The sequence below is a fragment of the Rhea pennata genome, chromosome 13 (genome assembly GCF_028389875.1).
Source record: "Rhea pennata isolate bPtePen1 chromosome 13, bPtePen1.pri, whole genome shotgun sequence".
In the NCBI taxonomy this organism is placed as follows: domain Eukaryota; kingdom Metazoa; phylum Chordata; class Aves; order Rheiformes; family Rheidae; genus Rhea; species Rhea pennata.
The window spans coordinates 5180850-5320174 of NC_084675.1; the positions used below are offsets into that span (position 1 = coordinate 5180850).

Sequence of the window (139325 nt, forward strand, 5' to 3'; positions counted from 1 at the left end):
TTGTAAAATGTTTTGTCAAAACCTTCCCGCCCCCCACTTTAGCAAATTAGAGACAATGGCTGAAAAGACTCTATTGTTTTGAAGCTTTTAATTTTGCCTTTGAATAGCTACAATGCTAATCATTATCAATCTTGAATGTCAAAATATCCACATTTCTCAAAGACTGTCTTTCCTGGGACCTTCAGAATGAGGTGGTAAGCATCTCTTTGGAAGGTAATGTCCTGAAAAAAAAGCCTTCTGTGATTTTTGCTATCTCTGCTTTTTTATTTCTACTCTAGCTATTTGAGAAGGTTTAGGTAAAAGTAATGAGTCATGAAAGCCAAGATTTAATGAAAATATATTGATGTAGGTAACAGATTATAGACACATTGTAGATAACCTAAACTCAAGTCTTCAGTCTCTGGATTCAGAATGTGGCCAAGACCAGCTTATTCTAATATTCAGGCTGAAGCCAGTCTATGGCATTTAATCACACTGAACGTATTTGTGTATATAAACAAACCACCTCAACAAGAAAGTGAGATAGAAACAAATTACTTGAATTAGAGTAGGATTTGAACCTAGGTCTCTTGCATTCTGTATGAGTGCCCTACCTGTCAGGCAGTTGGATATGGGGGGTGAGGAATACTGCATGCTCTTTCTTTGTGTTGAGCATGTGAACATGGATAGAAGATTAAAACGTAGACACTTATAACACTTTTTTTTTCATTGAGCACTACTCCTTGATGTATCTAAATAGTGCTGAATGTAGGTAATGACTAACATCAATTACAGCATTTTGTCTTACTGTTCTCTTAATATATAGGCCTTTAATGTCTCCCTGATTTGCTCAATTTTAAGTTAAGGTAATTCAAAAGGTCAGTGAGAAGTGTTTTAGTAACTTCGTGACCAGGTGACGGTTCTATTCTAGAAGTCTTTCTTAATATTAAGCCTTTCTTAATAATAAGCCTTAGTATTGCTTTCCTAAGTAGTTGCTACAAATTTAGTGTGGTTTCTGGTATGAGTATAATCGTGTAATTGCCTGATCTGGTGTTCAAGGGTCAAAATAGTATCTTTTGAGTCAGGTACCCACTGTGAATAGATCTCTGAAACAAAAAGCATTTTAAAGGATAAATACTTGAATAGTTACTTTAAGTCTACATATGTATCTGTATATGAACTGTCTTTCATTTCAGCGTGTAATTTTGCACTTCCACCTGGAGATTACTTTTAAGAGTTCTCTAACTAGATGCAGGAAAGAATTTTCCTAGTTTTGCAGTTTTTCATCCTCTTGGTGTTATGTTAATATCCTGTGAATTGTCATTTTCAGATTTTACCTTTTTTTTTTTTTTTTTTTTTTTTCCCCCTCCTGTGTTGTATACAACTGTTGTGTTTTGGGTTATATCCAGGTGCTTTTTTTTTCTACCAATGGACCAGTATTATCTTCTCCAATGCATGTTTATGATCTATGGGTATGTAAGAGAGAGATTCCCTTTCAGCTGATCACCAGGCACCATCCAGAAAATAAAGTATAGGTGGTTCTGGGACATATGTTTACAGCTAGCAGTGCTTCTCAAATATAGCTTGAGCAAGCCATTCCTTTACAAATCAAATTTATGCTACAGCGAGGAGTCCAGAATTCCATATTGGATCAATTACTGGTGCCTAGAAATGTGGCATTACTGTTATATTGAACTTCCAGCTCCACAGTATCATGGAATTTGGACTGCAGAACTCATTTTCTGTGTGCATGAGAGGGGAAAACAAACTGATTTTTCCCCATCCTGTTCCCTTTGGGCCAAGCTGAGGTCTCAGTGAGAATAACATTCACTTTTCTTTATTTCCTCCCTGAGTCAGGCTCTGTCAAAGCATCAACTTGAGTTGCCTGTTTGTTTCTTTCCAATGTCCAGAATTAAGAATACCATATATATCATATGAGAAAAGGTAAGTGACTCATGTTCCAAAATGGCCAACAGCTTGTCACCAAGGTAGAAATGCTTAGTGCAGCAATGTGTCCAAGATCATAACCCTTTCAACTCAAATCTGCAAACACATATTGCAGTCAGTCACAGCTCTACAATCTGTTGTCTTTCCAGGAGAGACCTGAATAGGACTTACAGTTCTGACAGGCAATGAGTGGGAGGGCCTCTTTAGTCTTTCTGGCTGATCTATAAATTAAGAATAATGCTATTATGGATATTACTAATTATAATGTTCTTAATAAGAATATAAACAACAGGAGTTGCTTACCAAAAGGGTAACAATTTACCCTTGGAGAATTACCTTCTGTTCCATGCATTCATACAGATTCATGTTTCTAAAAGGTTTTGATTGTTTTCTTTCAATGTGTGGTTGGAGAGCTTCATTGTATTACTGCAATTAGGTTCCGGAAGGGAATGGAAATGTAGAAATTAACCTATTCCCTGCACTAACTGGACACTGAAAAGATGTGAACCGTCTTACGTAGGTTGAGTGATAAGTTCAGTGCCTACCTTGGGCTGTTATTTTTAGCTAGCTTCCAGTTTTTAGAGTGAGATCAAGGCTGGCTTTTGGGAGGCCTCTCCCCATTCCTGTTACGCAGATCTGCTTCCCAAATGTTTTGTCCCTGAGCAAGTGTCCCACCCCTGGGGAGATGACTGCAGAACCAAGGGCCAGCCATCACTGTAAGGCTTTAGGTGGTGTATCATAGTTGGCAAAAATATTGATAACGGAGCAGAATTTTTGTTGTAGCTTTTAATTGAGACTGCCATGACTACATTCTTGGTATTTAAGACTCTTTATTCTTTATGCGCCTGTGTGCATATTTGTCAGATTTTATTTATTAATTTAAATAAATTTATACACCATATTAGAATAATCTGTTACATTAAAGCACAGCTTAAAACAGTTCTTATTTACACTGATCACATAAAGACAGAGGAATGAGGACAATACTTTACATTCACCATCTCTATCAGCATTTTAATTATAGTTGACCAGCACACATCACACACATCCATATTTATAAGAAATGTAGTGGTTTCTAACTACTCACACAAGCATGTAGGTATCTCCCTTTCAAAAAATAAAAGCGAAATGCCATTTCCCCCAGATAACCAAAGACATACAAAAAGGAAAAAAGTAGGCAAAGGGACCTGCAGATTGTACAATTAATGGAATTAGGCATGAAAAGTGGTGGCTGTGTTTGGATGCTTTTGGTCACTGGGGCCCTTTGGAGAATATTCTTTACTAGTGGCAAGTTTTGAACTCCTATGAAAATCTGTTCCTGAAAACTGCAACATGGTCTCTTGCTTTGGAAGTAAACCTATTGGATGGTAACTTACTTGGTTTAATATTAAGTCCTTCAACAAAACAAAATTGCAGTCAAAGAATGCTCTATTTTTTTTTGCTTGTTTAGAATATGAATTAAAAACATATGGTTTTTATGAGATTAAGGCAGCAATGGAGAATATTGTGCTACATTATGCATTAGCTGTCAGTAAAGTTTTATCCTCCTTTATCACATGTTTACATTTATAATCAAAGGCCAACATATTATAGAATTAGACTGGCTGACTACAAAATGTTATGGAGAAATAGGTCCTGTGTGATAACCTTGTTGCATCGAAGTTGAATTTCTCGCCTTACAATATACATTTATATTCTATGAAAAATTAAAAAAATAGTAAAAATATTAAAATATTTCCTATACAGAGGTACCATTATCTAAGGTATAGTCTAGTCACTGCTATAAAAAGGCATTAAAAATTAAGTAAAACACTGGTGTAAACCAAGTAAATGCTTACTATAAAGCTCTTATTTGTAAGGCAAATCTTGATCAGACCTATTATAAGTTATTTTTAAAAGATAATATTTGGAGATTCTCCCTTAATAACTGATATTACCCATAGCACACAAAAGCAGTCTTGCAGATAGGGTCATAGAGAATGCAGCCTAATAAATCACAAATGCAGGTCGCCTGCCTCATGGCAGTGACTAAGAAACAAGACACTTTTAAAAGAGCCCACTTAAGGCTTAGTAACTTTCTTAATTCATTGAATTTATTCCATTATCTCACTAAAAAAAAAAAAAAAAAAAAAAAATCAAGGAACCTTTGTTTAGTATTACAACTAAAGAGACACCTTTAGAAAGGGAAAAGGCAAAGCATAATGGTAGCCCAATCTTGCAGTCAGTGCTTAAGCAAAAGGCCTGCTGTTCTCAGCACCAAAAGGGATGGCAGTAATGGCTGGCTTACATAAAGGCTGCACTGTTGGACTGAGATTTGAGTCTCACCTGCCTGACATGGTGCTCCCTTACCCCCCAAAAGGCTATTGCTTGCATCTGGGTATCTCATACATTCTCCTAAGTTGGTTGGTTTCATTGAAACAAAGTTCTGTGTTACTTCTAGTCTTCTGGTTATTTTTTACTTCTTAGTGTGCTTTTGTTTGCTCAGACAGTGATAGAAGCTTGTCTAAATACACTCTTTTTAAATCACAAGAGGAAAACTAATCAAATACTGTTATTAAAAGCAACTGTGTTACATGATTAATATTCTTCTGACTGAAACATTTTTGTCTGCCACATAGTTCTCTATGGTAGCCAATATCTGATGCATGTAGATGCATCCAAATTTCATCTCAGATGAACAGTACTGCTGAGCAAATCAAAAACCAGATGAAGATCTTGGTCCTATATTGATATTTTTAGTAGTAATAATGTACAAGATATCTGAAATATTTCTGCCTAGGAAAAGATTCTCTGTGCATGGTGTACAAGTGTTGTCTGCTTAAGCTTACTTAGGAAGTGACAAAAACATAGTAATTGCACTTTTTATCACAGCTGAAAAACACGTGTGCTTACTTGGTCATTGTGAGTGGTGGTGTCTGATTGTCAGCAAAAACTGCCCTTCAAGAATATGGATTATAGGGGGCAAAATGCTCAGTGAAATGGCTCCATTGAAGTCAGACATAGATGAGAGTGAAATAGCTGAACGGAAAGGAGCATTTCCACAACACAGAAACACTTGGAATGAATTTTTGAGGTACAGCTATTCTGTGCAAGTGGTCCTCTGAAACTGACTGACTGCAGAGTCAGAAGCAATGGGGCTTTACTGAAGGCTCTTGGTTCATAAATTAAGTTCTAAAAAATTCTCTGTTTTGCAGTATGCTGTACTGGCATAAATTTTTCCTAAAGGAAGCCAGCATATGGCTTCTACGTGCTACTATAAAAAGTGTCTTTTGGCATAGAGCACATACAAATATTTTTATGGTATTCTCAGGTACCAACTAATATTGTTTTAATAAAAGATGATCTCTAACAATTTGGGTGTCCAGGCAGCTCACTGTTTCAGTCCCGCATGACTGAAATTCAATTCAGCCATGGTGATTTCTGGCGAGCATTGCTCAATAGTTCATGTGCTGCTTAGCTGGAATATAAATACGATCCTGATAAGGTTGCATCAAGGTCCTGTTTCTGACTTTTTATTATGTAATCTGAACAATTTTGCTTCATATTTTAACAGCTTGACTTAAAACTGAATAGCTAGCTTAGGCCACAGGCACCAATGGGTAGGAATCAGGGGAAGAGAGACCGAGAAAGTTTTCCTTCAGAGGATGGTTTCCAGAGGTGTTCCCAGAAAATCTTTCTCTCTCCTTGCACTGTAGCCAGCACTCTAAACTTTTTCAAGGGTTTTCAGTCTGAAACATCGTGTTGGCCTCTAATTTAGTGAGATTGAGTTCTTGCATATCAATTTTTATGGTCCACAAGTCAGTTCTTAACCCTGAGAAAATAAAGTGTGATAGAATAAATATATTCTACATTACTGCTGTGAAGAGGCTCAGGATATGTGCATTTAATTACTGTAGGTAGATTATCTACTGTCATTTGTTGAGTTGTGATAACTGTCTTATGTCTGAGTCCCTCAGGCCCACTTTAAAATGCTTTAAATTGAGCAATGCAAATAAGACACTGTAAGTCTCTAATCTCTTGAAATTCCTGATCTATGGTTTATATTTGGCTCTTAGAAAAAAGATTGTTTGCCCATGCCTCATGAAATGTAGCAGATCAGTCTAGTGGTACTGGATGAAAGCTACCTACTCCCCTCAAGCAAGTATTGGTTAGCAACTACTCTGAATCAGAAGACATGTAAAATGGACATTTAAAAACAAAATAGCTCTCTACGTGCCCCCTTCCTACAACCTAACAGGGCAAAATAAACTTAATTCATGTCAAAACAATAGAGTAAGAAGTGGATGTATATACAAAATGTTTGGGCTTTACTTTTTTTTTTTTAAGAATACCATTGAAAGGGTATTTTGTCTTGCTGAGAAGAAATGGCCGATTACAGGGAACTTCCTCTGGGAAAATTACATACAACATACATTGCACGTGCAGTTAGGGAATGTGTATAATAGTAACAACATTTATCCTCCTACATTCTGTATTTAAAATACCATGTTTGATCCTGGATTTCCTGCAAAGTCTTTCACTACGGTAAGATATCTTTCAAGTGTTGCCAGTGTGTATGCCTCAGGACATGACAGAACACAAGAAAGACACTCCGTAGTTCAAACAAAGGCCAAACATTAAATAGCATTAGTGTTTTCTGAATTGCTGCACATAGAAACACACTGGATCCTTTACTAATTCTCTGGAGTTTTAGTAATGTAGCTATAGAACATGATAAGTATTTTAAAAATTATCCTGCTGAGTGGCAGCAGAAGCTATACAAAAAAGCCACATCTCTCTCCTTAGTGCTAGTTAACTGTCTGTTGTTTGGTGAAACAATAAGGATTATAGAGTGACAGAAAAGGCAGGGCTGGTCAGGAGAGAGAGGCTAGTGGACAATAGCCCCTTCTTTTATCAGATTTTTAAAAAGGCTTTTGAGATGATATTTTCTAGAGCTGTCAGATTTATTTAATTGCTTCCCCAAGTTCCTCCTACTGGCTTGCCACCAAAGCTACCAACTGGCAAGCAGATGATACTGCATCTTAAATAGACTTGCTATCAAAATTTTCCACTTTTGGAAGTGGGCTATCTCTTCCATTGGCATATACTTACCTCAGGATTTCAGGAGAGGTTGAAAATCCAGAGTTTGAGCTCAAAGTCATTCTTTCCTGAAAGAAATCTAATGTAGAAGCAGGAAGTATTTTTGGCAGAGTGGCTAAAAGCTCACAGAGATGAATAGAATGTGGGAAAGGTGGTGGTAGTGGCAAGGGAAGAGACTTCAAGCTCTGCTGATCCTGAGGTTTCTCCCTTACTGAGCATGTGGCTGAGACAAATGGCACCCTTTTCTGTGTTACTTTGGGAGGGCACCAATCTGCTCTGCCAGACAGGTATATCTGAGGGAAACAGTTACTGCGTGGCTGGAAATTCAAGAGAGAGTTAGGAAGATCTGCAGTCAAGAAATAACGTGGGTGATGAGAACCTGACAGGGTGATCTCTAACTACAGTGGTTGAAGAAAAGGGAGGTATCTTCATGACATTTCATCCTTTCCTTATTGAGAATACATTAGAAAGCTCAAAGCAAGTGTCTATGAGGAGCTGGGTGCCAAAGCTGTTACTTTATTGGGCTATCTGTACCATGTCACTGAATCGAGGAAGGGAGTATAACCTGGTCTTCATAAAGCTATTTTTTTGGAATAGATGTTAGTTTGTGTCTGATGGTATCACTTATCATCCAGGAGGCATGAGGTAGTTGAGCATCTTATTCCATGGAGAATTAAGGACTTTGTTTTCCATCTGTGGGACAGAGGAAAGTCACTGTATTATTTCTGAGAGACTTTCTCTGGGTAACAGCTTTGCACTGAAAGCCCAGCTGTGCAATCCCTCAGTATGAAGTATTTCTTTGTCGTTAGGACTATTCATAATAAGAAGATTCCTGCTATTCCTCAGATTTGTCGATTGTCACCTGTATCAATTATAGATCTTTGCCTGTAAAATCTCAGAGCAAGATGGCAGTAGTGCAGCGGAGTTCTGAGCTATAAATGCTATACTTAACCCCAAAAGATACACAGTAATAGACATAAAAATAATATAGTGGCAACTGCTTTAGGAGTTTTTATTACAAATAATCAAACTCCGACATGCTGGGTAAAGCTGATTTCACTCCCAACTTCACCCAGGCTTTAGAGCAGAGTAGCGATGAAATTTTACATTCCATATGTTGTTTTGCTGTAGATGGGCGGGTTTTCACAAGTGAACATTGAAGCAGATTGCTAGCATTTATGATCACATGCAAACTAAACAACGTAAAATGTGACAGGCCATTAAAACTCCATGTTAAAGAGCCCCCAAGACTTTCAAAAGTTAATTATTATATCTATGCTAAGAAACTTCAGAGCAATGCCAAGCTATGACTGAAACAGTTGTGTTATTGAAGAGTAAGATTTATAACAATGAAAAGTTGATCCCTATGTGGTTTAGCAAACAATAAAAGTAGGGTTCATGGAGGAAAGATTCCTTATTTGAAGCATTCGACATTTTCACTGTTCGGACTCTCATGTCTTTATAAAACTAACAGCAACATTTGAAACTCCTTTATTATTAAAATATATTTAGTAATTGGCCGTCAGCTGGGCCAGAAAATAAGACTTGCTTTATGATTAGAAGACAGTGTCTTTTGGACTTAGTCAAATATCTGATTCATTCTGAAGTACTGATTCTGTTGGAGGAAAAGTATGGGTAAGAAAGAAGAGATTTCCTTTCCATTATTTTGGACAGAAATCAATATTAAGTGGGAAGGAGCAAAATCACTTGGGACTTTTAAGTTCGGCTATTATAAAATATTTTTTTCTTGTGTATTAAAAAAAAAAAAAAAAAACAACAAACCCCACCATCCTTTAAACTGGTCTTTTAAAAAAGGAAGCACTACATATATTTAGAAGGTAAGAAAGTGAATTGAATGTATAGAGGCAAAAATATTCAGAGGTAAGGTCCAGAGGTAAACTCCAGGCAGGATTCAACTGAGAAGCTGCTGCCTCTGAAAATTAGTGTGTGTGTGTGTGTGTGTGTGTGTGTTTGTGTGTGTGTATATATATGTATGCGTTTGTGTGTGTGTATATATATATGCATGTATGTATAGTGATACTGGAGAGAGTCCAGCATAGGGCTACGAAGATGATCAGAGGGCTGGAGCACCTGCCCTGTGAGGAACGGCTGCGAGAGCTGGGCCTCTTCAGCCTCGGGAAGAGAAGACTGAGGGGGAATCTGATCAATGTGTACAAGTACCTGGAGGGAGGGTGTCAAGGGGATGGGGCCAAACTCTTTTCAGTTGCCCCGTGTGATGGGACAAGAGGCCATGGGCAGAAATTGAAGCACAGGAAGTTCTGCCTGACCGTGAGGGGGAATTTCTTCCCTGTGAGAGTGACGGAGCACTGGCACAGGTTGCCCAGAGAGGTGGTGGAGTCTCCTTCTCTGGAGATCTTCAAGGCCTGCCTGGATTCAACCCTGTCTAACGTGCTCTAGGTGACCCTGCTGAGCAGGGAGGTTGGACTAGATGATCTCCAGAGGTCCCTTCCAACCTTACTGATTCTATGATTGTATAAGTATTTCAAAGCTACTGAGTCTAGCGATCAGTGGAAAGATACTACAATGGTAAGTGATGATAGAGAACAAGAAACAGCCCCCAAATATAGAGTTTGTTCCGTGTCTTCTAGCTTGCATAATGCTACTGGAGAGAGAGAAGAGCAGGAATAAGTTTAGAGCTGAGTATGCCTAAAACATCCCTCTAAGGTGTTCGGTACAGTCTTACGATGTTTTAGTAGGTGAATCCACATGATATGGTAATAGCATGCTCACAACAGCAGAATAAAGCCAAAATTTGGTATTTTGCTGCCTCTGGGAAGATCAGCTTATTCTAAAAGTCATTATCACTATTCCTATGTATTTTATATACTGTACATTCTTTATTTGGCACAAAAATAACAAAACTATTGTATATAAGTTGGCACTTAACTGAATAAATCTGTACAGTATGGATCTTATGATAAAGTCATTTTAATTGTTGACATAAGGGAATACGTTTCAAGTACAGTGTGTTATTGAGCTATATTCTGTACTCATTAGCCACAACAGAAATTCCATTCCTGTTACTCTTCAGCTTGTATAATTAAACTGCACAGAAAATGGCAAGGACATATACAGAAAGACAACCTTCTTCACCAAGAGAAGAGACTACTAACAAACCACTGAAAATGAAGCACTGAGTCTTCACTTCAGAAGGATGCAGACTCATATCCCAAAGGATAGTATGGCAAGAAAGCTAATGACATTAATACATAGCTAAAGTTGCTCTTTTCTTACAGTTGAGATGTGCTCTTTCCTTAAAGGTCTAAGAGCCTTCAGGTATTGTTGTCTTAAAACAGATTGTGGCATGAATATCTAAAGTATTATTACTGTCAGAAAAGTTTAATACAGTTCTCCAAGATAAAAGAGCCTTTAACTTATGTCTACTTTTTTTCTCTGCTCCCTCCCTCCTCCACTTCTACCAATAGCAAAGCTCACAAGTTTTGGTCATGTAGGGATCTTGTGGCACCAAAAGATATAAGAAAAATTAAACTCAGTCTTTAAAGATCATTTAAAGCCAAGTAATAGAAGGGAGGCATTGAGAACAGAGAGCAGATGTCTTCCCTCAAAGAGTCAGTAGATAAGCTCTGAGCCAGCCTGGTCCAAGCATAATGGAGGGAGCTTTGAACTTGACTTTTCTGTATTCCCAGTTTAGCTTAATATATTGGCTTTTTCCTCAACCTGTCAGTTGTCATATTGTTAGCCAGTGTTGAAGCTGTAAGGAAACAGAATTAATTATTTGATAACATTATTGATTCAAATGATAGTGATGAATTTTCAATACATTGACAAATGTAGAGTTAAAAGGAGGTCTCAAAATAACTGATAGATTTTTAACTAAATTCCTTTTGAATTCCAATTGAAGGTGAGAAACATTCAATGTAAGGATTATTTGTCATCTTTTGGTTCAACTTTAAAAGTCAGAGTTGCTGAATGGCAGGTTTAGCTCAGTTGGTTAGAGTGTGGTGCTGCCAGTGCCAGGGTCACGGGTTCAATCCACCTATGGGCTATGCTGAGGGTTGGACTTGGTGATCTCCAGAGGTCCCTTCCAACCTTACCATTCTATGAATATGTATATATGAGTTTTGTGCTGATTTAGTTAGGGTAGTTGGTGTTTTGCTTACAAATTTAAGATTAACAAAGCATTAACTATGCTTTAGCAATATTAAAAATCACAAAGCTTTTCCTAGCTGTTCTTTGAAGGCAGCAACGAATTAATATAAGATGCCTTAGTGTTAGACGTTGTTTGAGGAATCATTAGGCATTTGCTTCAAAGTACGGTCTCTTCTGCTCTAAGTGAAATTCACTTGCTTTTGTTTCTGACATAATACGTTTGGGTTTAAATGATCAGATCTGTGCAGGAACAGTAGTGTGTATCCCATTAGCACAGGACAATCAGCCTCTGAAAATCAAGTTATTACTTACAGCTGGAGCATTAAAAGTCTTTAGATAGCTGAGGGCAGGGATTGGGGGAATGAGAAGGCAGGAAGGGGTGCTGTGCTACTGCATAATCGCACATAAATTGTGGTCATGAGACAGGAAGCCTTTTCTTCCTTTTTCCCTTCTGCTTCCCATAAATCTACATTTGGATTATTTCCTTTAAAATACAAAAATACATTATACTTCAAACAGTATTTTTTCCATTATAGTTCTTAAGTTTATTTCAAAGTGAACAAAAGACATATTTTTTAATTTGTTTTTATCAATACCAATGTACAAACCACCACTATAAAATCTGGGTCGTATTTTGAGGTAGTGTGCATAATACTAGCTGCTTTCAACTGTGAAGGCAGAAAGTGGTTCAGCATTAACTGTACATGCCTCATATTTGCATCCTTTTTATCTTCTACAAAAAGGAGTTATTTCAGTCAGCTATTTGCTTAAAAAAAAAAAAAAGGGCACTATTTGGAAACCTATAGTGTATTTTTCCACTGCTGCTTAAGGAGTCTCCAGCAGTGTTTTTAAAGAACTGTGGGGAAAGCACATTCCGTTTTAGTAGCATATCATTTCATCATGGCCATTTTGTTGAAGTCCAACACTGGGTATTTAACTGTTTAGCATGCCTTGATACATACTTGGAGTTTAAAAAACATGACTTCAGATTGCTATGTAATGACTGTGAGGGAGAGGATATGACTTCTTCAAACATGCCTGATGGTCTGGAAATAAATTCATCCCTTGATGAGATCTCATTGTATTTAGATATGACCTAAAATACTGGATGCAAGTAATTTGTAACTTTGTAGGTCATGCTTAGTCATTTCTTTAATGGTGGAAAGAAGTGGTGGAAGGCCAGAAGCCTTCCAACAGTTGAGCCTCCTGCACCACATCATGATTGCCAAAATAAAGAACCACAGACCTGTGAAAGGTTCCATGCTGAAGAGATTTTGCCAGCAACTGCAGCTTTGCACCAGACAGGAAAGGGTTGGTAGCAAGAAGCATGATGAAAGAAGTACAAACCTTAAACTGCCTGACACTTCCTTGAGCCACAAGATGGTGTTCGTTTTCAGGTGTGATGCAATATGCTAGTCTCTAAACCAGAGGGGAAGAAGAGGAAAAAATCAGCCATATGAAGTGGGATTATATCTGTAATTATGGGGAAGTAGTATGAACTTTATTTAAAACAGTAACTTAAACCTTTAATATCGCCGAGTCATGAGTCTAACTCAGTCACTGAGAGAACAAGCTTATAATAAGCCCCTTGGTATTAGTCTTTAATATAAGGAGCAACAGTAGAAAGCTTATGCAAATACTGAGGTCAAATATTTAGCAAGCGCATATGGAAGAGAATGCCAGGAACAAGCTGGTATCACAGGCCTTACATCCCTGAAATTCACACTTTTCTTGGGACTTGTGTCAAAATGGGATTGGCTAGTCCCAGTGGCAAAGGAAGGGGGGCACTGCCTATTCCCAGCTCATCCGCCTTGTCCCTCTGGCTGGCTGTCTGGTTCCATTTGCAATTGTTTGCAGATTTTTGGCTTATCATGGACTTTCAGCTAAACTGGGGAGTTCCCCTTAGACTAAGTGCATACCTTGCGCCCTACTTTAATAGCCGCGATTTACTCCATTATATCTTATAATAGCCGTTTGGGTGTAACATACAAGGCTTCTGCTGTATTTTTCATGAGGAGATTGAAGACCTGCTGTCCACATGAATTGCAAAAAACCAAAACAAAACAAACAAAAAAACCCCTTGTTAACACTGATTAATAAGAGAATGTAAATTGCTCTATGGCATGGTTGTGGTGGTGAAAGATGCTGCTCTCTAGTATCCTGGTTCTGTCACTGTAGTAGTTGAAAAGCAAGAGGCTAGATGATGAATCCATAGGCTTGCCTGTACCATAGGATTTAGGAGCACTTCTGGATTTCCAAATCTATTTCAGCACCTTGGTCTTATTTTGAATATAAATAGTTTCTTCAAGCACTTTGATATTATAGCAGTGATCACAATGAAAAAATCTGCAAGGAAATTAATTCTATCCTTGGCAGAGAGCTGAACTAATTTCAGTAAATAGGAAACAGGAACACAGATTTAACAGGAAAAAGAAAAGCACACAAATACTGTATGGCTGCTGCTAAAGACAGAGTACTGGGCTAAATGAGATCTATTACTCTGACTCAGTAAGGCATTCTTTATGTTCTCAGTGGATACTCATTTAATGAGTGCAGCCCATCCTGCACTCATTGTTGCTTTAGGGACCCCTTCCAGCATATAGTTATGTGATTAGACTAATATAATGCTAAGGCAGGAGAAATCTGAATTAATTTTGTACATACAACGGTTTACAATATTCTAGTATAGCATAATAAAGCATACCTTGGACCTAACTGTGTTCAGGTAGAGCAGCTGCATGAAGATCATACTTGATAGTTAAATATGAAGATACTATATTCTGTATATATTTTTTGTTAATAAGGAAAAATATCTCACCAATTAGACTAATTATATGCATCATAAATTAATAAATTTTTTAAAGCAGTGGTGCTTTCTGGAAAGCTAATTTCTATCTAGAAACTGGAAGAGGATGCACTAATTCTGCCTTGAAAAATCAATCCATCAGAGAGCTGGATTCAAAAGATCACTCTTAAGTAAGTAATATGTTTGGGGAAAAAGAGAAACAAACTGCCAACTTATATCCAGTCATTTCATTACAACACTTCAAGATATTTTGCTAGCATTCCACTTACTTCTTTAAAGGTCCCACGCGCATTCATCAATTTGTAGATAATATAGGCAGGCACAAGTATCATTGAAGATAATGCTATTCCCCAGCCAATACGATTTGCCCATAGAGGGAAGGTGTAGTCATCGTATGTCAGAGGTTTGAAATTTATTATGCTGACTATCACAACAAACTAAAGAAGAAAGAATAAAAAGAACCATGATTTTAAAATATGAAGAAACTGAGTAGAATGGAAAATAGATTTCATCACTGTTTGATTAGGCAGCCAACCTAGGGGATATTTAAACCCAGCTTCAATATTTACCTTCATCCTGTCTACTTTGCCCTTTGCCATTTAAACTGCAGAAACTCTTGATGCATTTACTAGTACTAACAACGAGTTAATTCTAGGTGCTCTGGACACAGATTATTGGTGGGATGATCAGGTGATTGTCTTATTGCGTCATTTAAACTGGTAGTGTTAGGGATGTAAAATGAAGAGATCTCTTCAGGAACTGTTTTTCTCCCTGTTTTCCAGAGGCCTGAGGTTTCATTTTCTTAGAGAAGTTTGTACCCATTTTTCAGTGAGAAGAATGATGCAAGCGTTAGCATGGTGCATTTACTGGAGAAAGGTCATATGGTCTTAAGACCTGAAAACCAGAAATGTATTACATATACCAGGGGCAAGAAGGAAAGTGTGGGGTATCACCCCATTTCCTTCCTGTTAAATCTGTATGGGTTATGTGCAATATGCAGAGCTCCTTAGTTTGCTTCTCTGGACCTCTGTATTCTGTTCCTTCTAGCAATTTCAAATTATAGCTTGAGATTACACTTTCAAAGGCTACCCAAGGCAAGTAAAGGTTTGGGTTAAAGGAAACCAATAGTGTGAGGTCCTGTTAATCAAGTATTGATTCAATTTACATTTTTTTTTTTTTTTGTTGGTGTTACACAGCTGTAGAAAGATTTGAGAAAAGGCTTTAAGGAGATGTTTCCTAATGCTAGATTTCTGGACAAGCTCAATTTCCCTTCCCCTTGTGGAGAAATGTGTTTATCATTAGGAGCTTTTCTAATGCAAATTATTTCCAAATTATCCAAACTACATATGTCAAGTAATTATAACTGATTTTTTTTTGGTATTTATATTTATGGTGCTTATAACCTCATTTTTTTTTGGTGAGGCACTCCATATGCTTGATACAGTTGTTGTGAAATGCTGCTGCTTAGATCAAGTGACCAATTCACTTGAATTTTGCATTTTTAAATTCTAATGGGTAATAGAAGACTGCCTTTTTTTTCATCCTAATGACTATTTTACAGCTTTCTCGTATTAATTTATAAGTTAATTTTGGTCAATTTAATTTGCTTTATTTTTTTAATGCATTCAATGCAGAAACCAAAAGATAGGCTAGAAGAAGGTATATTTAAACTTACTTTTCTCCAACAAATCAAGATTGTAATGTCCATTAGAAACTTGAGAATACCTACAGTCATAACAAAACTGCATACAAAATATAAAAATTCCCTGGAGTTAGGATCACGAGGACCCTGTTTCCACAGGTTTTCAAATATATTGATACCCAATAATTAAATTGATGTGTCCCAATTCTAATGCTTTCAAATGGAAAAAGTGTGTTATGGTGAGATGGAAAGATACATCACTTACTTTCCCTGGGATCCTTATACTGTATCCTGTAACTTACGAGCTTCTGTAAGAAGGCATTGGGGCTACTTCCCCAAGAAATTTTACACTTCTGGAAAGCTTAGACTGAGAATTGGATCATTTTTTTTGCTAGCTAGTTTGCTAGACCTTTGCTTAAATTTTAGAGCACAAAAGCTCAAGATATTTGGTATAGCCTTTGCTCTTTCTAAAACTTGTCAGCCTCCGTATGAAGTGTTGCAGGCTATAGCTCCATATTAAGCTTCTTTACAGAACAGTATTTAGAAGGATAATACATGCTTGCTAAATGTTTAACTAACTGATTAATTGGGGCCAGACGCAAAAAAAAATGACGATAACTTTGAGTCTGAAGGCTGGGTCATCAAAGCCTCTCCAAGGTATCCTTAGATACTGGGTACATCAGTACAGCTTTAAGAAGCACAGCTTTATTACAGTTAATATCCTAAAAGCATAGTGAGGTCAAATTTCCCTATGTTTACCCTAACCTTTCAATTTACAAATAAGCCTAGGAGATGATCCCAGCGTAAAACTGTAATTTTGTTCTGAACCAAACGTTTGCACAAAACAACTAAATGCTATGTTTACAATTTGGGAATTTTTTTCCAAACGCAGTGAAGCATTTGTGTGTGTTTCATATCAGGCAGCTTACTATGTATATTTAATACATCTCTTCAGTGTTTCAAAGAGCTAACCAGTGGGATAATTGCATACAACTTATTCTAAGGTGTTTCTCCACAGTTGGGATCTTGGTGTCCATTAATGAAATATGAATTACCATTGGAAGATGTGTTCTAATACACATATTGTAAATGTAATGATTTTTAATCAGGTAGTGTTCTTGAGTATATTGTTGCAATTTTTGTGTTCAGACACAAAGCACACACGTAAAAGGTTATGTCTCAAGAGGTGGTATACATAATACAGGCTTTGAGAGAAAGAAGCAAGTTAAATCTAGTGGTAAATAACTCCTAAAATGTTTTCATCTTACTAAACTGCTAGGTATAATCAATAATACATGATTTGGAGCTACTGAAAAAACACGTGGAGGAGCAGATGATCTGCAATAGCCAAAGATCAAGTTGATATGAAAACAGCATATGTATTTGTCCCCCTCTATCTCTCCAGTGATACAACGAACACTTAGGCTTTTTTTAATCTAGTAATAAAGCATCAATACAAAAATATAAAGGATACTAACTTTATTCAGTTTCTTTTCATATTCTATATTAAGCACTTACCTTGTCACATGCTAAGTTCAATTACAATCAACTTGTTATAATACCAGAAAATCTGGTGATAGTCTGAACTTAATATGAGTTACAAAGATAAATGTACCAGTGTTTCAGAATATACAACATCCGTTACTAAGCACATTAGGAAAAATATCCTTCTTGGGTAACTCACTGCATGAATATTTAAGATATTTTGTCATCCACTGAAACATCTGCTTTTGGTTGCTATCAAGTTTAGAATAGAGTATTGGAGTGTCTGTTAGTTATCTTTGAGAAAGTGTTGCGCAATCTTTAACAACCTGAGTGTCTGGAAACATGCTTTCTACCCAATACAGCCTTTTGTGTAAAGGAAGAGATGGTTGGTTTGTTTACAATTTGGTTTAACATCTGTTGGCCATTAATAAAAACAGAATGAGCAAATCTTGAAGTAGAAGGTCAAGTGCATGGTAATGAGCAGCAGATCCAGATTATAGAAAAGTGGATCAAATTTAGTTTCTCTCTGTAACCACAGAACCCCAGTGAGACAGTCTGCAAAGCATCTAATTACTGGAAATAGGAAAGGTTAACTTGGAGTTTGATTGCTTTAATTAAAAGTGTATTTTTTTTTCTGTGTGCTTAGGTAAGGCTAGTATATAAGCACTATTTAGTTATTACTTAAGTAATGTGAAATTCTGAGAAGTGTGACATGATGCATTCCAAGTAATGGATCTGATTTGATCTGGTATAAAGTGGTAACATTTATTTCATTAAGTTTCTCTATCTATTTTTTTTTTAACTAACCATTTTGTGTAGTTTTTAGGTTCTGTAAATTCAGCTTTTTGGAATTACTCTGTTATTCTTGCTTCCAGGATGAGGCCAGCCACAGGAGATGGTAGTTTTAAACAGAAATCCATAGCAGTTGAAATGAGAATGAGAAGGGGTGGTAACCCTGAATTATGACACTCATACCTATATTTATTATCAAGGGAGAATAAAATTATGCAATGATTTAGTGGTACGGGAATTTCAAGATTAATGATTTTAAATCACAGGTGGCCTCAGAGCCTTCTTTTTCAGCACAATCTCGTATCTGCCTGGTTTTATTTTCTAGCAGAAAGATTAGTGTTTAATTACCGTGAATGCTGGGGGAAGCACTCTTAGTGTTTCCATAAGAAAAGCTGCTTCCTTCAAAGCCTGCTAAAGGGTAGGAACAGGTGACCACATCCACAATTAGCTTTTCCTTCACAACTGAAGTACTTTGTATAAAATACCATCAGTACCATGGAGGAGAAAAAAGAATTAAATTGTTGCCTGCTATTTCTCCTAACCATATCAGGAATAACAACGAGCATCTTGCTTTTGTTACATATTCTATATTGTAGGAAGCAACATACTAGTATTTTTTTTCCATGGGGAAATAGTTATTAACACTTACCAATAAAAAAGCAGGGCTAACAAATTTCCAGCACAGTCTCCAGTAGAGGCCTGGCTTGAAGCCCATCATCTGTTGGATATCTTCACTGAATCTGTCCACCCCTATGAGGTAAACAGAAGGAATGTGAACATCCAAATGACATGAATCTGAACTGGTCATGTTGGCGGCATATGCAGATCTTAGCTGTTCTTTTCCAAAGTGGGAATGAACAACTTCCAAATCAGAAGACATATAGGTCAACAACATTGGTCTCCTTTCAATGAGTAGATCTGTCTTTGAATTTGATATATCTAAGACTTAAATGTTCACGAGCATTTAAGGTCTGTTGCAAATAGTGTTACCATTAAAAAGACGAATTTCACAAATATCTAGCAGTTAAATTATGAAGTAGATGCAACTCTTTTCACTATGGTTGTGAACTATTGTAACCTAAGTACTCAGCACTCATTCATGGGTACATTGAAGGAAAACCCAGACCCGTGTACAGACTCATTTCTAGTAAAGAAGTAGATTGATATAATTCTTAATTATCCAAAAGGAAGTTTTATTTGTTCTGCTCAATGGCGTGCCTCACTTTTTTTCAGTGTTTCACTAAATATCCCAGAATATGCATTACGTCTATAACAAACATCACTTCATCTTTTATCACCTCTTCAAGGAACTGGATAGGTGCTTCTGTGTAAGCATGTACAGAACTATAGTAATGAGGTGCACATGGCCTCTTTAAGAGTATTCAGTTTGCTTTCATAATATCAAATCACTTTCTAAAATTTTCACCACGGTATGCATCTTAATCTCTACTAATTTAATATAGGTGTTGTGGTAGATATCTTAGGAAGTAAATGATCTGTTTATGTGAGTAAAAAACAAGAGTACTGTCAAAACCATAATCTGTTGAAGAAATTAGTGCCGCAGAGGATAACATGAGAAAATTATGAAATGAAGATGTGAATCAAAAATCTGTCTTGCTAATTATACCAGTGTATACACTGTGTGTATGTGTGTATGTATATATATATATAAAAAAAAATATACACACTTATGTATATGTATACTGTGGGTTTAGAAACACGTAGGTGACCTTGTTTGCTTGGTTAGTGTCAAAACCTGGATATTAGTAACATAAAGTATTTCAGTATAAGGCTTTGTATACATATAGCATGCAAGTAACAGCATACAAAACTTCCATTGTCTGCAAGACTATGTAACATAACTCCCTTCAAAATCACTTAAAGTTAGTTACCTCCAGTGGAATTCACTATTCACCACAGTTTAGAGAAATGAAGGCATTGGAGGAAAGTTTTGGGCAAGTGATAATGGCCAGAGTGGGGAGAAGAGTTGTAAATGCTCTCTCAGATTAATCAAGTTCTCACAAAGCCTTCAATGTTCCTTGAGTATCTAGTCTGAGATTTTTCACGTTTCAGTATCTTCACATTGATAGTGTGTTTGTGTGTATGCATAATTTAGTGCTTTTGAAAGCTGAATTTTTAATAGGTATGAAAATGGAAATGCTCCTTTTGAACAAATAGTGCAGTGGAAATCTCTTCCCACAGCTAAAGCAGAAAGGCAGATCTTTTGTAGACTCCTATTTAAAAACATTATTTAGACAGTGACCTCAAAATTGGAGAATAGTTCGTGCTGTCTCAGGCCAGTGTGAAAACCAAAAGTTTGTTATACTAGATGCCTCAGGACATACCGAGTTCTATAGCATTAAATGAGAAAGAGGAGGCTTTTCAGGTCAGTGTCTCTTAATTCCTTATGGCTTTACAGATTTAAATCAGCATTATGACTTACCTCTCTGAATACCATAGAAATGCAGCACAAGCATAATGTGCATCCTGGAAGTAGCACTAGTCTGGTTTAGCTATGAATTTTGAGTAGTCTACAAGGGCATTTCCATGCTTTGCAGTGAAAAGCAGTTTCAAGCTGTCTGTATGTAAGAGGAATGTATCTTTTTACTCTAGTAATATTAGTTCATGCTAATTCACATTCTTTGGACTTGATTCTTTTCTGGAAATAGTGTAGTCTCCAGTGGGACATTTTCCATCCTTAATATTTTTTAATTTAATTTGATACTTTTTTTGGATACATATGTCTGCATTAACTGATAATTGACTATAATCAACTATACAAAGCCAATATTCCTTTTTCAGTGCTAGGACAACAACCATTTGAATGGTAGTTTCCTCTGAGTTTTTCTAATGAATTTTATTGTGGTTGGGTTTCCCAGTATGAGATACTATCTTGCAAAAGTTTTGTCTAAGCCCAGACTGTTTTCCCATTTTTTTTTAATAATTGAGTGATTACTACTGCCATCAGAATATGAAAAAATTTCCCACTCAGAGTTGTCTTTAAACAGAAAAAAAAAGGTAAGTCTTGAAGGTATTGGCTCAGAGGTAAGTATTTCTCTGATTAGTGTAACGTGTCATGTCCAGCTACTGGTTTCTTAGGTGGCATTATACTAGAGAAATGTTTTCAACAAATTTGCTTTTAATAGTGAACCCTACTGGGTGCACAGCTTTTTGACATAAATACTTGTTTGTTAGGAATACAGTAAATAGTTGTTTCTCTTCCTGGGGATGAGATCAGTAGGATTTATTTAATTCAGTGTATTTAATTACATAAGACAACTTGGTTGACCCTTTACATTCAGTCAGAGAAATGTGTTTACCAGCTTTGGACATTTGAGTGAAAACTTTTTTTATTTTTCTTTTCAACCCAGTGTTATGAACAGGTGAAGCAAGGTATCAGAATCAAAGAAACAATCTGCAAATGCTCTGAGTTTGATCTGATTCTATTTTCAGTGCCTTTTGTGAACTTTAGAGTGACTGAATTTAAAGTGCAGTGAATCTGAGAGGGAAATTTATCATTGTGCAGAACGTCAAAGACAAGGACTAGATAACGTATGAATAAAATTTTTGGAAGTCTCAGACAGACACCCCCAAGCCCAAATAGTGCTTTATGGTCAATTTCTACTGAGAACAAGAAAAAAATAGTCTGTGCTTTGCCTTTTTCAACAGCATGCTTTTTTAACACTATACATTTTTCAAAGTAGGACAAAGCTGTAATTATATATGACAGTACTTGGTGCTTCGGTTTTTTACATTTCTTGAAAACATTTACCCAGTTTCCTTGTGATTCTGTGAGATAAGCATGCGTTATTGGTGACTCCTTCAGTCACTCCAAATTACTTGCCTGGAGACTTGGTTGACCAGTATGGAAATCTCCTTACTTTTTCAGTGAAAAACTAATATATAGTTAGAGTTTATGATGAAATGTTGGTTCAATACACTAATCCCAAAGAGAATTTCAGTGTAATTTCTGAATTATGTAAATATTGAAACTCCTTGGGAATGTCTCTGCTGTAATTGCCCGTTAAACGGCACAGAAAATTTGGCCTGTTCTATCTGTAAATCATACTGCCATGTCAAGAGTGTTAAATCAATAAGCAACAGAGAACTGATTAAGAAGAAAGTGAAAAATAGATTTGGCTATAAATGCAAGTTATCCTCCTAATATTGGAACAGTGTTCTTTGAGCCCAGTGATGGAGAGATCAGAGTTCAGATGCAATGAAAGTCTAGACATTGCCAATACCATGTGCCCTGTCTGCCTGAAAGACCTCGGCAAGTCATTTTGCTGTGTAGGATCAGCCAGTTCAGTTGCACAGAAGCTCTTGTGCATTTCCTGGCCCTGGGGTAAAATTGTTCAGCAGCTATAGCTGAAATACTTTAAGGGCATGTTTCCAAAAAGTAGTGTCATGGCTCTGACACTCATCTGGAGCCCTACAGGCAATTTTTGTGTGTGTTGCTTTCCCCTCCTATGTGATACAAAATAATCTTTTCTAACCTTGGATTTTTTTTCAAATTGGAAAGTAAAAGATAGTAATGATGCAATATTTAAATGAATTTAAATGAAATCAATAAATCAGATTAACTACACTGAATAAGAAAATGATAAGAACTATTAACAGCAGTCATCCTGTTAGAGAATTCTTTTTTGTCCTTCTTTCAATTTATGACCATTGTCTTTTGTCTTCCTATCATGCACCTAAGTGAAAAGCCTTGGCTCTGTTTCTCAAAACCTTCCATGTAGGTACTGAAAGGCAGCTACCAGGGTCCTCCAGTGGGTCCCCCCCAAGCCTTCTCCAGACTCAACAAGTCCAGTTCTCTCAGCCTTTCTTGAAATGGAATGTGCTTCAGTCCCCAGACCATCTTTGTAGCCTTCCACTGGACTCTCTTGAGTTTAGTGGTTGTTTGTACTGGGGGTGCAAACAATGGGACACACTATTGCAGGTGCAGTCTAGCAAGTACCAAGTAAAAGGGAGGAATGACTTAATCTCCTGGTTGAGCCCTATTAGCAGGAGCATAGTAGCTGTTAGCCTTCTCTCCTGCCAGCTTGCACGGCTGACTGGCATGTAGCCATGTCCCTGAGCCACAGTTCCTTGATTGCATGTAGCAGATCCAGAAAAGGATCACTCCTCATTGCACATCTAGCACCTGTGTTAAGAAGTTACTCTTGACACCTTCTCCTGTAAGAACCAGAGTCTAATCTGTACTTGCCTCATTTGTGCTTCCATTCTGTGACAGTTGGTGCAATCATACTTTTTCTTCATTGTCTTTTGTGCCAGGCATATGTATCAATACAAAACCACATGAGCAAAGGATGTGTGAGAGCAGGTAATGCTTGATGAATTTCTCTCTTACTTTTGCAAAGTCAAATAGTTCATTTTTTTTCAAATAAATTGACCTTAAAGACTGAAATTTCAATCTAAAGTATTTTCTTTGGAAAGACTTTCACAAACTGAAAATAATAGACCTGAAAGTGAAGATCGTTGCTAACTTATTCTAGTCATCCAGGAAGATGCTCATGTTAGAGATTCTGACTGAGTGGAGATTTTCCTGCAAGGGAAACTGAACAGCAGATTTGTATCCCAGGGAGAACTGTTTGCCTTTCCTTAGCATGTCTGTCAAGAGGAGTGAGCTCAGGGTTGCCCAAGATGAAAAATGCTAAAAAAACTAGCAGTCTTAACTAAAATACCTGTTTACTAAAACAAACTAGTTCTTCCTTCTCTTACAGATTCAAGTGACCTTTGCAAGCAGAAACTTTACAGTTAATGAATGTAGGTTTAATTTGAACTAAAGATAGAAATTTGTATGTTTTTGGTCTGTGCCAAAATGTCAAAGGGTGCCTTCAGGCTGGCTTAATGTTCCTGCTGGGTCACTAAGGCAACTGGGGTCTAGCAGGAAAAAAAGGTGGACAAGATCATGCCAGACTTAATCAGTCATAACGGTTCAAATAGCACCCGAGGCTGTAATAAATTTTTATATATATATATATATATATATATATATATATATAAAACAGCAGGTCATATTGTGTCAGTAAAAACATCTATCGGCTTGAGACAAATGAATAGATATTTTCCCTGTTAGAGAGAGGGAGAAGAAGGGAAAGGATGATGGTGAAGGACAGAAGTTGCAAGAAATAAATGAACCTGAACTATGCTTGGCGGGGTTACTCTGTGGACCACATTCAAAACCTAGCCATTGTAAAGCACAGTAAATCCTATTTTAATAGCAGCAGATAATAACTTGCACTTACTGAACAGTGATATTTTTATACCTCTGCTTCCAAGCTAAGCTATGATCACTCTTCCATGTTCAGCTCTTATACATCCATTAAAAACAGTTGCCTGTAGCATTTGGTGCCTCCATTTATTTTGAGAGACAACAGCAGATAAGCTGCTAGCTCTGTGCTGGTGTTGGAGGACAGAATTAGCACTTTAAAGCTAAAAAATTTTGCTTTAGTAGGTTGAACAGCTTTACACAGGGATATCATTCCTTCAGCTCTTTCACTCATCAGCAGTTTTTAATTGGGAGGGACAGAGTGACTAGAAGAATACAGCGATATGGTACAGATGGGGTAAGTCAGTGGCAGCAAGAATAATAGTGTCTAAAGACTGACTCATACATCAATTACAAACACTATCTCTGAATAGAAATGAAGAATAGAAATGACTTTCAGAGGGAGAATAATCATATCAGGAATCAGGGCAGCTAGTTCAGTACAATTCAGTGGGAAAAGGATTTGCAGGCTGCTGTGACTTCTGAACCCTTAGAATGAAGAGAAAAGTGTGACTAAACAGGAAAGTATGACATGGGAATTAGGAGAACATAGGAAATTTATAGCCCAAGAAGGTTGATTAAATTGAAGTTTTAGTGGAAAGCAATTTCAGACACAACTGATGGCTTGGATCATTGCAGTGTAAGACCTCCCAAGGTTTTCAGTTTTAGATCGATCATTGAGTTAATGCGAGGTTTTTGATTAATATGGGGTTGATGAATTGATTCTCTCTTACCTGTCTAATAGATTTTGGCATTGTATTGCCAAAGTATTTGTGATACCTCTGGAAGAAAAACAGTGCCCTCTGAAAAGGAGCTCATAAAATGAGGAATGTAAATTTAAAACCAAGCCAGCAAGAGGGAGCCTGAGTGTTTATTGGGTTTTGAAAGTGAATAAGCATAACTGTTAATGGCAAGTGGTAGTGAGAGATAAGTACTGAATATAGAAGAATAATTTGGAGGCATGTTTTCAAAATTTGTGGTATCTGTGAAGGTGATTGGAAACGCATTCAGTGAGGTTACAAAGACAGCTGTACTGACCGTTTGTATTTGCAAATTAGAAGATTGTGTTTTTTGGAGAATATTTGTATCCTGGAGAAATTCTCTGGTATCATACTATAGGTCTTCTTGCTTTAATTTTCAAGGTAACTATCTGGAATCTTTGGAGGAAAGCTAGGAAATTCAACTTCAAGAAAACGAGATATTATTTTAGAGTCCTTATAATTTTACTAATTCTGTGACAGGATGAAGAATTGAGAGCATCCTCCCCAAAAGAAAGAAAGATGATGTTTTTCACTGTGTTTCTTTAGCAAGATATGCATAATTCAGACTGATCTAATTATATCTGATTTTTTTTCTGTATGATTTTGTGATTAACAACATTTTATAATTTCCACTGGTCTGGAGGTAGAATCTTTTCCAGTGAATAAGACTGAGGTTATGAATCCCTGTATCTTCTTCTGTGATAGACGACTTCTTAAAGGCTCAGTCTGTCCTCTAGCTTGGGGAAGGAAGCAGAGAATAGAAATGTTTGAAACTCTGACACCAGATATTAAAAACTCCTCACCTATTAAATGTTGAATAGGTAGGATACCACAGGCCAGGCCTTCTCCTACATTCTTACTACCTTTTATAACTTTATAATCAGAGGTTTGGTTGAGTCTTGAAATATTTTTTTCTGTAAGCAATGTGCAGTTTAACGTTTTTGTTTTGCTTCCTTGGGAATAGCAGCGGTCAACTTTTTTTGTCAGTTATAGGACAGGACTGTGTTTTTTTTCCTTAGTGAAATTAGACAACGCAGGACACTTCTTCACCAGATTCTGAAGTTTCTGGAGGTTAAAGACTGAACTCAAGCAGACTCAATGTCCCCCTGAAATTGTGCTGAAAGCACAATTTCAATATTCAATATTTTTTTCCACCAAGGCTATAAAAGTGCATTCACGTGGGTTTAGAGAAGTCATAGTGGTTGTTTGCTAGTATTGTGGTCATCTTTTACAGCAGGAAAGAACAAAATATTTTTTTTTCTTCTTTCTTACAAGACTTGAATATCTAGTGTGTTGTTTTTGTTTATGTTTTTTTTTTAGGGAGGAGAAAAACAGTATGGTCAAAATAAGGCCAGAGTAATTATTAAGGAAGCTAGGTGCATCTTCTGAAACTTAACTGTCAAGTTATACTTTTTTCAAGATACTGTAGCACATCTAGTTGTCGCAGAGTGATTCCATCTTAATTCCAGAGGTGAACTGAATACTTCTAGAGCCTGTCATACTGAGGATAAAACCATTTACCTGACCCCTTTCTTATGGCATATATTAATTCTATTTCTAGGATTTCTAAGGTGTTGTTGGATATTCCACATCATGCTGTGAAATAAGATAAATTCTGCTGGAGTGTTTTATAATATTGTCTAAAACTAAAGGGATTAATATAGAAATTCCTAGAAATTTATAAAGACAATATAAACTATCCTTTTATTTCTATTGCATGTAAGCTTGGGATTGGCTGTGGGGAAATCTTGGAAAGGAGGAACAGGTGAATCTGTATTTAGGCTAATCTACTTGCTTTGAAACCACATGAGGGGTACCTGCCACTAGAAGTCATCAGCTGTGTTAGCAGCTGCAAAGCGCTGGTAAGAGGGACAGCATTGTCTTCCATTTGCAGCCTTCTTCACAAGGCAATTTTCTTTGGCTTTGTGCTGAGTTTCAGAATTTGGCCCACGGAACATCTGCATTCCTGTCACTATTTGTAAGTCAGATGAAAATCGCTTCCTGAAACCTGGCTTGTCATGCTTTTCTCTGTACAAAGACGCATTATTTTCTCTCGAAACAATATCAAGCCTATCATGAGCACACTTGAAATTCTAGAAAATATTTTTCAAGTACAAAATCAAGTGCTTACCATAAAACCAGGAAACTCCAATTGCCTCCATTAGAACAGCAAACAGTATAGAAGTTCCAGCTGCAAATGTGTCCAGAAGTGTGAGCACATAAATTCCACCCTAGCATTGAGGAGTTAAAACATGCATCAAAACAAAGTCACAAGTGAAATCACTTTAGTAGTTTAGTTTCTAGTTAGCAGAATTCTGCTTTACTTGAAATATCTTAACTGAAGTATTCTAATGTAAAAAAGAAAGAGCCCAATTGCTTTAGTTCCCTTGAAGGCAGTGGAGTTGCACCCATTGGCACCTGTTTAGGATTTCAGGCTCTTACCTGTTCAGGAGCACCTGTTTCGGCTCTTACCCACTGAGCATCTCTCATGCTTTAGGATTTTTACCCCAAGTGAACGTTTGAAGGAGGAAGGAGCATGTCCAGTTCTTTAGATAACAATAGGGACAGCATGGTATTGAAAGGATAGTCATTTATAATATAATATACAGTTTTCATTTCTCAAATTCTTTCCAGTTTGAGGAAACTAGTAAAGTTATTGGGATATTTTTTAGTGTAAAAAGAGCTTTGTCAACCTGTAAACTTATGCAATTTCAGTAATTTCAATAATAGATTTGGAACCATACCAGGAGAATAAAAGAGGTTTGAACATATCTACTTTCATTGCAGCAACCTCAAATTTAGTGTATTTTTGACATCTTTGCCTACAGGGCTTTTTGCCTTTTTGTCAAAAATAGGAAGACACTGCAGGACATCCAACCTAGAACATTGTGATCCTCATTCTTCAATTAACTATCAAAAGCCTGGTAAGGCAAATGATTAAGGATGAAGAAAATCTTGGAAGATGGTTGTGATATGCAGTACATCAGATTTTCAGGATAGGTTATCAATGTGCTTTTTATGGTGTTAGTAGTAGTAGATCAGCCCCACGTATACTAAGGGAATGTATGGGAGGGAGAGGAAGTTATTCTAAACTCCACTTTCACAAGAAGTAAATGCTTCTATTAGTAAATTTCATTTGCTTCAAAAAGAGAATAGCTGGGAGACAAAGGGCATAGTCACTTGAAATTTATAGTTTCTCAAACAGGGATAAATGCTCAACACAGTTGCAGTGAATATGATAAAATAACACCAGGATTGCACAAATTTCTTTGGAACGAATGTTTGTGGGTTCAGTTAATAACTAATAATCTTGTGCAAAAAGACCAGAGAAGCATTATGATAGACTCAAAAGTAACAGACTAGCCATAAAGTCGTTTAAAAATTAAATGGCTGCCTGGGAGACACGTGTTTCTATCTTACAGGGTTAATTGCATTTTTAAGGTAGCTTGCTGACGGAAACTTTTGTTCTACTTACATTGGTGATACAAAAAAGGGCAAGTAGGAAAGTGCCAAAAGAAACACCAAAGGTGAAGAGCTTTCTGTGCTGCTTGAGAATTTGGAAGTCATCTGCCAGGCCAGTGATGACAGCTTCCATTCCACCCATCTGAAGAAAGGAAGGCAGGAGCTCTGGTTAAACAGGATTGATGCACAGTCGAAATACAGATCAAGCAATGTAAATCAGATTGTAAGTCATTCCTAAACTTACAGCGCTGGCATACTGAAGTACAGCTTGCTTTTCATGGGTAGAGAACTGAGGATGCAGTTAGAACTGGTCAAAGTGCCATGGTTGTTAGGGCTTGGTTGCCCTATCCTGTACTCACCCTTTGCTGACTCATTGGGGTAGTACATAGAGAATACTTTGGGAAAAATAGTATGCAGTTGAATAAACTGTGGAGAAAACTGGTAGCTTAACTGAACTAGCTCTTTAAGAGACTTTTAATACAGAGAGACAACATTCTTCACAAGCATCCAGGAAGAACCTATTGACCAAAGATTTGTTTTAGCTGTTGATTATCCAAATCAGTCTGACAAAGACCAAGAAACATCATGGTAGTAACCATGATTTAATTTTTCTGTTTATTCCATGAAAGAATTTTACTTTGTTTTCTCAAAGTAAATGCTGAACGGTTTTTTTCTTGTCTTTCTTAAAAAATATATATTAAATGTACTTTCCAAGTTTTCATTGAAATTGCTATTATATAGGTTGTTTTGAATTTTAATTTCTTTATACTAGTGAAAGCATTCTGCCCCTCCTCCACCAAGAAGTTCTGTGAAAATGAATTCAAGCCTCCTCATAATGAGGAACAAACTTATTAAATATTTTAGAATCCTTCAGAAAGGCTGGATTCCCTCCTTTTTCTCATGCTGAAAAAGCATGACGAAACCTGGAGTGTATGGTGCAGTATAGTAGTTGGTTAGCAGATACTGGCATATTCCAGCTTCTTCCTGTAAGAATTTGGAGAAATCAACATCTCATGTTGAAATCAGTAGCTGAGAATTGTCTCTCTAGAATGAGCGATTCCAATCTAGAGCCAAATGGCTGGGGATGGAGGAGTAGGGTGTGGATTTTGTGGGTGTTTGTTTTTTTGTTTTTAAAGGAAACTAATAATCACAAGCAAAATGGCCCAAAACCTAGTCTTGGCTTTTATTCAGTGATATTGTAGGGGTGCCATCTGTGAATACAGTCAAAGATAGATTAATATTTGATGTTCTCAGAGGTGGTTACTATGTTGGCACTTTAACAGACTTGGAGAAGTTGGGAATGGAAATAGACCCTTTGGATTCTCTTGGGTAAGGGCCACTTGTTAATGTATGGCTGTGCTTATTCCATGTGTTTGTTTTCCCTGGCAAGCTAGATGAATACCGCAAACACTTGTTCTACTTCCTGTCCTTTTTGTTTTTATTTGCCAGCACTTGGGTGATGAGATTTCGCTTTCCTTAAGTACTTTGACAATTCATACAGACATCTGTATTTCTGGGCCAGTGCAGGTTTATATGCATGAGTGAAAATATTCATGTATTATTCTTCATCTTTAGTTTTGGGTATTATTTCATTTTAATTAATTTAAGCTTTAAAATTTTGATTTTTCCATTCAAGGACTTGATCAGTCGGAGGAGAGAGTTAAGACGACCACCATACAAAACACTGCATCACCTGAATATATTTGGTTACACTCAAAAATCCTGAACAAAATACAAACAAGTAAATCCCTACCCCAAAGTTATGGGCTAGCAAGAAGGGGAAAAATTTAGCCAGTTTATCAGCTTGTAGTATTTTAGTTAGCTCCACAGGAAAGCTCCTCCTTAGCAAGAGTTCTACAGTCTAAAACCCTATGTCTTCACTCACTCAAATGTATTACAGCCTTAATTTACTGCATTAGTGAAGTTAAATGGGATGTAAATCTTGTCTGTGTTTTTCTCTTAACTCTGCCCTGTTTCTGCTAGTCACTTAGATTTAGCATACTGGAATGCTAAATTTTTCCAGCCTTCATAGCTGCTTACATTTGAAAAATGGCCAGAATAGAAACCCAGATACAATCTCACCTCAATCTTTTGAATAAGGATCTTAGTGTAAAGATTAAGCCAAACTTTAATGAGTCTGAGCTGGAATCCACACTTCAGAAACATTCAGACCTGGATCTGAACCTTACAGCTCATATCTCACTCCACAAGCTCTCATTCAGCTATTTGCCAGACATGATCAAAGCCTGCTTCTGCAACTTTTTTTTTTAAAGGTTTTTTTCTCAGTTTTGCTCTTTTCCCTGCCAGTTCTTTCTTTCCTTTTCTTGTTCTTGAAAATGAACAAAGTTTTCTGAGGTTGCAAGCAATGGAAAAAGTATTTTTTCATTTTCAGCAACAAATTCCTAGATCAGCTGTATACATTCTGAACTACACAAGAGGCTTTAATGCTTTAGAGTAGTAAAGAACTACCACCCTATAAACATGATGAGTATTTGTTCATGGCAATGTTCTTTGAAGACCCCATTTATTTTTCCCTAAAAGAAAACAACTCTTAAACTAATTATTACAGGATGTCTGGATGCCTCTTTAGCAAGAGCAAAGCAGTATAAAGGCAGTTAGGGTATTTAGCATATTTTCTATATGGCTAAAGTTTTTGTGATCCTGAATAGCATGGTACAGTATAACTCATCACTTTGTAGAAAGAACAAATGCTCTTTAGTGCTGAATGACAGCCAGAAAACCAAACCTAATGCTGAATTTAATTGCAAAATTAAGTAAGTCTTCTCACTGCTAGTTCTTTACTGTTTTTACCTTGCTGCGAAAATGTAGATGTTTTAGTCTTCAAACTTCAGCCTTTGCTTTACATAGATAAAACAGTGTAGAAATAATCTGGTGGGATTATTAAATAGTGATTATGTTTACAGTAAATTCAGTGTCATTGATGGTCTAAAGCAAAAAGATCAGGCTATCATCAGCTATTGTTTGTGTCTTCAGTAGATTTTCAGCATGTATGAAAATCTCTTCTGGAAATGAATCTGTGTTACTGTGCCATCTTGTACAAGTCGGGTTCAAAATCTTACTGCAAGTTTGTAGTAGTGATAGCAGTTCATAGCAGTGCTCTTGGATCATACCCTTTAAATAGTAATAGTTGTTGATGAACAGGCCTTACCTAAGTTTATTTAAAAGAAAAAAGAAGAGAGAGAGAGAGACAGCGAGTATTGTCTGCTGGCTTGTAAATTATCTGATCTCTTTTTAAACCTCTTAAATAACTTAAAAAACTCTTAAACAGCGTAATGTAAATATGCTGCCAAGAGTAATAATATCGGTATGTTAGCTGTGTGTTGGGAAAAAGTTTCAAGGAGTATACAGAAAGTTTGTTTTGAATGCAACAACTCTCCTATTTAAAACCAATACCTCTTCAGTTATTAGAGAAGATAATAGTAAAGAAAAACAACATGTCTAGAAGGAAGATACTCACAGAACTGTCAATGCCAAGAGTAAGGAGCATGATGAAGAATACCACAGCCCAAAATGTAGATCCTGAAAGAGTTGAAATCGCCTCTGGATAAAGGATGAAAACTAAACCGGCTCCTGAAATGGAAAAGGGAGGGAAAAAAAATCCTTCTAAGTGATACTTAGTTTACTAAACATCTCAAAGTGTTTCTTAGCTTCTCAAAAGCGTTCATTTTACCGAGATAAATTATGACTAAGTTGGCTGTTACATCCCTATACATCCCAGTCTGTGAGTATTTTGTCATACTTGGAACAAAAAATTGCATTATGCTGAAAATGATTCTGAAATACTTTAATAATAAACTTTACAAGGCAGTTTTGAGTATATAAATCTATCCAATCTTTTTTACACTTCTCATGTTTATGTGATTCATACCCTCAAAGCTTTGCAACAGGTACTCGCTAAATTTTACTAGCTATTTTTCAGCTATGTAGTGAAAAAGGAAAGTTGTGGATGGCCAATCCACTGTTTGGAAGGAGAATTCTTGGATACGATATAAGAGAGGAACAGAAGTGGCAGGTGACCTGTTACCAGGGAAAAGACTACAGCTAAGCTCGCCCAGAACCATTTAAAAGCAGTAATCTACAGCACCACACATCAGCATTTTCACCAGATACTGTGCAGCAGTGAAGGCCTGCTTGCTGCACGAGCTGGTCTAGTGAGGGATGAGATGTCAGGGTTGCTCAGTTCAGCAGAGTTGAAATGAACCAATACCACTTACAATTCACATTTCAACAAGGTAATTAAATGCAAGCTTTTAGTGCCCAAGTAATTAATCTTTCAGGTGATTTCCATGAGATTTTTCACCTGCTTGTTTGAAACAAATGTAAACATTTGCAAATAAATGGTGGAAGGAAAGGAGTAAAACTAGTATAAATTTCACTTCCTACCTTCAGTGGCTACATCCTCAATTTTAACTTTGTGCTCGTGAGCCATGTAGCCCAATATGGAGAAAATTGCGAATCCTGAGATGAAGCTTGTGACACAGTTAATGGTACTAGTCAGCAAAGCATCCCTAATATGATGGAGAAAAGAACATGCCAATGAAAAAAACACTTTAAGAACTAGATGAGGATTATGCTATAGTGATAGGAAGATTCTGGTGAAAATAGTAATTAAGCAATTATCCTGATAATCAAAAGCTCATATTAGCATACTGTGCTATGATGAGTAGACCAGGTGTCTCTAAATTAGATGGCACTGCACAGGTTAGGTAGACTAATATGTAGTCTTGGCTGGTTATGACCTCTAGAACAGAGGACATGGCGCTGTGAACATCAGTGATGCCAAACAGCACTTTAATAAAAAGAAAGTAAATATGATTTCCTATCATCAGATACCCTACTTGTAAACGTAGGTGCCATATACCAAGCTTTATCCTCTTCTCACTATTACTATGTTTTAATAGCATTGAAGAATTCAGTATGTCCTGCAAGTCTCATTAAAATGTTCCCCCATGGGAAAACTGCAGGATCAAGAGGGACCAAATTGGACCCATAAACTCAAATTCTTTATTAAAAAAAAATTGCTAGGTATTTGTAATTGATAAGGTGATAACTATGTATTTTGTCTCCCATAACTGAAAAAACCTCATATGAGTGAGTAAATTTTCTTTTCATTAAGTCACCGAGTAGATTAAGTGACGCTTATCTCTCTAAACTGAGCTGAGAAAATTTTGCCCGCAAAATACTGGGGACTCCCTCATAAGTACAGATTTTCATATTTTCTGGCTCTGATTTTCAGAATTTTTATTCTAGCTTACGTTACTGATATCATTTCTCTTGCAGAAGGTATGTTAAAGTACAGACGAGACAGTATAGTGGTGAGCTGTGGCCCTCATTAGGAAACACAGTACTATTTCCAATTTGTTGTTACAGGAAAGTGTTTTGAACATAATTAAGATGATATCAGCATGTTCTACAGTTATTTGGCCAAAAGAAGGGTATTTGCAGGTGTTAAGTGTTTTGCATTATTAAATTAAAGTGTTCATTTCTGTTTAGAATAGAAACACTGTTTTGTGAAACACATTATTCATATAGGGAAGGCAAGGCCAATAAAGCAACATTGGGCAAATATAATAAGCTAAGAACAAAACAATATGGTTTCGTGTGTTACCTACAGTGTTTGCTTAGTTTTACGTCTATTTCTTTTAATTTAGGAGCAAAATTAGTCAAATAACTTTCCACATAATTTTGTTCTATATGAGAGTAATGCAGAATTATTTGCAGGTGACAGTAAATATCATGTTGGAAGACTGATTATGACTAGCATTTTGTCTAAAGGGTTATCCTTAGTAAATCACCTAATCTGACTAATTGACTGGGAAGCTACAGTCTTTCTGGGTTGAGTTTTCTGGATTGAGTACAAAGCTTACTGAAGTCAGTAGAAATGTTCCATGATTTTGGCTTTGGATCCATTCGAAGCAATTCACTTTTTTTTTTTTTTTTTTGGTCGTTGCTTAGTTGATAATGCAGCTATAATACGTGTACTATCTGAATTTATATTTCATGGGAAATTTTTAAAGAATACTTGCTTTCATTTCAAAGTTGAACGATACAGATTTTAAATGTTAGAAGTTTTGTTAAGGTGCAGAGCATCAAATTAGCTCTGGTTGAATTTCCATGGCAATGATTCAGCAAAACACGTATAAGTTGAATTGATTCAAATTGTATTCTTAAATTAGATCCCAACACAAAATATCAGAAACATATCCCCAGAGCATAAAAATACTTCTGGAAACTGGAATCATGGTTTTTAGTATCTGGATCAGTAAGATTCTATCCCACATTCACTGTTGCTTTTAGTGATACTTTTGAAAGACAAACACAAGTACAGCTTACACAGCTGTCTAAACTTAATCCGATTCTGTTTTGCAGTACAGCAGAAATCTTGGCAGGCTCCTGTTGCTAAAATTTCAGTAAGGAAGACAGCAATTCAAGTTTTGGGTTGGTTGCTATGTCCACAGAAGATTGACCATCATTAATAAATGACTGTAGTTAAAAAGATATCTAAATACTTATTCTAGTTTTAGTTATTGAGTAAAATAATACTGTTCTGAAGCAATAATGAAATAATAGGCTGTCATACCTGTAACAGTTGTTGTCAAACTTATTGTAACTGGCAAATGCAATTAAAACTCCAAACCCAGCTCCTAAGGAGTAAAATATTTGAGTGGCTGCATCAATCCATACCTGCATAATGAGACCAACATTATCAGTGTTTGGTCAATCCAAAAGATACATCAGGGAAATGCAAAAACTGTACAAGAAAACTGACTGGAGGTCTTGTGAAAATAAATAATCAATGCTCATGAGATTGTAGTGCTTTCTACACTGTCACATGAAGTACAGTCATGCTCTGAAACTGCTGACCATGAAATGGTAAGTGCCAGAGCAGTGGGCAAGCTCCCAGAGCACACACGCTGTGCCCCCTGTGGGGTATACCCTGTGGAGCTGTACTTCAGAGCTTTGGCCAAGTACCGAAACATTGATAGGATCTTTCTTCTGGGTGACACAAATAAACTTCCTCTAGTGCTTGTTCCAGGTTAGTTGCAAATGTACAACCAGGAATCTAAAAATAGTTAACAGGTCAGGAGTTGCAGAACATTTTCTTTCCCACATAATAGAGCTTTCTTCATTTTATATGATGCTTTCTTGCTTCAGAAGCTGACATATGACTGACATGCTGTGAACAGAATCATCCAAGATATCTGCCACCTTCTTTCCTATTTGACTGAAAGAGTTAGTGATGGTCCTTAAATTTGAGTTTTGATGTAGCAGAGTCACTTTAAGAATTGTCCACTTGGGAAGACATGTTTTTAATGGTTTGTAAGAATAATATTTTTTGAACTGAATCTCCAGCACAATATCCACTCAAGAAGTGCAGGCAGCAATCAGAAACAATGCAATGGTGCTCGCCTCCTGAATTACAAGCCTGAAAATAGTCTTCTCTGGCTAACAAGGGTTTTATTTATTCAGTCATTACACAGAGATATTTAAATAAACTAAACATCTTCTAGCTAAATTCTAGAACAATAGTGAAATCAGTGGCGTGAATAAACCTTAGCACATCCCAAAATAAGATCTTCAAGGTTTGGCTAAATCTGCCAAATGTTCAAGACATCTCCCTAAAATCAGCCCCAATGTATTTATTTAGCAGTGGTTTACTAACAGTTCCAAGGAGCTTGAATTCCATCTGCCCTGATGGTTTTATGCTAAGCTTTTGTGTTTGGCCCTATCTAAAGAAAGAGAGGTTTATCCCATCCTAACATGATATATGAAAACAGTTATGCTAAAATTACCTTTTTATTTCAACAGATATGCTCTCAATTACTGCCTGCTAAGAACTGTGAACCATTCATTGAATCCTGTTGGCTTTAGAGGGAAATGTAAATTTGTGGGCTACTGAGTTATTATTTCAAAGATGACATAATGAAAAGCAGTCTATGATGTGCTTACTTTATTGCAAACCAGAAAGGCTATGTAGGTGTGATTTTCTCAAATTGCAATTTAGGGCTTAGGTGCCATAAATTTCTCACTGAACAGAGGAAAAAAAACGAAAAAAACCCCCAAAAATGGCAATTCATTTAGAAGTAAGATTAATTGCAAAATATTCTCTTTGTTATAACAAAACAGGATGCTAAACAGATGGTGGGGCTGATTCTTCTACCATTTACACTCACATTGCTCTGGCTTCAACTGAATGTCTTCTGACTGATGTATAGTCTAATATATTTTATGGTAGGATATTAGATTTTTTTTAATATGCATTAAAAATGAAAAAAACATATTACAGGAGGTTGTAGTCGGTCTTTCCAGCTTCCTTCCTGTTTGCTTAAGCTATTATATAGCTACTATATATTTTTGTGTGTATTCTTCCTCACGTATGTGAATTTAAAGAATTATTGTACTGTGTGGAGAGGAAACATGTGCACCCCCAGACATTAATGTAATCTTCAGAAAACTTGTTACTGCATACAAAAGAGCAAGTGCCTCCTTCCTGATCTAGAATTCCTGATGTGTCTGATTTAACTCTGTGTTTAGTGCCGTTCCTTTTGCAGAACAGAAGCAGAGCTGCCGTTTTACACAGGTGCTCAACTTACTCTTGTGCAACAGAGCCAAGAGAATGATGGCTTTGTAGCTCCTGGACTTTCAGCAAGGTATAGGGTCAGGCATTGGTCTAGTTAAGAGCTGCTCAGATGAATTTCTTTTCTTTATAGAGCTGACCCTTTGAGTTCAAACACCACTGACAATTGTGATGTCTCAAGGTGTGCTCAGTTCTGTGCAGGATTTAGCCCTAGGAGATGAAGGGGGAGATTCATTTAGTGATTAGGATGCTCTAATGTCTTTTGTAAGAGGACTGGCAGAGTGTGCTCGAGCTTATCACTGTTTAAGTTCGACTTACAAAATTTTTGTGTTGGATAACAATTAATTTGGGAAAAAAAATCCTAATTCAGATTCATGGACACACTGGCTGGAACTAAAGCAGGAGTCTGTTCTTTTGGGGCACGAGGACAAAAATTAAGTGCATAAATCCATTGCACCAGCAGGTGGCCCAGTCCTTGAACAGGAGAAGGCTGATGTGAGAAGCAGTTTGTCTTTAAAGCTGGTCTTCAGTCTTATTTTTCTACAGGAACTTGTTTTTTTAAAAAAAGTCATCTCAAAAATTTAGTCTTAGAAACAAATAATCTCAGGGTCAGCCAACTAGCAGCTGCACAAATGTTAAGCCAAGAAAGAACAGCGCGCAGAAGTATCCTTCTGAAAGCAGAATGCAGTTACAAGTTTGGAAGCCTAGACTTTGAGCTGATGTGAGCTGGCACAGTTCTGTAGACATCTATTTGAACTTGTAAAGTTTTTGTTTCAAATGTCACTTAAAATACCAAGAAAAAATTAAGTATCATCTTTATTCATCCTTATATGTTTTTATTTATTTATGCATATGCATAAATGTGAACCACTGAGGTGGCCAGTGCTTTGGTGTCATAGGTTGATGAAACTGCATTATTTGAACTGGGTTTGAGTGTTCCAAACTGGAGTGAGCTGGAGTTTGAGTTCTGGTGAGAACACTCGTATTAAAGGAATCCAAATAAAGGTTATGGCAATCTCCTATAATTACCATTAAAAAAAACTGAGGAAGGATTGTTTGGCTAGCACTGTATGAAATAGCTCTAGATGCTAACATTCAAGAGATCTTTGTCTGCCTTTTTAATTACTTAGGCAAAATGAGTGCAGTAAAATCAAGATCCAGTGCAGAGGAAGTGCAGAGTGCAACTGTACGCAGACTATCCAGGCGTCTTGCTGAAAGCTGTGGATTTCCAAAGCTTTACAAAGCAATTTCTGAAAATAGTTAATTTCTTTCTAATACAGCTATGTCCTTGCTTTGCTATTTCATATCCATTTGAATAGTGTGGTGGCTGATCCAGAGAGATGTCTCTTTTATAAATGTTTCATGATATTTTTAGAATAGCACAGCAATAAGATCTATCTGTGGCTATCAGATCTCTGCTGTTTATAGAGCCGAGATGCTGGTGATATTGAGTTATTGACTTCATTGCAGATCTTGCTTTGCAATGGATGAAAAAACTTAGTCCTGAAGTACTCCACAGATTAAGCTGATTTGGTTATATTTCTTTAGAATATCTTACAGTATCATTGAATGATATAGTAAAATGTACATTTTTTTATTTACTGTGTTAACATTTAACTTTGTGATTCAAGAAGCAGTCATCTTCTTGAGGGAATTTGTAGCTTTTTGAGAACTAATTTTTTGTATGACCCAATCTTCCTGTATAAAGGATATTGCAATCTACGGAGGGCACAGTCAAAGCATGTACTGCTTAAGGGACTGCCAGACCTGAAACTGCCTTCTGACAATTTCTAGTGAACAGAGTAATTTGGATGCTGGTCTTTCACCTACCTGGCAAAGTGGAATAATGATTATACAAAAGTATGGCTATACCATTTCAGAACTTAGCTTTAATAGTTACAGTTTTAATAATAACAGGAAATAAGAGCAGAAGAGTGCACTTACTGTGGCTTCTTTTAATCTTCTGAAATCTATGTGCAGGTATGCGTTTATTCCATTGTATGCTCCAGGCAAGGTTATGCCGTGTATTAACAAGACAAATAATACAACATAAGGCAAAGTGGCTGTTATCCACACAACCTGTAGACAACAGAGATTCCAAAAGTTTATCAGCTGTTACAATAATTTTAAAGAATATGTGAAAAATACAACTCACACTTTCTTGTGTTTGTCTATTCTGTTTTTCTGGAGAAGCTCTTGACTTGTTTTTTACAGGCTGTCTCAAGGGAAAGTGCTCTTAAGTATTATGAGGAGTCCATATGCATGCGTATGAATATCAGCAGGAGACAATTTTGTTGAACAAGACTTGTCGGAGTGTGTTTGCAGTACCAGCGTTCATGTCCAACTGCTGATTAGCTGTTCATCTGAGGGTTGCTGAATAAGTGCAGTGATTGCTTGATGTTAGGTAATGATACTTCCATGAAAATATACACAAAGCTCTCAAATGCATCTAACTCTAGACTTTCTGTGAGGTGTTTTCTGAGGGATGTCAAAAAGTAACTGCAAATTACTTGCAAGGTTATCAGGTAGTTCTTTTGTCACAGCATTGTTTCTCCTGTCACAACATTTTATGTCATAAAAGCAAAACATCTTAAGCCATCAAAACATTAGTAGACTTGTCTGGGAATAGAAGGCACATGCCAGACTATTCAGTCTCTTCAGTATTTTCACTAATGCTGAATTGAAAATAATATGCCAATAAAATTTGCAGTTTGAAGATCACACAAACAAGATTTGTAGATAAAATAAAGAGTGAATTTGAAATGTGTATTCCATGTTGTAAAGTTCATATATACAAAGCCTTCTTGTGTGTTTTGGTCTCAGAGGGTCCCTCAGATGCAGTGATTTAGTCTCTTGCTTTCTAAAACTAAAGAGGCTTAACAAAGGAGACAAATAATATTGAGAGTTGAGATAGGAGAGTATTGGCTCTACCTTTCCTGAAGTCTTCACGCCTTTCCATAGACTAAAGAAAAGAATGATCACCACCACCAAAAGGCAGAGGGACAGCTGCCAGCGCGGCAAGCCAAGGTCGTGGATGCCACGGCTTTCGTGCAAGTGCAGAACTCCTCGCCTGTGTACAAGACACACAGAAACAAAGCAAAGTCACTTTTATATCTCTCCTGGGGCCAGAGAAAGGGATGCTGTGCTGCAGTACTGATGTCACTTGTGGTTAGTAAATCAGAGTTCTGTGAAGCCACATACTGTGCTGCTTCCCACAGTGCCTTTCTGTTCTGAGTGGCCTGTTTGGTGTCTGCCTAGTAGGTATCTTTGCCATAATGGTAGCACTCTCTCTGCCCCTTCATTGGAAGTGTTTGGGGATTTGGAAATGTCATTCATAGATTCCTGCTTGAACACTGAACAGATGCTCAGAGAGGCAGTAGAGTCTCCATCCTTGGAGAATTTAAAACTTGTCCAGTCAAGGCCCTGAACAGGCTGATTTACTTTTGAAGTTAGCCTTGCACTGAGTAGGGAATTGTAGGACCTTCAGAGATCCTTTTCAACATAAATTGTTGTGTGATTCTACGTATGCGAGCAGCTGGCTGCTACCTGCTCCTCAGCAGGTTGCAAAGCTGCTGTCAGTTCCTATTTGAATAGGCCATTGTGAGGCTCTGAATGGGAAAAGGGCCTGCACAGGAAGGGCAACAGTGAGTGAATTTAAAATAGATTTAGCGTTCTGTGTGGCTTACTGAGGTAATGGAGAGGTAGTAGAAGAAATGCTGATGCTTACCAGGGTAGGTTATTCCTTTGAGATCTATGCGGTGAAATTAATTGAAGTGTAGAAAAGACTGTCCCCAAGATTTATTACGCTTATGATTAGAGTTGTCAAAGCACATTTCTACATGCAGCAGGGATATGGGCTAGATATTATAATGGATCCTCCTTCCTATAACTCAGTTCTACACAGTCGGAAGAGTTTGTTGCTGCTTTTTAAAATCTAAATAATTTAGAAGTGTTTTGTTGTACTTAATGCTATATTTGTGAAGAACAACAGTGTTGTAGTTCTCCAACTCCTCCGCACTGAAGGAGAACTGCAGAGCTAACTCCTGGTGGTGATACAGATCTACAGGCTGCTGGCTCACAGATTCAAATCCTTTGTTTCAGTTCCCATCCAGATAAAATGGCCATAACCTTTTTGTCTCCTCCCTTTTCTCTCTCTCCTTTATTTGCTCTACACTGCTTGGGTAAAATAGAAAGTTGATCTCAGTTGGCCTCTCTTAGCGCAGTGACAGGACTAACAAAAGAAATCAGAATAAGCACTTTTCATTAGGGGTACTTGACATATTTTATCAAGGAAACTGCATATTGGAGAAACAGAAGTACAGAGTATTTGCCCATGGTTACTGAGATGCAGAGACTGAAGCCCAAGGCATATAATTCCAGCCCCATTCTCTGTCCATGCACAATTACTTAATAGATAGATGGGGCTTCACAGTTAACTTAAGTACATCTTACTGAGCCAGAGATGAGTGAAATAGAATTGAATAAGCCCCAAGACAGGTTAAACCCATGTCAACTTAAAGGAGGAAAACTGAAAAATGTCTCTGAATTATTTAAACTGTAGAAACATTCTAGGGGAAAAAAGACCTATTAGAACAAATCATCTAGTAATATGAAGGAGTTACATACAATTTTGTTTTGATTCCTGAAGTATCAAGATATGATCAGCTAAGAAATAGTAGTTCTACTTTGTAGTTTATAACATTGAATAAGAAGTGCTATATTTTTGGACTTGTTCTATAATTTTAGCCCTAATTGGGTAAAAGATATTTTCAAAAAGCAACTATCTAAATTAAGCAACTGGCCTATTTTTGTTGCATTGTGAGGCTAATAACAAGCAAGGCATTAAAAGGGTAATAATGATCATGTGTCTGTGGCATATATTCAAGAATATTCCTGCTTACATAGAATAAGGGAAGATCAGTTCTCAACTATAACCTGTAGAAACAATAAAGCATAGCGACAGGTAGGCTTCTTGTGGTCTCATCTAAAAACCCCTATATCTGCAATTAAATGTAAATTAATAAATAGGTGAGTCTCATTCAGTACTTACTTAAAGTGTAAATGGAACCAGCATTTCTGCTGGTAGAGTACACTTGTGCTGGGATCCCAAGATGTAAAAGCATCTCAAGCACAAGGTGCTTGATTCCACTCTATCCAGCTCAGGCAACAATAACAGTGTAGCTGCAAAAGGTTTCCCAAATGTCAGAGCATCCCTCTGGGATCTTGGAGGGATTTTACAGTCTGTGCTATTACAGTTGCGCTGCTATTGGTGTCAGAGCTGGACATTGTCAAGAAGGTCCTTTGGATTACAAGGTGTATATACACCCTCAGAAAAATTAAATTTGAACTTGCATTCTATATGCCCATTTAAGTCTTTATTCTTCTTTCCCAAATACTCTGAATTTGTAAGCAAGTCTTCTTCCCTTGTGTGTTGGCTTTCCAAGAAGCAGCTAGTAATGGGTCTTATTGTTTGGTCTGCTTGCCAGAACTGCTATTTCAGATGTGGGGTTCCTGGGATTTTCAGGAGAATCTCCCATCCAAGAGTTCTATTAATCAGGGCACGGGTTTGTAAAATAGGAAAAGAAAAATACGTCTGTAATAGTCAAAACAGCTATATAGCTGAGCAGCTAAGTGAGGAAAACTTTACAGACAGCTGATGTTCATGAGCTCTCTAATTCCAAGGTGACTTTTGCTTCCTTTTTTCCCCCCTTTTTTCTTTTTTTTTTTTCCTTGTGACCTCTGAAGATAAGTCATAGGAGCTTTCTGAAACATGCCCTTTTTGTAGGTTGCAGGGAAGTAGTTCATAAATGTCTATTGGAGGCTATATTAGTGTTCCAGCTGCACAGCAAAGTAAAAAATCCAGTGTGAAGACTGACATTTGGCCTAAGATACGCTCACATCTGAAGAGATGGGGAGAAGCAACTGGTAAAGTATTAGGTAGATTAAACTTTCCTGTCTTGAAGGATATGGGTCTTTGATGTTCTTTGAAAAATGGACGTTTTTTAGGGAAGAGGGAAATTTGAAAACCTAACATTCATGATGTTCATCATAGTTAGTATACATCAGTGATGCTGTAGAAAACGTAGTTGGCAGCTCAATTACTTTGTTTCAGGAGCAGCTGAGGGTACTTTTACCCTATCTCTGTTAAGGTCAGGAGAGTGATAAATCTCTGACTGGATCCTTTAGATTATAGATAGTCACTTCCTTTGTACTGGCTACAAAGAGAAGATATGTGAAATAAGAGATACCATTCAAGAAGCTCTGAGGTCAAAGCACCTGAGTTCTCAGCCCTCTGATCTTACAGCAGTATAATGCAAACTGACCAGCGCCGTTCCTGGATTGAAGTTGCCCTTACTAACTGAAGAATTATCCCATTTTCTAACACCGTACTGATGTATACAAGCCATAGTCAAAACGGCATAAGCTTTACAGGTCAGTTGACTGGATTTAACCAGGAATGCCTGTTCCAAAGTAGACCTGTTGATTTCTCTTAAATCTGTGAGTTAGGGAACCAGATGACATACAGCACCAAATTGTATCATAGTCTCTGTCTGTCAACTTCTTTAAAGTGTATCTATACCTACCAAGAATGGCTTAAATAAAAGCTTCTGAAAGTGACTCTTATTTCAGAAATAGAGGTATTTGTCCAGTTCTACTAAAAAATAAATTCACATAATTGACAACTGAGTCATAGAGAAAGCAGGAAAGCAAAATTGAAGGTATTAAGACAACTGGAATTAGTATTTTGCCTGCAGACGATCATTACTGAAGAAAGAATGAAAGTAGATGAAAAATGCATGCAAAAGGAAGAAGAATATGTTACTTGGGGGGGGGGGGAGAATGAGAACAAACAATATTAGATGGAGCTGATAGAGTAGAACAGGGATATATTACATTATGTTGAGCAAAATGCAAGAAGAGCTAATAAATCATTTCAGCTTTCTGATATTTTAGTCTGAGTTCTAGCAATATTTAGTTAGTAGAGACCAAGCATCAAAGAACATGCACATGGCTGTGCTTGTGCCTTTTTTTTTTTTTCCCCACTACTATCCCACACTAGAGATAAGAAATTGACTTTTATCATGGATGTGTGTGAAGGAATCTGATTTATGTGAAGACCACTTTCTGTGTAAGGGAGTGTAAATTACATCTGCAATGACTCTGTGATGCTTTTACACACCCAAGACTATGCATCACTATAAATATAGGTCCCAAGACATTTTCTTCCTATCTGCAGAAGTAGCAGGAATGAGAAGGGATTTCAGCTTAAGGTTACATTCAGAGAGTCTACTTTTTCTCTTTGGGAGACTTTATTCTAATCCTCTTCTTTGCCTTGCTTTCTGCTGGGAAGATTCCCCTAGTCACCCAGTAGCTCTGGCACATTTTTTTGCCTCTCTTCCACTCCATGTTCCACCAAAGGAAGGTAGTTCACCTCTCTTGAAACCAGCAGGCTATTTGCTGTACCACTGTCTCCTGCTTTGTCTTTGTGCAGCGGTTGGGTCCTCTTTGATTTGGTGGTAGATCCCAAAGAGCCTACAGGAAGCCCAGCTCCTGGGCATTCCCAGATAACCCCTACTAAAGATGCATTATTGAAGAGGCAGCATGTGGCTGCTTGTGTGATTGGGAGCTGAAGTGTCTAATTGTAGCCCTTACAATGGATAATGCGGAACAAATCACAGCTTCTTTCCTCAGTGTACCCATCTATGTAAAACGATTATTATAATTTTTTGCTCTGTCTCCACTCTGAGCAATTAAGAGTATATTCTTTATGGAAATGGTGAATATTTGGGTCTAAACCCAGAGCCAAACCTAATGGAGAAGAAAAATGCTGAGTCTTGGTCTGAAAGTTACTCTGTGTATTTCATCCACAGGCAGAAAAGAGGAAATAAAAGTTTTGGGTGTGGAATTCTTAGATTTATTTCTCAGGCTGGTTCTTTCTAAGAAGCCTCTTATGTAATCCATGCTTAGGGAGACAGACAAGTTTGTGTTTTGGAGATTTAGTAGGTTTTTGTATAAACAGGTCAAGTTAAACGTCTTAGAGTAGGCCTTGTTTTTTTTCCAGTCAAAAGTCGATTATAATTTTAGGTTAAAATCCAAGCATGATTACATACCTGTGTAACCTGCCTGTCTGTCTGTCTCTGTCTGTCTCTTTCTTGGTAAAAGTTACTGGCCTAAAATTTGTTGCAGTGAATAGATGAGGGTAATTCATCAAAACAAATTTTATATGTCTTGGATCAGATTTGTTTAGATGGCAAAAATGTCATCAACTTACCAGCAAATTAAGATGTTAACAAATATATCTTATAGTCTGGCAGACTGAGATTCCCACAACAAAATTTTATTAGAAACAAAATTGTATTTCTTAGTGTTTGAGATCATAATTTCTGATCTATTTCTGATTTATTTTCAATAAATGACTGCTAATATAAAGGATAAAACTTTGACATTAAAATCTGTTCATGACAAGCAAATACATTGTATATGGGTTATGGCTTTGAAAAATAAGGTCTAAGGAGTTAGCCAAGTGCTTTTAAAAGTTAGTAGATGCTTTTGAGTGATCAAACACAAATGTCTTGCATAGAATGAGTATCAGTAAAATTGGTAAAATATAAATAGATATAGTCCATGTCTCTGAGCTGTATTCCCTATTCTGGTTGTTTTTATGACTTGAAGCTTAATGCAAATTGTAGATTGAAGATGCTAAAAGGACTGACACTGTATACAGTGTGCAATCTATAGAAATTAAATTACATACTTGATTTAGAAAGCAATTTGAAACATGCTGATTTTGTGATTAGAAGGCTCTCCTACATGTATCTGTTGCCTTATACATTTGAGCAGGGCAGGTTCAGTCATCATTGTTGCCAGTTTCCTTCAGAGTGAAAAATAGAGTTGGTTCTCATTTTCTCTATGGAAGGTTATCTGGATTAAGCACCTGTAGATGGAGTTTGCCAAGCTCGAGGGATTATTAGTTCAGATACAGGACTGCTTAAATTCAGCCATATTGTTTCCAGGGTAGTTTGGGTCCACAAGCTGCATAGCTGCAGCTGAGCTGCACAGAGCCTGCGTTATATACAAACCCTGCGGACCTGAGTTGACGCTGTACAGATCTAACACCAGTGTCTCAGCGCTATACTTCTGGAGCTAAATGCCTCTAAAATATGCATTAAATACCTCTGCCACAACCTGGAGCGCTGGGCAGCATGCTTCAGAAATAGCCCAGTGACTCTGCAGGGGCCAGCTTGTGTTTAGCTGGACCTATTCACTCCAGCTCTGGGCTGGACATGTTGCTGCATTGTGTTTTACCAACACCTTTGGGTTTTTTCAGTTTCTCTGGATATTTCAGCTCCCTCTTGTGTTGGATAATAGAGCTATATAATGGACTTCAAGCTGTATTTTGGGAATCACTTACCAAAAGATAATTTACAAGTGGCACTCTGCTTAACATAAAATAAATCATTATTTAATCTGAATGAAACAATATTTCTTTTTGAAACGGGATAATCCAGAAATGATTCTCACTAAAGTCTTTACTCTGCTTAATTCTCTCATTTAATAGTGCTGATGTCCCTTCCTGTTTGTGCCTCCCTTCAGCATAATATCTGCATAGCACTCTGAAAATGAGGTTTTCAAAATCTGCCTTTACAGCCACTATCTTGAGATATGCAGATAGAAGGGAAACCATTTGACCCTTAAGTTGCTCTAATGAATACTGGACTCATGAAAGACAAGTTTGCCAGGAGAAAGTCAACTGTAGGAATTGGCCCCTGCACTCCAAACTGAGGACTGCTGAAACTTTTCAACAAATGAATGCTCACTTTGTGGTTTAATATCTGCTGTAATGCTGGATTCTTTACACAGTGAAGCCAAATTTCTAACCTTTTCATGGGTATGTTTAGATGTCATAGTTTTGGATCAGCAAAACCTGTCTTACAGAGAATAACAAACAAAACACTAACTCTGACATGACATCGGTGTTCTCTTACAGAGAGCATTTGGTGAAGGACAGGTGAGTCCAAATAGATGGTTGTTTGTTGTTCAATTATGTACAATACATCTGCTGGCTTTGTCTTTAGTCACATGTGCGGGGGGAGATGTTCCACAGAGAAAGGCTCTGCCTCTGGTTGCCAAGACTTCAGTCTAAGGTAGCCTAGAGTAGATGCTTCAGCCACTGACCTAGGCTGTTGTAATTGTTGCTTAGAGCCTTGTACCACTATCAAACTACATAGGACTCTGTATGTAAGGTCAGTAATTTGAATTCCTCCTACAAGTTGGTGCAAAGCGTGCCTATTGCATGCAGTAAACACGTAATGTGCATCTCCTGATATCTGCAATATCTTATAAAAACCCTCTCGAAATTTAAGTTGGCAAAGTGGTCATTCTTCCGTTCTTTTGGATTTGCTACACAAAGGCTTGTTGTGGTTTAGGAATCATTTCCATAAAGTTGTCCAGAGCCTGAGAACATGTGTATGCACTTATATGGATTCACTTCCACGGTACTTGCATTTAATTTTTTTTCTTTTTGTTTAAGTAAATGGTCAACAAATGTGAAGATGTGAACATATGTGGAAAATAAATCTTAAAGCTGCATACATAAATATTTGTGAAATAGCTGTTTTTATTTTGTGCACATGAATACTTGCATCAGAGATTTCTGTGCACTCAGTTGAAAAGGAGAAAGATTACTGCGGTATTAGGCCTATTCCAAAAAAGTCAACGCAGTCAAAAAGGAAATATACAGTGCACAGGGATGCACATGTATAAGCCTCAAACCGCAGGGTAATGATGCACCCAAACATTTGCTAAATGTGACAGTTAGTTAATACATTTTTCATATCTGAATTAATCTGCTCATGGCTATTCCAGTGAGAAAATGTGGCTATAAGTTGTGCAGATAAAGTATTTAGTAATGTAGCTGATTCTAAGCCCACTGAAGTCAGTAGAGTTCTTCAGTTACTCTTGTAAATTTTCCAGGTTGAAGCTACAGAGCCTGGCTACGATTATGGTTAATCTTTGACTGCATGATCCCTAGGAAGCTAAACAGATGACTCCTACCCAACTTAAAACCTGACAAAAACACGTGGTAACTCTTTCATGGCAATTAAGATTCAAAAGATGAGTAAGTCTAGAGGTTATTACTTTCTCATTGCTTACCAAAACTCTGATATTTGTATAGATGGTGTGGATGTTGCATGAATAAATCTCTTAAAGAAGCTTACAGATAAGAGATCAAATCAATGGAGGCTTGTTGTCCAGGAAAATAAGAGAACTACTGGTAATTTTTAACATGAGCTTAATGTCTTGTCTTACCAGACATCATTAGTAGAATATAGGGCTATCCATTCTCATGAGTCCTTGTTGTCTGATTTAGTTTTTATTTATAAGCAGAATTGTTTATGCTTGCTTTTGAAAGTGCTCTCTGTCTTTTGAAGAGGTTGCTTCACCTGTATATGGGGAAGAGTTGCTGTGTCATCCTTTGGAGCACACTGTACAGATCTCTATATTTGACATGATACTGAACAATATGGACTCTTTGGTCCATGATGGTATTTTCTATGAAGACTTGTATGCCAAACCACAAATATTTTGATTTGTAAAAGTAACTTTTGCTTTATAGGACAAGGATTTTTGCAGGATATTGTTGCTTCACACACTTATTATAGATTCATGCTTATAAATATGGTAGATGTAGACTTTTGTGACTCAACATTGTCTTTCTTCCATGTGCTTAGGCAGCTTTTTTTTTTTTTTTTTTCCCAAATTCGGTGAATTTCCTTTACTGAATCTGTCATGAAAATTTCCCTATAAAAATGTGTTTTATTTCTTATGCAGAAAAAATGAATTACAGCCCTGAGAACAATGGCTATCAGAAGGAAATAGCTGTAGCTCAATGCATTGTCAACAGTTTCACTAACTATTTTGTTTAAGAAGTTGCCAGGATTTGTTCACAGAGTAGATCATACTTTTTGCAGGAACAGCGCGTTCTGAGAAGAATAGTGCTTTTGTTCCTCCAAATTGATATTTTTGATTGTCAGCCTAAATGAAAGCAAGATGGTAGCAAACTCTTCCCAGGCACAAAACCCGAGAGTGCAAATATAAAGTATGTCCATATTCAGATGAAATATTTAAATAGGAATGCTAGAATAGATATAGGAACTTTTGTTCCAGTGATGCATTTCTGTTCTTCTCAAAAATGTGGTTTTTAATAAATCATTTTAACATATGGATGGATAGAAGGTCATTTGCATTCTGTGTGGTTAATTCCAACCCCCTAGGAAGTAAATGAAGTACTGCGTGTCTCCAAAGCAATGTGGAATTCACGTTTGACTGCTAACTGGATTTCTCTTATGACTTTCTAGAAGAAGAGTACCAGTTGTTATCAGATTTTGGAGTTCTTTCTTTGCTAACTTTTCGGTGTATAAATATTTTATAATTGATTTCAACCATCTCTAATGAGGTATTGTAGAGGGCCCACTTGATCCAATATTCCTGTTGCAAGCAACTCTCCCATTGACGTCAATGGGATCTTGGCCTGAACTGAGCCTGAAGGACAGCAACTAGACTTATTGAAGTGAAACACTCCAGTGTAGAAACACTTCAACTCAAATTATTGCCTAATTCTTAAGCTTTAAAACAACAGCCAAATATGTTTGTCAGAGTCCCTCTCTCACTGTCTTGGCACGGAAATTACAGTTTCAAGTCTGAGAGGCTTGGAGGTTTCTTTGCTGCCACCAGTCCTGGTTTCCCTTCTTCCCCCAGACAGCTGGAAGATCTGGCCTACATTCACAGTAAGGTTTCCCATCTCTCACTCTAAGTGGTGAAAGTTATCATACTTCTGTTGAACTTAGTGGCACCTTTCCTTGAATTTCAAGGTGGGAATACAAGGTATGCTCACCTATTCCTACAGTTTATCCCTATGCTGGTGGAGGTAGAATTGCAGAATCAGCTCCAGCAGCTTCATCGATGAAGGAAAATACCTACTCTAAATCAGTGCTTAAAAATGTTAATGTCTTAATCTGTTGCCTGAAAGTAATTGTTTCTTTTACTGCTTATATAACACAACACTGGCCATCAGGACAAATCTTGAGAAAGTAAACATGATCGAATAACTTGAAAACAAGCATCTTCATGATGATGTTATTTCAACAGTCTGACTCTTGCACTGTCTTACTTGAGGAAGGACCAGTTATTCAGTCTAAAACTTAGGATTTCTGTCTGTAAGGAGCAGGCTGACCTGGCACACACTATTCTTATCAGGAACTGTAGTTCTCCTCTGGCAAAGATTTGTTTTTTTTCAAATGACTAATGGCTATCTTAAGGGAAAACTTATGTGTAATTTCTACACAAACACTTGGGTGAAGTTCAACAGTTCTTCAAGTGGTAGCACAAGATGGTGCAAGGACACCCAACAGTCATAAAGGAATCCCAAGAAAGACTAATATAACTGAACTATCAGTATTCAAAGTTTCCATGGAGAGGTTTTCAGAGGTAATAGTAACCAGTGACAATACACTGCATCCAAAAATGATGCATCATTTTGCAAACCTATTATACTGATGCAAATTTAACGTTGCATCATCAGTCCTGTTTTCTGACTCTGTTGCACACAGTATGAAACTTCACAATTGGAAGATCCAGTTCTCCCTGTTATAAAAAGATCGTGGGACTGAGTTAGGTTATTTGTTGTTATAAGCAAGAGAACAAATACTATTTTCTGAACTGGGTTCTGTTTATTTATTAGGTTGAGTCTGAAAACACATAAACTTCGCATAAGTTTGGGTCCACATCTGAGCTTTGCAGCTGGGCTTTGGTGAGCTAATCCAAATACTGGATAAGTGAACAGACTGCCCCTTGAGAGTCCCTGTTTTTGCAGATGGGAAGCAGATCTCATGGGCTGCATTGAGTGGTTATTCTTTCCTTTTTTGCAATATAATCTGGTTGCTAATAACTACAAGGCCTAGAAATTTCAGTACTGTCCCAAAATTCAGGAACCAAATCGTAACAAAAACCAAAGTTCCCCCCGCCCCCCTTTTCTTTTCCTTGGCTGACTAGGGTACCTTTTAAAAACTACATCTTGAATATTTTGTGATAAGGAAAGAACCTGAGTATTTCAAGTTTCAGTGTATGGGCAGAATCACAAGTTGAGCTCTGTCCTATACATCAGTGGAACTTCACTCAGATTAAAATATGTTGAATAGATTGAATATTTACTTCACCCCATACAAATGCAAAATAGTACCCCAAGCATGAAACAATGCGCAAATGAATAGAATCACTTTAAATCATTAAAAGCAAGGCAAGAATGCAGGGATTGCATTTTGTTTTTTAAAAAGGCTTAAACAAGCAAATTATAAATAATGCTTTCTTTTTCTTTTTTAAATGCTGTTTATATGGAAGTTGTGTAGCTCCTCATTTGAGGGTGCTGAATATTTTTGTTTCTCATAGTTCACTCCGAAGTCATGTTCTTTAGCTGATTATGTACAGTATCCTTCTGCTATAAATAATCTTCTGTTCAAGTCATCACTGCATCATATAATTTTTTTGTAAGGGCAGTAGATTTCCTACGTGTCATTTTCTGGCATGGTAGTGAGTTCCTTTGAACTCAAAATCCCTTATTAATTGTTTTCAGAAATTGTTTCTCTTTACCCACACCTCTATCAACATATTGTTGTATCACTACTGATGTGTGTATGCTTTTTTCAGTGAAGAAAAAGCAGCCACAAATGTTAGTTATACAGACAGACACCAAGCTTCCTATCATACTTGAGCCAGGCATGGTGTAATACATATTAAGTTCTTTAGGGTAGCAGTGGTGTCCCTTTGTTCTTACAGGATAGGGCTCACAGCTTAGCTGATATTCATCCCTTCCCAAAACAAATTAATTCCCCCCCAAATTAATTGATCATTCAGATTAATGTAACAGCTGATTCAATTAGCCTGATGCCCAGCCTCCTTTCTCTATCCTGATCAAATCCCATTTTCCCCTGGGGACCCAGAATGTGAATACATATACAGGTTTATATCCTTGTTTTGTAATTTATGTGTTCATTTGTATACCTCTTTGCTTTTGATGTCAAGTGTTTAATTTGAGCACGCCTCTGCATGTCTTGGCCCATACTGCAGAATGCTCTTTCACTTAAGAATTAGAAAAAGCTCAGCTTTTTACAACTGTGGTGCTCTCTTCCCTGCTCAGTGCTTCATCTCACTTCATTAAACTACTGCAGCAGCTGAGCAAACAGAAGTCTGCTCTGATATTTTTTGCAGACAGGGGAAACAGGCTAAATCTATTGAAGAAATGATTATTTTCAAACTTCAGTCAGCTCAGTTAGGCATGCAATGGTCTTTTTCATAATATTGCTTTGTATCCTTGTTGTGGCAAAGCTGGCACAAGCAAAAGTGGAATGTGAGGGAAGAGATGTGTGTCTTTTGTGTCCAGTTATGTGGCTCAATGGCAAATACTGCATTTTTACTGGAGAAACTGAAGCTCATAGAGGCAAAAGTCTTAGTCACAAACAACACAGATCAACAGTACAACTGCATTTTAATCTTAGTCTTCTGATGCTTATTTTAGAAGCTGGTTTCTAAACAATTTTACCTTACTCTTAGACATAGAATTTTGAAGAAATAGCAAAGTCAACACTTACTCATAAAATTCAGCAGCTGGAGTGAGCTTGTACTTAGAGTACTTGGTGCCATTGCCAAGAACTGATGCATTGAAGAGTTTGGGATCTGTACAGTTTGGGCTATTCCAACTGTTGCCACAGTTTGTCCAGGGGAGCTCAAATGTGAATGATGAAAATAGATAATATAGGGACCAAGCTATGATAACGTTGTAGTAGAAACCCACGTAAAGAGCTATGAGTATCACTGCATAGCCTACACCTAAAGACAAAGGAAAACTAGATTATACATTGCATTTAACAGTTTAGAAAAATAAAGCCATATATTAATTGCAAATTCATTTTAGATCTTCAGACTAAAAAGAACTTGTGATGTATACACATGCACATGCATGCACAATATCTTTGACCCTAAAACAAATAATTGCGTTAATGATTTTGAGAGAAGATTGGCTTTTAGCAAATCCATGTTTTGTTTGACGGAAAACGGAAATTAAGCAGTTCAATTGCAAAATTCTGCTCTTGTCCAACTCTGTTGGTTTTTTTTTCAGTGCAGAGGATTGCAAGCCCATGTTAGGAGGGAAGCTCATTTCATAATGCCAGAATCCTTGGCAACTTTACTTGGAAAAGTAAAGCTCAAGGCTCGGGGAGGTTTCCCTGTGCCTCATGCTTCCCCCAGAGGCAGTGTGGAAAAAAAATTGATCCCTCTTGTGTTTCATTCTCAGTGTTGTTCTGCACATTGGCCTCTGTCAGTTTGCAACTGCAAATGTGCATGAAACATGGAGACTCGGTGGTCCTTGGGCACGCCATTAAACCTTGGTGAATATCATACGTGGGGCCAAACTGTCCTTGGACCTTCAAACCATTTCATTATTCCCCCAGGATTACAGAATAGAAATCATGGCAAAATTTTACTCTAAATCTTAAATGTTGGTCATGGTATTTGGTGAATCCCACTATAATGCTCGCTCTGTTGGCCTTGAATATGTGTTTTGCATTTTTGCGTGGTGAGGTGTGCTTGGAGTGTCTGTCTAGCAAGAGCCACAGAAAATCCTCGTGAAAACGGACATTTTCACCATTTGGGGAGGAAGATTTGGTGCTAATACTAGAGCAGAACAAAGGTTTGTTGTCAGAATTGTTCGGGAAGCTTATTTTACCTTAGCTGATATGATTCTTCCTTTAATCTGTGGGCAGCTGTGTTCTCTGAATCCCACCCCACTGTATTATATTTAACCGGTAGAGACTACAGAGCTCTTTCGTGGCTGTCATTGGTGCAGTATTACAATACCTAGGTGTAAACCTTTAGACTAATTTTCTTCAGTTTAGGCATAGATACTGCGTCGGAGGCCTAACAATCGCTTGAGAAAGTAAGGAAGAGTGCACACTTCACGTATTCAGTTCTGCTTCAAATGAATGTAAGGAGCAGATGCTGAGTCGGAAGGAGTCAGTGGTTCAGACTGCTGCATCTACCACAATTACTCTTTTCTCTTCAGGAGGCTTTTAATACAGAAGCCAATTTGCTCATTCCTACTGTGAAAAGAAAGATGAAACTGTATCTTGAAATTCTTGTTGCTCAAATGAATCCAGTACATTAACTTTCAAACTCTAGTGATACATTACAATGAATAGAATAGGAAAAAAAAAGTCATTGAGGAGGATGAATGTTAAAATGTTAAATACAAATAATAAGCATTGCACTGGATTTTTTTTTTGATTATTTGTTTAAAATAAGTTCTTCTGAAGCTCCTCCATTTCAGGAGGACAATGATATTTAATATCAAAGATTGAAAAATACTAGACCAAATGTATCTTAAATGTCACTCCTCTGAGATCATAAGAATGTTCAGAAATGAATTTTCTCTCTTGTTTCTAGTTCTAACATTTTTTTAATGTAATGTTCTACTACCCACACTCTAAAATAAACCCTGGAAAATGCAGAGATGAAAACAGACTGTGTTGCAAAGGTTACAGGATATCTTTTTAATCACATGCATTCTGAGAGCATCTCATCAGAAGTAGAATTAGAGTTCATAGAAATAATATTGATAGCTAAAATTAGTACTATAGTGCTGTTCATTTAGAGAAGTTGTTATAAATCTGAGTGTAGATTGTGTTTTTTTCATTTGAGTGAGAGACCTGAACTAACCCAGAAACATATCAAAAGCATTATGAGGGTTTAGCAGTAAATTATATTTAGGTTTTGTCAGAGGATTTGATCAAAACCTTGTTAACAGTGCTGCTGAGTTTATACTACTGCTGGCATGCAAATAATACTCAATTTTTCATACCTTTTTAGAATCAAATAACTTATGCTACAGATATTATATATTCCAGTAATAAGAACATTTAAAAATCAACATTAATGAATGTTTAGTCTACCCTGAAAATGTCAGTTTAAGACACAGCTGGAATGCCAACAAGACTATGCATGAAATAAGCTTTATTTTCTTTTCTCATCTTCCTTTCAAGTTGGAAGTCAACAGGTGGACCACTTCTGAATTGAGTGGTATTTGGCTCAAACACTTTGTGAGATCTTTACAGTCTAATTTTGCAGTTAGGATTTCAAAATCCTCATTGCCATCCAAAGGTATTAACTGATACTGTCAGGAATTTTGATTGAGCAAGGGTCTGCTGGTTCCTGGGTACTGAGATGGATTTGGGCTTCCATGAGGGGAGGATAGCAGGGTTAGGTAAATCTGTGCAAATATATTTTCAAATTTTTAGGCACCTTTTTTTTTTTTAGCTTGCTTATTTATGTTTTTTTATATGTCTAATTTTCCTGGGAGTTTTGGATTTGACTGATAAGAAAAAACCTGCAGCTTTCCTATTCTGCAGGGCTAGCCCCCTTAAAGAAGAAAGCTGTACTTTGAAGAAGTCTAACATTTACTTAGTGTAACCTATATCCACGTACTGGATCTGCCAAGTTTGGATTGCTGTTGTTAAGCTCTTCAGCTTTTGTCAGTCGTGGGATGAATGTGATCTGAATTTTAAGCTTCTGAGAAAATCAGTGAATCAGCTGAGCTTGGGTGTTTTCATTTCAGTCACTTCAGATAGCGGGTTGAGAAGGCTTTCACTTAAGGTTTTATGCATAATCTGTTATAAATGTAGAGCAGCTCACAATCTTTCCTGGTAAACAGTTCTTAAGAAAGTTCTTGTGGTTCCTCAAGACATACTCGTTTTGCATTCAGAAAGCATGCAGTGTTTTTGTTTTGTTTTGTTTAACCCAGGGAATCCCTTTAGCTCTGATCAGTGCTCCCAGACACCTGACCCCAGCTATCTCTGGGTTGCAGAACGATTGCAGCTCAGCACATGGGCAACACTGCACAGCCTTTTGTTCAATGACACTGGAGAGTTAATCCTAGTGGAAAATATTCAACAGTAATAATAATATGTAAGTTTTAATAAATGTTTTTCATTGCTAGATTTGAAAAGCCCTTTACAAAGTTTGTCAGAATTGTTACTCCCATTCCATGGGCAGGAAAACTGAGGTACCAAGGCATAGATAATTTATTTGATGTTACCAGTTGTGGGGCCAAACTAAAGTCTTTCAAACTCTATTTTAGTGGTTTACCACTGTAGTGCATTTGCTTTTGCAATGAAAGCTCCACAGAATTAATTGAATGGAGTCAGCAGCTACATTCATCCCGGGGCGAGGGGAGAGGACTGAATAATTTGGAATTAGTGGGTGTTTGCATTGCCAGCCCCTCCTCCGGCCCAGAGAAAACCAATTCCTCTCGTTCCCCAGCATGGGGCAAAAGGGAAGGCAGCTGAACTGCTCCTTCTATTCATTGCTCTCCATTGCGCTCCTCAGAGATAACCCTGAAGATGATTTCTGTGCCTTTTCCCATTTTATGTTTTACCTGCGATAGCAAATAGGCTTTCGACTTTGAGAGTTGTGGAAAAGGTCAGCAAATATCATGTTGTGTGCGGAAAGACGTGGGAGACCTTTGCTGTGTTTGTGGTCTTGAGTGCAGGGCACCGTCCCAGCTCTGTCCAGCGCGCGGTTGGAGGCTTACCTTTGAAAACTGGGCAGATTTTCCACACTGTGGCAGCCCCTTCTCGGTTATACTGTCCCAGCGCTAACTCCATATAGAACAGGGGCATTCCAGCAATGATTAGGAAGAGGATATAGGGAATAAGAAAAGCACCTGGAAATAGAATAATTAGACACTGTATTCTACATTTTGGTTACATTTAGCTTTTCCTACCATTCCGCTTTTAACTGACTAGGACAAAGCCACTGCCTTTAGGAACTAGAAAGGAAATTTCATGAAAGAAGAACCCATGTTTTTCTTATCCTTTTCCAGTATTTAAGGTCTCAAAACTAGAACATCTGAATAAAGGTGTAGAGCACAGTTGTTATTCCCATTAATATCCCTCCTCTGCTTTTTGGTTTCAAAGGGGGAAACTGTCTCTGGAAATTAATCCCTAACTACAGAAAAAGTGATGCAAAACACACCTGCAGAGCTAAAAGGAAGTGAACACATGAAGTGAATACGAACATGAAGTGAACACACTTTGTATTTCTATGAAGTGTGTTAGACAAAACCCTCCTCTCCAATGTGGTGATCCTCATCAGTGTCATTGTGGAGCGTTTTTTTAGCTGTATTATAAGACTTGAGCCACAGAAACAAGACTTTCCCACAAAGCATAGCTATCTCATAAAGCATTGTAGCTGGTATTATGTTTAGTAAATGGATACTCTGACAGTGATCTGCTTTGTGGTGCCTTTTAAGTGTAGTTCTTATTTTATTGCATAGCTTGCTTGCTCCAGAACAGTTTGTTTCTTTTAAAATTTATGAGTACAAAAAACAAGTAGATTGTCGTGATAATTGAGGAATTGAGAGAATAATGACATATCTAGTATATCTGACTCTTCTCCTTAGGAGTTACCTATCAGAAAGAAAATAGATTGTAAAAGTTATGGTTAAATTGCTCAGCAAGAGGAAAAAAAGTAATAAAGAGCAACAGTTGTCTTTCCCTTCCAATATAAAATCTAAAAGCATGACTGCAGCCATCTAAACCATGCCAAAAAGCAGGATGAGATGAGTATTTCAAAATTACTTCTGAAAGTATTATCATGTTTTTAAGACTGAAGAGTTGTTACTCCTTTATCTTTCATGTTTTCACAGATATTACTAGTGTGAGCTGTTGCGCATGACTGTTCAGAGAGAGAATTTTGTGTACACACTGGAGAATAGGAATGGGAAAGCACATTCTGTTTGCCTAGTCATATCACAAATCTAGTTTTAAGGGTAGTGTAATGTAATGACAAGGCCTATGTATTCTGCATTCAGTCAGAAGTTTATACATTTGAAAACTGATATCTTGCAATGAATCAGAGAGAGAGAGAAGGTGTATCAACAGAAACAAAGAATAAAGATTTTAAAGTGTATCATAAAAGATGAATTATATTGGCGATATCATTTTTAGAGGAAGAGTCTTTTTCATGCTATTTAGATGAAGTGTAGTGTGAATGCAACTTGCAATCACAGGAACAATTACAGTGCAAATGACACACGTTTTAGTAATATTTCAGTCTAATTCATAAGCCCTCTTCCGTGATTGTATTGTTTGAACTGTCTTTTGTTTGAATATTGTATATGAAAAAAAACTTGTATTTCAATAAATACTCAATACCCAGTAATACTCAGCTAATTCAATCTGAAAGAGTGCATATTGTTTCTACTGTGTCCAGTATCTAAAAATGGCATTTCAGGTGTTGATGGTAGAAGGTACTTTGATACTCTTGGTGCGACCTCCTGTGTAATGAGGACCACAGATTCCTACTGCCCATCTTCACAGCACACTCGCTGCTGCTTGCTTAGGAAATGGATTGTCATCCTCATCTTCTGCTACGTGTGTAGAAAATCAAAAATCTGCTTTGCAAGGCTGCAGTGGTAGCGTTTGTTTTTACATTATACCTCCCTATGGCTGAGTTGTTATTGCAGTTGGCCACTTTGCTTCTAAATAAATGAACTGGGGTAGAGGTGAATTTTGATAGTTGTTTGATAAGTAAATAGCCTACTGTTTGTAACAAATGTGACAGTCTAGCTGTTAGCATTCCTGCCCAAATCCATCTTGTTGATTTTGTGCCTTTTTCTCTATTTTAACAAACTGGCCAGTTTAAACAAGAAGAGACAGACAACAAGTGAACAGGAATGTGGATCCAGCTGGTAGACTGTTTTGTTACGTGTTTTATGAAATTCCTATCGCTAATGTTCAATAGGGCAGGATTTGAGAGGAGAGGTAGTATCCTCTCCTAGAGAAGCTGATTTGAGGGGGAAAAAAACAAATTTTCTCCTTCCCAAACCCTGTGGGAGGGAAGGACATAGAGCAGATGCTCAGGTAGAGGAGGCTGCTGCTTCACCACAGACAGCTGAAGAGGTGTTAAATTAAGAGGGAAAATGTCGTATCATTTTATTACTAAGACTGTGACATTGTTAGTACCCTTACCTCCAACTTTGCAATCACTGGGGGTGACACAAGTATATATTCACCTGCAAATTAATCAAATGATTGTTCAAAACCACCCATGAAAGCTGTAGGCTGTACTTTAGATGTATAAAATCAAAGTGTTTGTCAAAGTATACCTTGATTTATCAGAGGCAGAATACTCTTGGCTAAAGGATACTTTCGAGTGGAAACATCAGAAGCTACTTGCTATGAGCTTGTACATCAAAGTAAGTATTTTTGCTGGATTCCGGCACTGGAAAATCCCTAACATAACCTCAGTTGATAGGTTTTCCTTGAAATGTGATGTGAAATGTGATGTGCTGAGAATATTTTGTGATGTACAAAATATAGCCATATATGTGGAAGGTAGTAGCGTGTCATGAGCTCTAGCTATCTCTTTTAATGTAGAGAAGTCCCTGCTTGGTGCCAGGGAAATGTTGGCAACTACAGCTTTACTTTGGTTAAGATACAGACTGTTAATCATAGTTTTCTCTCTCTCTTTCCCTTCTCAGAGAATCTATGTTCTTCTTCTTCTTCTTCTTCTTCTTCTTTTTTTTTTTTTTTTTTTTTTTTTAGTATCACCTAGCTGTGAACTAAAATAAACATTTTCACTATTCATGTATCCATCTGACTTCGGTGCTGGAAGGGACTGCTTAGATGCTCTGATTTGACTTCCTATGTAATATAACCCACAGCATTTCAGGCAAAAAGACTTAAAGTCCTGATCTGATGTTACCAGGAGAATTCTTTGCTTTCTTTAGTAGCTTATTTCATTAGTTAATATTCCTCAGTGTTAAAATAAATAAGTAATAGATACCATATTTCAAATATATCTGACATTTGATTCTTGCTATGCTTTCCCTGCTGAATTATGAAGCCCTGTAATACTTGCTGTTTTTCCCTGTGAAGATGCTTAAGCACTGCTGTCAAGGGTTTCAGCTCTCTTTTCTTAATCTAAACAGCTGAGTTTACTATTATAGTGTAATTATAGTGTAATAGTGATTGCTACTTTTCTGTTTAAAATACCCTCCTTATTCAGAGGTATTTCTTGGTATAGCAGGTTCACACACTGGCAGGTTTAAGAGTTATTTGGGCACTTTTATTAGTCATGTAAGTTATGTATCTACTTTGAGCTGCATATGTATTGTTTTAGGTATGCTGAACTATATTTCTGAGATGTTCTCCCCCTTTACTAGAAAAGAGCTTGGGATGAATCCTCTGGATTTCATCCCTCATTTGGGCAGGGTGACTCCTTGCTTTGGTGTCTCTAGCCTGGAGCCAGGACCCAATTAACGTTCCCATCATTGCCCTCGTGGCAGTGCTTGCTCTCCATTGTATATTGGTACACGGTGCTGCTCACCTCCTACTTGCAGCACCCACACTGGGGGCCTAAAGTGAGATGACAGGACTGCTCCAGTATAGCTAGTTAGATCCACAGGAGCTAAATGTGCACAGCAAGACAAGGCAGTGCAAAAACCATTTCATTTGTGTGCATGTAACTGAGTATAGTTTCTGGTTCACAGCCCAGTCTCAAACAAGGGTGTCTCATTTAAAGATTACTTTTTTTTTCTTTTTTTTCCCCAGGTTGTATTTAGCTGTCAAAACAAAAAACAGTCCCAAAGTCAAGCACTCTCTGGAGAGGATGCAGTACCCATTTTAGGCAGCATGAGATTCATAACTGTGCCAAGATGAAACGAAGTGCTTAAAACATCTTAAATCAGCTCTAGACGAGTGCCAGGCAGCTTTCAAGAGGATTAATACACAACCCAATAGGAGGTAATTTCTTCAAAATTCTACTAGAAAGGAATCAAGTACAAGCATCCTGAGGTACACTTAAAACTTGCCTTACTACTTAGTGATTAATCCAATTTTAAGTTGTAAACCCAATTTTTGGACTCAGTGACCAAAGCAAAACATTCCTTTTCCTTTCAGGCTTTATTAGAGATTTATTTGTAATACTGTAATACCTTCTAGACTATCTTAATCTTCACAAACTGTTGCACAGCACAATCCTCTAAATTCTTGCTGTCAGTAAAGAGATATGTTCTATTGCAGAAATATAAGACAGTTTTAAGCTCTTATCTGTAAGAATTCTCATAGATCAAAGTGCAGCTTTACTGTAGTCGTTATAAATGAAGCCTTCAGGACCAATGTTCTTTCTACTGCCAGTACAGGAAGCAGACTAACCATACTGTAAACTAAATATAGTGCATATTTATACAGGGCTTTAGAGTGGAAGGCAAACACAGATGCATACAGTTTAAAACTGTATTTGTTAAAGCCCATCTATGTTTTCTGTCAACACTACTAAGAAATATTCTTTATCAACAGTTTTCTGGTGCATTTATATTTCCTAAACATGCTGTATATACTGCAGAGTACGCATGTACATTACACACAGATTTTGAAATTAAATAGTTTTTTCTAACTGTAAGTAATATTTTCTTATTTACACAAGACAACTTCTGTGGCTGTGTGTGATTCTGTTAGCAACTGTTCAGGCAAATTTACCATTACAGTGATGGCTGTTACTGCACAATTGCCTAGAGCAATGCAAAAACCCTGCCCTCTATTAAGTATCAAAGATTATAGTTGCTGTCAGATTGTGCTGAAATTTTAAAAGGCCTAGGTGAGGATGGTTTCCAAATGGCTGTGGTTTCTTTACCTAGTACCCTTCTATTAGCACTGCTGAGCACAAAAATTTCACAAAGATTGTCCTAACATTTTTGACAGAAATCCCTTCCATCTGAAAAAATCCTGTTTGTAATTTGGACTAGGGTAGAATTGGTAATATTCTGGATGCAATGCACAGCTGTCAGGTAGGGTCTCTGATAAATTAGGCATTGTGAGCACCAAGCAGAGCTTTCCAGTAATGCCCTGCAATGGAAGGATGAGCTCATTCTCATGATGTTCTCCTGCTCCAGAGGGTAAACTGAGTCTCACCTAACCAATCTCCAACCACAGTCTTGCTGCAGCAGTCTGACTATAGTGACTAGCTGCATTCTTTCTTCACACTTTCTGTTCCACTACTCTACCTGGTTTGTGGGAATTAATCAGACACAAGTTTTTATTCAGGTTTGAAACCTAAGCTTTATGTTTGTTCTTATGAAATGGACTGTTTTCCTAATAGGCTGCAAGCAACAAAGTAAATTTTTCCCAGTCCAGAGTGTCCAGTACATACTCTATCACTGCCATTCTGTCTGGGGCCTACTAGCTTGAAATGCCATAAAGAATGTGGAAATTACCCCAGGGCCTATAATTGCAAAGATGAAACAGAGGCCTGTTAAAAATTTGAAGCAGAATTTCTTCTTGTTTCATCCCAGTGCAAGCTTTTGCTAGGTCAAGTTGTGGAGAAATTTTCGCTGATTACACAGACCTTAAGATAGATCAATGTGGGTGAGCCTGGTGTTTTTAAAACATCACACCATTTATTCTTTTTATATTTCTGAACCGTTTTTAATAACTTATCCCTGTAGAAAAAAGGAGGAAAAGATGTAGATAATCTTGAAGATGTCCAAATCTGTTAATTTAAGGTTAGAGACAGTGATTTTATCATCCAACTCAATATATGTCAGTGAATGATTAAACTGTAATTTAGGAATAACCTAGTAACTGTTTTCTGCCACTTTCTTTCAGGAAAGAATGAAGGAAGGGAAAGAGAGACTTATGCCAACTGTATTCCTACACTTGGCAATCCAAAAGTTCAGGAAAATTGAATGCATCTGGCCTTAGAATAATTTAAACTGGCTTAACGTATAAGAATCTCTAATCTAATCCTTTTATTTGTCTTTTGGCTTTTAGAGGCTTTTCGCTTTAGCCTTGAGAGCTAGAAGGAGATTCTTACTTAACCATTTGTCTCTCTGACATTGTGAGAGTAAAAAACACTTCTTAAAATAATATTTTTTGTTTCTCGAACTGTATGCAGGAGAGTGCCCAGGTCATAGCCTAACTCTCATGGAGTAAATTCGTGTTGTTAATGGCTATCATCTATGTAAGTCCCGACATTCTGCTTATTAGGTAAAGTCCTGAGCTATTGCACTGCATGAAGATTAGCTATTAGTCAGTGGATGTTTCTATATCGGTTTAGTCGGAATGCTTTTCTGTTCCTCTCCTCTGTTTCTCTTCTCATATAACTCTGAGTCTGGAAATTCTGTCTACTTAAAAGTCCTTCAGAGAGGCCGCGTCTGTTATTTGGGTTGAAATTCTGGCTCTGGTGACGTCAATGGAAAAAAACACCCATTGACTTCAGCTGGGTCAGGATTTCTCCCTTGTGGTTTACACTTCTATTGATTTTAACTAAAGCTGTAGAGTCGTACACAAATGAGAAACTGCAGAAAAGGAACAAATGATCAAACTCTTTCCCAAAACAAAATCCTGGAGTGTCTCTGTTCTCGCCAACACCTGCCCCATGACTTCATTGACACATCTGCATTTCTCTTCAGAGAAGAGACAAAAGCACTCCAGAGCACAAGCTCTTCCTTAGTTTTGTGATAAATCTTATAAATAAGATGCCTATATTCAGCTATTTCTGCAGCAGTTCCATCACTAATCACTCTTCATTTGGGAGCACAAGAGCTTTTGAGCTTTCTCTAGTATCAGGCTCATTGGACATCAGTGGCCAGATGGAGTCCTATGTACTGAGGAAGATTCATGTAACAAAGATGCTTTCAAATGGCTCTTAACTTGTGATTTTGATGTTTCGATAACTCTTGACCTAAACTTTTTAATATTGTAGTTATTCTATTATAGTTAGCTGTTCTTGCTGAAACTCCTTTCACTTTCTAGTGTTTTGAAATAATTATGCTTCTGCAATGAAGGCAACATGCTGAGATGTGCTGAAAGGCATGTTATTTTAACACAAAAAGCAAATAGAAAGGTATGGCTCTTTATTTTAGACTGATAATGAAAGTCTGCATGGAGCTTGCCTGTTTTTCAAAGCTAAATCTTTTGAGGCGGTAAGGGGACTGCAACAACCAACCTCCAAAATTTAAAGTATTTGAGGAAGTACTTCTTCCTGTATCATTCTTTGGAGGGAAGAGACAGTATCTCCATTTTAATGCTGCTCTCATTCAAAAGAGGATGGGCTCATGGGGTAACATCTTATTATCTGTGGATTGTTTCCTAGTTATCACTGTGGAAATGCTGAGAATCCTCCTCCTTGATGTGAATTAGACATCACTGAAAGCTGCCGTTCCTAGAGTTTATTAATAAATGAAATGAATCAGAAGAATCTGCCTGGGAACAATCATTGCTATTACTAGGCAGCTCTGTATTTGAAAGCCATCTTGTTAGGTTGAGCCACCTTTTTAGGTCCTCCAGTCATTTGCTTCTATAAATGCAGTACATTGTTTTTGCATTAATTATCAGGTTATAAGGATCTACTGCTCCACCTTGTGGTCTGAGAAAAGTTCTGATGTGTTTTTCTGTCTGTAGAGCAGTGTCAAAAAGCCCTCCCTCATTAAGCCTCTCATCTTTCGTTAAACTAGTGTTTGACAACAGTAACGCATGTGTCCTAAGAGATGTAGACTTTGAAGGGAAATATTGTGTTGTCACCTTTGGCATGCTTCAAAATAGACATTCCAAGTGATGTTTGATTACAGAAGAGAAAAAGGAGGAAGGAGAAATAAAAGTTAAATCAGTAGGAGTGCTGTCTAGTAAACATAGCTCAGAAGGTACGGAATAAATTATAATTAGCTAGCAAAAAATACAATACCACACTACAGCAAGACTCAGCTGTTTTTTTCAGTACATATGATAGACCTATAGTAATAGCTTGTTTGTATGGTCAGGAAGATGATCAGATAGGGTGTAGCCTTCCACAGTGCGGATGGGACAGCAAAGCTGCTGCTGACCTCCCGCAGTCCTGTAGCCTTCAGTACAGATGAATCCTGTGCAATTACCCAGCCACAATCCACCAACCCAACAGTGCCCCAAAAAGCTGTTTCTCAAAAAACAATGCTGTAGCAAGATGTGGCTTTTTACTCACTGTCAATAGTTGCACTGCTTGGAAATCATGCAATATTTTCGTCTAGCTCTGAATAAAGACTCTAAAGGAGTAATATTCTGCTGCTGAAATCACAGGTCCTATGCGCTTCAGTGGGACAGGATCAAACCAGTACTGCTCTTCTGAGTTGGTGTTTGTTATGCTAACGTGCATATTCTAGGGAAGCAGCCTATAACAAAGCAGGCTAAGAAAGGCTTTTTAAATGACTAGTCTAACAATAGCAGTCTGATAGTGTTGGATCCCTATTTTGAATGCTTAAATTAGCATATATTCTTAAACAATAGTAATAGCCAAACAATAGCAACCAGTTAATACACATTAAGAGCACAGCTTTTGTGATCATTTGTATTTTTGCAAGTGAGTGAGTGTGCTCATAAAGCCTTGACAATGAGTAGGAGTACTGGAAATTACCACCTTCTATCAAAAGAATTATTGTATAATAAGGGCTGCTGACTTTACTCCAGCAATCAGAACTCTAGTTATAGGAAATGTTTATGGCCTGGCAGAAGACCACTGGCCATCCATTTCTGTCTGAATTGTGGTATCGTGGAACTTTGTGCACTGGAAACTTGGTAACTTCTTTTGAGTGAAAACAAGTGTAAAGAAATACACTTATTGTATTATTATATTATATTATATTAATACACTCTGGTTTATGTAACCAGAGCTCTGTGCTGACTGTCTTTCTGAATGGTAGATCCTAGTTAGTGAAGCAGAGCACTGTACTGCCGCCTTTGTCATGCTTCAGGAGGGACATTGCAAAACTCAATTTAAATACAGAATAGGGGAAAGCAGGAGTGAAAATAAAACACAGAATAGCCCTGATAAGTAGTTTAGAGGTTCTTTCCTATGGCCTTCATGAAAAGATTTCTTGAAGATGTGAAAAAAAAATGGTATGCCATAGTGGAAGGGACTCAACTCTTCCCCTCGCCATTTATGGAATGAAGACAAAGGTTTCAAAATTTGTGTGGCTAAAATTAAGTAGATTGAATCCATATAAAAGTTAAGATGCTAAGCTATGGTAGTTATTTGCCCAGGATTTCCATGCAAACAGGAGCTGCTCAGCATTACTGGCAGGCTAGGCACTTCTGGTGCTGCTTTCTTGAAGGACTTGAATGTTTTTAAGTCCTTCAAGTTTCAATGTCTGTCTTTAGGAAGCCAAGTTTTGTTATTGTCAGTATAAAGCTTTCATTTGAATCTATTTTGACTTGGGCATCAGTGCATAGGATTTACACGACTGGGATGAAATCCTACTGTGCAAGGTCCAAGCTGTAACTCAGAGGCAGGGAGAAGGAAGGAAGATCAAGGAGTTATATTTGGAAGAGGAGGGAATTACAGGTTATCAGGACCCGGCTAATAGGCTGCTCGCATGGATCCTGTGTCTCCATGGATCCAGGCTTACAATCACAGTGAGAATCCTAGAATCCTTAAAAAATCATCACAGAAGCAGGATAGGTGGAGGGGTGTCCCAAATACAACTTATTTCAGCTTTAATAATAACCATTTCTTCTTGTCACATTTCAGCTCAAGAAGTCAAGAGTTAGTTGCAAATTAATCATAACATTTTTTTATATTCTGTATAATGAATATGATTGATACAGAGCTAATGGAGCGAGGAGCGAGGTAGTACTAAAAGTACTGTATCTGTGTTACAAAAAGACTCCTTTTAAACTTGTCTCCTGTTGCCTGAATTGCAATGTTTTAAACTAAATATGTCACTAAGTATAGAACATACTGGGTCATAGTTTATTATTTTGTAATGTTATGAGAGCAACTAGATACCATATTGTTTAATGCTTACAGTATATCTAAATGCTATGATGTTTACAGTGGAAACTGATATTAGAAAGCCATACTACAGTGTTTAACTCTAAGCAGCTTGGAACAAAGGCATTGGAATTTAGTAAAGAGAATTAAAAGATATTAGTGAGAAAATAGACTAGAAATAGTTGAAGCTTGGATGTTTGCTGTTCCAGCTTGTTCCAAAACCTGAGATCCCTAGTCATGCTTTAAGGAACCTCCTGCATCTGTTTTAGTAGGTGTTAATATGAACGTAGATGGCTTCCAAATATGACTTTTAGAACTTTTTCAGGATGTATATACATCCTATTGGAATGGATTTCTAGGGATATTTTGGTACTTTAGTTTCTTGGCAGAACTGAAAAGAGCATACAGGAATGAAGGGGGAGGTGGGGAGGCCTTAAGCAAAAATTTTAGATTTCAAACAACTGATTTAAGACACCAATTTGCTATTTGATGCCCTTTTTTGCCTCTTAGGTTGGAGTAAGTGCTTTTGAATAATAATACAAATGTGTTCACTCAGCATGGTTAGAAATGGGACATCTTTGCTTGTGTCAGAACAGCTTCTTCGGTTCATACCAGCTTGAGCTATCACTTCGCTAACATAGAGCACTGAAGATAGTGCGCCAATTTTGGTGGTTTAGTGTACCCCTGAGATCCGTCCCGAATCCTTGCCCTGCATCTGTCACAGGGCTGTCCTGAAATATAACCTCAATTTAAAGTACCATGAACCTTCTCTAGAAACTGTGTAATTATCAAACTAAGGATTATTAGACTTGGTCTGGGACAGGTAACTTCCATTCAGACAGGTTATGTAGTGGAGAGCCTCTGTTGCAGGCTAATCACTTGTACGCTATTTTGTAACACCTTAAGCTAGAGCCAAAAGCTAGGTTTAGAAGTGATGAAGGGTTTGGGGAAGAGAGATTTAGTTCTTCCTTGTGAAGTATTCCTAATGCTTCCTATGTAATAGGTGTAAAATGCAGCAGCTCATAACCCTGGAGGCAGGACAGTTCTGCAGAGCTATTTTGCAGCGGCAACAAGACTGCTGGGCAAGTAGAGGAGAACAGCAGGAGGCTGCTGAGGAGCAGCTGGCACCTCTGGCACGCAAGCTGCAGGGCTGGCAAGCCTAAGTGCAAACAGCACCCTGTATCACCAGGAGCCTAATGGCAAGTCTAGGGAAGGAAAGAGAAGTGATGAAGTCCTGTGCAAAAAAGAGGAGAGCAACTGTGAGCTGGCTGGATCTGGCTCTGGGAAAGGAGGGACTATCATGTGACATAAACCAGCATTGTCCCAAATGTCACAGGATGCCCTGGAGCCTGAAGATTGTGTCTCCAGCATGGAGATCGGCGTAACAGTCTGGGGGCTGCATGAGGGCACTGGTTTGGTATGTGAATGGGATTTGAGAACGCTGTATTAGGAAACCAAAGTCACTAGATTTGCATCCAAGCTTTGATGAATCAAACTCTTGGTGCAGGCTTTTCTGTTAGATTACTTCAATTTTCATTATTGTTGTTGTTTTGAAAGGTAAAACACAAAATTAGGGTCAGTCACCTTTGAAGGATAATGTGCCAGACTGTATTCTTCTTTCTCAAATGAATGATTAAATTTGCTGGCAGAGACTCAGCAAAATGCAGGGTAGAGAGCATCTTAAAAAGGCGAGGTGCTACTGATGAGCACTATTGTGTATTTGGGTGCAGTGGCGTCCTGGCGTGCTCCCAGCTCTGCGAGAGGCAACGCTTGCTTCCTCAGGGGTCGTCTCAGTGTGCAACAGCTCCCGGCTGCTGGCTCCCTGCTGGCACTGCTAAGGGATATTTGGGTTTGGTTGTATGCTATCTTTAGTACCTGGGCTGTAGATTGCTAAGTTCTGTGTTAGAGCTTATGGAAGTACGAAATAAGAAAAGGAGCATTAGGACAAGCTGTAGGATACTTCTGTTCTAAAAGCTATCAATTGCTGGTGAACTGTTCTGTGAAGCAAATAATTTGTCCTAGAAATGTTGTCTAAAGACATTCAAGAAACTAATGTCTCTGAGCTTAAAAGTGTACGTTATGATAGCTAGAGAACTGTTAAAACATCTATCTGCAGCTTTTTTCTGAATCATAAAAAGCTTAATCTGATTCTTATGATACAGTAAGTCTCTAGTGACTAATCTGACAATTACATACTTCCTAATGAATAGTCTGAACAAGACTGACCTTGCAAATAGTTTGGCTCACAAAAAGAAGTGTCATGTTGTTACAGATTCTTTTTTTCAGAAATCTCAGTGGGGAATATTAATTTTGCCCATGACTGCAAGAATGCTAAATAAAAATGTTCATTAATACCAAGAGTATCTTGTACAGAAACTACAGTAGCTTTGTTAACTAACATTGAGCATCGTCCTCCCCCGCAGAAAGTTAATCATACCAGGCATTACTCAATGTCATTTGGCAGCAGCATAATTTTAGATATATTCCAAACTATCAGGGTAAATCCTTCCCTAAGTTGATGAGAATCCAATTCTAATACTCTTCTCATTCATTACTGCACTATAGCTTCTTACTGAACTGGAGAACACTTAAGAGGTTGGACATGTTATAAAAACTCATCTTGGTACAGTGATGTTTCTGCTTAAAAACAAGCGCATACAGTTTGGGAGTCCTTTATTTTTTTTCCTCCTTTTTCTTTTTTCCTTTTTTAAGAAAAGCTGTTGCCAAAAATGAATTCTAGTGACGATGCAGCACTTGTGAGAAGAGCCAAGCCGGCAGCTGAACTTAATGATTTCTGCAGTGACATATTCTGCTCTTCTAAACTCACAGAATGGTCTGCACAAGAACACATGCAGTACTTTTCTTGTGTTGTGAAGAACAGTGAAATGTATGTAATCTGCAATGTTTATTGATGAGCCAAACTGATGAGGCAATCAATGTGCAAGAATCCCCCCACCCCGAGCATCCGAATATCACCTTATCTGCTTAATGAGAACTTGCAGAAAGTTGCCATCTGTATGTTGCCTCCCTGCTGTTTTATAAAGCGGTTTAGAGCACACAGCATATCCTGCTCCCAAGAAATCAGTGAGGGCAAGACCTCACCCAGTTTGCTCATTACTAAACTGGCCTAAAATTTTTCTGGGGCCTGTTTCATATTACGAAGCGACCACTGTATCAGCCACTGTCTCTGTAAGGCAGGCAAGCTCTAAGAAAGTAACTGATACAAAAAATAAACACGATAGCTTTCTAGACCTTACTAAGATTTGGGGATTTTTTATAGCAGAAGAATGTTTCCAGAAATCAGTTGTTCACATGAGGGTTACATTCTGCCATCTATCTGTGCAGAAGTCCCATCGGGGTCTCTCAGCAGGCTACTCCCAAAACACAGATGTTTCTGGCTATTCATTCAGCATTTTCATGCTATTGGCTCCTTCTTACTCTCTAGCTTTTCTGTTACTGGGAGCTTCTTAAAATGCAAATAGATTTTTGTTAACACCACCAGTGCTGTCTCAGAAGTTACACGCCATTAAAAAAGGTTTATAATACTACCATTGTGTGGTGTATACCTAGAATGAGTAAAACTCACTGAAGTAAGCTAATGGGAGTTTTGTAGGTGTGGAACTCCAAGATTTAACCCAAAAGGCTATATGTCTAGTTCTTAATCAGGAAACTTCCCAGGAGTTCAGCAAAGAAAGAAGCTCTAAGATTTGGCTAGTAAGAGATGAGTGTATATATGCATTTACATTCTTGTAAACTCAGCTTTAAGTGGGGGGAATACAGTGTGTATTCATACTTTCCTTCTAAGTTCCCTTAAGTTCTCATGCTTTATTGAAAACCACTACAAGCATGGAAAGGCAATAAGTGTGTCTGATAGCATCTTAATCACAGCCAGTCTTAGACCTGTAACAGTCCTCAAGTCACCCAGGTCACCCTTTTCAAATGTAAAGGGGGACACCATTTTTTTACAGTTTTGTGTGCTTGCATGTCCTTAAATGCTCTGAAATAACATTTAATAGCCCTTGTTACTTGTAAACTCAACCTTTTTGAGTTTAAACTGTGGAAGAATAATAAAATTTCTTTTTGCTGAGATAGCACTAACTATGCTGAAAACAAAAGAAGTGTTACAATATCTGAGTGGCTTAGATCTTCTGGCATTGCAAGATCCTTGCTTTTCACTGCCTATTTCATATCAATCGGTTGAGGATATAGAGCTCTGTAAGCCACATTTGACTACCTTTGTCTGAAGTCTGCTGTGGCTGTAAGCCATTGGTAGGGTTTCAGAATAAAGAGAAACTGAGGGAGGAAGAGGAAAGGAATCATTTTCCTTCTACTGATTCAATACAACTCAAGTTCAATCTGTTTAGTATTTTCCTTTATCTGGTAGGTTCTTCTCAATATTAAAAGGCAAACTGTAACCTTATGAGCTGCTTTTAAAACTTTTTTAAAGAGCAAGTCCTAGCAGTCTATACAAAGTATGTAATATCCAACATGAGAACCCTGCGTAATTTTGTCTCTTTAGCTTGCTCAGCAGCCCAGCAAAAGTCCCAAGACAATGTAACCACATTTTTCTCCATGTCTGTTAGTGCCTCTATTTTTATGACGTCTCCCATACAGATACATAAGCCAGCAATTATCTGAAACCCACTGGATTCTTCCTTTGAGTTAGCAAAACTTGTTCTAGTCCTAGTAAGGTTCCCTTGTGCAGGAGCAGTGTGAAAAAAAGGTGTTTAAGAGTATCTGTGGATGCAGGACTGGAATGATGGCAATGAAAGATCCCATTGCCCTCAATGCTCATCACCTCTTTCTCTTCTTTGCTTCTGTAGTAAAATTGCCCACAGAGAAAACCACCCTCCAAACCCAGATTGGCAGAGGGAAGGAACTGAGTTGGCTTGAAACTCAGTAAAGTACTTTTAGAACAAGAGTTTCTGCTATATGAGATTGGTATATATGTCCAGTGTGGTGGCAATGGATGGGAAATTTTTAAGCTACCATAGAGAAAATTTTTGTAGAGGTGGAAGTAAGTTCTTAACCAGTCCCTGTTCATATTTCTATTCTCTGCTTCTCAGGTCAGGTCTGTCCTAGAAATTCTGCCGTGACTGAATACTAGGGGCTGAAATGCTAGTCGCTATGGTTTATAAAACAGCATAGACAAAGACTATTGATCTCCAATATCTAGATATGATTAAACATCAGTAAACTGAACACAAACAAATTGTAAAAATTAGTCTGTCCTTGTATTGGCCAAAGTTGACGTGTCTTCATACAGTTTTGTTGCTAATGTCCTTCCTAAGAACAACTCTTCTGGAAAAGCCCCCGTTAATGATTTTTGAGCCTCAGGATTATTCTATCTTTGATTTCATGGGAAAATAAACGTTTTCAAGTGCCAGTAAAGAATGCTCTGGTGTTATGTGTGCATTCAAAAACGGTGTCCTAGGTATTGAAATGCTTCATACTGCTGTATGTTTTCTATGAAAGGGCAGAGGAAATGTAGTAGTGTTTGTAATCACAGTATCAGGAAGGAGTTCTCAGTCATTCTGTAGAGTCAGACAGCATAGGGCCTTCTGCTGTAGTTTATAAAGGTCCCGATTCCACTTTGATGGCGTGGAAAACTTTGTGGAAACTTTTCCATGAAAAATACCTCTTGTACTTAGCTTTCTATCCACTTCAGTTTGGAAGTACTTAATTTAAAAGATGCTAACAAAGATCCAGGTTTCTGTAGCTGAATTGACAGAAGATAACAAATGCAGCATAAGCAAAATGTGAATGGATTGCAGACAATTACCTCCTCTGTCTGAGATAGCAGCAAATTGTAAAGGAAATGAGTTAGGAATCTGATCAAAAGTGATCCAAGGTATGACAGAAAAGAGCTGTGGATGTCAGTTTGTCTTATATAAAATAGAGGAGTGTATCTCTTTCTCAGATCTCCTGGTCATCTTGCAATCTTTAGGAAATGGTGCACAAAGTTGCAACAAATGACACTTCTGTTAAACTTGCACTTGACACTGTGGAAGCTTTCTGGTTTCAAGAGGAATGGATGTGTATTGTACAGCTGTAGTGTGAATTGCTTGAATTACTTTTGGACATAAGGATAGAGTTTATTTTTCTGTAGTATCTGCTTCCTTCAGCCTCTGCGAGTGGCAAGGGGATAGGTTATTTGGCTCTCCACAGAAGTTTTGGTGATACCAAATCACATGGAGTGTTTCAGTACCAGCCCTTTCTGGTTTCCTTTTATATTCTAAGGCCTGGTGTAACTTAGTGTTAATTGATGGAGATTTTCCTGTCCTGCATGCTGTTTTTTCATAGGAAGCAAATATTTTATGGTGCAAGTGCAAACCATTAGCCTTTCTCACCAGGCAACTACATTTTCAAGACCTACATAGCTATCTTACAGAACGTGCTTTCTATCTAGCAGTTCTTCTGTCTGTATCATTCACCATTCGCACGAACAGTCTTCCATCTGCCAGGCATAGTCTGTTCTTCCTATGTGTGATTTGCAAGCACCCCAGGCACCTGCCCTGCTTGCAGATGGTGTTACTCCATCACAGCGCAGAGTCATCACCAGCAACACACTGTATTTGAGGGCATGAAAGAGCCTCATAGAGTTAAGGTCTTACTAAAGAGGTGTCAGGCTATTTGAGCTAACTGTAGTTACTGTGTGTGATTTTGTTGTTGTTGTTGCTGTCCTCACCAAAATGTGCAGGAGGTGAGGTTTTGTTTTTAATAAGTTTTCTGTCTACTTGGGGGAAAAATAACCCTCAAACTGCACAGTCTAGGGTAGAAGACCCAAGCCCACATTGAAACTGACCAAATGAAACCATTCAATGGTGCAGTGGTAACTTTTCTAGATGCCTTTTTACTGCTCAAGGCTTTGCTCACTCGCGCTCTCTCGCGCGCTCTCTCTCGCTCTCCCTCTTTTTTTTTTTTCTTTTTTTTTCCATTTTCTTTTCTTGATGCTGCTTTTTGCAGCCGAGAAAGTGTTTAGCAGGCTAAAGTGGCAGCGGCAGACAGTACGCCTCTGCTCACAGCGAAGTTGCACTCAGAGGGCTGGCGAGCAGCCGCCAGCCCGGTGGGTTTTGGGGCGCGGGGAGCGCGCTCAGGGGGCCCCGCGCCGCCGCCGCTCTTCCCGCACCGGCGGCGCCGGCGGCCCCGGCCCCCGGTTCGCCTCCCGCCTCCGGGACGCCTCGGGGCCGGGGGCGCAGTGCCTCGTAAGCGGTGCTCTTACCCCCTCCATTTTTGTAGCAGAGGTAGGGGAACCTCCAGACGTTGGCCAGGTCCACGGCGAAGCCGATGACGGAGAGGAGGAAGTCGATCTTCTTGCCCCAGGTCTCCCTGTCGCGGCGGGCGGCGGGGCGCGGCGCGGGGGCGGCGGGCAGCAGGCTGCTGCTCGTGTACTGCACGCCGTTGCGCTCCTTCACCAGCAGCAGCTCCACGTCCTTCTTGGGGGGCGGCTGCCCCGCGCGCTCCGGCAAGGGGGCCACCACGGACACTTTGCGGTCGGGCTGGACCTGTTTGTTCATCCTCGCCTGAAAGGTCCGGAGAGAGCGAGCTGCGGAGGGGCGGCGGCCGCGCGGGGTGCGCAGCGGGCTACCGGGAGCGCACTTCCCGCTGGCGGCGACTCCGCGCCGAAGCCCGCCGGTGTCAGCGCGGCAGGAGCGCGGCGCGGCCGTAATAAGAGTCATGCAAATGAGGCGGGAGAGGGGGGACCCGCAGCGCCCGCATACGCTGGGGCGCCCCGAGGGAGCGGGCCTGGCCGAGCGCTGCCGAGCGGGGCGGGCGCCGCGCCGCTTCCCGCCGCCGCCGCACCTGGGGGCAGCCTGCCCCCGAGCAGGGGCCGCCGGCCCGCCCCGGCCCGCTCCGCGCTCCCCCGCCGCAGCGCTGCCTCGGCGGCGCTTGCGGCGGAGAGACGAAAAACGAGCGCTCCGCTGCGCCCAGCGCGCTCCTTCCCTCCAAGAGGAACACACGTCCCCGCTCAAGCAGGCTGCCGGGGCTGCCGGCTGGCAACAGGTATAGCGAAGCTGGGGTGCCCTGCGCCTGCCTCGGCAGTGGGAACCGCACGCAGCACAGAGGCAGCTTTCTCCTGTCTGCCAGCCTGGCTGCAGTTAACAGCAGAATCTGGCTTTCGAGCTCGGCCCTTGGTGCGATGTAGCGTGAGCGGCAGAGCTGGACACCCTTAGTGCTCGCATACCAGGGCTGATGGAGGTCCAGCTTTCTTGTTCTTGGAAAGCGTGGGCCTGGAAGGATTCACTTGTCAGGGTGAAGTATTTGCAGGTCATTAGCTGTTTGCTGCTATTCCAACTATAAGGGACCTGGGTCTTCTAGATATAAAGGGACCAAAGAATTAGCTTACAGAATGGCGGCGCTTGGGGCGAAAAGTTGGCTGAATACAGCTGTGCAAAAGAGTTTCCAGGAACAACGTGTTACACTGTGAGCAGTAGCTGTCTGTTCAGTGTCTGTTTAGGCAATACAGTTTGAGCATAGGAGGCAGGTACTGGCTTCCTGCCCCAACTGGTGATGTTAAATAGCTTTGCTTTCACCTAACATCAGTGTTAATAGGTCAGATCACAGAGGAGTCTCTGTAGTGTTACAACCTGCTATTCTTATTCACTGCTCTGGGATTGATAACATATTATCATATGTTATTACAATACTTATATATGTAGGAGTGCTAATATATGTCAAAGGTAGAAAGGAATGCCAGGTTCTTCCATCTCAGTGTGTGGAAAAGAATCCCAATTCAGAGAGAGTTAAAGTGCAAATTCATATCATCCTCTTCCCACTTTAGGCCACAGATTGCAAAGATGCTAGTAAGACAGCTATTGCAAATTTGGAGATTTTCTACCTTTGCAAAAAGCTCTCCGTGTCACAAAAAACATCATCCAGACCTTTTTATGCTTCTCAGCCGTAACTTGTATCCTAAAGCCCTTATCTGGACAAAATATTTCAGCAGTGCCTGAGCTGTTGTAGAGCAGTTGTATGCTTAGAACATATGGCTTGTATGCGCTCTCTTGGTGAGTCCAGATTCCTGCCCTCATCATCTCTGAATACACCACAAAAAAACATTTTTTATATCTCCTTTGTCACCTCACGCCATAGATGCTGCAAATACTCCTCAGGTACACAGCATTACATAGTGTTGCATAAACACTGTGTTTGTCTGAGCTGTACAGCCCACCTTTCTACATGTTTACTACACTGCTGCCTCCAAGCACACTCCTTGTACCATCCGTCATATCAATGAAACACGTCTAATACATAGCCACATTGCCAGTTATAACAGAGTATCGTGCTCTAGTGTCCCCAGAGATGCCCACGCTTCCCTAACATTTAATGAGCCTGCGCCCCCATTCTCACATACCAAACATGGGGCAAGCTCTGCCTCTAAGCATGAAAAAGCAGAGCCTCCGCTCCCAGCCGCAGCGCCCTGAAGCTCTCTTGCTGCCAGACTCACCAGGTAGCACTGGGGATGCCTCTGTCCCATTCCCTGGCGCCTAACGGGAGGGGAAAGATGCATGAAAGGGAACTTCTTCTCCGTGGTTCCACCACTCTGGGATTGCAGTCTCTCTGGGAGCTGAAGCTGTAGCCTAGCCAGGAAGGAGCTTTTTAAACCTGGTTCCCCTCTCTCCACGTGACTATTACTCTCTTAATGGTCTGCACAGACTTCCTTTGCGAGACAACACCACTTGCACATTGCTTCTGGAAAAACAAGGCCTTGCTAAGGAACATCCTTTTCCCCATAAGGGTATTAATTAGCTGAGCTTGATCATAGTGTCTGGCGTGAGATGAATTTAGAAAGTCCCTGCTTATTTCCGAAGAGAATTAAATCACTGTGCATATGTATGTGTATATATATTTATATATATGCCTTTAGTTCTTGAGCTGTGGCATGGAAAGTGTGCGCAATCTGGTTAATGTAATATCTGCTGCACCCTCAAGGTAAGAAAGTCCTCAATTGGATTAAAAAAAAAAGTTGCTTAATCTTGAATCTGTCTGGATCCTGTTATGCTTAATAGAGCCTGACAGTGGTTTGAGTTAAAGTCACGGAAGGGAATATTGTATTCAGAAACCTCAATGAAGCCAGGCAAGATGGCAGGGTGTTAGTGATATGTCGCTGCTGACTGGGAAATAGTGTGTATAGTGGAGTGTAGTTTACCGTCATAGGTAATAGGACATAGTTTACTTTATAAAACAATTAAGTGCTGTTAGTTTAGGCATAGTTATTAAAATTCACCTCTGTCATTCTCTTTGCAAGGCATAGGGGGAATATACTGTAAAAGTAATCTGGGACTGTTACTTTCATACCTTAGTGTCCACGAGGGAAAAAACACTGGAAAACAATTTAGTGTTTTCCTCCCAAATCTCCATTTGCAGCTGGAGAGAAGGTTCATTGTGTTTGCGGGCAGAAGGGTTTGAATTCACAACCTCCAGCAGCATAGCCCAGCCCAGCCCAGCCCTCTGCTACTGATGTTGCAGAACTGCTGGCGCTGACTACTACCCTTCCTCTGAGCTGAGCTGTTAAGAAGGGCTGTAGCACACAGTGGTCATATGTGTGCACTTCATATTTGGTGCATCTGAAAGGTTCTTGCCTTCTTGTTATGTCTGATGTATTTGATGAAAGAGCCTAGTCAGTCAAAACAATGACTGAGAGGGGATATGATTGCTTTATAAATAAATTGAGGTGTCACTGAGCAAAAAAAAAGGAGGGGCATTTAAAACAAAGGACAAAAGAATTGTGATAAATTTAGTTGGGAAATGAGAAGAGTTTTAACTATCACAGCAGTGAATGCAGTGTGAGTTAAAACCCTATATTTTAGGATGAAATTTAATTGCTTTATGAGCAGGGGTGTGTGATGAAGTTGCCTGTGACAGCAGGGTTCTGGACTTGTAGACCCAAGGCATTAACTTCTTTTATATTATAATCCAGTATATAATAAAAAGATTAAGAAAGGACAAGGAATATATACACCAACTCTTAATTCCAACCCTGATATGTCCACAGTAACTCTGAGCTTATTCTGGCCTTGAGGCTCACTAGCAGTGAAAGATTAAACATTTTTCAAATGAACTGCATAAACAGAATGAAGTTAGGTTTGGTTGTACTTTGATAAAAACAACTCAGCTGCTCTAGGAACTGGGAACAAAGTCAACAACAGCCTTTTTACTGAATCAATGTTAAAACAATTTCCGAGTGATGGGAACATGGCAGTGGCAGGGGCACCCATCTTTCTAGGTTAGCAAGTGAAGGGTACTATACTGTAGACTGTATCAAACACTTTTTGATGACAGTCAAAATGTCATCTCCAGGTTCTTGGCCTATTTTGAGTGGGTTGGGCAGGTTTACTTAGCAGTGTCCCTGAAATCACAATGCAATTCCAAATACGATGTTTACTTAGTATTTTGAAACTGTGTTGTATTGTTAGTAGGCTATTGTAATAGTATCCCTTCGCTAAAGCAGTATGTGTCTTTTGCCCATTCCTCTTGGTCTAACTCTACATTTTGGCAGTGTGTGTCATGCTACAAAGTGCCTTCAGGCTGAAAATAAATACTACAAAAGCGGTCCAAGAAGTTGTGGCATTCCACTTACAAAAGGAAACTGAGACCTAGGGGAAGAATCTCAAGCCACTATTGACTTACGAGCTTATTTATAAGCCACCCAAGCTGATTTAACCTAGAATCTGCTACACTCAGGTAAGAGGGAGCCTCCATCAAGGGAGCGATCAGTGTGACTCAGGCAAGGTATCCTATGGTATCTTTGTTCATTTTAGAGTTAAAGAAAAACTGACTCTAGCTGGGGAGTCTGTGGCTGGCTGATGTTCTTTGCAAAAAGGCTGAAGTAGCCAGGACACATTCAGTCAGCACGGAGAACACCCATTGCAGGGGTCCAAAATTGTGTTCAGAGCCCCCAAATGAAGTGTGTGTGTGTGTGGAGGGTGATATGGATGTCTAGCAGATTTACTTCACGCTGCCCCCTCTCTCTGTACATACACGCTTTTCGCCATGCTTCAGTAACTTTGCCAGCACTTCTCATCTTTTTGAAATTATAGCTGACCTTCAGAACATTTCACACCAGAGTTAAGTTTCAACTTCAACAACATTCTTGCTCACTACCTTTCTTGAATTGCTAGCTGTTGCTGCTGCATGCTGCTTTAACAACTGCTTTACTCCACCCCAGGAATGGTTGAATGAGAACAATTTGCAAAGCGGTGAAGAAATACAGGGTAGAACTGGAAGCGCTCCCCATTTCAGACTGACCCTGCGTGAGGTGCACACCATCTGCCTCCCTTCACCTTGGCTTGTGCAGAAGGGAAGTCTAGGTACCAGGTCCAGAAAGGAGCCAGGGCACGCACTGACCCGCTCCCCATTTTAAACAGAACATTTGAAATAGCACATTTGAATTTAGTGTGGTCCATCCTCTTGGCTCACCATGTTGTATCTCTGTGTAAGCTCTCTCTTTACCAGGTGAGACAAACCTTTCTGGAATACAGATGACCTAGATTTCACATGAAGTCTTACAAATATGTAGGAAGACAGTAGTACTTCACCTTCTTGAGAAACTTGTGGCTGATAATCCTGGGATTTCACTTGCCTTTTTCATACCTGTATTAAATATTTGTCCTGAGACAGGTTATAAATACCCAAGTCTCTTTCCTCTGTCATTTCCAGATGATGAATCCTTAGCTTACAGAACAAATTCTTGTTTCTAATCTGCAAACACCAGGTTTAACATTTTATTCGGTTCACTTCCATCCCATTTCTTTTAGTCTAGGATTCTAGAACATCCATTTTTTCTGTGTGTGTCTTGTTCTTCTCTGATTTGATACTGCCTCCCTACTTCATCACCAAATTTCATTAGCAATTGCAAACTTTTTGTGTGCATATAATTAATGCAAATATTTAATAAGACCATTCTCAATAACAAATCTTTCGGTGCTAGTAACCTCATTCCTAGTCTGTAACTATCCTTACAGCGCAACATAACATTATATGCTCTTTAGCCAGTTCCTCTCCTGTCTTAACAATTTTTCCATTTTCTCCTCTTTTCTGCTCAAACTAACAATTACGAGTGTCATTGTAGCAGCTGTTTTTCTGAAGTCATGATAGATTATATCTACCACATTTTCCTTGTTTTTATAAAAGGCAGTTATCAGAATAAGATACCAGATTGGTCTGGCTTCCTTTGAGAAGCTTGTTTTGCATGAAGCAGTCTTCTGTCTTTATGCCTGTGGAGGGAATTCTTGAAAAGTGTTTTAACTTGTTGCTTGTAAGAATTGTGGGGACACCATGGTGCTGTAAGGTTATGTTGGTCTCCCTAAATCAAGGCTTTCATAAGATACTTCGTAATTTCTGTTGTTTGCAGACCCTAAAAAAGACACCTCACACAGTGTCCAAAGCTGTGCTGAGAGATGACCCGAAGTATATCATATGAAGACACTCTGAATTTCAGCTGACCCTAAGATTTGATTATTTTTTTTCCCCCACTGCACTGCTGATGGCAAGGTGCTGGATATTATTTTCCTCCTGTTGAAAAGACTAAGCAAAAAGCCAGAAATAATCTGTCCTTGCTTGCTGAGAAGACCTGCCCTTTCTCTTGGTGCCAGTCTCTCACTGACGTCTCTTCTTGTACAGCACATAAAATACATCCAGTTGTGCAGGCTGCAAAAAAGGCTGAGAATGGGCACTGATATCTTGCTTAAGTAGAAATAGGCACCTTAATGTAGGCTTCTGATCCTAAATTTATTGTGTACCACACTGATTATTGAACTCATTCAAAGCCAATCTTTACATAGTCTCACTCATTTGAAGAGGTATCCTGCATCTACCTCTGAAGGACACAATAGGGTTGAACAGATCATTCTTCTTCCAAATGCAGAACAACTGATCTCACTGATTACATTAAAGCCAAAACAAATAGTGAAAACACTTAAGTTATTCACTGGGAGTGATTTCTACTAGCCTTAATATTAACATTTGAGACCAAATTATTTCCTTTGGTATGGAAACAGCTCCCTTTGTGGCCAATGAGAATGGTATGCACAGATTTGAAGAGGAGATGTAGATATGAAAGCCTCATTTATCTAAATTCTGCTTGTCATTTTTGGCTTTTCTAAGAGTCTTCATAGACAAGTGAATTGGGCTCAATAAACAAGTTGCCTTTTCAATAAGGGAAGGCATGCGAGCAGCAGTTCATACTGCTGTTGTCCGGTACTTTCACTGCAGTTATGTCCAAGTCGGATTCTGTTGTGCTAAATGCTGAACATGCACAGGAGAAAGTCAGGTTAACTTTATGTACCTAGAAACAATTAACTTTCCGTTAGGGGTGGCTAGGGGAAAAGGAAGTAAAATGTTACTTTTTTTTTTTTTTTTTTTAAAAAAAAGTCTGCCAGTGTTCCTAAGGCCACTGATTTCCTTAAGCTTTTGATATTTTGGTTCCATCTCTGTGGGAAGGAGGAAAAATCAGTAGCTAACTGAAGCTAGTCTCCTCCAAAACATTGAACAAGACCAATTCTATCTCATTTTTTAAAAGCAAAGTGAATTTTTATAAATATAAACATTCAGGAGGTTCCACATCTAGTCACTGGTATTAGTTGAAGAGCCAAAAATAATTTTTCTCAATGTTTAAAAACTTTTGTATGTGTTTTGCCTTATGTCAGTTTATACGTTTATCTTGCATGTATTTTCACACAGTCTCATCAAGTATAGGCTTTGAATGTGTTTTACTTATTTTCACTATCCAAAGCCTCTCTAGTTCTATAGCAGCAGCTGTGTAAGTAGAGTTGTGAACTGATTCAGTACTTGGAAACCTCCAGGTGCCTTCAGTTGTAGCATTTATCCAAGTGTAGCGCCAAGTAGAAAATTAGCTTCCCAACTAACACTGACTAGCTTGGACAGTTATAAGTAAATTGTTTTTGTTGAGCTGATTGTTTTAAAATTAAGCCTCCAAGCACCATAAGAATCAACAGGGCTGAAGGAGACTCGGAGCCCGTCTTCAAAGTTATGACAGGTCAGGCACTTGGCAGTTTTCACGATGACCTATATTTTAATATAGGCTATTGGATTATTTGTAAAGAGGCTTCTTAGCCGTAAAAGAATTATGCTCATTGGCTGGGCTGTGGCAAAAATACAATTGAATTAAGGATTGAAATAATTTAGGATCCAGCTGGACAAGTTGTCCCTGCGGCTGAGCAGTAACAGATGTATTAAGCATTGGAAATTACACAGAAAACAGGTATAATTGATCTAAGGTAACCTCACTACTTTATATTAAATAAATCAATGCTGATAAGCTGAAAGGTTAGAAGTAAGATGCTGAGTTGAAGGAAGGCGGACCTGTAAAAAAGCTAGGTAAAACAAGTTAACTTTTTAGGTCCTGAGTGTGGTATGGAGAGTGGGTGCTTTGCTCTGGCACTGGCTAAGAGCTTGCAAAGCGGCAGGAGTTCAGGCAAGTGTCCTGGGGAGCATTGGGGGCAGGTGAAGGAGGACTGCATATTCCTGTGAAAGGGCCAGCTTTTCAAAGTGTGAAAAAAAAGCTTTCTAGGTTAATTTAGGCATTCAAAATCATTAGTCACTTGAAAAGCATAGCCATTCCACAGCCCTCATCTCCCTCATGTTTATATATGTGTACGCATCTCTACATTTTGGTTTAAGAATTAAAATGGAGGAGTGTACTGAGAAGAGAAAGTTGCACAGAGCAACTGATGTTGTAAGAGTGCAATCTCTATGTATATGTATTAAAAGAGGTAGGTAATTCTAAATATTGGCCAAAACTGTCAGATATAGTAAATTACCTCTGGAGATGCACAGTACTGGAATGCTAATAAACAGGGCAGCACTGGAGGGGGAAGCTGTTGAACAGAGTCAAGAAAAAACAATATTTTTCTAGCTGTTTTTGTTCTTTAAAAAACCAGAGACAAACTTTACTCAGAGAGAGTGATTTCAAACGAACTTGTATGTATGTATTTAACCTGGATGGAAACATTCAAGGGTGGTAGAGGACAGGATTTTCCTGTGGTTATTCACTTTAACTTCTAATTCCTTCTTTACATTTTCAGACTAAGCAGAAATGGTTTTGTACTTACTAACCTTGTTCTGTGAAAAATGAAAATATCCAAAGACAGTATTTCCATTATTGCTTTGGGTGTACATATAGTAAAATGAGCTTAAGCATGCACGACTGTTGAAACTGAGAGAAGGTGGCACACAACAAATTGGTAGAGATGTCACCTCAATGGGAATTTTGTAAGCAGTTCTGTTGCCACATATTCAGCAGAGCAGATAAACCAGCTGCCAAAATGGGTTACATTTGTCTAGATCAGGGTTATTGATTAAGAGTCTAGATAGATAATAATTACAGTGCTTTGGCTTCTGTTTTCTGGACTGGTCTGCTCTTCTGGCAGGAAGGCTTGCATAGCTGGCTATGGATATATAGTAAGAAAAACTTTCAAGTAATTGCGGTGCAAGGAATGGGAAAAATGTTTGGTTTTGATTGCCCTAAAGCTCCATCTGCTGGTTACAATTCACCTAAGCTTCAGGGACTGGAAGGGGAAAGCTGCAGGGTGTAGACAACAGGATGCACGGCAGAGGGGTTCTCAGATACTGCTGAATGCAGACCTTTCAGACAAGTTGCTGAAGGGAAGCTAGCTCTCGCTGATGTGCTGTTTCTCTTACCCCTGGGGAATACTGTAGAATTCCAGAAGCTCTAGAGCTCAATGGTATTCTGCAGAAACTATGTCACCTGCTCTGAAGATACAGAGGACACAAACTTCCTTAGTGATACGGACAATAGGGTGATTTAGACTGCATCTTTAGGACCTATCAATGGCAATGTTAAAAGCCTGCCCATGTTGCAAAGTCGAGGAATGAGAATTTAGGAGATACTGTCATTCATGCGTTGATTTGTTCATCTCAGAGGAGTGAGTTGAGATGTAACCAGCAGATAAACCTGCAGGAGCCCCTTCTTGCTATGCTTAGTTACTTTTCAAACTGATCTTAATCAAAGTACATTGCTTTCATGTCAGTAAAACATAGTCATAGATACAACTGAAAAGAAAATTGCGTAATTCAAAAGAGATTGTGATACTTTGACCAATCAAAGCTTTGATTTTCTACTGAAGGAGCAGTGATACCAGAAGGTTCACTAACCTGAGAGATTCCTTGTAAGATGTGCTCTGAAGGAAGGATGGGGCATTCAGATGTATCCTCAATGTTAAAAATCTCTCTCCCTCTTTCACTCTGAAGTTTGGTGTGTTGCCTTCTCTTGGTGTCTGGTGGTTTTGGTGAGAAGGCATATGATTCTTCATGGTTAAGGTCAAAAATGTTTATCCATGAGGAAACTAGAATGGGGAAATTGTGTACGGCTTATATATCTTGTCACTAATAATTTCTTTGTTATTTCTAAGAGGATTTCATGACTTGTTTTAGGATAGATTCTAGAACCCGCTTGTAATACTAAGTCCACAGTGAACTTGGTTCACATGCACAGTTAGAGACAGAGACAGATGGTTACAGTTGAAACAGATAAGGGAGAGAGGAGAAGAAATGCAGGGACATTGGCTCAGATTGTGTTATGGAGCAGGTCAGCTGCTAGTCTGTGAACAGAATCAGATCCTCTGTAAGCTATTTACTGTATTTTCTGTGGACTATACCATCTCTGCTCTTCCTGAAATCTGTCTCCCAATAGAGAGGAATAATTACTCTTCTGATAGACATTGGAGTACAAAGTTTTTATCATTCCCAAGAACAATTGCAATGCAAGTGTGGCAGTACTAGAATTTCATATAAGTAATTGGAGCCCCATTTTGCTTCATGAGACATAAGGAGGATTTACTCTGCTAAGAAGATCTGAAAGGTACCCGTATTTTCAGTCTCCCTGTTCTCTGCCCCAGTGGTGGTCTTTTATATGTCTCCACAGGTCATCATTATTAACTTTGATTAGTCCATGTAATCTCAGCAGAAGAGTGTTGTGCCCACCTTCGTTGTGTCTGCGATCTGGATTTTTCAAATTCAGGCACGGAGAATGCCACCGTGCATTGGAGAGGTGAGGTGACTTGCTAAGCGGTTGGTCTCCAAGCATGACAGAACAGGTGCATTATGGTGCATTATGTCCACTCCCCTCTTCATCTGTGCTTTTGCATCTGTGTGCACTGCGACCACCATTCTTTAAGATTTCTGTAAAGAACGGGAACCCAAATGACACACTACTCCTTCCTGTTTTAAGTGACACCATTTGTATGCTAAGGACCACACAGTGGAATGGGATCTGGAATGAGGAATGGGAGGAACCAAGGTGTTATGCATATAATCCCTCTTCTGACCACACAGAGGAACCCAGAAGCATGAACAGAGGGTGGAACTCTATTGCAGGCTCTGAAAAGGATCTTCTGTGTTAGGGAATCTTTTTTCAAGAGAATCTGAGAACATGCCAGCTGCAGCGGGCGGCTGTCAGCAAGGCCTGCTTGGAACGGAGCTCAGTGGGCCACTGTGTGGCAAGGCTCGTGTGGATGGGCCACTCTGCTGTGAATCCCCAGGGATCCTCCTCCTTAGTGGGTGGGCCTGCAGCTGCCAATTCACCCAAGCTTCACACTGTTTAGAGTATTTTCTTCAAATCTTATGTTCTGAATTCACATGATTCTGGTAGAAACCCAACTCCCATTCAAGAATAAAAGGATACATTTCAATTCCTCGAGCTGAAAATAAGGTAATGAAAGTAGAATGGTAGTACTTTACTATTTTTGGAAGAAAAGAAAAAAACATGGTTTTAGAAGGGTTTTTTAGTGTAATTTTGAAATGCTTTAGTAGAGGAAAACCACTTGAGCCTTTCTCTGTACATTCAGGGGTATGTTCCAAGCATGAAGCCTTTTGAGATATTTTGTGTTCTCTAGTGCTGCCGTGGTAGGGAGGTAGAAATGGGAAAGCAAGGCGAATCAGGCCCTTATTACACTGTGTCCTGCTCAATTATGCAGAAATTTCCTGCACAAGGAGCGCATAGAAGTTAAAAAAAAAAATGGGGGAGGGGAGAGCTTAATATGTATGAAAGGATGTCAAGGCAAAAGCAAACTGAACCATGCTGTACACTATTGCAGAAAATCAAGATACACTAGCACACACAGTGTGAGCTGCAGTAGCTCTGAGGAGTTACACCAGTCAAGGAGGAGGAGCAGCACTCTTGCACTCTGAGCAGCAGACTGCAAGTATTCCTATAAGTATGCAGGAGCTGTCTACAAATAGGGAAGGTATGTGGGCTTGACTTGCAGCTCTGGTGTACCCTGGCCCCTTCTTGTAGAACCTGCCTACATGGCACAATCTATCTATCTTCGTGTCGCTAGCTTGAATTTTGCTTTTCTCAACAGTGAGTGTTTCAACATGCTCACTCCTAATTCCTAGAAGAAGCTTTTGCTTGTAGTGCTGGGCTGTTATTAATTATTAGTCTGCATATTATTAATCTAGGCAACTCTGTTTCTAATACATTCTTGTGAGCTTAACATCTTCTGGTATATTTTTTAATTCCAAAGTTTGGATGAAGATCTCCCTGGGCTTCCATGCATTCTGCAGAAAGAAATAAAAGGGCCAGTATCATCCTGGTTTGTGTGTCTTATTAGCAGTGCACAGCTTTTATGGGGAGGGAGTGGGGAATGTATTCAATGCCTTTTTATGAGGGGCTCAGACTCCTGCTGGGCCACATAGCAGTGCAGTTGCCTTGAGTTAAGCTACAGCCAGGCTTTCAGAGCCCTTCCGGAGAGGGCTCTGAGCTAAAGCAGTCTGATGCACATGAGCTGAGTAAGGCTCAGACTTTCAGAGAAAGTTGGGCTAACTTTTTTTTTTTCCTTTTTCTTTCTTTCTATTTATTTATTTATTTATTTATTTATTTTGGAGGGGAGGGGGGTAAGAGAGGCAGAAGAAAAAAGGTAAGGTTGCCTGGTTGGGACTCTGACTAGGATGTGCTTGCAGCCAAGAGCTTATTTGGTTATAGATAAGGAACAGGGTAGAGAATTTGCTGGATTCTGATCTCTGGGTGGCACAGGAGACCTTTAAATCAATTTACAAGTAGAGAGGGAATTATGGGGGAGAGTGAGGAAGGGAGGGTGGCTTGTTTGGGCGTGAGACTTCTGCAAAGCTCCGTGCATCTTTTTAGCTCTGTGCTCTGCTCTAGTAGACTAGTGTAAAATTTGAAAGACAAACTCTGCTTTGAAGAACTATTGTGTGTTTAACTATGTCAGTAAATGCTGACTAAAGAAGATGAGAAGAGAAAAAAATAAGATTGAATCAAATTAAGTTAATATGGTTGATAACCTTGTCAGAGAGAAGGCTACTGAAAGCAAAGCTCCCTGTATTTTGCTGTCTGGGTCAGTTCCTAGCTGGTCTGCTGCTTTCAGTGCTGGAGCTGCTGCCATCGTCCCCAGTCTCTGCCTTTGCTAAGCGAAGGTCCAGTGGCTCCACGGCTGCTTTCTGTGTGTCTGGAGGGAGGCATCGGCAGGGTTTGATACAGCTGCAGTGAGCTGGTATTCTCTTGCTTAAGAAATTTGTCATTAATGTTGACCGCTCACTCCCATATAATTTCTCTCATACTTTTCCCTATTTTCTCTTATCCTCATCCTTTCTATCTCTTCTGAGCTGGTCTCAGCAAGCCTGTGTTCCAGTTTCCCCCTTTGGGTAATTCTCTACAGCCCCCACGGGGAAGAGGAAAACAGGTCTGATCTACAGAGCCAGCAGTGCAGCGCGGTCTCCTAACTGGAAGGAGTATGAGGACAGGAACAGAGAAGTGCTGGAAGCTTAGTGCTGTGTTTCTGCGGCACAATGACACACTTCTGAGGTCACTCTAATTCGTTTTTTTTACTCTTAGGAACCACTAAGGCAGATTTGATGCTTCCTTAACTGTGCTAGTTCATTATCATTATCATACAATTACATTACCTGATTCTGGTATATAGTTTGTGGTTTTTGACCTGTTTTCTGGGGCCTGTTTCTTTGCAGATACACTTGATAGCCTAATTTCCAAAGCTGTATTAAAGGGTCAAATCTTTGTGCTGAATAAATTATTATTTGTATTTTGGGGGGGATTGGGGCAGTATTGTAATAGGCTCTGTAAATATGTAACAAAAGACCAGTCTAAGCTGTGAAGAACCCAAATTTAAAAATAACAGGTAAGAATATGTAATAAGCTCAAGTCAAAATCCCAACCTTTTTGAAGGAACTTCATTCTAAATCAGAAATTGGCAGCTCATACTTTAAATAGTTCATAATTAAAAAAAAATCTGATAGAAGAACCTTAAAATGTCATTGCTTGTGTTAAATTTAAGGTGCCTTACTGGGATTGATAGAGGCTTTCTTCCTTCTTGTTTAATATTGTATTTCCTGTTGGAGGAAAGCCGTGGTGGTAAAACTCTGCATAGCCTACAATGTGTCTCATAAACAAATTCACTTCCTTCTTCAAACATTGTTTCATTCAACATCAATATATTCAATATTCCTTTTTGCACTGGATCTTTAATTGGTTCCATTTGCAGGAATTCTTTGTCTCTCCCCCAAAATCTATTGAATTTGTTAAAACTACTGTGTTAGCTTCTGTTGGGAGTACACGGGAACGAACTTGATAACACATTTGGTGTATGGGTTTATTTGGAATGTCTTAGGAAAAGACCCACACATTTGTTTTTAATGGGGAACATTTGCCTGTAATATGTAAAAAATCACCCCTAATTCTTTGCAAGTGATTCAGCACATTATTAACCAAAGTACTGATATTCAGTGTCAGATACTTAATTTTCAAAGAGGGAATAATTAGTAATCTCTTCCCATTATTATTGAAGTCTTGTTTTTCTTAAGGACTGTGCATGATGATAGTACAGGTTTCATTTATAGATCAGAAGAAAGACATGTTGTTACTTATATCTGGAGGCATTAGTATGTAATGACTATATTGAACATATTTGATGGTGTGTTTATTTCAGCATATGCCTCTAGACCATCCCCATTCTGTCACATCTAAGATCTTTCTAATATCGTGCAGTGTGGTGCCTGTGCCGGTCATGATTCCTTTCTTCTAAGGACTGGGAGAGAGAGAGATGTGCAGGATCGCTTTGGTTTGGTAGGGCTTTTGGTTTGTCTTAAATATACATGCTTTTACTGAAGAGGATGAACTTAAGTCAAAGAAAGAACAGGTTTCTGATAACTGTGGACTTTGTCCAGAAGTTCACACGAGAGTTCCTTTTTTCTTGCTTCTAAGCAGTGCTGTGCCAAGAAATAATATGCTTGTATGCATCTACGAAACTATCCTGACAGTCAGAAGCAGAAGAAATCCCTTGTCTGCTACAGAGGTACCAGTTCTTGCATTATAAAATTGGGCAGAAAGATGGTTTTTGTTTTGTTTTGTTTTGTTTTTCTCTCGGTCTTACAGAATTCAGCCACAATCAAGTGATTAATCTTTGGCAAGGTGTTTATTTTTGTTCTAATAGTACATGATTTGTTTTTGTAAGAAGCAGCTGAAGATGACAACCATGGTGAGGCTGAGAAGGTTTTCCCTCTGCAGAATGGGCTGGGGCAAAGACTTCCATTCTCCAAACCTGCAGGCGGGTGGATTCGGTCTTTCAGTTGCCTCTCTGGATTCACATGTATTGTTAGTTGATGAAGAACAACTTAAACTGTTCTATTCAAAAATAAACCTCAGAAGGTGAAATGGCATAGAGAGAAATGCCTGCATTTTATATAGTACATATACATGCCTAGCAAGTATGATGTTTCAGTACCAGTAACGAAGTCGACACATTACTGTGTTACATAAATGAAATGAACTTCCCTATGCGTAAGTGAGGCTTTCAGCACAGAAAATACACACGGTTTGTTGCATCGACTGGCAAACACCCTCCCTTATCCCCATAGTGATGCTGACAGGAAATGAGTTGGCGTTTGGCAAGAGTCGGCACCTGAACAGCAGAGAAGCCTGGGTCACCCTGCTAATGCGCAAGTGGTCTCTGCTGCCTGATTACTGGGGGAAGTGTTTTGTTCCTCCACCATGGATGGGAATGCTGCCTGGCTTCTCTTCGATCTGTACTGGCTATAAAAAGGACGGGGGGAGAGAGGTTTGTGCTTTTCTACTGTGCTTAGGTCCTCCAGAGAGCTTATTTTTGAAACCAAAATTGAGTTAATAGAGATTTTCTCTTTCCCCACAATCTGCACTCTATTGCGGAGCATCTTCTGAAAAACCAAAGTGAAAATATTTTTTTTAATAGGTTTAGTTTTGCTGCACCAGTATTGTATATCATAGAGAGCTTAGTGAGCTGAAAAATATGCGGATGGTTTACAACTGAATGTCATTATCTTGTTTTATTTTCTCAGTTTGGAAGATGGTAGGATGTCATCTGGGGATGCTATTAGACCTGTTGATAGGTCTGATCTGAATAGGAATAAAATAACATTTTTCATCTAAGAATAGCATGAGAGTTTCAATTTTTTTAAAGAAATGAGGTAAAACATTTATCACAATACTTACTACAATACTGACTTTGAGAGTAACAACTAAGTGATTAAGAATGAATCAATCTTGATGAATTGCCTGTATGACCGTATGTTCCAGCTTTTGGCTCTGTAAATTCCTTGAGACTTGGAGGGTGGGAAAAAGTGAGATGCCCTTCACAAGGCTTCTAAGGAACACCATAAAAAGTCATAGTAGCCTTATTAATTAATTATAGCCATTTGCCCTCATGCATTGCAAAACTAAACATTTCTAGGAAAATTGTATGTAAATAATAATTGATAGGTATTTCTGAGACCTGCAGTTCATCCATTATTACCTCAATAATCTCTTTGCAAAAAGTGATCTCTTATAATTTTTAACTAGGCAGTTTCCTTATCAAGTTATGTAACAGGTGGTGTTTGAAGAAGTTTTATTTTTTTCTGAACTGTTCAGAGCTCTTCAGTTGCTGATGAAGTGGGAACTTTCTCTAATATGAGGTTCATGCAGTTAGAGGCATGTAGCTACTTCAGTTTCTCTGCATTGTGTGGATCTGGTCACTTTAGTAACTTCAAGAGAAACTGAATCACTAATTCTCTTGTCTGACCACTGATTCTGCTCTTTGAATGGGTTAAGTAATACGTTGTTTCTAAACTGCTTTTCCAGTATGGTGTCTGGGGACCAAAAAATACAGTGCTTGAAATGCAGTCTGGGAAGGCATCAAACGTTTTGCCCCAGTGCAGTGAACTGTGTTGTGTTTAAGAACGTGCATAGATCTGCCTGTGTGTATGTCTGCAATGAAGTGTATCCTTAAGTGTGGGAGGCTTACTAGGTTTAAGCTGCTAATACTCATTAAATTTAATTTGTTGTTTTGATCTTACACTGGTCAGTAGTTTCCACTTGATATGTAGTCCTACTTCATATATTGTCCTTGCTAAGTGGTCATTCGGTAGGCTTTAAGATTTAAATGAAATACATCAAGTTCAGATCTTTCCATTTCATTTTAAGTCATCTTCAGGGTTATGTTTATAATTGTCATGAATTCTGGAAGTTGAAGAAGGATGAGAATTGCCTTTCACAATAGAGAATAGTGAGGATGTCTTTTTTTATACAGACCATAAATGAAAAGGAAACAAGATAGTTGAGGGGGAGCTGTCTAAGGAGAGAGTTTTGAGATGTAGGGTAGGGAATACCAGCTGGTGCAAAACCAGGAGTAATTCTGGAATGAGAGGTGAATCTCAGACCTTCATGCCTTCTAGAAGCAGTACACGGGGGTAATTTTTTGAATTTTGCATAATACCTTGCAATTTTGTTTAAATACTCCAATTAAACCTTAATTTGGGCCAAGAGAACCCCTTTGGTATATCTGAGATGACATAAGATTAATACACCTTTAGACTTCTGTTAAGGTTGTGTTTGGGGACCTTTTTAATGTATGCTGATACAAGACTCTCCATGGATCTATGTGAAATACTACCTCATAGGGCCTACCAGATGTTATATTAGCTTTTGGATAGCTTATGCGGGGACATGAGAATATGATGTCTGTACCAATTCTGTCTGACTCAGTGGTCAGTAGCCACTGTTTGCCCTGTTCTGCCAGCTCTTTGATTTGAGACAGATGCTCTCATTCACAGCCTGAAAGAGAAGGGTTCCTTACCAGATCACTCCTCAGAAAATACAGATGCAGAAAACTCACTTCATTTTACTTCCATATTCTTATCTTCTCTAAACCTTGATCAATTCTAGCTCCTTCAGACTCTCTGGCAGGCTTCCTTCTTCTGATGTGATTCAGGTGATAATTTAAAAGTGCTCTGTGTGGTCTGGTTTGGGGGTGGGTAAATTTCAAGGATTATAGTTGCAAATCTGCCTCTGATATTGAGATGACAGCATTTTCCTGGCCCGATGGAAAAAGGCTATGGTGAAAGACACTGTTCACAGCAGATCAGTCAGTTCAACTGTCTAAGAGTTGAAGACATTATCTTCAGAATAAAAGCAACCAGATGGGGAGCTCTGGCAACAGATGCAAGGGGATTCCTTCAGCAACCAGCTGGTGGTCTCAGCCTCCCAGGTCCTCAGCCCTCATCCACATCCTCATTAGTCCACTGTCTCCATCTCCTTTTCTCCTCCACGCCTCTGTGTTACTTTAGACAGAATGGTATGTCATGCCAGGTCCTCAGCCCTCATCCACATCCTCATTAGTCCACTGTCTCCATCTCCTTTTCTCCTCCTCACCTCTGTGTTACTTTAGACAGTATGGTATGTCATGATGTGCAACATAATAAATGCGTCTCTGGCAATGTTTACATACACCTTTTGCTATTTCTTTGAACTTCTTGACTTTCTTAATATACCTGGATTGTGCTCTTTATTTGCTTGAGTTAGGCCAAGTTGTACTTTTGTTTTGGGTTTGTGCACTGCTGGGCACAGCCAGGTCTTGATCCTTGAGTTGATCTCCTTGGTGCAGTGCGACTAGTAATTAAAAGAAAGCAGGTCCAGGACCCTGGTCATGTACTGGCTGGTAAAAGAGTAGGAAACAATCCCAGAGAAGGTCCATGTGTGGATTGACTTGGCTTGGCCAAGGATGGCGATTAGAAGCTGTGGGTGCTTCTCTTCCCACAGTGCTTGCCTGCCACTGGGATATCTCTAATGGTCACTTCTAGCTGGCTTCATTTTATTTTGTGCGAACAAAAAGAAACCAGCATAATGTTTTCCCAAGAGGATGAAGTACTTTCTAAGGAGAGAATACATTGTCCTCTTTGCATCAACAGTCCTTTTTGGGTACATTGTGACAGCTTTTTTACAGGATGTGCTTGTCACCATGCTGTATGGGAGATGTGTGCGTAATGAACCCACTGGAAATAAACACTATTTCCCCCCTCATGAATATTTGATCTATGATTTATTTATCCACCCAGACTGGGACTAATGCATGTCAAATGCTGCCTGTTTGTTTTCCTGTTGACATATTTCTATCAGCAGTGTCTCCTGTAATATGGACAGGAAAAATATTAGCAGACCTATAAAACAATGGTTGAAGAGACCAGTGCTTTGATGTTAAGCTAGATTGACTCCACTTGGGAAAATAGTAAGAGTCTGGGTGGAGTTTTGTCTACTGTGAAATTATTCACATTAGATTGGAAGAAGAGTAAATTGAGACTGACTGACTCCACTAGAAGGTCAGGCATTGCCTGGTCCTGGCAGGCTGGTGTCTGCGAGAGCACACCCAGCCTGCAAACCACTGCTCTGTGGGGACTGAGGTCTCTTTCTCACACACCTGAGCAGTTGATGGTATCACTAAAATAATACTGTCATGGTGGAAAGGATCAGGTCTGATATCACTGCAAAATGCCTAGTGACAGCAAGCGAGAGAGAGTCACAGGTAAGAAATGAAAGTATTTCAATATGGAAGCAAATGCTAAAGGAGTCTATAAATGCACTATCTTGCTATAAATGGTCAAATCTGTTTATTCTTGTTATGATCTGATACTGAGTTTGCATCCTCACATTTGAAAAAAACAGTGAGAGTGGTAAAGCAAAGAATATCAGGTTTGATTAGCGAGTTTAGGAGACCGTGAGCACTCATGAGTAATTCACTGAAACAGGAGTCAGAACACTTGGATTTTTATCTCAGCTCTGGCAATACTGTCTTGTGTAAGTTTAGGCAAGTATTGAACTTCCCCTTCTCTTTCCTTTTTGCCCTATTTATAAACTGTAAAGTGTTCAGGAAAGGTAGAAACTCTCATTGTGTGTTTTAAACAGTACTACGTTCAATGGCTGCTTCATCTATTAGAACTGCTAAGTCCCACTGTAATAGAATAAATAATAATAGAGAGTTTTATCAAATGCCTAGTTCATTTTCAGTTAAAAACTATTTCATTGTCCTCCCATCCCTAGTCATTGCCTAAAAGAGTGGTTCTCTTCAGTCCACAGGGTAATTTACTGAAAAAGAAGTCTCTGCTATATAAAGCATAGACTTTTGCCATTAGAATTGGCAGTAGCAAAGGTACGAGCAATGACTCATGTTTGTATTTACTTCAAAGTCTGTTTTACGAGCAGTTTAGATTTGAGTTAATAGTAGTCCAAACCTCTTTTCAAAGTGCATGGGTGAAGATGGTACTATTTCTCTCTCCTCCCTGTATATTGACAAAATACTTCTCTGCTTATAAGAGACAGATTGTCAAAGAAATGTAATTAAGTAACATTATGGAAGTTGACATGGAAAAGACCGATGTACAAACTCTAAATATTTAAGTTATTTCTGCTTTGAATAGCTGCTGTATTTCATGGCTGGTTATCTCCAGTTTCAAAAAGATTTCCGGCCCCAGGGAAAACAGTTTTCCCAAAAGCTTTTGGCAGTTCTGGTATGACTCCTTCTAGTCTCCTACACTTTTTCCTGTTCATTTCTTTTTTTACGTTTTAAGAAAACATTTTGAATTTTCCTGCAATCTTTGATATCAGGAGATATGAACAGAAGGCCCAGACTTACGTATCTGATTGTGCACTTGGCCTTATCTTTGTCTGCAAGACTGATGTTTACCTTTGAAAAGGAAATTATTCCTTTTGAACAATTATAGCCTCTAAGCTTTCATCATGTCTTTCTAATTTGTAGTGCTTTGCTTCTGGTTCACTGTTAGATGCTTAGTAAAGATTTAGGAAGATAATGTCCTTAGCAAAAGGAAAGTAATTATTTCTTTTAGAAGAAAGTTCTTTTTAACAATAATCTCAGTTGTTAAAAATGTTCTTGATAGACTAATCTTTTGAATTCACTAAAGACAAATCTAAGATACTGCAGTTAGGCTGGAATGAGCAGCTCTAGAAACAGAGAAAAGGGGAAAAGGTCACAGTCCTTTAGGAAAGGATCTACGGCTTCATATAAGGACAATGTCACGTTGTTGCGGAGAAGTCAAACCTTACACTGGGGACAGATAAGCAGGAATATTGACTGCAAGCTGTGTAATGATCCTTTTGGTCTACCCAGGAATAGTAGGGCCTGAGCTGAAGGGCTGGCCGACGCTTGGGGGCACATGGTTCAGGAGAGATGTGGGCTGGAGAACCTTGATGAGAATTATCAGAAGTGCCATTGAGAGGAAAGAGTGAAAGAAGTTTTGCTATTTGGCCTAAGAAAGGAAAGCTGGAAGAAGCAAGAGGGAAACAACATGATGATAAGCTCTTAATGTGTGTGTGTATAGATATACTCTGCAGAGAGGTGGAGATAATCAGTTCTCCTTCAGCATGGTGAAATCAACACCTAGGGACTCTAGTCGCAGTAGCAAGATTCAGGTTAGACCTTGAGAAAAACTTTTCCAATGGTAAAAATTGTTAAGTACTGGAATAGGTTGTCTGGCAAGGTTGTGCAGTCTTCCTTGTTAGAGGTTTTTAGCAACAGGTTTAATCTAATGAATGCTCACTTTTACAGACAATTTCTATTTGCTGGGTTTTTGGGAAGGGAATGATTTTTATATGTGTTTATTAGGTATTTCTGCTACTAGCAAATTCAGTGTAAAATAAACTAAGTAACAGTCTCAAAATGTCACATTTTTTGCAAGCAATCCCTTGCTTGCAAAGTGATTTTCTTGCTTGCAAGAAAATACAGACTCCTCAAACTCCTGTATAAAATTTATGACTCTCAGTTGAATGATTCCTGTTGTTGTTGTAGTACATGATGCACTACTGCAAGGGAGTCTCATGCAGCCATCTCATGCAACCACTGTGTAACCTCAAGAGAGCGCCATGCTAATGGAGACTTTCAGAGATTTGGGAAGCACGCTCTTGCCTATGCCCAATCTAGAACAAAGCAACACACATGCAGGTATAGTTTTAAAGATATGCTTCATTTACACCTGGTTTTAACATGTGAAAGAATATTTTCAGTAGAATATTTTCTAGATAATTTAAGTCTGATGAACAAAGGTTAACACAATGGATTTACTTGCAGCACATCAAAGCACATAATAGCATGAAAACTTAGAATAATAGCAATGAGAGAAAAGAGAACGAGCATTTATCATCCTTAAGCCTGTTGGGGGGGGGGGGAACAGGAATCTGGGAGGTTAAAGAAGCAAAACTTAGGGTCCAGCTAAGGTAATGAAATACTTACTTATTGTAAGTATTGTAACATTTGTAACATTTTTGTGTGTCTCAAAAGACAGTAGTTAAGCTGCAGTTGTTACAGAGTATCTTAAACGAAAAGGATGGCATAATAAATGAAAACATTTATATAATTCAAACATCTATGATATTGTTTTACTCAGTAGTGGTGGTGTGATTCATTAATAATAACTAGCCTTGGAAAATTTTCATGTTTTCTAATTATTAATATTATTAGGTGCTTTAAATGAACACCAAATATCTGGTTGCAGCTGACAGGATTAAGCATATGCCTAGGTGCATAGCTGAAGTTGGGTCCTTAGATGACCTTTCTGTATTTCCTTTGTCATGGCACTAAACCTACTGCATTTCTTGAACTTTATCTGAATAAGTGCTGCATACTGTATTTATATCAGACACATTTTTTTGTTTGCATTTTGGCTTTATGAAATGTCAGAATCAATCTTATACTAATGAAATGTCCAAATTTCATCTCAGCTATGAACATAGCTGCTAATCCTATAAAATGTTTACTTTCTGCCTGTCTGGCTATGTATAGTAACAGAGTCTGCTAACTTAAGCACTACTGACAAACGTCTCCCTACTGCTAGTCAGTCTAATAAATGTTATTTCATTGAGTAAAGATTAAAAATTAATTAATAAAATGTCATTAAAATCCCATACAACATCTGATGAGTTTGATCTCAGTGCAGGCCAGTGAAAATTGTTACTTGAATGCTGTGTAAGTGCCTCCAGATCCCACTCAGTTATATATTTTTTGGTTTTTTTCATGCAGTTTCTTAACTTTAATCATACTATGGATAAAGCCTTTGATGGTGGTGGTTGCTTTTTAGGGGGCGAAGTGGAGAGAGGAAGGAGAGAGACAGAGATTGGCTGTTGCAAAGAATGCAAAAGCAACAGGAAAAATATGAGCCAACTGCCATGGTCGAGATGGTTCAGCCTTCCTAGCAAGAGTGCAACTGCGAACCTCCCAAGCCTTAAAAATTTTCGAAGTTGTCCTGTGGCATTCTTTATGTAGTTCTCATCATGACACCTCAGGTTGTCACGCTTGTTGAAGGCTGTGGCTGAACGGCTGACAGGCAGACTGTCCAAAAAGGCAGTGTGTGTGTTTGTGTGTGCACTGACATTTTCACATGTAGTTTTTAAGGCGCTTTTAAGGTGCTTGTTTGGATGCAGATGACTACAAAAGCTGGGAAGCTGCAGCCACTGCCAGGCTTGGTACCTCTGACTGACGCTGCATAGCTGTTGCCTGTGAAGGTGGGATATCCATTTTCAGGTGCTTTCTTTCCATCAGAGTGTTACTGTCCCTTATAGTTCTCCTGATGGACAGTAAACTGTCAGGAACTCGATCTCTGGCAGTCCAGGAATGCAGTTTTATTGCTGTTGACCAGGAAAGCACAGATCTTAAAGCAGTTTGGTCTGAAGTGAAACCTGACTGCGTTGTCTCTAGTTTTGCATTTATTTAGGCTGTGCCACTGGTCCACCAAAGGAGGTACAAAAATGGTTTCAGGCCACTGGAGATCTTATTGATTCACCTTCCTGAAACAAGTTAATCAGGGCTTACAATATTAGCATCTTCCTTGTTCCAGAGTGGACAAGCAAGGCCCATTTTTTTAGATGACAAGCCATTATTTTTCATGTACTCAGAAACTGGGACCTATCTTTTAAAAACTGGAAAAGATTTTTTCGTAGTGGTTGTATGTACTAGAATCATAGTAACTGGAGAACAAGGAGAAACAGCAGCCGATGGTTTCTGCCCTTGAGAATTAGTTATGCTTTTCTCTTGCGGTAAACTGGCTGTTGCCCTAGTCTGCGTACCCCTGTCACCTGTGTTCGCTTAAGACTACTGGAGTTTCTGTACACGTAAGTGTCTTATTTTGCTATCTGAGCAGGATTTATCATCAAATTGATATTTTAGAAGGGCAGAATACTGATTACATAAATGGTGTGTCCTGCAGTGACACGGGACCAAAGGTATGTTTCCAGCTCTAACATGTGGGATTCAGAACTGCCCTGAAGCAGGCCTTAGACTTAGGAGACTTGCCCCTCTGGAAGTCCTGGGCTGGGAAGCAGTGCTCCGAGGAGCAGGAAGGTGCCATCCCTTGGTGCTCGACTGAGAGCTGTTTTCTGTTTAGTATTTTTAACCTTCCCCTCCTGTTTAGTTCCTGCTCTGTCTCTTAATGTAATGCCCGTTTATTGCAGACTGCTTTTAGTTTGCTCTTTTTAAAAGCTCCCTGAGGCACAATGATGCCTAGAAATTAATGTATTCCTTTCCCGCACATCAAGCAGACGTGTGTATATTGAGTTAGCGTCTCTTAAAGTTTAGCTGATTTCTCTTCAGAGCACAGTTGAGTCACTGCTACATACCAAACCCGTTTGTGGCTTTTCTCACTTAATAGTATTAGGATATGTAGATTTATATATGCAGTCATTCTTGCTTTAATTTGTATTTGCCCACTTGTGTGACTTGCAGGTTTTAATAAAATCCCTAGCCCTACACATGCTATCCTATTAGATGGCATAGTGTTCCACTGGCTGAGAGCTGTTGGATTCACCAGGCACACAGGGAGGCATCTTTGGCATTTAAAGACCTGACATGGTTGTCTTTGCCATCTTTGCCCACCCATCTTTATTTTAACTTTTTAGAAAAGAAGTCTTTTTTTTTTTTTTGAAAAGGTTACTGCCAAGGGCTTTGGTTAACATGCTAGGCAAAAATGCCCTTGTCAAGGAATTAACATGTATTTCATCTAACTGCATAGCCAAGTTAGGGTAACTCTGGCTTCTCCTTTTCCAACAGGAGAATAAACACTCTCCTAATGTTCATGTTACAAAAAGCCACAATTGCTACTTCTCAGATGTGGTTAGAGTCACTCATTTTGCCTATAAATGATGATGCCTCATTTTCCATCAGAGAACAGAGATAATTTCTCCAGATATATAGAGAACTACGTTGTATCATAGTCCCTCTTGCTTGATGTAGTCAGCAGAAATAACTCTTTGGTGCTGAATTTTTGGAAGAGCATTGACTCTGTCCTGATTCTCTAGCCTTACCTTCGAGAAAAGCACCATTCACACTCAGAGCTAAGAATACCCGCTCCCAGTTGCTTGTGTTTATCCAGGTAATACATCAGAAGGGTGATTTCCTGGAAGTCTCCCCAGCACCTTGATGTACACAGAGTAATCTTCCCGCTGTACTAAGTAGACTATGTTGTTCTAGTAAGCTTTTAAAAAATACATATTTATTTTAAGCACATGAAACATCAGGATAGGCACAACTATGAACACAGGATATATTAAACATGACAATGTGTTTGCAACCAGACAATGCAGCAATTCAAAGGCCAACGTTGCATATTAAAACAAGCTGAAAATTGGTTCTTTTTTGGTACCAGACATTCTAGACTTTGCTCATCTCAGTTTTAGTTCGAAAATATCCTGTCATCCTGCCCCTTCTAAATCTTCATTTAAGAAGTTATTTGCATAAATACCTAATATTTAAAAATACTGTATAAAGTGCATTTAGATGAAGGACAGAGAAAGGTAAAAGTCACTATCCAGTGCACTAGAGAGGGCTGAGGCAAAACACACTCAAATCATTGACTGAAATGAGCTTTTTTTGAATCAGACCCTAAGAACACATTGAGTAATGGCACAGTAATGCAAATATGGTTCCTAGGAGACCATTTTAGAGTACATACTAACTACTAGAACTATAGCTTGACAGTGTATATAATCTTTTTACGTTTTCCAGACCAAGGTCACATTCCTCTGTGATAACTACTAGAACAAAAATCTGCTGAAGTTTGTAATGTTACTCCTAACATGATGCTAAACAGTTATTATTGTAAACAACATTCTATTTATTTTGAAATGGTGCGTTAATTCTTGGGTCTCATTGTCTGCATTTTCCTGTAGAAACTGTGAGCTATGTTGGCATTTCAATTAGTTGTTAGAAATAGAGCCATTTCCATATTTAACTGTCCTCTGAGCCTAAAGCCGTTTCTGTTAACGTCGGTGAATCAGCATGTCCTGTTTGGAAGCCTAGGCTTGTTAGTTCACAAGCAGTTAAGAGGAATCTTAGGACAGCTGAAAAAAAATACCAGCTTCAACTCTCGCTTCCTGTAAACTCATTTCTGTCTCTCTGATGCTTCAGAAAGGCTCACAATATTGCAAATTAAAACACACTGGCATGGTTTTTCCCTTCAGATATGTTAGGGAGTTAAGAGGAATTGAGAAGCACCAAAAGTTCCACCTGTTTCTACCAAGGGGACTCCTCAGTCTCTGTTCTGAGACATGACTTGAGCGCTGAAGCCTGTTACCCTCTTACCACAGCTGCTGGTAAGGACAATGGACTGGAGGACAATGAGCAATGCTCCCAGTGGTGCAATGCTGGTATCAAGGATAGATTAGTTACAGTGTTATTTCCCTTAGATTAATATAGGAATAATTCCTCTTCAGCCTCATATGAAAGTATAAAAAACCCCATTTTTTTGAATTGTAACTTTCACCTCAATTTTATATCAATTGTGCATATGAATAGCTGGGCCAAAACGTTCCTGTAGAACTCAAGAATTTAATTATGTGACTGTTCTCAGTCATCTTTTTTATCTGAGGTACTAGAGCTGTCTTCTTCATTGCCTTCAGGATGGGCTTTATTTCTTGCAATTGGTGTTGTTTCTGAGCCTGGGACTGTACTCTTCCTAACTGGAGTGTGTTTGGCTTCAGGTGACTGAATGTCACCCTCCTCTGACATATGTAACTGGTATCTCTGTAGCTCTAGGTATGTAGTAAACAACTTGGCATACTCTGGATGCTTGAGCGCAAAGTCCTTAAACTCATCTGAAAAACACAAAAACACCCCATAGATACTATAATGCAACAACAGAACCAAAGAAAGTATCAGTGCCTGCTTTTTAATGAAGCCAATCTCCAGTTACTTTCTTCTGAAGCATCTTGGGCAGATCACCCCAAGTATCTAGGTTTGTGCTTCAACAGTTTTCCCAGCCACAGGATATGAGAACCATGGGATGTTTTAAGAGAGAAAAAAGATAGGAAACTGTCACTGTTGAGATGTGCTGTTAGAAATAGTGGGATGTAACTTACCATAGGAGAGCTTCCCAGTTTCATCTGCATCTATTTCTTTAAAGAGTTTAGAAACATCAAGCTGGGGCACCCCTAGAGCTGACTGAATGATACAAGCAAACTCATCTTCTGTTATAGTACCATCATCGTCCATGTCAAAGAGCTGGAAAAGATGTATGTGTAGAAACATGTTAGTATCAGTTTGCCTGTGAACCTTCTGTGCAAACTGACCAGTCACATTAAGTTTCTGCTGTTCAAGGGGGGATTTGCAAACAATATTTGGGATTTCTCTCACCAAGAGACTGGTGCCATCTCAGCTGCTTTCTTTTGTAAATGATATTATGAAATTTCTCTGGAATTAGGTCTAACAGTTATTTATGTGATATAATTGGAATCAGGATATTCTGTATTGTCAAAAGTCTGCAGCAAACCTTTTGAAAATCATATTAGCTCACTATAAAATGAATCCTACAAGCTTACATTGTCACCATGAGCTATACTGAGGGTCTCCTTCAGCCTCCCTCTATTGGAATATCTTAGGTTCTAGTCTTCATTTTCCCTACCTTACAGCACTTGTGCCATCAGATAAACTTGCCATGGTTTATGCATTCTAACACAGAATTTATTATATGTGATCTATCACCTACCACAACATTACTGTAATTAAGAAGGAATTTTAGTGACTGGAATGCAGGCAGTAGATGTACACTGATCACCCCATCCTTCCCAGCACAATGACAGTGAGCAGCTGCTGAGAGTCATCTCCTTGAGGTGACGCCAGGGATGGATGGCAGAAATCCTAAAGTATTTGCTACAGGCAACCAGGCCTATTGCGAGGGAAAGTACATTTAGTGGCAAAGAAAAAGCTGCAGAAATCCCCTAGTTCCATTTCAGAGGAACATAGGCTTTTACCAGTTGAACCAGTCATTTCTCACTGGGGTTGGGAATTATGACAAATTACCCATTTGACAATCAGCACAACTGTTAAGATACTGAAGGGTATAGTCCAGAAAGCAGAACAGTGAAACAGCAAAGATAGCTGCTAGGATTGCTTGTTCCTAGGAACCCACAGTGATAAAAAAAATCCCTGGGAAAATATAAATCACCTTTTGTCTGAATAGTTGTAGCACTTATCTGTAAAGCAGCCCGTGCATATAATGGATTCACATAAAAATACTGGTACTTCCTGAATAAGCATTAGTACTAAAAAGGATCCAATTAAAGACAAACGTGATCCGTATCTTATTATACTGTTCCAGGAATGCATAAGAGGGTAGCAGTGGGTAAAATAGCTGAATCTGTGTCAAAGATCCAATAAAGAGGAAAAAAAGTCATTTGGGCATTTTCCTGCTGAGGGATTCACAACCTGGCCATTCCTTGTTATATACATCCCTTTGTACCTGGGATCTGGAAGGTGCTATTGCTTCTTGTCCGCCTGCACTATCAGGACACCACAGGACAGCCCAACAGATTATCTTAGGTGCAGCCCAATTTTGAATGTACCTTTCTTGAAAAGCCCTTCTTGAATTTCCCCCCCTTTTTGCTGTTAACAAGAGTGACTCTACTGAGCACTGAGACTACAGAGGATATTGCTCAATCTATTGTCTGCTTGCCACACTGAAGAATCACAGCACCAAAAAAAAAAAAAAAAAAAAAAAAAAAAGAAAGAAAGAAAAGAAAAGAAAAAAAAATCAGGGAAAAAGCTGCAAGTGCTGCTGAATCATTTTTGGAGTTAGCCTGCCAAGTTACATATTCATTAGTGCCTTCACATGGCTTTTCTATGAAGCTGATGCCGGCAATTCTCCCCTCCCCTTCACATTGTAAATCATTGTAAATGTCAATTGGTTTAAGAGTATTACTCACATTTGCATAACAGATTGAAGCTATAAACTTATGATTTGAAAGCTAACAGATTTACAGTCAGTCTTGATTTGTCAGGTTTGTAGTTTTACACTAAATTGAACTTACCTTAAATGCCATCTGAATAGTCTCTTCTGTGTTGGCTGGGTTACAAAGAATAGACAAACCAATCACATACTCTCTGAAGTCGATAGTGCCATCTCCATTCTGTAACCAAAATACATGTGGCAATACTTAATAATTAATACTGCAAATCACTTTAAAAGCTATTGTATAAGTCAACTGAACAAAATGTACTAAGAGTTTACAACACTATAGGTTTACTTCTTCTAAGAAAAAATACTAACAGTTCTTTAAATATATTTAATACTAGGGATGAAGTCGTATTTTTAACAAATATAAATGGGAAATGAATTTCTATCTTACAAATGCCCCAAAAAGATTTATAACAACTTACAAGTTTTACTTTAGCATATGACCTTCGAGAGGCCACTGATAAGAAGAATTGGAGTATCTGTGTTTAAGTTAAATGTAACATGTTGCACTGGCACTTGCTAAAGTTCACAGACCAATGCAACATTCTAGAACAAAAAGGCAAACAGCAAGGCTGTTGTCTTGAGTTAATTCTTCCTGAGAATCTTCAGCAGTAAATAGAGAAAGTCCAACCTGATGATGAAGTAAGTCTACATGGGCTATGTTAAACCTTTCTTTCAAGCAAATACAGTGTCCTAAATGCTATTAAAGTAAATAAGATATTTTAGAAGCCAGAAATGCTATGAGTTCGTAGTATCAGCCTGTTTGATAATTGCTGTTTTGATCTGAATGAACATTTCAGTGCATGAACTGTAATGCTACTTAAACAAAGTATGTGAAGCTTTCTTTGATGAGATTCATGATTAAGTCTAGACAAGCTGCGTTATATTGGCAGATAGGGAAAATGGCAGATACCAGTTAAAATATGTTTGAGACAATAGTGCTCCTGTGACCATACTGAAAGTTTCTTGAGCATTTGGTGAAATATCTAGTCTAGGGAAGAAGCAAAATTTAAGTGTTAGGTGATGGGATACGGAGCAGTTAATGAAAGCATAGCTTGAGATGGCAAGTATTTCATAGGTTGGACCATGCACAATAAGGGCATTCATGAAAAACATTTTAAAGGGAAACTCATAGAGCAGAGTTCTAGTTGTGGATAATGTGTCATACATTTCAAGTGGAAAAAGATTTTTAAAAACTGGACTCTCTAAGGCTGAGAACAGCCCAAAACATTTTCATCCAAGCAAAAGAGGGATACAGGGAACAGCCGGAGCTACAGCTTATTCCTGGCTCTCTTGCCAACTTCCAATGTCCACTTGAGCATACCTCAACTTTAACCTTTCTGTTCCTGGTCTTTTCCTGGTGAATCATGGAATGTGCAGCTTCCCAGTAGAGCGCTGTGAAATCCCTGGGTTTGGTGGAGTAGGGATTCCTAATACTGAATTTAAATCTTAAGGAGTTCTTGATTAACAAAATACATGTAACAGTGTAATGCTTACTTTTCTAATAATACTTCTAATAATAAGTAATATTTAGTAATACTTTATCAAATTATAGATTGAGCAGGATTTGAAACCACTAAGATTGAAGTTTATTTAGCCTTCAAAACCAATTCAGTACTGGTTTGCATAGACAACTTTGTATTAATGATTCAAGCAATCTTTTTTAAAGCAGGCAACATTTGAACATGTTAAAGACTTGTGGATTTTAAGGAAACTTTTTAGCAAAAATATGAATGATCTATAAGTTACTTTGCTGGCTGTCTAACAGGGTATCATTTCTGACAGTTTTTTTAACCATCAGAAGAGAAGGGCAAGCTTCTGCCATACATACTGTTCTATTTACAACAGTGCTGTTCTCACTGGGCAGCAGGGTTTGCCTTAAATATTTTGGCTACATCATAGTTCTCATAACAATAATAGAGCTAACTTTGAAATACATCATTGTAAATCTTAACTGTTAAAACAATTGAAAGCAGAGTGCACAATTGTTCAGAGGTCCTTGGAATATTATTTTTTGGATAGTTATACAGCTTATACTCTTAGCAAAGGCTTATTTGATTCCATTAGAATTTACTATTTTCATTGTTACAGTTTCATTGTATCCATGAATACTAATGAGATTTGAAATGCAGTATCACTTCTTAAATTTAATTTTTTAAGCTAAGAATACATAGGAAGAGAATTGGGCCATAAACTTTAAATAAGTTTAATTCAGAAAAAACATCCGAAGTCAGTTAACACCACATTGGCTATATATGGAAAAATGACAAAAGTTAATACCATCATTGAAGTGTTAACACTCAGTAATCAAAATTCAGGGCAACCTGATGCACACAACTCCAGACATTTGACTATGAGATAAATTTACCCTACTTGCATGATCATGTTGTGACTAGCTATAGTAAATGCAAGGATGCTGGCTAACTTCCAAATATGCTGGCATTTTGGCTAAGAAGAAATGATAGCGTTGTTGCCTACAAAAAAGATGGGAGCTAAACTGAAAATCTAGGAAAAAACAGTCAGTGATGTGCAGCACTGCTATGAAAGCATATGCACTAGTGTCTCTCTACACGTATCTAGCTGTGTTTGCAGCCCACGCACTTAAAGATATTTTAAGGAAGCAACATGTGAGCTGAGCTCCAAAATCTCTAGTCTCTAAATAGCAAAGGAGAACATAAATATTTTATATATTTGTATTTATGTTAAATAACTAAAACAAAGTGTAACATCAACAGCCTTTGTTTTCTTAAAGGAAACTAGTTTTCTGCTACTATTTTCCCTACAATATGTTACGATAACTAGAGTCTTGTTGTTGTTGTTTTTATGTATAATACAGTAAATCTTACTTTGTGGAAATTTTCTACCATCAGAGTCTCCGTTTAGAGCTACACAAGAAGGTTAGGGCAGACAATTAGCTTTATGCAGCTGGCAAAACCCTAAGACAGACACAGTGAGTGCAGTTTAAAGTGCTACTTTAAATTTATTCTCACGATGGCAAGAGTAAAAATCTAGATGGAGAGCACTAATTGGAAGAGTTGTTTCTAATAAGCCAAATGAACCCTGAACCACTTGCAGGGCTACACAGAGAAGCTCTGGCTGGACTATCTGGAGAGGGGCTGCAGTTGCACCTCTCACTTTCATAGCAACAAGCGCCTGTTGCTACATGCAAGTTGTAACTAGTCAGAAGGGGAAATTCTGAAACAGATGTGGTAAGATGGGGCTCACCTGGAGATACTGCACTTTTCCTCATGTTCCCTTTTCTATCACCCACAGAGCCAAAACGCCCATGTGGATAACTGTGTGGTTTCCAGTTGCATAACTTGGATGGGTGGCAAATGCCATTAGGGAGGAGTCAACCACTTTCACCACAGTTTTAGCCAATATGAGTATTTTTTTCTGTCACTCAGCTTATTAAACATAGTGCAGGTGAAAGAAAATCTGAGCAGAAGTTTTTATTTTTCCTAAGTTGTAAGTAAAAGGCTTCTGCAGGACTTCAGCAATTTAGAAAATACTTTCACCAAGTCTAACTGCAAGATTTAGAAATCAAAGCTATGGAAATCTAGAAATGGAATGTAACCACAGTAGCCCATTAATACTCAGATGCCCTCCAGCTATTGCTTGGCATTTCTGTTAGGCACTGATGTCTCCCAGGGGAGGAGCAGGGGTATGCGGGTTCCTGTATCTGGTGTGTGTGTGTAGTGCAGGCTGCTACACTCCTCTTTTCACATTCCATTCAGCTAGCACACACCCAAGACAGTTTTCTTTTAAAGCAGCAGAGCCATGCTGAGAAATTTTCCTTGGTTCACTGTGGTGAGAGAGCTGTTTATCCTCAAGCATGTGGTCCTTAATTGAAAAAAATGTACCTTTGACAGATCACGTTACTCTTTGTTCTATTACTCAAAAATAGGCATCGTTAAAAACAGAACTGCAGCAACTGGCTCAAGTAGGACACTGTGCCCTGCTGAAATTCAGCTCTGAGGGCCTGAGGTTGATTTTGGCTGGCTGGTTGCTGTGTGACTGCATTATTTCAGCAAGCTTCTTTAAATATAAATTTAGTATTTTAAGTTGTTTTCAGTAGAACTATTCTACGGTTTCAAGTAAAGAGAGGAAAGACTAGTTAATAGAGTTGAAGGAAGACGGAAAAAAGCTTGTGAAAAGAGCCTTATGTAAGTTTTCAATTTCGCCTTCCTGGCCAGCAGGTAGGATTGATGATATTATTCATTCATGTTTTGCTTTAGCAGAAAAGTATGAAAAAGCAGAAATAGGAAGGAAATGAAATATGATTATGTAAATTACTTGATTACAGTCATCGTAACTCAGATTCTTTTCCCCTTGTCAGAAATAACTGCACAACTTAAAAATCCACTCCACTCTCTTTACTAGTGATTGCTTTCCAGGCAAGCAGAGCTTTATTCCAGCTTAGTGAATGTTGACAAATTGGAGCAGTAATGTCACAGAACCCCAAACCCAGAGCTTCTTATAAAGAGTTGTACTTGCATACAAGCCACTCAAAGAAAAAGGTATGATCCTTCAACATATTCTCTGGTTTCAGAGCTTAGAGACAGTTTTCTGATGCAAACTTAGGCTTCTATACCCCGAGACAATCTGTGTAAACCCTTCAGTGAAGGAGACTAACACACACACAGCAGGAATCACAGCACTCTAAGCTAAGCCAATACCTCCAGCAGTATCTGCCTTAGAACAAGGAAAAAGCTACAGTTCGGCAATATAGGACTCCTCCCTGTAAACCTTCCAGCTGGAGCGTATCTGCTAGGCTCTCATGAATACATAGTCAGCTGCAGCCAGTCTTGGAGGGTCATGCTGATCTGTCCGTCGCTGTCGTGGTCCAGGGACTTGAAGGCACGGAACATGCCATCCAGTCGCACCAAGCAGCTAATGAAGTTATTGAAATCCATGCTGCCGGTCTCGTCGGCATACCTGCGAGTGACCATCTGGCAGAGCTGCTCGCTCAGGTGGAACCCAGCAGCCCTCAGGGCCTCGGGCAGCTGCGCTTTCCCGACAGCGCCCGACTGATCAACATCGTACTGCTTGTACACGCACTGCCATTTCTTGATGTTCTTCCACAGATACTTAAACTCTTCAAAGCCTAGTTTCCCAGTTGTATCGCTGTCCATAATAGCTACCATACTACGGCATGTATCTAAGCTGAAGCCATCTGTCTTCAAATCTTGATGTCTGGAAACCACTCTGTTCAGGATGTGCATTAGCTCTGTGGCACACACTTCCATGTCATCTCCAGCCAGCTGGACAAAAAGGCGACGAAACTGTCTAACTTCCTCGCTCTCGTAAGCTTCCACATTCGTAACATGGCTGCGAGGAGGTGGAGGTGGCTCTGGAGTATACTGAGCTGCTGCTTCACTTATGAGATTAACAAGCCCTCCAACAAGTCCTGCAACATTGCCTCCTTGCCCACCTCCTGTTAGGAGCCCCCCGAGGCCACGCACAAGGTCCGCTCCACGGCCACTGCCGCTTCCTCCGCTCAGCAAAGCTTTAGCAAGGAACATCGTGAAGATTTGTTGAAGGGAGTTATGCAGATCTGATTCTTCTGTAACTCTCTAGAGCCGTATTGCGTCTGAGCTGGGTGTGGGCAAAACACAGCTTATCTGCATGCCTTAAATTCAACGCGTCTGTGCATGTCTCTAGTTGTCAGAAGTCTCTCAGATCTCTGTAGTTTCCACCAATGGCTGAGGAGTTACAAAGAACTGCTCTCTGTGCCTTTGTTGCTTCCTTCTTCCCCATTTTACATGATTTGATAAGTCTTTTTAGAAAAAACAAACAAACAAAAAAAAAAAACCAACAAGGCTCCGAGCTGCAAAGAGAAAGTCTCAAAATATGTCTGCTCATAACTGAAGCAGTTTGAAAATAGTCTGGCCACACTATTGTGACTATTCCTCAGTTTAGCTTCTTTCCTCAAAGACGAATATAGAGCAAGCTTACTGGAGTCTGATCTGTTCCTGCAGTCTTATTCCTTCAACTTGTTAGTGATTTGAGCATTATACTGCTAATTCTAGTCACCAAAGCATTTGTGCCTGACAGGGGAAGGGAAAGGTTATTATTATGGTTGCCACACTATATTTCTGTTGTATCCATACTGGGACTATATGTCCGTAGGAGCCAATGGCCCAATGTGGAGAGACAAGAATGAAGATAAGACAAGTACCTTGTCTGCACAGCTTTAGTGCATTCAGCAAATATGGAAATACATTAGATCCTGATCTGTTTTAGGACTTATAAATCCTTTATACCTGGAAAAATCCTGAAACAGTTTTAATCAGCATGTATACCATAATGCCCTCCAAAGAAGACATGTACTGTGAAAATAAGCTTGATCAGGAAAAAAAGATACTGAGCTGGCAGAGCTCCTAAGATAAGAAACAAACTCCAGTTCATAAAAACTTGCAGTATAAGATGCTGCTTGCGTGGTAGCCCAGGCTGGATGTCTAGGAGACGAATTCCAGGCTACTCTCTAGACTTTGAGGCTTCTTGTGCAGTCAGAGGGGCTCATGCACAGGGCAATTTATCCCGTCTTTAGAGAGAGGTCTAAAATGGGAGGGTTCACCACTGACTATGGAGGAAAGCCTAAGTGATCAGGTTAGCATAGGCACATGCATTTTTAATGGCTGGAGACAGGCAAGATGAATACTTACAACATCTAATAGCATCCTTACAAACACAGCAGGAACATATTCTCTAGTTAGTACAATCTGCCTGAAATTACATACTTGCAACAGCAACAGTTACTTATTTAGCTGTCAGAGTGTAAATGAGCTTGAAATTTGGGTAGGCAAAAGAAAACATTCAGAAACTAGCAGCACGGAGATCATCATTTGATGGTGGTGCAACAACTTGTTCTGAGAGATGGCTGTCATCTCACAAACAACAAACTGACAGACCTTTTCCCATTGAAACATAAAAAAGATAACTATAAAAGTCACCTATCTTGCCTACAGGAATTACTAATCAAGAAGCATTTACTAAGCTGGACATAATGACTCCAAATATCCTTTTGGGATGTGATTCTTAACAAAACATTGCCAACAAGATTTCCAGTCAGTTAACAGGCTAAATACTCACCCTGTCAAAGAGTAGGAACAGCTCTTTGAGGACATCAGTAATAGGCAGCTTCAAATACTCTGCAAACTCCTCAATTCCAATTCTTCCCCCTTTGGAGGCACTTGCAATAGCAGCAAAGGTATCCAGCTGCTCTCTGACATGATTCCATTTTAGGCTACACAAACATGAGAGGAGATATTTCTATATGCCAGATCTTGGACAGATGGAATTTCAGTAGGAGTTATTACAGTGTTCAAAGACAAAAAATAGCCAAACAGAGCACGTGTGTTAGAAATGTAGTACTTTTAAGCGGGTATTTTGTATGAAATCAGCAATCAAGGACTGCCCCCCCCTGGTTATTAATAATAAAAGCAGGCAGTTATATGCTTTGTTAAATCAGAATTCCTTAGAGTTACTTCCAAAATCTAGAATCCTCTTTCTGGTAACCAGGCTAGTCCAGCAAAGAGCTTCTACTGGCCATAAATTGGGGTGCAGTATTGTTTTGCTGCATCATGCCACATTGAGTATCTCCTAAAAAGAAGGGAATGTGTCTTAAGCCATAGCTAGTTCTTTACTCAAACACTAATATTGCTTCAGCCTGGGAAACGTATGATCCATTTGCAGGAATACAGCACAGTATTCTGGTAAGAATAAGTAGGATGGAACTACTGAAGATATATCCAGAGAGCACTGGATAAATGGATTTGTGGCACATATGTAACAAGTCTAGAGTCACTGTGTACGCTCTGCAGATGTCATCACGGCCATGCCAGGCTACTAGATGGAGTACCATTAAGTAGGTCATTCCTCAAATTCCATGGACTGTTTCCAGAGAGAAAAAGTCACCACCACTAGGGAAATGTGACTGCACAGTGCAACTAAGAACAAGAAGCCACTGGCTGAAGTCTCAGGCCAGAAAGAAGGGTTTTTTACTTCCTGCTGTACATTGCCTGTGCATCTCTGTGTGAGCTCTTTAGATGAGGCACAAGGATTCCCATCAAGTGCCTAGAATATGTACTGCTCTACCTTCCCCACCCTTTGGTGAGATACATAAAAGGCCAGAAAAATGCATTTTTCTCTTGTAACATTGTCCAGAAATACTATTTGGGATTAGTTTTTATTGGAATTTCCTCATCTCTGATTTCCATATAATTTATATATATGTAAATTATGTATGTAAATACATTATATTATGGAGGGTCAAGTCAGCTGCCAGGTAATTTATCCTTTTGTAGATGGCCATCAACAACTGCAGCACTGCAGTAATTAAGATACTAACAGCTAAACCTCTCCTACCTGAGTTTCTTGCTGATTTTGGTGAACTCCACCAGCCCAGCCTCCATGGGTAAAGTCAGCTGTCCTGCTGAGATCATCAGTCTGCAATCTTCAAAAGTATGATCAGTCACTGGCACGTTCAAAGCACTGAAACAAAATTAGGGAAAATCAGCTTCTTATGTTAAAAATGCTTTTAATTGATTGCTTCCCTTCTCACCTCCATAGTTTGGCCTTAATGCTAACATACAAAACAAGCGATAATTCATTCTTGCACTGCTACAGGTAGGATTGGGTGCTGCATACCATTCTGTGAAACCATACTGTGAAGCTACATTACAGTAGTGTTAAGATGTCCTAAGATTTATTGTCTTGTAAATGTAGCCCAAAACCTAGAGAACAAACATCCCACTTACTCTTCTCAGGCAATGAGGGAGCAATTTATTCCAGTTTTTCAAAAAATTATCTTCCAGCCTAAGACACCTTTCTTTATATTCTATATAAAACCAATCAGCATGGTATGGTACAGGAATTTGACCCTAGAAAAATTCCTTTATATAGTAGCTAAAACTTGATGTGTTGTGGGACAGTCTAACAGTACCTGCAGTGCTTTGTGGCTAGGATATATTTGAAACTGCTGGATACATAAAAGAAAAATTCTCAAAGAATTTAGTCACAACCAAGTACGTACGTTGCCATCTTTTGTCGGACTCTGTTGGCAAAAAGAATAGGATCATTTTTTTCTTCCTCAGTAGGAACGTGGACAGGCAGAAACTGAAAGAGATGAAGTGTCCAGTCAATCCAAGTTACTCCCTTGTTAACAACATGGGCAAATTTTTTTCGTTACTGGTTGGAAGTACGGGGAAAAACAGATCAGCCATGCAGTGATGGAACTGGGCACTAGAGGGCTCAACCACCCTAGAAACCACTCAGCCTCTTCTGCGCCAGCCACACAAGAGAGATTTAGTCCACACCTGTCTGTAAGAGTGGTAGGAGCTGCTTTAATATGAAAAGGCAAACTCCTAAAGAAGTATAGTAAATGCACAGTAGTTAGAAAATTAAATGCTACATCAGTAAGAATATGAGTCTGATGTACTATATGCTCCTTTTAAAAGATCCTTTATAAGGGATGTTATATACTGGAAAAGCGTGCGTTAAGATTTTAAAATACGGGCTGCAGTCAAACTTGGTACCTGTTAATTTAACAGGTGACAGATAAGTTTCCTGTATTTTTTTTCCTCTATGATAACAATGATAAGGAATCTGAATTGTGAATTATAAGCAGAGCACTAACTGTATACAAATACTGTAAAAGTCAGTATTTATTTTGGAACCCCAAGCAGAGAGTAAAACAAACAAATCCCCCAAACCCACAAAACAACTCCCCCTCCAAATGCCAAGCAGAAAACACTCCAGATATGTAAATGCAAAGAAACATTTATGGTTGTGGACTCATGAAATGTTAACACGTAAAGAGTCAGATGCTAGTAGAGTAGCATTATGCTAGAAATGTGCTGTAAGTGAATTGTGTGTGACATGGCATGAAACTGCACCTATTTGTCTGTAAAGCAGAGTGTGCGGACAAGTGTTCTGTAATTTTGACTTCAGTCTATCTAGCACTTCTATCTAGTATTGCTCTGTTTGCTATACTTTTTTTCTCAGTTTTGTCTACTAGTATGCTCTACCTCCAATACTGCCTTTAAATCCTAGAGTATGGCTATTCTAGAAGTGTAAGTTGTTGCCTCCTGTTAGCTGGAGACACAGTTACTAAGTATGGCCAGTATGTTTCCTCAGTTATATGCTAGTTGCTGGTAGTGCAATAATGTACTGGTAGCTCTTTCCTATACAATACAGTCTATCCTCAACTGCCTTCTTTCTTTGTTTTCAAGGAAAGCTGCCTCTTTTTGATCATGAACAGTAACTTTATGGAATCCATTATCTGTCGAGTAGCTGTAAAAATTTTCTGTTTAGTGCTAAAGCTTTTTCTCCTGTAAGGATGGAGGAGTTCAGCTTTCTACATGAAGGGCTCAGATTTCACTCCTTCTACAAGCAGTTGCTCGCTTTGTTCAAGTCTGACCCATGTCCCTGCTTATCACAACTCCCCTGCAAATGTCATGTAACTCTGGTAAGTTGAAGAAGCGCAGACTCTGTACAGACACAGAGAACTGTGTCGTCATGGGATAAGATGAAGTCAAAACCCTGATAAAGTTTATTTACACAAACCTGTCCATGACCTGGTCATTATTTTATTTGAGTCCTGCTCAGACTGCAAACTTAGATTTCTGGTAGGTGAAACAACATCTCTGTGTCCTTCAAAAGAACCCTACAATTACTAAGAAAACCAGTTTGCCAAGAACCATAGCTGGAGGTGAAGAGTTTGATGTCTTGGCCTCCTGAGGTGGTATGCAGGAGCTCACTCACACCCACAGACACTCCTCCCCCAGCTGCTTTTCTGGTGATACCTACCAACTTGTACCTGCCCTGTCAAATTCCAGCCCTGTAAGAAAAATTCTTCACAGCTCTTTGAACAGCAAAAATACCTCTCTGATCCATTTTTTAACCTAGTCTCTCTTCTTATGCAATTTACCAAATGCTGTATCTTCTGCAGCCACAAAACTCACTGCCAGGTTCGCTGTTTAATCTCCAGTACAGACAATTTGCTAGAATATGACTAGCAAACCCAGACACAAACATGCTCCATTGGACTACAGGAGTACATCAGTGCTCGTGAACAGCACTGATGTAAATGCAAAGTGTTGTCATGGGATAAGATGAAGTCAAAGCCCTGTGTGAAGTGCTCGTGAACAGCATGTAAAGGAGCAGAGGAACATTGAGTGGAGAGGCTACTTGTCCACAGTATTTGGTAGTAAATGAAGTGGCCACTGCTAAAAGGAGTAATCCTATTCCCTCCCTCTCCAGGTAAACCTGCCCCTTTCTCTTTTTAGATATGGAAGTACTTTTGTATTGATGCTAAGTAATTAATTACACTTCAGGCTGCTTTGAAAGATGCATTACGTTTCTGTTTTTATCTTTTGGAACTTGAACTCAAATTCATTTTTTAACAGACAAATTGGAGTTCTGTTCTGAAGTAGGGAGAAGTAGACCTTCTAGTGGAAGGGCTACATTAACTACTACTTGTTCCCACATATAGCAATTACATACACATATGTCCTTCTGTACAAGAGCTTTAGGAGAATCAGATCTTTTGCTGTTATTGCTGTTAGTAGCAGTAACTCTGCTTTCCAACTTTGCTGAATTCTGTATTTTGCAAATTAACAGCAAAACACATTGAATTTCTCCCATTGCCCAGGTCCCTAAATCAACTTAGTCCACACTGACAGTCCTTTGTGGCCTATCAAGAAGTGTGAAGTAGGACACACAGACAGACTGATCATGCCTCAGTAAGCTGGCTCCTCACTCTGTGTTTTGAATGTTGACTCTTGGATGGGGAGAGAGCTGTCACTAACAATTTTTGCAGTGTGTATGTTCTTCCAGTTGTCTTTTCTGCTGTGCAACTGATTTTAATGAACAAGGGAACAGGCTCATTAAACAAGGCTCAGCTTTCTTCCCAGGAAAAAAACTAAAGTCTTTAAGTAAGCTCTTAGCTGCAGAAACCTTTCAGAGTTGAGTGGCAGGATGGTGAAGAAAAGGATAATCTGGAGAGAGCAGGGAAATGAGAAGGTGGGGAGAGAAAAAAAAAATACCTTTTAACATGTTAAAATAATTCTTAGTTGAAACATTTGTAAAATGCATGTAGTGATAGCAATGGTTTCATAATGCTTGAAAAATACAGGCACTTCTGACAGCTTTCATTTAGCAACTCATCAGGTTAAGAGATACATAGGTAAGGACAAATGTAAATATATTACTCTGTCATTCTGTTCTGGTTGCTGAGACATTTGTTTAGTGTTCATTTTCAGTTACTAATAACATGAATAATACAGTCTATTAAAGTATAAGCTCCCCAGTTACTGAATTGTAGAATAAAAATATTTCTAGTTCTTACCTCAACTTCTACTCTTGTGAAAGGCTGACACAGCGTCATTAGGCACAGCTCTTTGCTGCAAACAGGGAAGAAAGAGGAAGAAAAATACATTTTACTTACTTTAAACATAGTTTTTACACATCAGTAGATGAAACTTTTTAAAGCATCAACCAAAACACAGCTGATACTGGGCAAGGTTGTTAAATACCTTGCAGGCAAGCTTCCTGAACTGTTGCTCTGATACTTTTTTTTAATCGGGCTTCTGCATATACCCACTGCTCTGTAACTGGGCAGGCAACTTGTTGTCTTTGCACTTGTCATGCAGGTTAATAGTACCATATAACTCTTCAGCTAGCAAAATGCATATGTTATTTTATTTTTCTTAAGAGGTGAAGAGGTACTGGATTTTAAAGCTTTAACAGCTTTGACTCTGACAAGTAGCTCTACTTCTGTATCTTTCCTTCTCTCATCTGCAAAATTGGACCAGCAACTTCCTTCTCAGAAGCGAAACAAGGAATTGTTTATAGCTGCTCGCCATTTTGCACATTATGTAGTGTGTACAGAAGCTTGTTAATGAATTGCCAGTATGTCTGGGACCTTCTGTGCTGTAAGAAATAGTCACTAATTTTAACATTAACAAGTAGGGGGAGGGAGAAGCTGGGGAAAAGGATAAATGTAATTACTTTCACTTCTGACTGGCTTGTTCATTTCACTACAACTTTTAAGCAGAAATACACGCTCTTCACTTTAAATGTTGTAAATTATTGCTTATCAAGCAATCTTCTGTTCTCATTTTGGATTAAAAAGAAAAAGAATAAGAAAGAAAAGAAAGGCAAAATGTAGTGGAAGAACCAAGCAATCCTTTCTGCTGTATGTAGGAAGCCACTCTCAATGCTTGATTTTGTAAAATGTAGTTTTAGGCATTCCTTCCAGTAAGATACAAAAGCAGGAAAGAAGCAGCAAGTGAAAGCAGAATCTGTGTCCGGAGGTTTCTGAGGAGACTAATAGCATCTGTCCTGGCAGCAACACTCAGAGCGTGACCGTTCTGCACATAGTCATCAGCAGACCTGTGCAAGGAACTTTCTGCTCTCAGTCACAGATATCTTTGTTACGAATCTTGGGCTTCTGCACTAACCATCCCCTGTCATGATTTTTCCAAGTTCTTCCTTTTGACCTTCTCACAGGTTTCAGTTTGAGCCCTCACTATCCAACCACCATGCTTAGAGCAGTTCTCAACTTGTAATGAATAGGCAACCTCCTCCTTTCCACAGAAATACCTCTGACTTCATTTCTTTCCTCACCAATTTCTACGCCATCTCTCGTATCTTAAGGACGCCCTCCTATTCTTTGCAATCTTCCAGCATAAGTTCTTCACAGGGAGAAATCTATAGTATGCTATTGAACTTGCAATACAAATAACAGTTAATATGTTGATAATTGGATGGCATAAGCAAAAAGTTATTGGGAAACTAAATAAGAGGTTGGCATTTTCAACTAGGTCAGCTTTCATAATGTCCATTCTACAGGTGCGTTGGTTGTGCTGGTACTAGGATTAATTAACAATAGCTTAAAAGGCAGTTGCGGTCTCCTCTGGTAGTTCAGTTATGGCTTGAATACATTTGAACATGAAAAAAAAAATGCTGCCTTAAAAATTTTAGTCACTTTGTCAATCAGTACTGCTGTATCTTTTAGATACACTACCTGTTCCACAGGAAAACATGGCATAAGTATTCTGCAAATCCACATATTGTTTTAATGAATAATTATAAGACAAATATTTTCCATACAGTAGTTTAACATTTTCAGTACAGTTTATAAAGATGGGGTATTTTTTAGTAATTTAATAGAATGCTTGAGTATATTAGAGAGCCACCTGTGTTTAGAGCTAAGCAAAGATGCATAGCCTAAAGAGTCTATTGAAACATTCATTATTGTTTCAATGTCGAACACCATACACAGCCTCTTTGCTAGGATCTCAAAACAACAATTGCTTTTGTTTAGTCAGGCAAGATTAAAAACCTAAAGAAGAGTCCCAGAACATCAGAATAGAAAGAGGGGGAATAGTCATACTTGCTTTGCATAGCATAATTTACTCCTGTGTAACTCTTCAAATGAGGTAGAGGAATGGATAAATGGAAGGCGTAAAATAACGTTTCTTTTTTCGGGTTTGTATACCATACAGTAAATTGTTAACATCTATGGCTTTTAATGACTATGCTAGTCCCCAAAAGAATTTCAAATCCTTTTCTTGCTCTAGTGTAACATGTATGTGTAAAGGCAAAACATAGAAGAAAGTGAAACAACAGAGGCAGAGCTAGAAACAGCTCTGTTGCAGACCCTCTCCCTAGCCATTAAAAGCCAATCAGATTGAAAATCTGCTGCAAAACAGTATTATCCCCAAGTTTTCCCCTCATAAAAACAAGACTAGAAGAACATGTGTCTTGGCTTAGCTCAATCCATTTGGCAAACTATTTAGCAACAGAGAAAAAAAAATATATCTATATGTAATTTTCAGTAGGATTAAGAAACTCACAATGAATAGCCCTGCCATGTCCAGGTCACGGTATCCTACAGAAAACAAACAAACAACGCAGAAATATATGACAAAACTAGATGAATGCTAAAGAACCAGTAAGTTACAGTGTAAATCATGCACAAGTTTAGTAGAAACAGATGATGGTTTTATAGGCCTGTGGTGAAAATAAAAGTGTTAATATGACTAGGATTCCTTGTCTTAAAAAATTGGAAATAAGCATGACAGACTTTGGAAATATCAATAATTGGGAATTAAATTTATGTAGTTATTTAAATTTTTTAAAATTTTCATTCTAATTCAAACAGTGGAAGTGTGTATGGGGGGGGGGAGGGAGACCCAACAACCTAATAAGAGTTTTCCAGAAGACTTCTCTGGTCCCTTTAAAGAGGCACCCTCATAAATAAGCTGCATTTAGTTTTCAAGGGCATCACAGCCTGGGTAATCTATCATGCCTTTTCTTTGCTTTTTTTCCTTTGCCTTTTCTTTTTTCTTACTCTATTTATTACTTCCTATATATCACCTTTACAATGTATATTGCAGATCCTTAAATCCTATCAGTGATTGCAATGCCAATCCCCTTCAGCGGTTCAGGTCGCTGATTTGAAACTGACCTCCAAAAGGATTTAAAAAGAAATCTGTACTCCGTTCATGGCATGAAAGCCTTATAACAACAACAACAACAGTACTCTTCTCTGGGTTTTCACCTTACAAACCATTAGGAATGAAAAGTTTGGTCTTTTCTGTATTTGCTGGATGACTAGCAAATAAAAAGTTAGCAAGTTGCTGGACTTGGGTCCCAGCATTACACCTGTCAGTGAAGCAGAACCATTGGCCTGTATCCCTGGGAAACACTGCTAGACATTTACTCCGCAAAACGGGGGAAGGTCGCACAGAAAGATTCATGCGCAGAGGTGCCCTGCCAAGCTGCCTGAAGGAGCAGGGCGGGAGGTGCTGCGTCCTTCAGCTTTGCTTTCGTTCCGCTGGCAAGCCCCTCTGCAGAAAAAATACTTTACACTTAAACAAAAAATGATACGTAGTAGGGAAGTTGTTGTCTGAATTTTAGTGTTCAAGAAACAGGCGCTGTGGCTTTGCAAGAAATTTCTAACTTCCGCCACAATGCTTCTCCCCCCTGCTGCCACTCACTCTTCTTTAGCTCTAGCTAAGCAGAGAGCCTGCAGCACACTTTCACAATCAGAAGAGCAGCTGCAGCATGCTGGCCCTCAGGAAGCCTGGCTTACTCCAATGCTTTCCAATGCTGATGCTTAGGGCGGCAGATTCCTCACTGACAAAGCAAAATACCATCTCAGATACATCTTAAGTCAGAATTTTGCATTTCAGATAACCAGCTGGTGGTAGAAGAACACTGTACGTACCAGCTTGTTGGGGTATCGGAGCAGCACAGGTTGTACAGGAACTCGTGGAATGAAGGCACCTATAACCATAGATGAGTGCTAGTAAGACTGAGCTTAATATAGCAGTTGGAAATTTTAAGTAATTTATGTAAGATATGGTATCTGTCAGGAGAATTTTTTTAAATGCTAGAAGAGTGGAGAGTTAGTTGCTTTGTTTTAAATCAGCAAGGTAACTAGCGAGATGTCAGACAGAAAAGTGCTAATCCCCATCTCAAGGAGAAAGCTGCCTCAGGTTCTTGGACTGTTCAAATTTGTTTTCTATGCATTATCTCCCTATTGATTGCCATTCATTGCCAGGATTAGATTTTCGTAAGGCTGATCAGCATTTCCTGTTCCCTCCTCTGTTCTGATCATCTTGATAAGTGATAGGGATCTGCATGTGTAGTACTAGTTTGATACCTAGGACACTGCCCACAGTAAGAAGGCCCAGAACTTCAGCGGAAGTGCGATACAACAGCCTAATGGTCAGTGATGCTATCAAGTACCTATCTGTGTTAAAAATAGTCTATCTGCCTATGTTGCTAAACACTACACAGAATAAATTTCATAATTTGGTTGCTAAGTCTTGCATAGCAAAGATTTACAGGAATTTAAGAAGGCATGACTGTAAGTTGAGCTCAAAGCAAATTGTAAGTAGCAGGCATTTTGGTAGTTTATCTCATAATAGTCAAGCATTTGAGGAACTAAAATTACAGGGCATATTAGAGGAAAACTGTACCTAGAAAGAAACTCAATCAACTAACCAGTGTACAACACAGACATTTTGCATCCTATAAAATATCAAAAATTAGAAAAATTAGCTCAATAGTATAAAACAATGAAATTGAAGTTTTAGTGATGTAAGACATTACTACAGCACTTGTATTTTACACATTATTTTCCAACAAAGAATCAACAGAATCTCTCACCTTGTTTAAAGGTGATCAGACAAGATCGGTTTGTACAGGTGCCTTCTGGGAAAATTAGTATCTTGAATTCAAAGAGAAACAAAACAAATACATATTCACTTCATAAATGAGTTATACTCTAGTATCAGTTACATGAAGCTTATGCAAGCTTTGCAATATGTTACACTGCTTCACAAGAATATTATCACTGTGTCAACGGGAACTGAATGCCTTAGTGAAAGATGCCCACAGTAACAGTCATCTGATTAACCTTGATTTTGAAAATTACTTTAAAAGAGAACAATTTTGGGGAAAGACCTTTTCCAATTCAGAAATATGATATGAAAGGCTTTCACTGTTTCAAATGAAGTTTTTAGTGTTAGTAATACTATGAGAATTGTTTCTCCGCCAGCAGCTGCTTACTGAACTGCCGGGTACAGCACACATCAAGGAGTGTGGGCTGCCCCAAAGCACACAAGGTACCTGAGCGGTCCCAGGCGCAGACGCTGGCAGCAGGAGTCAAAGTGCCAGCTGCCACGAGACGATCACAGTTTAAGGGGCAGCAGCCAAAGGCAGAGAGAGGAGATGCCACTGCACCCAAAGGCATTACACACTTCTGTGTAGCCTCAGCCCCCGAATGACTCACACACACCCAACACCCAGAAGGCTTCAGAAATAGCTTCTGAAAGATATTAGATGTTCAGTGAGCTGCAGTGTGACACACTGAATTCCCCTAAGGAATACAGAGCAGCTGTATGTTTCTCATACACTCTCATAGCACTGCAGGATCTACAAAATTTCTGCACCAGAGCTGGTCTGGATCAAAAGGATGCTGAGGGTGTGCTCTCATTCCGTCTGAATGGACGGGTCAAGGCTGGATGAAAGAAGGCATCAGCAGCTCATACCTGAGAGCCACGGGCTGTTTTAAGGTATCACAGAGACAGAGCTGAAGTGCAGGGATGCCTAGAACAACATATCTGTTTACAGTTAGTTCTGCATTAGGAGTTCTGTATTCAGAAGTGCTTTGCTGATGCTGTGGGTACAAAAATGGATGTTTCTGCTTGGCATATGTTGTAAGCCACGTATTAGTGGCTGACCAAGCATTAAGAAATCATTCCCTCCTTCTCCTTCGTGCTGGTAGAGGTTTGGAAGAAGCAACAATCAGGTCATCATGCTCTCAATAAGCACCAGCGTTGCCCAGCCTGCTGTGTTCTAAGAAGAAGGAATTGGGAATCCATCTGCTCTTTCTTTTTACTGTACCAAGAGAATTCAACCCAGGTCCTCTGACAGGCACATGGCAGGCATCATCTTGTGATCATGTTTCTCAAAAAGAGAGAGGAGTAGGAAGATGTGGCCAAAGCACAAGACTAGGAATCAGTCAGTGACACCCCCAGTTCTCCTGCTGACTCGATCTATGAGTCACGTAAACTGGGAATCTCCAAGTGTATTTATGCCATAATATAGATCCAGTTTTTATTCCAAGAGTAGAATTGGTGTAAAGCCAATTCTTCTTACCTCCCCATGCTGTTCTCAGCAGAGGTTTAAGTTTACCAGAGCTTTGCTGGAACGATTTCATCCATAACTGCTTAGCAAATCATAAGCATCAGCACAGTTTCTAAGCACAAAAAAAAAGCCTTCCTGGCTTTGACATATGCATATTTAAAATCCTCCATACCCTTGAAAAATTGAAAAAAAGAAAAGATGGAGTCTCTAAAATGTTTAGGGCAGCTTAGAAAAAGGTATTTATGAATCAAATTGAAGTATCCCAAACACTAACTAAAGAGCATCTTGTAAGTGAAAATGCTTGATGAAATAAATAAAGGCATTCTAGGAAAAGTGGCACGTGTCGGTCCCCCCCTCCCCCGAGGCTGGCAAGCAGGGACACTTGTGCATTCTCTGTTTCTGGACAATCCATATAAACCAGAGCAGTGCATTCAAGTCCCACAGTAGAAATCTCTGCTGCTGGAGTCTGTTTTTCCCTAGCCTGTTTTAATCTTCCTCAAGAACTATTTATTGGAATGTAAGTGAAGCAAAATTTAACTTTCCTCAGTCATTTAGGAAGTAGCCAACTATGACTAAACAGATCTCATTTTCACTACTAAACCAGTCACTTCTTTGAGCTTTTTGCTTTTTATTTTAAGGAAAATAAACTACTACAGAAAGAAATCAAGAATTAATTCAAAACACAAAGCATGAAACTATATACAGATCCATACAAGATATCTTTGGAGAAAAGCAAACTGAGCTCCACCTTTAACTATCAACCACAAACAAAATCAGTGTTTTCAGCTTAAGTACCACTCACAGGGCAGCTTAGACCATGAGACTGGAGTAACTCATCTCATCCCCTACCTGTTGTGAGCGCAGCTCTGCAACATAGCTTCTCGCACACAAGCTAGCTTGAGAAAAGTGACTGATATATAAAAATGCAAGTCATCTACTACACTGAAGATAGCATATTAAGACTTAAATATGGAAAAGAGTCCAGAGCACCTGCATTTTAGAACAGCAATCAGTACTGGCTAGATTTTAACGATTTATTGTCAACAAAACTCTTCCTGGGCACCAGGCTCTTTTCTTGCCTTTCTAAACCAGCCACATACCCAAGAGGTGACCTAATCTTCATACATCAGCAGAATCCCATTCACCTGGGCACTGCCTGCTACTGGGATTCAGTGTGTATCGAAAATGAATGCATTATAGAAAAATAGCAGTATATTTATTACCTGTGGCCACTGGCCTCCTGATACTGCCCGGTTAGTTATCTCAGTGACTGTATTCTTTCGTGAATCAGGGTCTTGACGTGACACGGATACAGGCTGAAGAGAACTTAAAATTGCTGTGAAAGAGATCCAAATTTTATTCATCTTACACTAGTGTCCAGACTAAATACGGGTTCCAGGTGCTCTTGTTACAAAAGCTTGGTGTTGTCACAGTAGGAGACAGACTCTGCACGAAAAGGTTTCAGACTAATTAGATAGAAAATCATTATTGTCTTCGTTCTTCAAAAGGGCAAGCAAGGCACAGACATACCGACGCTGCCAGGCGAGAAGCCTGGCAGCAGGCAGAAGCATGCCAAATTCTGGCAAGCCAAGTACATTCTACTTATGTTGTTTATCATCTTTCACTGAGCATTTGCACAGAGGTCTAAGGAAGCAACACACTCAGTTATCTGCTCAGGGATTGCGTTGTAGCCTGTCTGGCCATACCTGGGTGTAACCCATTCAAGATGCAATAAACAGGAGTTTAAGCCCATGCTGAAGGGGTGAGTGAGACGCACCTCTGCGATACAAAGCATACACGGCTGTGTACATGCTCGTGTGTAAACAGTAGAGAACAAAACTCAGTTGGTCTAGAGTCCACACCTGAGCGTGTGAACATAGCAACGAGGTACAAGAAAACAGAGGAAGAATTATCTCCTATGTCCCATTTCTGAGCTTTTAAGAGATCAGTATGTTTCCACTCAGTTTATTTCCCACAAAGTCAATTTTCTATGTAGCTTACTCAGTTTCATTTTGAGTCAGTGGTGGCTTTTTCTTTTAAGAGTCCTATAGGGAGAAAAGATAACAGCTAGCAAAAATCTACAGCTGATTCTAGTAATAATTCAAACAGGAAATCTTTCTGTGCCAAAAGGAAGAGAAAATAGAAGCATGACTCCTCCGATCTTTTCCATTCTCTGCATTCTCTTTAATTCCTTCTGTTCTACTCCCATTAAAAAAAAAAAAAAAAAGTGTAACAGTGCCTGCAAGTTTCAATTTATGAACATGGTATTTTTCAGGCTGCTGTAGTTTGGGTCTGTTTTGGAACAACCTTCAGCAATTGGAGTTTTTCATTTGTGGACCAGACTGTTAATAGATGGCAGTCAAACAGATTTTTCAAGCTACCTAGGGTGAGAATTTTCAGAGAACATTTCCAGTTTAAGCAGTTATGAAACAGGCTTTCAATATGAAGCAAATTTAAAGTGATATGATATCCTGTTTCTGAAAGGAAACAGCATACTTTCAGATGTTCTGACCAATACAGAAAGATATTGCTGGAAATTATTTGCTTTGAAAGATCTCAGTAGTGTCTGCCTGTATCTTTAGATAGATAAAGGCCTATGAAAGCCTGACCCTAAATCACTTTCAAAGTTAAGATTTTGGGCTCGTGTCGACTTTTTGACTTTGAATATTTTATTTTTTCATAAATACTTACTGCCAAATAGTGGAGCTGACAGGTTTTCTGCCCTAGACACCATTGACGGCATCCCAGTTAGGGCAGAAATGATGGCATCAAAAAAGCTTGAATGAGGAGCTGCAACAAAGATTGGGGCTTCCAGCGGAGTTGCTATTTTCCCTTTCACTTTAACTCGGAAACCCATTATGAAGAACATGGTACGAGTTAGGCATGAAAGGGCTGTCTGGATCATCCTCCTTTAAAAATAGAAACACAAGAGTATCACCCATCTTATAGTTAGTATTTCTTTCACACTTTCGAACAGAAGCCCATAAAAGTAAGCTTTCTCAGTGTGCCAGGCATAGTAGGGTAGCAATCCTACTGACAGAGAGAGCGCAGGGGACTGTAGCGAATTTTAAAGATATGGCAACACACAGCACCTTCCAAAAACACCCTCCCAGGCATACTGGTTCTCCTGCCATATTTTATAGCATTGTAGTATGACACCATTGGCAGAGAGGGGTAATTACCAGATTCAGCGTCCTTCTTGTAAGGACTGTCTGAATCACATTAATTCTGATACTCTTCTTTTACTACGAGGTTTAAGCAAGTGAGATTAAATGACAGTGTTCCCTTACTGAGGAACAGGTTTCCTAACAGGACTTTCCTTAATCTCTTGGCCTTGCTAGAATTCACTTCCCATTTTTCCTTTTTCTGCATGTAGATGCAAACTGCATCTAGAAGTTACTCTGAGGCCAAAAGTCAAGTGACTAAAACCTCGAATCCACACATGCAGATGTAAAATAGCCCTTTGAGGGGAACGTAGCTAAGAGAGGAGCTGTCAAAGCTACTGTTTTCACCGTTGAGAGCGTAGCAGGGATAACAACAGCTACACAAACCTCAGCCTCCTATGCAACATAAGCTTTCTTACTTAGTTTCCTTTCTCAAATATTCCTAGCTGCATTATTACTAAAATCAGTCCTGGCTGACAGATAGTCTTTTTTTGAAAGATTTTTTTTTAAAAAAACATTTTATTTTAGACTCAGGACATTAAAAAAGCATTTAAAATGATCTGATACTTATGGAAGATCAGAGAAGCTTCACTATTACTATAAAATATACTCATCAAAAAGTTGCTTTATCTAAATGGGTAAAGTATGTTCTTACATAAATTAAGATTTGATTGAGGATTCCCTCTTTAATCGAAAGGAGAAAAGGGGTGTAAAGAAAAGTTTCAGAATCTAGTTTTGTGGGTTTTTTTTTTTAAGAAAAGAGGCAAGCGTAGAGTTTTCCACAAGCATCAGTCACTTTTTACCTTCTCCATCCTTTAAGTGGTACAGATCCTCTTCCAGGGTGGCGAAAAGTCGCAATGGATGCAAATACCCATGCCAGCAATAAAATGAATGCAATGCATGTGGCACGGAGCGGTAGCAAAATAACCCCTAGAAGAACAGTCTGGAAAAAAAGAAGGGAAAGCGTAAGAAATGGTATCAACAGGACTTTGATATCTCTTTCGTTATATAACATGGACTTTAAAATACTTACATTACTGCTACATGATTTAATAAGAAAAGCGTTAATGATTCCAGCATGTATCACCTACCTGAAAGGGGGAAGCAGTTCTGTGTAGCCTTTTACAAGTTAGCACTGAAACCACTGGGGTTTTGAGCTTGGATACTGTTGAGCCTCAACAGCAGGCACCACTCTTTGGCTTTAGCTCACACTCACACAAGGTCACAAGCATACAACCAGCTGATATTTGTATCCACTACTGAGCCTTCCGCCACAAACTGCAACCTGGCCATGAGCCAAGCAGGACTGCTAAGAGGATTAAAATGTACTTTTGTCTTCCTAAAACGACAAATCTTGCATTGAGTCACAGCTAATGCTGCAAGTGCTCCTCACTACTACTGCTTGGAGCAGTACACAGGTGAAACAACTTAAGCCTCCCTAGCTGTGACTTGGGATTCACGCAGAAGGAAGCTTGTGGTCAAAGGCTTGGGTTCTGCCTGCACAGCACCTTGGGAGCCTGCCGGAGCTGCTCCTGGCTGTTTGCCACCACCTGGAAGGGGTTTGCTCGCCACTTGCCATACATGTGTCGTAGGAGCCTTCTGACTATGGAGATCCCCTTTGAAGGATCTTGGATGTTAAGCTCTTTGCTAGGACCTCCTTGAGTTTTTCAGAATAAGTTGAGAAAGCTTAGTTCCCCCTCCTCCCCCCAGTCAGGACACTCTGTTATTAGCTTGCAGCAGCTGAAGTATACTTTAACTGAAGCAGCAAATGGTTGGGAGAGATCTGCTGTGGACATAGCCAGCCAAGGCACAGCCACACGGGCTTTGGTAGCAAAGTCAGCAAAAAGCAGATGCAAGCTCACCCTGCAGTTACTGCTCCCTCAGTTCTTTAGGAACAACTGTTGGGGAAGCAGGGGAGAATCGCTAACGCACCCTTGTTGTGAATAATCCCTAAACACCATCCCCAGCCCCGATGCCAAAAGGGATTTCCCACCTGTGTCACACCTGCACAGCTCCATGAAGCAGGTGTACTGGCACAGTGCTAATAGCTAGCTATGCTACAGGGCAGGGCAGGAGGAAATTCTTAATTGCTTTACCCTAGTAAATTAGCTTAGAAATTATATCCTGGAGGTTGGCCTTTATGGCGCAACACAGCACTGTGCAGACTGAGCAAGCCCAGGTCCCGGAAGGTAGCTGAGCCGTGGCAGCATACCACATCCTGGGAGAAAGCCACAATGTCTCACTCAAGCAAGCCAGTAAATGGTTAAAGTCCTTTTGGCTCAGTATTTATACATAAGCACAACACAATATGCACCCAAAGCAGAATTGTCATAGTGAATAGTTTTTATTTGGACTATGTTTCTAAAAGTCCCTCAAACTTAGTATACAGGTGCACTGGTAATCACAGACGGCCAGCTCTGCCATTTCAGAACTAGTGTAAATGCTATTCAAGGAGAATTATGCTAGTGTAACTATTTTGGAAAATATTTACCCCACCATGCTGTAGTAACACTCTTTGTTCTGCGGCTCTTCTGATGATATGTAGCACATATGGTGAATTCATCTAAAAAGCTTGCATGAAACTGCATGTCTTTTGGGGAGGTATCAGCCTAACTACCTCTACAACAAGAATTTCATTCATTACTTTTAGTCTAAAGTTTTACACGTCTAATCAAACAAATAGTTACAAGTGATCTGCTAAGTTACTATTTTGAAAGTTAAATCTGAATGCTTCATAGTCACAAAATGCCAGCAACTGTCAAGTGGATTTTAACATGGTGAAGGAATGGGCAAGTTTTTGTGAGTATGCAGTGCCAGATCAGATAACGAGTTTGGATTAGGCAGCCTGTGAGCTCCACAATCTTTTTTAAAAAAACCTACAACTGAGCAACAGTATTCCTCTCTCAAAATGAGCCTTTCTAGTCTGCTCTTCAGAAATGACTACTTAACTGTTCAGGAGAAGCAAGGCTATGAATAATAAATGACGTACAATTCAGTTCTGTTTTATATACTTGAACTATTATTATTAAGCAATATACTGGATTTTAGTTTACCTCTTCCCTTTAAAGGGAGCATGTGTTTGTGGTACATCTGGAAGATAAGCATTTTTGAGTATTACTCATCCAATTCTTTGATGTACTAGGTTGGGTCTAATTTTCCTTTCCCAGACATAGTCCTTTCCCTTCACCCAAATTCCTTCATTCTTGTCATAGTATTGTCTTACTGCAGTTCAGCATTCAAGAGAGCTTCTGTCTATGGTCTCCAAGCCTGCAGTACCAACAGGGACTGAACAGGAACTGTGGCCCTTCAGTACTGGGGTCTGTGCTCCCAAAAACACAGTGACAAGGTACCAAACACAAAAGCAGATATGCAGTGTAAGTAAATGAGGATGAGAAGCATGTACGCTGTGGTGCTGCCTACATTCTGTAAGCACTGCAGCATAGCAAGTTTTCAGGAGAGATGTGAGCATTTCCTATAGGTTTCATGCAATGGAGAATTGTGAATGTTAAATTTCACAGCGATGATTATTCTGTTCTTGAAGCATACAATGCTTCTGCTATAAAATTTGTGTATGACTACCTATGAATGTATAACCAGGATGAGAGGCAATGGGCACAAACTGAAACACAGGAAGGTCTGTCTGAATATAAGGAAAAGGGTTTTTTTACTGTGAGGGTGACAGAGCACTGGAGCAGGTTGCCCAGAGGGGTTGCGGTGTCCCCCTCCTTGAAGATATTCAGAAGCCATCTGGACACACTCCTGGGCACCATGCTCTAGGTGGCCTTGCTTGAGCAGGGGCATTGGACTACATGATCTCCAGAGGTCCCTTCCAACCTCAACTATTCTGTGATTCTGAAATCCTGTGAACCACAACTTCATGGACAACAAGAAAAGGGCTGTTCTGGATCACAGAAGGGGATTCAGTAGCTGAGTCTGAGAGATTTAGCCTTGGGATATTTATTGTTCTCACCTTCTTTTGGTGCCTATCATGAAGAATGTGAAAAAGCCAGGTAACAAGTTAAACCAAACAAGATATGTTGCTTGTCTGCTGAAACCCAATGAATATTCTTTCTTCCATATGTGTCCTCTTGTAGACGATCTACAGCCACAGCTCAATACTTCATCTCAATTCAGTAAAGCAGAAGAGGCAAGATGAGCATAAGCCAGTGTATTTTGGCTTAAATTACCTTTTATCTTTCTGAAAAAAGGGGAAGGAATATATATGCACTGACCTACACTGAAAATAAAGGGTGCAATACCAGAAACAAAAGAACTGCTCCCTCAAAACTTTGATAAATTCATTAATCTATTTTAGGCAGATACACAGGTGGTACTGATGTGCTGATGCAGGCTATTGGCTTTCTGGGTCACTGTGTAATGAGGCAGAACAGATTTCTGCTCCATCAACTGCAGAGTAGGGTAAGAAAAGGACAAGAGAAAGGTCAAGGTAGATTAGGAAAGAAAACGTGCCGGAGAAAAATACACATAAAAAATAAAAGTTTCAAGTTTAGAAACTACTAAATAGGATCAGACGCACTCCACTTTTTCAATGCAGTAATTATTTTGAGTCATCTGAAGAACCCTTCCCCAAGTTTGGAGTCACCTGTATACTTTTTATTTAAGGTGTCTACGCTGAATGCATAACCTGTCACTGCTGCAGCTAGTAGTTCTTGCAGTGCAGGTCCCAGTCCTGCTGCAGACTGCTCCTCAAGTGACACATGGGGTTACATTGTCAGTGATGTCAGGAGCCAGGGAAGGAGAAAAACAGGTTTATCAGAAAGCCACAGCATCCAGTTTGAATTTCAGTTCAACTTCAGTTGTTGGCAGGTTATCGAGGAAGCGGCACAAGAGCAGGCTGGGAGCCTGGACACAGCCCAACCGCAGCAGAATGCCCCGACACCTGAAACACCGTGAGCAGATGTGCTGCCATCCAAAGCAGCATGCACATAGCACAACAGAGCCTTCCAGGCGCGTCCACGGTACGCCCTTGTTCCCGGCTGCCCATCTGCCTCTTTATGTCAACATTAAGAATACTCCTGCTTTCAATATGCTGTTTTTTCCCACTACATACTTGACCATTGCATTAGTCCATGGAGCACCTTTTCTGAATAAATCTGAATCATTACTAATAATGATTTAAATACTATTTGTGCTTTGCAGTGCAATTCTGATATTAGGAGGACAAGCCAGCAATCAGGATGAACAGAACTGAAACAAAAAAACATCCCAATAACAAATTGTCACCCATTTAAGTCAGGAGATGGAAACTTGAAGGATTTGAATAAATTTTAAAATCTTGTTTTGTGCTTGCAGATGTTTAGCATAGGACAGTTGATCTGTGTTTTGCATACAACAAAGAACGAAAATCTCACTGTCTAAGTAAACTATTAGCAACTTAAGGATTTGCAAAAACTTGTAAAATCTACTTCACTTTTTGGTCTGGCTACATGCTGTTTTTATAGCTGAAGCAGAGTCAAACGCAAACAGCTAACCTGTTTCATTTTCCAGCTCCATTTGGTAGGGAATTGCAGCCTTTACATTTAAGGAGTTCACCAACCTGTGAAAATACAGCTTTGACCTCCAGAGAGGATTTTGAAAGTACCTGTTTTTATCAATGTTTGTTAAAGGAGTAATCCAGCTTGGGGGACTATAACAACACAAGCAGAATGAAGACATACTACACTTGATTTAAATGGAAAGAGGAGGGACATTTCCCTTCATTTGAGTTTAAAGTAACACTCTGGTTACGCTCCAGTTTCCAACTAGCATAGAATACATTACAGGGCAGAAGAGGAGTGGGCATTTATAGGAAAAAGGAGACAGTCAGAAGTGTCCCACAGTCTTCACAGCTATAGGGGAAAAGAATAGAAAGAAGCAACAGTGAGACACTCTACAAAAAGGTTGTATGTCTCTGCACGTAGCAGTATCGCCGTGTGCTTCAAAGCTCAGTGCCACGGGGCCCTATCCTAGCTGGGTGTTTTTCTTTTCAGGTGCATTGTGGAGTTATGTAAGGAGTGTATCTTACTTTAAAACATACCATCTCTTTTTTATCCTTGTCTCCTGAAGGAAAAGTGGAGATTGAAGGTTAAAGCTGCAAGCTTCTAAAAGCAGTCTGTGCATCCCCTACAAAGAACCGCCAGCACAAAAAGCTGCCCATTTCTGGATCACATTAAGAAATTGGTACCCTTTACCTTGAGGCTCATGCCTACAGGTACTTAATCAGATGTACCTGAGAGGTGTTTCAAGCTGCTAGCAAAACATAAGGAAAAGGACAATCTAAAATTGTTTTCTGTATCTCTCATATTTCCTCTACCTCCAGGGCAAGTACTGTTTATAACTTGAGGAAGTGCTGTATAAACAGAAAATATTTAGTTGCACATCAGCTTCAGACATTTTAAAAAAACAGCAGAAAAAGCAGCAAGTGAGTCCACATACTGAAAGGTATATTGTCCTCCTTCAGATCTCAGTTCATATTTGGTTCATCAGCTCAGTTTTTAAAGAGAAGATTTAAAAAAAATAAAGCCCAGGAATACAATGTTTGCTCTCTTGCTGATGGAGGTGCCCCCAGAGGCGCATATGCTCCAGCGCTGCGCTGGCCCTGCATTCGTCTCCACAGCCCACTAACTCACCTGACTCATCAACACCAGGCAGTGAGGCTGGTGGTACCCTTTCTGTTGTGCACACTGCAATTTGGGACCAAGCGTCCCAAAAGTAAACAGCTTGCCTGCCAAGAAAAGAGACTTAAAATCAGCCTAAAGTGAGTTAACTACCTTAAATGGGATTACAGTAAAAAGGAGAAGAAAAAGTTATTTTTAGCCTATTGTATCAGAGAGAAGTTCTCCTCCTCCTTGCTCTACGGCTGAGGTCTCTGACACAGTGGCTGGCATTGCATTCCTGAGATTAAAATAGCATGCAGGAATTCTGTTTTCTCCAGAAATAATACACTATTTAAAACAACAGTGCAAACCTCGTTAAAAGGCTTGTTGCAAAATTTATAAAAGTTGAAGTGCGAGGTGGCCAGGCCTGCGTGCATGTATTGCAAACGTGCCCCGTGCAGATTCTGACAGGAGAGCGCTACCAGAACTTCACTTCAAAACACAGTGACTTTTTATGGCAAACATCTTTTGCATCTTTGCTTTAACCAACCTGCTCTCACTTTTCTATCACTAGGCTAGATGAGGAAGCAAACCAGGTAGTACTTGGGAAGGAAATCATAGAATCAGTAAAATTGGAAGGGACCTCTGGAGATCATCTAGTCCAACCTCCCTGCTCAGCAGGGTCACCTAGAGCACGTTAGACAGGGTTGCATCCAGGCAGGCTTTGAAGATCTCCAGAGAAGGAGACTCCACAGCCTCTCTGGGCAACCTGTGCCAGTGCTCCGTCACTCTCACAGGGAAGAAATTCCCCCTCACGCTCAGGCAGAACTTCCTGTGCTTCAGTTTCTGCCCATGGCCTCTTGTCCTGTCACACGGGGCACCTGAAAAGAGTTTGTCCCCGTCCCCTCGACACCCTCCCTCCAGGTACTTGTACACATTGATCAGATCCCCATTCAGTCTCCTCTCCCCCAGGCTGAAGAAGCCCAGCCCTCGCAGCCGTTCCTCGCAGGGCAGGTGCTCCAGCCCTCTGATCATCTTCGTAGCCCTGCGCTGGACTCTCTCCAGTAGCTCCATGTCTCTCTTGTCCTGGGGAGCCCAGAACTGGACACAGTCCTCGAGGTGAGGCCTCCCCGGGGCTGAGGAGAGGGGCAGGATCACCTCCCTCGACCTGCTGGCAACACTCTTCCTAAGGCAGCCCAGGAGACCATTGGCCTTCCTGGCCACAAGGGCACATTGCTGGCTCATGGCCAACTTAACAGATCAATCAAATCTTATCAAATACTCTTATCAGATTCCTTTTGCAGGAAAGGATATATATATATATATATATATATATATATTTGTTGTAAAGGTTTCTTCTTTTTATTTTAAATATGAATCTGAACTCTAGTGCTGCAGCTGGCTCTGTCTAGGGGACTAGGCTCAAGCCACAGCGCTCCTGTCAGGCAGGCACCCAGCGTTAGGGAGGGCCATTTCAGAGCACTGAGCGGCAGTTTTAAACGTTTATTTATACAGCCGCATCCAGCTACTGGAAAGTGGTATTTTTAAATGAGCATTCAGCTTGTGGTGGTAACGCGTTGATTTTGAGGGGAAAAAAATAATACTGGTATAGGCAAGTTGATTGAGAAGGATTGGGGGGGAGAAAAAAAAGAAAAAAAAGGAAAGCACCGCAGCCAGCATCTAACAGTTTACAACTTCCTCCTGCAGCAGCGCCAGGGCGCGCTGCCGCGGCCGCCCGCGGGGCCGGCTGCCCCGCGCAGCCCCGCGCAGCGCTGCTCCCCCCACCCCCGCCGCCGCCTTACCCGCAGCTTGTCGCCGGCGCTGAGGCGGCGCGGGTGGACGAAGGGGTTGGGGACGGTGGGCGGGTAGAAGGACTGCTGCCTGGGCAGCGGCAGCACCCGCTGCGCCATGCTCCGCCGCCGCGCCGCCTCCCGCCGGCCAGTGCGCATGAGCCGCCGGGGGGCCGCGATGCCGCGCCCGCCTCGGCCTCGGCCTCGGCCGCGCCGCCGCCGCCTCCGCCCCCTGGGTCGCGGTGGGCCCCGAGGGCGAGTCGCTGCCAGGGAAAGGCCGGGCGCTCGGGTGCGAGGAGCTGGAGACGCGTAGAAAGCTTGTCACGGCTTTGCTCCGCACTGATCCACCGCAGAGGGCAGCTGCAGGGCCAGGTGCGGCGGCCAGCAAGCGCAGGCCCTTCGCTTCCCTGAGGAGTGCTGGGAGCTGCCCCTCGCCCAGCTCCTTCCTCTCAGTCAGGCGCCTTCCAGCTCAAAGGCGCTGCTTCTGTTTTCAGCCCCAAAGGAAGTGTCAGGCCGGCCGTACTTCAGGAACGTCCTTGCAGATTCTCACGCTAGTCTGACGCAGAGGCGGGGGCGAGCCTGTTGGCCACCAGAGGCTTCTTGTGCCATCTCTGGCTCCTGGCCTCCTGAGCAACGCTGCTTCAGACGCTTGGTCTGGCCGTGGCACTCCTCTCTCGTGCTTGCCCTTCAAGCAGAGGCTCTAGTCCTTCTGCACTCCTTTACTCTGCTCTACTGTTTGTGTTCCTTAACAAAAGCGGTCACGTAAGTCTCGTGGTTCAGTTCCCAGTTTGATATAGCTGCCTCCACAAAGATACCATCAGGCTTTATTTATAATAATTATTATAAAATTACTATTTATATTTTGCAACTGCAAGTACTTAAGGAGTGATCACAGAAATAGATTTGGGCTAACTGATGCCTGCTTAAAATGGAAGCCAGTAAGTCTAAGATCTCCTTGGCAAGTTCTCACAGTCACTCAGTGGCGGCCAGTCCTGCCAGCAGAGGAAAACAAAGAACTGTGCACAAACCAGCTCAGCATAACTTTCACAGAAAGTAAGGCTAGAGAGGAACTTGAGAAGGATCAATTCTGTATCCATCATTCTTGACAGATGGTTATTCAAGCTCTTCTAAAAAGCTTGTGACTTCCCTAGCTGATCTGTTCCAGCACATTGCTGGTAATATCATGAGACAGTTTTTCCTAATACCTCACTAGAGTCTTTCTCATTGCAATTTAAGTCCATTCTCAGTGGAGGTGAAAACTTCACTTTTCTCTTTGTAGTTACTTTTTGCACATCTGAATCATGTTTTTGTGATTCTTTTACTAGAAGTCTTCACTAGATTAAATAATCCTTATTTTTTTTTTCTCCCAGGTCATAGTTTCTAGATATCTGATCATTCTTAATGCCTTCCTCTGGCCTTTCCTTAGTGGGTCCACACATTCTTTTAGTACCCAAACTGGAAATACCACTCCTGAGGAGGACTGAACAGTGCTATTTAGTGGGCAGGGAGGATTAATTTGTATCCAACACATAGTATTTATATATCCCTATATAGCATCTGCTTTTTTTCTCACCAGCCTGACTCACACTATGATTTGTTATAATGCTTAGATCCATTTCTGGACAAGCATTTATCATTTACAGTCTAAAGTCCTCAGAATAATACACTGCTTTTGTCCTTATCAAATGACAGTACTGATTTTACTTCTAGAACTGAGAGATACTAAAACCTCTGGTTTAACAGTTATAATACTTCTACTGTGTAGAAAAATCTGGTTTTGGTGACAGGTACCTCTGTGAAAAAAACAATTACATTGATCATAAATATCTTGCTCTCTTAAGATTGATGCTATTAACCATTACATCAAAAAGGCTTAACTTTGTAGGCAGCAAGATACAAATACAGTGTAATTAAAATGTTTTAATGCTCAGAATATGTGACAAGGTCAAAAGGAAAAAGTGTTTTACATGCAGCCACATGTAATTCATTAGTCTGAATTGATAGCAGTGTCTCTTTTGGATAATAACTGCTTTTTAGTCTGTGAGTCTGTGGTAGAATGAACCTTGATCCACAGTACACTAACACAAAGCACCACCAAGCTGTTGAGAAACTGATGTCTGTAATCATGGTAATTTCCCTTCACCAAAAGGTGCCAATGGTGTAGGGATGTGAGAGCAGTAGCAGTACCTTGCTACTAATTACTTTTTTAGATCAAAGGAGTAGCCTTAATTCTGCAGGCCTCTAGGAAGATATACTCTCTCCCTGAAGATCTTTACCTAATACTGTCTTGATTCTGCCCAAAAATCTATTGCTATTACAGTAGTGACCCCAGAGAAGCTCTAACTTCTGTGTTCAGTCAAGGTGAATCGTATTAGTGGTATCTGACAGCCCAGTAAACATTTCCATAGCATAAGACAGGAATTTTTGTCTCAGATAAACTGACACAGCTTTTTAAAAGTCTGTGGAGATTTATAGTCTGTAGTGTAAATTATATATAAAGAGAAACAGCTGCTTTCGGGACAGTTTATTCTCTCTTTCTGGCATCTTTAAAGTGTACTCCAACATATCTTTCTATCGTAATGATATTAAATAAAACTATTTCAGTATTTATCAGTTATCTGAAGTGTGAAATAGACAAAACTATTTATCACAGAATGTGAAACCCTTGCAAACATTTTAAAAATCTTTCAGAAATTCCTAATCTGAACCCTTAGCTAAAAGAAGTTGCCCTTTTTAGCCTTTCCGTGATTAATTCTGATTATCTCTGCTGTCTTAGCTTTATAAAACACATGAAGGCATTTTGATAGAGAAATTGAAAATCCACATCATATTTGAATTGCTCCCTGCTTGCATTTGACAAAAATGCCCCATCTTGCAGCCACAGTGGTCTAAGTAAGGCCACTCTGCTGCAAAGGAAATTTAGGGCATCATCTGTTAACTGCTTGAGAGGAAAGCTTAGCCCTTCCTCAAGGACTGGCTGCAAAACTCCTTTATGCAAAGTAGCACCATGATTAAATGTACTGGTTCTCATTATTCTCTTACTTTCTGTGACATTAAATGTGAGCTACTTGTGCCAAATGGTTATGAGAACAGAAATAGTTAGTTCATCTTGCCCTTTCTTGCTTTCCAGGCCATGGTCCCCAATGGCAGTTCACTCTCTGCTTCCCTCCTGGACCAAGGCCAACTAATTCCTTCCAAGAGGAAATCTGGGTGCAGCTGATGGCATGTTCTCTCCAGGGAGCAGTACAGCCAAATACTGTATGGCAAGTCACATCAAGTTTGTCTCTCTCCTCGCGGGACAGACTTCCAGTACTATTCGGTAAGCCACGTGCCCTCAAAGGTCTTCATGCCTTGGCCTTGCAATATACAACCTCAGGATCAAGCTATGTGAATCGTGGCAGGCTGCCACAGATATTTTGAACTAAAAAGCCTTAAACATTTTTGATAATTTTATCCCAGGGTCAGAAGGGTAATGTATGAGGCTCCAAGGAGATTGTGGCTTAGCACTAAGCAGTGTGGACATACTTGTCTGCCTGATCGTAGTCAGAGGGATGAACACGGTCTGTTCTGCAGACAATATTAGTTGCGATTATGGATAAAATATTTACTAAGGAAGAGAAATTAGAATCACCCTGTAGTGTTCCAAGATCTGTGCTCAGAAAGGACAAATTAAATGGCAGAAATGGAGAGAAAAGAGATCTGATTGCAGAAGGTAACTGAAAAAAATTCGCTTAGCACTATCTAGAACTAGTATCTATTTAGCACTGAATTAAAATTGCCGTTCATTGGAATGTTCAATGGGCTGGATAACGCATACTCTAAGTAGTTAGGGCCCTATCAATCAGTTTGAGTTTGTAGGGAATCTAGATCTGCAGGCTCTCAGTAGAATTTAGTGTTTTATCAGTTTTGTAGAGTGTGAGATAGACAAAATTACATGTCACAGAATATGAAAACCTTGCAAACATTTTAAAAAATCTTTCAGTAATTTCAAAAGTACGACTTAAAACAAGAGAAGAGCAGATCTGGCCTGTTCCTTTCACAGTGCTTAAGGAACTGCAGGCCTGAGGATGTGCTGACAGGCATACATGTATCCGTCCAGGCAGACACACACATGTGAATGCGTACGCATGCATGTGCATGCATGTATAGACAGACACACACACTTTCTTCTCCTCCTTTCCTTTGAATCTCTTCCAGAGGTACATGTATCTTGGAGTTTTATGTTAAACAAAACCAAAACACATCTAAAGCTAAGCTTTCTCCTGGGTGTTCCTAGATACTTCCTCTTGCAAAAATTCCTTTCTTTGCCCATTTCCTGGTTCGTAATACATTTAGTTTCTGTGCTAGTCTTGTATCCTTTATGTTGATGCATGTAGGTTTCACGTAATGTTTGCCTGGACATTTTGCAAAGGATTCACTACATTTGAGAGTTACTTCTTACTATTGTTATTAGGGGAGAGTTGTTTTCCCAACTCTGTTGAAATTTGAGAGTCCAGCCCAGTCTCTGGCATAGTCTAAGAATATGCCTTGCATGGTACAGCAAAGAGGGAAGTGGTCGTGCTAGGAGAGGTCCCTGAAGTTGTATTTGTTTCTGTTTGTGCTACTGAACTGACAGAAAGCAGGTAAAAGCAGAGGCAAGAATCTAGTCACTTCAGTTTGCAAGTCATGCCTGATAACGACATCCACAAAGAAAGGCGCTTAACTAAATGCTTAACTTGCATATTTTTAGTCCCACTGAAGTAAGTAGGACTTCTGTTAGATTTTGGGGCCTAGGCAGGGAAGAGATTGCTGAGCTAGCTCTGTTAACAAGTTAGAAAAAATACATTAGCATTTGGTCTTGCTGATGCTGACTGAAAATAAAGGTAATATTTACTCTGGGAATCCACTAAGGCTGTTTCTCTGGAGAATCCTCATCTAAAGTTCCTCACCTGAGGTGGCTGCAGGACTGGACAACTTGACAAGAATTTCTCTTCTATTTCTCTGGGTAAGAAAAGATTCAGATTGATGGTAGAGAATCTCCAACTCCCAGTGCTTGCAAACTGGCACCTTCCCTGATTATTGAATTCACTTGAAAACAAAAGAAAAAAGTAGATTTAAAAGAAAGAGAGAGACTCTAGTGAATTGTGTGAGAATGAGATATAAAATTAACTGTTTTTTTTCCCTTTGAACTGAACCCAGGAGTCTCAGTAAAGTTTACCCTATTTAAAGCATAAATTAGGGAGCTGACTGTACATAAAGATAAAACAGAACTCTTACAGAAGTCTCCAGGGACTCCAAAAAAAACCCCAGTTTTGTCTACATGAGGCAAAAGAATTTTAATTAGAAGCAACTGAATTGAAGTGAACTGATATGAGCAACAAAAAGAGAATTTATCCCACAATATATTCAGGGAACATAATTGAATGTTCATTAACTAAGAGTTATATACTGACTGTTAATGAGCAGAAATGAATATGTATTATTTCTTATTTAGCTGGAAATGTATGGAATTAATTGCATTTAAATATGGTAGCTATAAAGCTGTGTTTATTAAGTGTCACTACTAAGAACAGGAAAGGCACATAGGTGAATTTTTGTTCTTTACTGCAGTATCATTTTAAATATTTATTATGCTAATTGGTATTAATACACTGCTTTTTGTGGAAATGGTTATTATATTGTGCTGGTAGGACTTGATGATGCCTTCATTTGGATAGGATTTATGCTTTGTTTATTGTAAAGTAAGGGAGCAAACATAGCCAGCAGAAGCTCTTGGATTACTTTAAAACAGCATT

The 139325-nt window shown here is 39.2% G+C and overlaps 3 protein-coding genes across 3 annotated transcripts; all 3 read right to left on the reverse strand.

The window, feature by feature from the left end:
- Positions 1 to 9938: 9938 nt before the first annotated feature.
- On the reverse strand, positions 9939 to 74483 carry SLC6A2 (solute carrier family 6 member 2). The gene is made up of 14 exons (XM_062586849.1): positions 74027 to 74483; positions 56594 to 56725; positions 52602 to 52839; positions 39889 to 40027; positions 38902 to 39036; positions 34960 to 35063; positions 32763 to 32887; positions 31837 to 31949; positions 28372 to 28500; positions 27028 to 27127; positions 18511 to 18611; positions 14212 to 14379; positions 12484 to 12555; positions 9939 to 10738 (listed from the first exon to the last, which is right to left on the reverse strand). Exons 1-14 carry the CDS (start codon positions 74481 to 74483, stop codon positions 10715 to 10717), a joined length of 2037 nt encoding a protein of 678 aa, XP_062442833.1. The 3' UTR covers positions 9939 to 10714.
- A 25080-nt stretch (positions 74484 to 99563) lies between these two features.
- LPCAT2 (lysophosphatidylcholine acyltransferase 2) lies at positions 99564 to 133681 on the reverse strand. Its single transcript, XM_062586691.1, has 14 exons — positions 133564 to 133681; positions 125969 to 126108; positions 124693 to 124910; positions 123225 to 123337; positions 120520 to 120580; positions 119573 to 119631; positions 118197 to 118231; positions 115685 to 115739; positions 112370 to 112452; positions 111703 to 111828; positions 110428 to 110581; positions 103406 to 103504; positions 101459 to 101600; positions 99564 to 101194 (listed from the first exon to the last, which is right to left on the reverse strand). Exons 1-14 carry the CDS (start codon positions 133669 to 133671, stop codon positions 100947 to 100949), a joined length of 1641 nt encoding a protein of 546 aa, XP_062442675.1. The 5' UTR covers positions 133672 to 133681; the 3' UTR covers positions 99564 to 100946.
- On the reverse strand, positions 107751 to 109098 carry CAPNS2 (calpain small subunit 2). Its single transcript, XM_062586692.1, has one exon. It carries the CDS (start codon positions 108855 to 108857, stop codon positions 108111 to 108113), a length of 747 nt encoding a protein of 248 aa, XP_062442676.1. The 5' UTR covers positions 108858 to 109098; the 3' UTR covers positions 107751 to 108110.
- Positions 133682 to 139325: the final 5644 nt, after the last annotated feature.

Excerpts from the sequence above, each read along its gene's own strand:
- SLC6A2 (XM_062586849.1), bottom strand. The coding sequence starts at position 74,483 with ATGACTCTTATTACGGCCGCGCCGCGCTCCTGCCGCGCTGACACCGGC. Across the intron at positions 39,037-39,888 it reads GCGTGAAGACTTCAGGAAAG|GTTGTGTGGATAACAGCCAC; the intron begins GTAGAGCCAATA and ends TGTTGTCTACAG. Across the intron at positions 31,950-32,762 it reads TGAGGATGTAGCCACTGAAG|GAGCCGGTTTAGTTTTCATC; the intron begins GTAGGAAGTGAA and ends TTTCCATTTCAG.
- CAPNS2 (XM_062586692.1), bottom strand. The coding sequence starts at position 108,857 with ATGTTCCTTGCTAAAGCTTTGCTGAGCGGAGGAAGCGGCAGTGGCCGT.
- LPCAT2 (XM_062586691.1), bottom strand. The coding sequence starts at position 133,671 with ATGGCGCAGCGGGTGCTGCCGCTGCCCAGGCAGCAGTCCTTCTACCCG. Across the intron at positions 119,632-120,519 it reads TCTGATCACCTTTAAACAAG|GTGCCTTCATTCCACGAGTT; the intron begins GTGAGAGATTCT and ends CTATGGTTATAG. Across the intron at positions 112,453-115,684 it reads TCACAAGAGTAGAAGTTGAG|TTTCTGCCTGTCCACGTTCC; the intron begins GTAAGAACTAGA and ends CATCTCTTTCAG.